The sequence below is a fragment of the Gorilla gorilla genome, chromosome 11 (assembly GCF_029281585.2).
Source record: "Gorilla gorilla gorilla isolate KB3781 chromosome 11, NHGRI_mGorGor1-v2.1_pri, whole genome shotgun sequence".
NCBI classification, from domain to species: domain Eukaryota; kingdom Metazoa; phylum Chordata; class Mammalia; order Primates; family Hominidae; genus Gorilla; species Gorilla gorilla.
In genome coordinates, this window is record NC_073235.2 from 28,540,838 (window position 1) to 28,680,481 (window position 139,644).

At 50.8% G+C, this 139,644-nt stretch overlaps 1 protein-coding gene, 1 long non-coding RNA gene and 1 other non-coding gene across 26 annotated transcripts; 2 read left to right on the forward strand and 1 right to left on the reverse strand.

Annotated features, from left to right (window-relative positions):
- The first annotated feature begins 29,719 nt into the window (after positions 1-29,719).
- LOC115933845 (U7 small nuclear RNA) lies at positions 29,720-29,781 on the forward strand. The gene has a single exon (XR_004069692.1). It is a non-coding gene; the product is annotated as a U7 small nuclear RNA (small nuclear RNA).
- A 5,291-nt stretch (positions 29,782-35,072) lies between these two features.
- On the forward strand, positions 35,073-46,887 carry LOC129532049 (uncharacterized). The gene is made up of 2 exons (XR_010129540.1): positions 35,073-43,371; positions 44,174-46,887. It is a non-coding gene; the product is annotated as an uncharacterized lncRNA (long non-coding RNA).
- Positions 46,888-60,294: 13,407 nt separating this feature from the next.
- Positions 60,295-120,280, reverse strand: BIN1 (bridging integrator 1). Of its 24 annotated transcripts, none has more exons than XM_004032508.4 (19): positions 119,551-120,095; positions 89,235-89,315; positions 83,206-83,260; positions 82,997-83,091; positions 82,439-82,534; positions 81,348-81,455; positions 80,586-80,678; positions 76,366-76,451; positions 75,936-76,011; positions 74,479-74,561; positions 71,382-71,526; positions 69,857-69,985; positions 66,281-66,388; positions 65,809-65,832; positions 64,632-64,739; positions 63,516-63,605; positions 63,164-63,274; positions 62,783-62,884; positions 60,295-60,902 (listed from the first exon to the last, which is right to left on the reverse strand). In XM_004032508.4, the coding sequence occupies exons 1-19, from the start codon at positions 119,632-119,634 to the stop codon at positions 60,795-60,797; spliced, it is 1,782 nt and encodes a 593-aa protein (XP_004032556.2). In that variant the 5' UTR covers positions 119,635-120,095; the 3' UTR covers positions 60,295-60,794. The 24 variants fall into 24 exon arrangements, with proteins under 24 accessions (XP_004032556.2, XP_018877870.2, XP_055236044.1 ...); XM_019022325.4 differs by lacking the exon at positions 119,551-120,095 and adding an exon at positions 96,218-98,419; XM_055380069.2 differs by lacking the exon at positions 119,551-120,095 and adding an exon at positions 94,460-94,483.
- Positions 120,281-139,644: the final 19,364 nt, after the last annotated feature.

Here is a 139,644-nt window from a genome sequence, read left to right on the forward strand (position 1 = left end):
GTCTTTGTTCTAAATTTCTTCCAGAGGAGCCTGGAAAGAATCATTCTCACAGACCAAACTTTAACATTTCTTTCTGCTGACCTCAAGTTTCAGATAAAGCCTCACTTCCTTAACCAATTGCAAATTAAAGAATCTCTGAATCCACCTATGAACTGTAAGCCTCCGCTTCAAGATAGCTTGCCTTTTGGGGCCAAACAAATGTATGGCCTCCATGTGTTGACTTATGACTTTGCCTGTAACCTCTCTCTCCCTGCCTTTAAAAACCCTTACATGTAAGCCTTCTGGAAGCTCAGATCTTAAGCGTTAGCTGCCCAACTCTCTTTGCTTGTCACCCTAAAGTAAATACCTTTCTTTCTCTCACTGCAAATCTCAGTGTCAATGTTTGGCTTGCTGCACGAGGCAAGTGGACCCAAGTTCAGTTTAATTGCAGAGTGAATGATTACACCATCAACAGTAGATGGGGCCAGGTGCAGTGGCTCACGCCTGTAATTTCAGCAATTTGGGAGGCCGAGGACCTCAAGTAGGCAGATCACTTGAGGTCAGAAGTTCAAGACCAGCCTGACAAACATGGCGAAACCCCACCTCTACTAAAAATGCAAAAAAAATTAGCCAGGCTTGGTGGTGCATGTCTGTAATTCCAGCTACTCAGGAGGCTGAGGCACAAGAATTGCTTGAACCCGGGAGGCAGAGGTTGCAGTGAGCAAAGATCACGCCACTGTGTGGCAGGCCAGGTGTCACTAACGCAGGCCTCCATAATAACCGTTTCAGTACTGAGTGGTTAAGTTAAATATTAAAAGCCAGTGCTCCAGGAACAGAAAACCAAACATGGCATGTTGTCACTCATAAGTGGGAGTTGAACAATAAGAACACCTGGACACAGGGAGGGGAACATCACACACAGGGGCCTGTCGTGGGGAGGGAGCCAAGGGGAGGGATTGCGTTAGGACAAATACCTAATACATGCGGAGCTTAAAACCTAGATGACAGGTTGGTGGGTGCAGCAAACCGCCGTGGCACATGTATACCTATGTAATAAACGTGCACGTTCTACACGTGTATCCTACAACTTAAAGTATAATAAATAAATAAAGCCAGTGCTCTTACACAAAGGCTGGGATGTAACAAAAGCCCATCAAGAGTTTGCCTAGGCCTTTCCTGGGCCCTAAAGCATAACAAAGTAATAGAGGAATTCTTAATAGAACCCATTTAGGATTAAACAAGTTTTACTGTGGGTCTGAAGAAACTTCCCAGGCCTCCACAAACAAGTTTATTGAGGGTCTGAAGGAACTCCCCAAATCTCTGTGATTTAGCAGGAGACAAGATAAGGGTAATCACCCCAGCACCTGGACCCATTGAGATTAAGTAAATTTACTGAGGCTCCAGAGGAAGGTCTTCAGGACTCAGACCTTAGTTGTAGATTAAAAGAAGTTAATCACTTATGTCTTTAGGTGAATGCACACTTAACACGTAGACATATAACTTAAAAGGTATATAAGCTCTGGAAAACTGTAATTTTGAGTTTGTCTGGTGATAATTTCCAGGCCTTCTTCCTGTAACCAGTTGCAGAAATAAAAATTTTCTTCCTCCCCAGTTCATCTGCATCTCGTTGTTGGGTCATGAGAAATAGCAACCCAACCCTCAGTTTGGTCCGGGAACAAAATTTGGTGCACCAGCCAGGAGAGACCAGGACAGTGCTGTGGCGTTCTGCAGCCAGTGGCTTGCCATGAGACAGTCTTCAGAAGGATCCCAGCATCTGCACAAAATTGCACATCCCTTTCACTACTGGGGAAGAACTGAGATCAGAAGCGGACACGCTCAAAAGGTGAGTTAATTGGATCTTATGCCAACATCCTATTGTTTTCCTATCTGGGTTTGTTAAGCCATTTGTCTGGTCCCGCCAAGGGAAGCAACAGGGCTCGCTCACACACCTGCTTTGCATTTTGGTTGAGATCAAGTTTGGAGTTGGTTTTGGGTCTGTTTTGCCTGACTGCACTCCCCGTTGTCCAAAATTTGTCTCCACTTGTGTATCTGTCTTATTCCTTTTGACACCATGTAAACTTGAAAATAGGAGGTATTGGGTCCATTCCTGCTGAGAGACCTCTGGGAAGGAAAAATATTTTTTTAGGAGTTCAATGGTTAAAAGTCAGCTTAATTAAAAGCTACCATCCAAGATGTGTATATGAATATGTGCATGTGTGCATGTTTGTATTTAAAAGGCCTTCCTGTTTTGGTTTTGTTTATTTCTCTCCTAGGACCTTTTTTTTTGAGACAGAGTTTCACTCTGTTGCCAAGGCTGGAATGATGATGCAGTGGCGTGATCTCGACTCACTGCAACCTCTGCCTCCCGGGTTCAAGCGATTCTTCTGCCTCAGCCTCCTGAGCATCTGGGATTACAGGAGCCTGCCGCCATGCCAGGCTAATTTTTGTATTTTTAGTAGAGACAGGGTTTCACCATGTTGCCCAGGCTGATCTCGAACTCCTGACCTCAGGTGATCCACCCGCCTTGGCTTCCCAAAGTGCTGAGATTACAGATGTGAGACACCACACCCGACCTAGGACTTTGTCTTTTTAAGCAAAAGTTTTTTCTTCTCAGTTGACTGAATTCTGTTTTCTTCATTAATACCTGTTACAACAGAAGCTACTCTCTGATTTTTAAGAAAAGGTGTAATTTAGACACTTAGAAATGTCTCTGTTTGGAAAAAAAAATTAAGTGCATTGTAAAAGCATCACATGGTCTAGCCTCAATAATTCTCCCTTTTTGAAAACACAGGATTCAGTGTGGGCTCTGCCCAGAGCTCAAAGATCCAGTTAAAAGATAAGTAGTCATATCCAAATAAAGTTAGTCTCCTTATACAGTCCTATAATAAATTGCTATAATTTTATGTTTGATCTGGCATTCATCTTTAATCTCCTTCTAGCACCACCCAGGCTTTTTCTCTGTGTCACTTAAGAGTTGTTTCCTCTAATATGCAGATTTAGGGATATTTAGCTGACAACTGCCAGAGTAATAAAACAGGTTATCAAGAGTTTGCAAGTCTAAGAGAGGAAAAAGGAGGTCTTATGAATCTATAAAAATATATATAAAACTATACCTATAAAATGAATATAAAACTTCTATTGGTATGCCTAGTAAGTCTACATATTTATGTGTTGTGTACACCATGTTTTACTGCTGAAAATATATAAAAGAGTTCTAATTAAGTAGCTTAAAGAAAAATAAAAGCACTTAAATACTTTACCAGGAAAAAAAAAGGAAAAACTGGTCAAAAGCTTTTTCAAGTTTATGTAACAAGTAAAAACTTTAATAAATAAGCTAGCTTTAAAAATTATTGGTAAAGTAACATTAGAAATGTCTTAAGAGTTGCCAGCATACATTTTTGTTTGCATTTATCGATCAAGCAGTTTCACACTTCTCTCTGCCAAATACTATAAGATGCCAAAATATGGCATAGAGGCTACAAAACTATAACTCAGCCCCAAACAGACTGAGCTTTGCTTGTGCCATCTTTAATAAATGAAACATTAATATTGGTTTAATGAAAATAGCTGTATCTTGAATTACTTAGTAAAACACCAGAACTTCCAATCTTGTGGCCTGAAGCAGTCTAGTCCACAGACATGAAGGAAGTTTGTTCTGGAGAAGGACTGTTATCATCTTTGTTTCAAAGCTGAATTATAAATTAAGTTAATGAACAAGAATAGCTTGGAGGTTAGAAGCAAGATGGAATCAGTTAGGCCAGATCATTTTCACCGTCTCAGTTATAATTTTGCAATGACGGTTTCATAACTTTAAATCATGACTATCACAGTTTTCATAAATAATTAGATAAAGGTAATGGGGTAAATACTCATAAACAAACATCATAATTTAGAATCTAAAGTTACATTAAATTAAATAACAAATATTTCATTATTTGGGTATTTTCCAATAAAAATATATTGTAGGAAAACATTCTTTCTAAAAATTGTGTCCTTTTTCAAGGGTAAATAATTTTTGTCTAATTCAAAGTTTATTTAAAGATTATATATACAACAAGCTAAAAGAAACCAGGAAATAAGAGAGATGTAAAGAAAGTTATAAAAAAAAAGGGAGATTAAAGATTATCGGTAAAATAAAAACATCTTCAAAAATGTAAACATTTGGTCTAAATTATGCAGGTCAAATATTAGGTTTGCTAAATGCTGTAGGTCATAAGCTGCTTCTTTGACTTAAAATTTGTTCAATTTATTTTGGAGTGTTAAATTCTAGATAAGGCCTGGGGACATATGAAATTAGCCATGCCCCTAGCTATGCAAAAGGTATTAAAGAAAAAAGATTTTATATAAAAAAAAATCTTGTATGGTAAATTCTCTTCCTAAAGTAAAATAACTGGTTGTTTAAAAATAGGGATATTTAGGACAAGTTAGAAAGTTGAGGCACGTCATAGCTCGTCTCTGTAAGTTGTGAAAAAAATTTATAAAAGGGAATTTATGCAAGAAATGTTGTACAATTTAAAGGTAATTAGGCTTCCTAAATGCTTTATGACTCTTAGCTCTACAACTTGCCTGCTTTACAGCTAGGTAAGGCCTGGGATACATGGAGTTAAATGCTGGAGTAAGTCAGACCTTATCTGCACTTGTGTCTAGGTCCTACACTCCACACTTAGTACATAATTAAAATCCCAAACTTACCAAGGTTTTCACCAAAAGTAAAGGTTGCTAGGAGTTAATGGTGTAACATGTATTTGAGACTACTGAAGAAACAGTTTTACATGCAAGGTGTGTAAGGAAAGTAAAATATAATTCTGGTAAAAAGATTATAAGAAGGCATGAGAATGTGGATCTTTGCCTAGATTAAAAGGTTAAAGGATTTTTTTAAAGTTGGATAAAATAAAGATGAAGGTTGAAGCAAGTTGTGTAAGATTGATTGTAAGGGAAATTCTGTGTCTAAACATATTGGATAAAGTTAAAGAGGTATCATCCAGTTTTCCTATAAATTAAGTATTAAAATAAAAACTCAACAGGTTTCTCTTAGAGCACTAACATGCTCATTAACAAAAATTGTAAAGGGTTATAAAAGATCTATAAAAATCTTACGTTATGATCAAACATTAAAATTGGGTAAATATGTCTATAAAGTTTTATTAAGAATTGGGTTTACAATGAGAACAAAGACACAACATACCAGAATCTCTGTGACACATTTAAAGCAGTGTGTAGAGGGAAATTTATAGCACTAAATGCCCGAAAGAGAAAGCAGGAAAGATCTAAAATTGACACCCTAACATCACAATTAAAAGAACTAGAGAAGCAAGAGCAAACACATTCAAAAGCTAGCAGAAGGCAAGAAATAACTAAGATCAGAGCAGAACTGAAGGAGATAGAGACACAAAAAAACCCTTCAAAAAATCACTGAATCCAGGAGTGGATTTTTTGAAAAGATCAACAAAATTGATAGACCGCTAGCAAGATTAATAAAGAAGAAAAGACAGAAGAATCAAATAGATGCAACAAAAAATGATAAAGGGGATATCACCACCGATCCCACAGAAATACAAACTACAATCAGAGAATACTATAAACACCTCTACACAAATAAACTAGAAAATCTAGAAGAAATGGATAAATTCCTGGACACATACACCCTCCCAAGACTAAACCAGGAAGGAGTTGAATCCCTGAATAGACCAATAACAGGCTCTGAAATTGAGGCAATAATTAATAGCCTAACAACCAAAAAAAGTCCAGGAGCAGATGGATTCACAGCCAAATTCTACCAGAGGTACAAGGAGGAGCTGGTACCATTCCTTCTGAAACTATTCCAATCAATAGAAAAAGAGGGAATCCTCCCCAACTCATTTTATGAGGCCAACATCATCCTGATACCCAAGTCTGGCAGAGACACAACCAAAAAAGAGAATTTTAGATCAATATTCCTGATGAACATCAATGCAAAAATCCTCAGTAAAATACTGGCAAACTGAATCCAGCAGCACATCAAAAAGCTTATCCACCACAATCAAGTTTGCTTCATCCCTGGGATGCAAGGCTGGTTCAACATATGCAAATCAATAAACATAATCCATCACATAAACAGAACCAAAGACAAAAGCCACATGATTATATCAACAGATGCAGAAAAGACCTTTGACAAAATTCAACAGCCCTTCATGCTAAAAACTCTCAATAAATTAGGTATTGATGAGACGTATCTCAAAATAATAAGAGCTATTTATGACAAACCCACAGCCAATATCATACTGAATGGGAAAAAACTGGAAGCATTCCCTTTGAAAACTGGCACAAGACAGGGATTCTCTCTCTCACCACTCCTGTTCAACAAAGTGTTGGAAGTTCTGGCCAGGGCAATCAGGCAGGAGAAAGATATAAAGGGTATTCAATTAGGAAAAGAGGAAGTCAAATTGTCCCTGTTTGCAGATGACATGATTGTATATTTAGAAAACCCCACTGTCTCAGCCCAAAATCTCCTTAAGCTGATAAGCAACTTCAGCAAAGTCTCAGGATACAAAATCAATGTGCAAAAATCACAAGCATTCTTACACACAAATAACAGACAAACAGAGAGCCAAATCATGTGTGAACTCCCATTCACAATTGCTTCAAGGAGAATAAAATACCTAGGAATCCAACTTACAAGGAATGTGAAGGACCTCTTCAAGGAGAACTACAAACCACTGCTCAACGAAATAAAAGAGGACACAAACAAATGGAAGAACATTCCATGATCATGGATAGGAAGAATCAATATTGTGAAAATGGCCATACTGCCCAAGGTAATTTATAGATTCAATGCCATCCCCATCAAGCTACCAATGGCTTTCTTCACAGAATTGGAAAAAACTACTTTAAAGTTCATATGGAACCAAAAAAGAGCCCGCCTTGCCAAGACAATCCTAAGTCGAAAGAACAAAGCTGGAGGTATCGTGCTACCTGACTTCAAACTATACTACAAGGCTACAGTAACCAAAACAGCATGGTGCCGGTACCAAAACAGACATATACACCAATGGAACAGAACAGAGCCCTCAGAAATTATACCACGCATCTACAACCATCTGATCTTTGACAAACCTGACAAAAACAAGAAATGGGGAAAGGATGCCCTATTTAATAAATGGTGCTGGGAAAACTGGCTACCCATATGTAGAAAGCTGAAACTGGATCCCTTTTTCACACCTTATACAAAAATTAATTCAAGATGGATTAAAGATTTAAATGTTAGACCTAAAACCATAAAAACCCTAGAAGAAAACCTAGGCAATACCATTCAGGACACAGGCATGGGCAAGGACTTCATGTCTAAAACACCAAAAGCAATGGCAACAAAAGCCAAAATTGACAAATGGGATCTAATTAAGCTAAAGAGCTTCTGCACAGCAAAACAAACTACCATCAGAGTGAACAGGCAACCTACAGAATGGGAGAAAATGTTTGCAATCTACTCATCTGACAAAGGGCTAATATCCAGAATCTACAAAGAACTCAAACAAACTTATGAGAAAAAAAACAACACATCAAAAAGTGGGCGAAGGATATGAACAGACACTTCTCAAAAGAAGACATTTATGCAGCCAGCAGACACATGAAAAAATGCTCATCATCACTGGCCATCAGAGAAATGCAAATCAAAACCACAATGAGATACCATCTCACACCAGTTAGAATGGTGATCATTAAAAAGTCAGGAAACAACAGGTACTGGAGAGGATGTGGAGAAATAGGAATGCTTTTATACTGTTGGTGGGACAGTAAACTAGTTCAACCATTGTGAAAGACAGTGTGGCGATTCCTCAAGGATCTAGAACTAGAAATACCATTTGACCCAGCCATCTCATTACTGGGTATATACCCAAAGGATTATAAATCATGCTGGTATAAAGACACATGCACACATATGTTTATTGCAGCACTATTCACAATAGCAAAGACTTGGAACCAACCCAAATGTCCATCAATGATAGACTGGATTAAGAAAATGTGGCACATATACACCATGGAATACTATCCAGCCATAAAAAAGGATGAGTTCGTGTCCTTTGTAGGGGCATGGATGAAACTGGAAACCATCATTCTCAGCAAACTGTCACAAGGACAAAAAACCAAACACCCGCATGTTCTCACTCATAGGTGGGAATTGAACAGTGAGAACACATGGACACAGGAAGGGGAACATCACACACCGGGGTCTGTCATGGGGTGGGGGGAGGGGGGAGGGATAGCATTAGGAGATATACCTAATGTAAGTGACGAGTTAATGGGTGCAGCACACCAACATGGCACATGTATACATATGTAACAAACCTGCACGTTGTGCACATGGACCCTATAACTTAAAAGTATAAAAAAAAAAGAAAAGAATTGGGTTTAACACTAATAGTACACTAATGTAAAGGTGAAATTTGTCTTATTTGGTATAAAAATTATACAGGAAGCATTATCAAATATGAAATGGTGTTTCGCTTTCTTTGGGCTATATTTGTATAAATATTTTATTGGTATGTCTTCCAAAGTTACAGGAGACTCCTACAATTCTGACGTGTCTTAGTGTATGTTATCAGTAATAATTATAACGGTTATGTTAAATTATTGCATGCCACAGAGGTAACAGATATCCTTGTCAATTATGTCTTTAACTATGGCTACCCTAAAACTTTTTGTCATCCATAAACAATTGTTGTCTTGTTTTGGGCCTCTTTACAAGGTGGTTTTATAATCAACTATAAAGCTCTAACAGGTGCTCTTGAATGCAGGTTTCTGATAAGTTTGGAGATTGTAAAATCAGAATAGAGGAAAAACGTTCAGGGCTCTTGAAGAGCTAAATTGTTCATTAATGTCAAGCACTACAGGAATTAACTGCATGAATTGAACTAAGAGGAAACCAGAGTGATCTTTTTGACATTTTTGCTTAAAACATTGCTAATCCTTTGTTTTGCTTTTCAGAGTCAAGGAAACTTTTCTTTTGAGCTACTGACAGCTTTTAACAATTTAGTATACTCCCATGACCAAAATCTGGAGCATATTTGTTTCTCTCTACCTGATTTCTCCAGAATTTGGAAACTATTTGTGAGTATTCCTAATTTATGGCAATATAGTTATTTGCAAAAGTGCAATAAGGATCTGTTTCCTTTTGTAACAGGACACAGCTGGATAAACTGGTTATTTTGCCAAGGCTTTGGCTGGAATGGTATGCCTTCCTTTAAGGAATCAAACTTGACTTATAAAGCCAATAAAGCCCTTGGAAAACTGCCCTCCTATTCTGTGTACACAGTCCCTGTACAGGGTTTCTGATTTGTGGTAAGTAAAGAATGCCACTTTCTGATAGGCCAGGAAACCCAAGTTATCTGGGAACCTCAAGAGGAGAGGAATTCACCCAACTCATAGGTATTTGATGGTACAAATCCATGGCTGGGCTCGGCTTTAAAAAGGTCTTATCTCAGATTCCTTCTATGGAACAAAGTTCTAACAAAGCCAATTTTAAAAGCCTAGGTAACAAATAATTATTCTTGCTGCACTTTGAGAGTGCTACTTGGAACAAATCAACCTCTCCCACTCCAGCGCTGCATTTGGTGCCCCATAACGATGACCCCCTCTCAGCAGGAAGTAGCCAGAAAGATTACAATGCCCCATCTCCCTATGATTCTCATGACAAATAACTATACAAGCATGATAGAAATCATGTGCAAATTGACAGCGGGGATTGTGCCAGGCCAGGTCTCACTAACACAGGCCTCCATCACAACTGTTTCAGTACTGACTGAGTGGTTAAGTTAAATATTAAATGCCAGTGCCCTTATATGAAGGCTTGGATGTAACAAATGCCCACCAAGAGTTTGCCTAGGCCTTTCCTGGGCCCTAAAGCACAACAAAGTAATAAAGGAATTCTTAATAGAACCCATTTAGGATTAAACAAGTTTTATTGTGGGTCTGAAGAAACTTCCCAGGCCTCCACAAATAAGTTTATTGGGGGTCTGAAGGAACTCCCCAAACCTCTGTGATTTAGCAGAAGACAAGATAAGGGTAATCATCCCAGTACCTGGACCCATTTAGATTGAGTAAATTTACTGAGGCTGCAGAGGAAGGTCTTCAGGACTCAGACCTTAGTTGTAGATTAAAAGAAGTTAATCACTTATGTCTTTAGGTGAATGCACACTTAACACATAGACATATAGCTTAAAAGGTATATAAGCTCTGGAAAACTGTAATTTTGAGTTGGTCTGGTGATAATTTCCAAGTCTTCTCCCTGTAACTGGTTGCAGAAATATAAATTCTCTTCCTCCCCAGTTTATCTGCACCTTGTTATTGGGCCACAAGAAATAGCAGCCTGACCCTCAGTTTGATCCAGGAACAACTGCACTCCAGCCTGTGCAACAGAGCAAATCTCTGTCTCAAAAAAAAAGAAAAAAGAAAGAAACGGTAGATGGGATATATAATGTATGGCATATTCATACAATGGAATAACATAGCAATGAACAAAAATGAACTACACGCATGCAATAATATGGATAAATTGCTCAGTTATAATGATGAGCAAAAACAAACACAAAATAACATACACAGTAAATTCCATTTATATGAAATTTAAGAGGAGGCAAACTAATCCTCCTACATATTTCAAATACATTTTGGGAATAATTAGGGAAATGTGGGTAAGTACTGGATGTTTGACAATATTAGACATTTGTTCATTTTCTTAGGTGTGACAATGGTATTGTTATCACTCATATTGTTATCACTCATATGAAATGATTAAGAGCAACATGTCATGATAGCTGCAACTACTTTTAAACTCTTGTAAGTGTATGTGTGTGTGTGTACTTTTCTGTTTTGGAAAAAAATGAGAATGAACTACATTCTCATAAAGTGCAAGGTAAACACTTTATTTTCAAACATATTTATGCACTTCTCATAAAGTGCAAGGTAAACACTTTATTTTCAAACATATTTTTAATCAGAGCATAGAGGAAAAGATTGATATATTTGCCTATATTAAGATTCAGAATTTGTTTCATCAAAAAAGATCACTAAGAGTGAGCAAGGATAAGCCACAGAACAGAAGACATTTGTTTCCTTTATAATAATTCATTAGGTTGTGTATTTAGATCTTTCATACACTTCCCTATATGTGTTTATATTCCACAATAGCAAATAAAAAGGTTAAAAAAGAAATTGGGCTATAAAGGACCAGCTGGATCTTACTTAGCCAGGAATGGCTCTAAGGGATGTTTTTATCATGCTTGTTAAATAGGTCATTTAGCTGCAAGGAATTTAACATTGTTGCCTGCAGAAACCATTAAAAAACAAACAAACAAACAAACAATAAAACTAACAAGCAATATTCTCCAAAGTGCTGGGGAATAAGAGCCCAAGGCTGAGAAGAGGTGGGGGCAGCAGCTGGGGAGCCCCTCCTGGAAAATATGAAACATCATGAAGCCAATTAATTTTCCCTGATTGGCATGAAAATTAATTTGCCTAGAATTATTCATGCTGGAGGGTTCTAATTATTCATATCCCTCAAGAGGCAAATTGAGTTTTACACAGAGCGAACAAGAGGGACGCCAGAGGGAAGTGATGGGGTGTGGTGGGTAGGCCTGGGTTGGCAGGCAACCTGGGATCCAGGTAGTCCTAAGACACAGGAATTCTGGAATACAGCTTGGGCAGGGGTGTCTCGGGGCCTGTTGCCTCCTATCTGAAGTGGTTCTCCTCTGGGGAGAGTCACTGAGCCACAGGAGAAGCAGCACAGACATGTGCTACTGTGTGCAAGCTGCATCACAGGATGCACCTGATGCCAGGAATGAGCAATGCCCAATGCTGGGAACCCAGAGATGCTGTCAGCTGGGGCTGGTGCCCGTGCCCATGCTGGGGAGAGTCACGTTACAAAATAAGAGGATGTGCTCAGTGAGCATCCTTGCCTGCGATGGGTGTTCAGGACATGTTTGATGATTCACTGCTGCATTATTAATCCTTTGGCGGACCACTGAAAAAAGTCACCCTCTACATGAATAATAAAATTAATTAAATTACACAAGAAATATTTGTTACCCAAATATTAGCTGGGTCAAGCCTGTGTTAGGTACTAGGGATGCAGAGGAGAAAAGTTAGTCTTTACCTTCTCAGGGAGCTCACTGTTGGGTCCTAAGACCACAACAGATCATTAGAGTGGCTGAGATGTTTGTAAGGAGGGAGGGAAGATGTGCAAGACCTCTGCCATTGAAAACCACAAAGCATTGTTGAGGAAAAATGAAGAAGACCTAAATCAATAAAAATGCAAAGGACTCAGATAAACCATGGCACTTTTTTCAAAAGAAAAAGGTGAATACACTTGCTCTACAGCTATCGCAACATTATAAAATGATGTTGTATTACTCAAGATTCTCCAGCAAAGCCAGCAGAATGTGTCTATGTAGAGAGAGAGGTTTATTGTGGAAGCTTGGTAACTTCAAAATCTACAAAATCTAGAGCTGGCAGGCTGGATACTCAAGGAAGAGTTACAGTTGAGTCCAAAGGCAAGTTTGCTGACAGAATTCCTTCTTTCTTAGAGGAAGTCAGTCTTTGTTCTATTAAGTCCTTCAACTGATTGGGTGAGGCCCACCCACATTAGGGAAGGTAATTTGCATTACTCGAAGACCACCAGTTTACGTGTTCATCTCATCTTTAAAAATGTGTTGACAGAAACATCCAGAAAAATAACCAAATATCTGAGCACCATGGCCTAGCCAAGTTGACATAAAATTAATCATCACAGATGACAATTAAGAAAGCATGGCATTGGCCAGGCACAGCGGCTAATGCCTATAACCCCAGCATTTTGGGAGGCCAAGGCAAGGAGGATCACTTGATGCCAGGAGTTCAAGACCATCCTAGGCAATATAGCAAGATGCTGCCTTTTCAAAAACAAAAAATTTATATAATTTTCCACAGTCCAGTTCTGGAGGCCAAAAGTCTGAAATCAAGGTGACAGCAGGGCCATGCTCCCTCCAAAGGCTCAAGGAAAAGATCCTTCCTTGCCTCTTCCAGCTGGTTGCCAGCAACCCTTGGCATTCCTTGGCAGGCAGCTGCATCACTCCAATTCTGCCTCTAACATGATATGGCCTTCTTTCCTGAGTCTCTATATCCACATTTCTGTCTTTCTATAAGGACACCAGCCATTGGATTAGGGCCTATGCTAATCCAGTATGACCTCATCTCAACATGACTCCACAGTCATCTGCAAGACTCCACAGTCAGGTACTGCATGTTTCAGTCAACAACAGACTGCCCATACGACAGTGGCCTCATAAGATTATAATGGAGCTGAAAAATTCCTGTCACAAAGTGACATGATACCCATTGTAAAGTCATAGCGAAACGCATTACTCATGTGTTTGTGGTGATGCTGGTGTAAATAAACCTGCCACACTGCCGGTCATAGAAAAGATTAGCACATACAATTATGTACAGTACATAACAACTGATAATGATAATAAATGACTATGCTACTGGCCTGTAATCCCAGTACTTTGAGAGGCAGAAGCGGGAGGATCACCTGAGGTCAGGAGTTTGAGATCAGCCTGACCAACATGGTGAAACCCTGTCTCTACTAAAAATACAAAATTAGCCGGGCATGGTGGCATGCGCCTGTAAGCCCAGCTACTTAGGAGACTGAGGCAGGAGAATTGCTTGAACCCCGGAGGTGGAGGTTGCAGTGAGCTGATATCACACCATTGTACTCCAGCCTGGGCAACAAGAGCGAAACTCTGTCTCAAAAAAAAAAAAGACTGTGTTACTGGTTTATGTATTTAGTATACACAAATATAAAAATGCTAAATATTAAAAAAATTCAGACATAAGTGTTATAAACATTCAAATTCAGATTCATACACACCAGATGTATATAAACATGACAAAGGAGAAAAATAGCAAAATCTCAGTAAATATATAAAACTCCTTTAATAAAATTCAACACTCATTATTTAAGAAAAAATTTTTTTCTTAAAAAAAACTTAGAAAGCTAGAAATAAAAAGAAACTTCCTTAATATGGTAAAGTGCATCTATCAAAACCCTACAGCAGCAAATGTCCATAACAGCACAACATGAGAAGCATCCCCCTCCAGAACCCGGAGCAAGACAGACTCCTGCCAGCTCATCCGCGCTCTCAATGCCATCATCACTTCTGGTTAACTTTGTCCTGGAGCTCCTAGCTATGAAAATAGTGTAAGAAAAACAAGTGTGAGAATTAAGAAGAAAGTTTTTAAAAACCACTATTTGCAGATGATGTTTGCAGATGTCTCAGATCTCCGGAAATAATAGAGGCACTAATGAGTGAGCTCAGCAGGTTGCTGCTCACGCCCATCCAACAGCACCAGCCAATCAGAAGATTAAATTCTATAAGAGACAGACTTTACAATGACAACAAAACAAGCAGGTACTGGGAGTAAAGGTAACAAAATATGTGCAAGGTCTTTACAGGTTAAAAACATTGAGTTTTAAAAAAAGAAAAAGAAAGCTTACATAAGTGGAAAACTAAAAGATGTTCACGTGTGGGATGACTTAATATCATAAAGATGGCAATTCTCCTCCAAATCAGTCTATCAATTCTAGTTAGCAGTTCCAACCCAAATCCCAAATGATTATAGATGGAAACTATTATGTCATTTACTTAATTATCACATTGTCCCCCACTTGTTTTTCATTGCGCAAGTTGTAAGCTTCTGATCTGTTTTCCTTTCCTTCCTCTGGTGCTAACTAAAGGAGTTCTAGTATTCAGTCGTAGAATGATAGGCCCTTATAAAATGCTGGTGAAAGAAATCTCAACAAAATAAGAAGGAAGTTTTGCCCCTTTCCCTCCAGGTGCAGGAAAGTATCATTAAATATCCTTACTTTTTCTTATTTGTCACAAAATAATATTGAAAGATTCCTAAACTTCAGAAATTATCACTATGGCCTATGAAAATAACTTTTAACTCCTAAAGTGTATGTAATTCTGATCACTTTTCTTCCTTAGTAGTTTTCTTGCCCTTTAATAATATTTAAATTGATACCCTTGTTTTCTAAAAGATATAAATATTTATGATTTTTTATTAGGGCAGATAACTGTTTCTATTTTCCTTTTCTCTTGTCTGCATGGAGTTTTTAAAAAATAAAACTTATAACTATGGAATGTCTCATCTATACAAAAAAAATGAAAGTTTTTCCTCAGTTAAATTAATAGAGTTAATCATGGAATTTGACAAACTAAACCTAACATTCATATGGAAAAGCAAAGGAACAACATAGCCAAGCCAAGATTAAATGAGAAAGCTAAAGATTGGCCTCTGCCTATCATACATGAGAACGCCATAAACTACACAAATTATGATAGCGCGACCTCTGCCCAGCATTGACAGGCTAGAAGCAGACCTGCTGTGTCTGCTCAGACGCTCCATTCCCTGACCTCCCCTTTAAACAATGTCTTCCTGCCTGGACTTTGCATCTCCTCACCTGGCTTTAATTTTGTCATGCCACATCAGCACCTTACATTAAGTACTTACATGGTCATGTAGTTTGTTTACTATCTTTCCCACTGAATATAGGAGCAGTACCTGAGATTAAAAAGGGATATGTCATAGACTGAACTGTGTCCCTGAAAATTCGTATGCTGAAGTCCTAACCCGGGTACCTCAGAATGTGCCTGCATTCAGAGACAGGTCTTTAAAGAGATAATTAAGTTCAAATGAGGTCATGTGGGTGAGCCCTAATGCAAGATGACTGATGGCCTCATAAGAGGAGATTAGGACAGAGACACACACAGAGGGACGGACGGCCATGTGAGGACACAGGGAGAAGACAGCCATCTGCAGGCCAAGGAGAGAGATCTCCGGAGAAACCAAACTGCTGACACATTGATCTCGGACTTCCAGCATCCAGGACTTCGAGAAAATAAATTCCTGTTGTCTAAGCCACCCAGTCTGTGGTACATTGCTATGGCCACCCAGCAGACTACTATAGGACATCTCATAATAATAAGAGAGTCAATTCATTAAGAAAATATCACAATCTTTAAAGTGTCTGTACCTAATAACAGTATCAAATAAATGACACAAAAACTGATAGAATAAGTGGAGAAATAGAAAAATCCACAATCATAGTGGTAAAATCTTTTTTGAGACAGAGTCTCACTCTGTTGCCCAGGATGGAGTGCAGTGGCATGGTCTCAGCTCACTGCAACCTCTGCCTCCCGGGTTCAAGCAATTTCCAGCTAATTTTTGTATTTTTAGTAGAGACAAAGTTTCACCATGTTGGCCTGGTTGGTCTCAAACTCCTGACCTCAAGTGATCCATCCACCTTGGCCTCCCAAAGTGCTAGGATTACAGTCGTGAGCCACTGCGCCCAGCCCCTAGTTGTAAATTTTAACATTCTTCTCTCCATAATTGATTGAGCTACTCAACAAAGTATCAGTAAGCATATAGATGATTTAAACAACACTTTAACCAACAATGCAGTTTCTCAACCTTGGCACCACTGGCACTTGGGGCTGCGAAATTTTTTGTTGTGGGGGCTGCCCTGTGCATGGTAGGATGTTTAGCAGCATCCCTGGCCTCTACTCACAAGAGGCCAGTAGCTCCCTCCCCTCAGGGGTGACAAAAAAGTATCACTAGACATTACCAAGTGTTTCCTGATGGAAGAAAATCACCCCCGGTTGAGAAGTGATGGCCTGTTTGACTCTGTAGAGCACTAAAACCAATATCCTGCCTTTTCAAGTGTATGTAGAACTTTCACCAAAACAGAGAGTATGGCTCAAGAGATTCCAAAAGATTGAAATCACACAAAATATATTCTCTGACCAAAAAGGAATTTAATTAGAATACTTTTTGTAATTTTGGAAAATCTCTAAATAGATTAAATGTTAATAAAATACAAAATATCAGTATCTGTAGAATACAGCTCAAGCTGTAATCATCCCAGAAAAAAAGGTTTAACATTAATCACCTATGATTTCACATTTAAAAACTAAAAAAGAAGTGCAAATTAAACCCAAAATAAGTAGACAAAAGAAAATTGCAAATATAAAAGTGAAATCAATAGAAACAGAAAATAAATAACCAACAGAGAAAATAAATGAAACCAAAAGTTGGTTCTTTGGGAAGGTTAAGAAAATCGATAAACTTCTAGCTGGACTAAGCAAGACAGAGAAGAGAAAACACAAAGTACCAGCATCAGGGATGGAAGAGCAGACACCACTACAAATGCTATAGACATAATGGGATGGAGTAGGGACCCCTCCTCCTGGCCTCCTGGGCCTCCCCTCCCACTCTGCCAAGCATGGAAATGAAGGAAAATCTTTAGTTTCTTCAAGGGAAATTCCAGACACCTAGCTGGCCTTGAGAAGTAAATGAGCAACCTGATAAGCAAGAAGGTAATAGCTTAAAACAATAGCCAAGGAAGTTACAGTCACAAGATGTTTGGTTCCTATGGAAACTTATCTTAACATATGTTCCTGAGTTGTTTTCAAAAACCCAGACCCCCACCAACTGAAAAATGCCATCCGCTGGAGCTTAGATCTAACATAAGGGGGAACTGACCACCATTCTTTGTTTCAAATTTCTTCCCGAGAGGCCTGGAAGAGGGTCACGTCCACAGGCCGGAGCTCAACATTCCTTTCTGTGGACTTCAAGTTTTAGACAAAGTTTTGCTTCCTTGACCAATTGAAAATAAGAGAATCTCTGAATCTACCTATGACCTATAGGCCCCCAACCCCTGCCTTCAAGATATCCTGCCTTTTTAGGCCAAACTTCCATGTATTGACTTACTATTTTGCCTATAACTTTTGCTTTCCTGAAATGTACCCCTGCCTTTAAAGGCCCTTGCTTGTAAGCCACCAGGGAGGTCAGGTCTTAAACGTGAGCTGCCTGATTTTTCTTGCTTGCTGCCCTGCGAATAAACACCCTCCTTTCTCTCCCTGCAAAACCCTGGTGTGGATGTCGGCCTTTACTGAGCTGGGGAAGAAGACCTGGGTTTGATTCAGTAATAATAGAAAGGATAATAAAGAAATACCATGACAAACTCCATGCCAATAAATTTAACAACTTAGATTAAATGGAGAAGTCCTTGAAAGACAGAAATCACTACATGACTGATCTAGAAGAAAAAGAAAATCTGAAAAGCCTTTCATCTGTCTATTTTTTAATGACATAACTTAAAACCTTCCCAAAAAGAAAACTCCAGGCCCAGATGGTTTTCCTGATGAATTCTATAAAATCTTACACAAACTATTTCAGCAAACAGAAGAGAAAGAAACACTTTCCAACTCATTTCATAAAGCCACCACAACCCACCAATATACTTTAAAAACCACGACCAAGTGGAGTTAATCCCAGGAATATAAATTTGGCTTAACATTCATATCAAAAACTAATCACCACATCAATGCCATCAACATCCAAAATTTAATCAACACATTAACACAAAAGATGAGAAAATCACATGATTATATCAATTGATGCAGAGAAAACATTTGACAAAATACAACCATTTGTGTTTTTGTTTTTTTTTTTTTTTTGAGGCAGAGTCTCGCTCTGTCACCCAGGCTGGAGTGCAGTGGTGCGATTTTGGCTCACTGCAAGCTCGCCTCCCGGGTTCACGCCATTCTCCTGCCTCAGCCTCCCGAGCAGCTGGGACTACGGGCGCCTGCCACCACACCCGGCTAATTTTTTGTATTTTTAGTAGAGATGGGGTCTCACCATGTTAGCCAGGATTGTCTCGATCTCCTGATCTCGTGATCCGGCTGCCTCGGCCTCCCAAAGTGCTGGGATTACAGGTGTGAGCCACCGTGCCCAGCCTCTGATTTTTTTTTAATTGGAGTAGGAATGAATGTCCTCAATCTGATAAAGGGCATCTACAAATATATATGGTTAACATCCTACTTACTGGTGAAAGACTGAATGCTTTCCCCTGAGATCAAGAGCAAGGCAAGGGTGTCCACCTGCCATTTCATTTCAGCACAGTAATGGAGATCTTTCCCAGCCCAACAGGCAGGGAAAAATTAGTAAAGGTCATAACAACTGGAAAGAAATAAAACTGCCGTTTTCACAGAAGATATAACTGTGCACATGAAAAATCTCAAAAAGCCTACAAAAAACTGTAAGGACTAATAACCAAATTTACCAAAGTTGCAGGATACAAGGTCAATTCAGAAAACTCTGTTTTTTCCTTTTCCTGGAGGACTCATTCTTTATTTAACAGCTTTTGGGGGGTGTAATTGACATATAATAAACTGCACACATTTAAATCAAACAACTTGGTAAGTTTCGACACGTGTGTACACCTGTAAAACCAAAACTACAGTCAAGATTGTGAACACATCCATCACCTCTGAAAGTTTCCTCCTGCCCCTCTCTCCCGTGCTTCCCCTATCCTTGGGCTACCACTCTCTGCATGTCACTATAGAGGTTTCATTTTCTAAAGATGTATATAAATGGAATCACGAAGTATGTACTTTTTTGTCTGACCTCTTTCACACAGCATATTTTGAGATACACCCATGTTGTAGCAGGTATCAGTAGCTTTTTATTGCTAAGTAGCATTTTATTGCAGGGATATTCTGCAATAACCACTCACCTGTTGATGGACATTTGAGTTGTTTCCATTTTGAAGTGATTATGAATAAAGCTACGACTATAAACATTTTATACAAGTTTTTGAATCAACATATGTAATTTTCTTTCTAGACAGGAGCAAGAAGTAAATTGGAAAATAAAATTTAAAGTACAGGATCATTTACAATAGCATCCAAAAAAGCAAAAATTACTTTTATTTCTATATGAAAACCATTTTTAAATTTTTAAAAAGTCTCTCTTAACAATGTGAAGACCTAAGTCCACAACTAACTGGAAAGCTAGGTTACCCCTAGTTCTCTCGTCTGGAGCATCCCAGATAACTATTTATGGCACCTTTGGTATGGTAATGGCCGTAAATCAATAGTAACCATTTTCTCACCATAAGCACCATGTCTTATTTCCCACGACTTTGGAGTCATGACACATGGACTGAAAATAACTATTTTCTGACTCATGGTTGTATTACATAAAGTTCTGGATTAATCATAGTTAGCTTTGCATTTTTAAGAAAAAAAAGAGCAGAGAAGGACAAAGAGGAGGAAGGGGAAAGAGAAGGGGAAGAAAGAAATGATACACCACTGAGTATTACCTCTGGCGGAAAGCTGAGACTTACAAACCTGCGGTTCTAGAAAGCTTAAGGCACATCCTCAATCTGAATAACAAATCCCAGATTATTCTTGTTTCTCATATTTTTAACTATCACAAAATTCACATACTATAAAATGTATCGTCTTAGCCATTTTTAAGTATACAGTTCAGTGGTTGCTTCCACCTTTTGGCTACTGTCAGTAACGCTGTTATGAAGGTGGGTGTACAATATCTCTTCAAGACCCTGCTTTCAATTCTTTTGGGTATCTACCCAAACGTACAATTGCTGGATCATATAGTAACTCTACTATAGTTTTTAGTTTTTTGAGGAACTGCCATCCTGTTTTCCATGGCAACTGCCCCAATTTACATTCCCACCAGCAATGCACAAGGGTTCCAATTTTTCCACGTCTTCTCTAATACTTGTTATTGTCTCGTGAGATGATTGATAGATGATAGATAGAGATAGATAGATAGATAGATAGATAGATAGATAGATAGATAGATAGATAGATAGAAAGAAAAATAGGGAGTAGCCATCCTACTGGGTGTGAGTTGGTATCTTTTTGTGGTTTTAACTTGCATTTCCCTAATATTCAGTGATGTTTAGCATCTTTTCATGTGTTTATTGACCATTTGTATGTCTTCCTTGGAGAAATGTCTATTCAAGTCAGTCTTAGCATCTTCCTTGGAGAAATGTCTTTTCAAGTCGGTCTTAGCGTCATCCTTGGAGAAATGTCTATTCAAGTCAGTCTTAGCATCTTCCTTGGAGAAATGTCTATTCAAGTCAGTCTTAGCTGCTGGGCTGCTGTAACAAAAATATCACAGACTGGATGGCTTAAAAAACAAATATTTATTTCTCACAATTCTGGAAAGTCCAAGACCACAGTGCCGGCAGATTCAGTTCTTTCATAACAAAATCTTTTGCCCATTTTCGAACTGGGTTTTTTTGAGGTTGTTGTGAAGTTTTAGGAGTCCCCTAGATATTCTAAATATTAATCCCTTATTAGATACGTAATCTGCAAATACTTTCTATCATTCTATACATTGTCTTTTTAGTCTGTTGATTGTGTCTTTTGATGCACAAATTTTCAAAATTTTTGTGAGATCCAATTTGTCCGTTTTTATTATTATTGCCTTGTCTTTAGTGTTATATCCAAGAAATTACTGCTAAATCCAGTTTCATTAAGTTTTTGCCATATGTTATCTCCTAAGAGTTTCATAGTTATAGCTCTTATATTTAGCTGTTTGATCTATTTTGAGTTAATTTTTGTATATGGGGTTAGATAAGGGTCCAACTTCATTCTTTTGCATGTGGATATCCAGTTTTCCCAGCACCATTTGTTGAAAAGATTGTCCACTACCTATTAAATGGTTTTGGCACACTTGTAGAAACTAATTTGACCATTTATGCAAGGATGTATTCGTGACCTCTCTATTCTGTTTCATTGATCTATGCCTATCTTTATGCAGTACCACAGTTCTGGTTATTGTAGCTTTTAGTAAATTTTGAAATCAAGAAGTGTGAGTCCAACGTTCTGCTTCTTTTTCAAGATAGTTTTGCCTATTTGGTTTTTCTTGAGATTCCATATGAATTTCAGGATATATTTTGCTATTTCTGCAAAAAGTTTGTTGTGATTTTTATGGGGATTGTACTGAATTTGTAGATCACTTTGGGTAATATTGACATCTTAACAATATTAAGTCTTCCAATCCACAAACATGGGATGCCTTTCTATTTATTTTTGTGTTCTTTAATTTATTCCAGCAACGTCTTGTAGTTTTCATTGTACAAGTCTTTCACATCCTTGGATAAGTTAATTCCTAAGTATTTTATACTTTTGATAATATTGTATATAGGATCTTTTCTTAATTTCCTTTTCAGATTGTTCATTGTGAGTGTGCAGAAATGCAACTGATTTTTGCTTGTTGATTTTGTATCCTGCTACTTTGCTGAATTCACTTGTTAGTTCTCATAGTGTTTTGTGGAAGGAACTTTAGGGCCTTCTAGATCTATGATCAGATCATCTGTGAACAGAGATCACTGTACTTCTTTCTTTCAGATTTGGATGCCTTTTATTTCTTCATCTTGCCTAATTGTTTAGCTAGCACTTCCAGTAATACATTGAAAAAAAGTGGCAAAAGTGGGCATTATTGGCTTGTTCCTTATCTTAGAAGAAGTTTTCAGTCTTTTACCACTAAGCATGATGTTGCCTCAGTTTTCATACATGGCTTTTCTTATGTTGAGATGGTTTCCTTCTATTCCTAGAGTGCTGCTTCTTTTTATTATAAGTGTTGAATTCTGTCAAATGCTGCTTCCGCATCAACTGAGATGACCATGTCATTTTTTTTCCTTTCTTGCATTAATGTGGTGTTTTATATTGATCAGTTTTCACAGGTTGAACCATCCTTACATTCTGGGTATGAATCACATTTGGTTATAGTGTATAATCCTTTTAATATGCTGCTGAATTCAGTTTTCCAGTATTTTGCTAAAGATTTTTACATCAATGTTCATAGCTTTGTCTGGCTTTGGTACCTGGGCAATGTTGTCCTCACAAAATGAGTTAGAAAGTGTTCCTTCCTCTTCAATTTGTTGGGAAAGTTTGAGAATAATAGACATTAGTTTATTAAATGCTGGGTAGAGTTAGCAGTGAAGCCATCAGATCCACAACTTTTCTTTATCAGGAGATTTTTGATTACTGATTCAACCTTCTTACTAGTTATAGGTCTTTTCAGATTTTTTATTTCTTTGTAATTCAGCCTTGGTAGGTTTTATGTTTCTAGAAATTTGTTCATTCCATCTAGATTATCCCATTTCTTGGCATACAATTGTTCATAGTACTCTCTTATAATACTTTTTATTTCTGTAGAATGGGTAGTAATGTTCCCACTTTCATTACTGATTTTAGTAATTTGAGTCATCTCTCCTTTTTTCTTGGTCAGTCTTATAAGCTTATTTTTAAAGTGTCGTTTTGCTTAAAAATAGTTCCATCAGTGGGCAAGTGAGGGAGTTGGTGAATGAGTGAATATATCACATAACTCCCCTCTTCATGTCCCAATGTCCCTGCCCACCATACATGGATACCGAAAAAAAAAACCAGACTCAGAAAAGAAGCAACTCCTGAAAGCCAGTTTTCCTTAGAGATGCACTGGGGATGTTCCATATCAGCCCCAAGTCCAGGCCATTCTCAGCCCCATCCTTTTCTTCCTAACTCTTTAAAAAGTTGTCCAAGTTCTCAACCAGTTTCCCCTGGATAGGGGAGAAGCAAGCACTTCCAGTTGAGCACAGTCTGGACAGCTGACTGGGGGAGACAGTACTTGCCTCCTCCCCCTGCCTTCCCTGCACTAGGGCTGCTCCACCCACTCCTGCCTTGGCACCACTAGGGCGCTGATCTTCTGGCTGGGTCAGCCTCTTGCTGCAGTTTTCCCCTCTCCCTTCCAAGCATCAGTCTTCTGTGCCCTAGACTGTAGCACTGCTCAGGGACTGACTAATCCAATGAAGTTATCCAGGCTAAGACCCTAATGAGCCATAACAGCTTAATGCACTCTGCCTTCCATAAAACACTTGAATCTTAATTCAGTCTTGAGTGCATTAAACCAAAGGAGAAAATAGTCAAGTTTCATGTGCTGTGGCAGGTCAGTGGAAGGAGAAGTTTTAGGAGGTGGGAAAGACCTTCTTAGTCATGGCGCTGGCATTGGGAGACAGCTGACACACTGCAGGTGTAACTGAGCAGCTTAGCCTCAAACCATGTTTTAAAACTTTTTCCTTTTCCCTTTCCTCCTCCCCTCCCCCAGTTTCAAGACATAACTTTGAGACAAACTGCATATGCCTTATCTTTCATCTTGAAATACAGCCTGGAAATGTGCTGTGAACCTCCCCTCCCTTTCTTTTCCCACTCTGTGCTCCTCTGTCTTATGCGCATTTATTTACCTAGATGCTTGTTAAATACACACCATACTCACTTATCTGGTCATATATTCCTGTAGAAGCTTCAGCGGCCAGATCCTAATATGGAGCAGACACCCCCAGCCACGATGGTGCCGGCCCCTTCGCCAGATAATACAATAATTCAAGTTGAGCCATAGAAGCGGATCATGCCAGCTGGCACCTCGTAGCCCCCGCCCCCCACCTCCGCCCCCGCCTCTCATTCCAAACCCTCTCTTTAAAAAGTACCGCATTCCCTCCACAAACTGAAGAGTGGACATTTTTGGAAAGAATTTCATTCACTCCTCCCCATGCTAGCATGGATAATAAAACTCATTCTCTTTTTATCACACCTCACTCTTGTTACATTGGCTCCTTTTTACAAGTGGTGAGCAGCCAGACCTTTTTGCCAGTTACAGAAGTATTGGAAAAGCTAACCAATGTCAGCAGCAAGCAAGGTCAGGGCTGGGGAGTGGCAGGGAAGAGGGGTGGTGGATTCAAACCTCCCTAGGTGGGAGCAGACTAGGACATATTGCAAAAAGGCTTGCAAAATGGCCTTATCCACCTTTTCACCCTTCTCCAGGGATTTCAAAAGGGATTTCATCAACACACATTTTGCCGGGCATGCTGACCCCATCTGGAAGTCATCAAAATCAGTTTTGACTTATAGAGTGACCAACCTTCCCAGTTTCCCAGGACTTTCTTTATTTTGGCACTGAAAGTCTCATTTCCAGGGAAACCCCTCAGTCCCAGGCAAACTGGGATGATTGGTGACCCTGGCTCTCAGAGCCATCTTTGGCTTGCTGTTCAACCCATCCCTTCCTTTCCGGAGGTCCACCTGTCTCCCCACTCCACCCCCATGCTCTTGGGTGGGCCATGGTGGCTCTCCAGTGCTGGCTTTTGTTCAGCCAATTGCACCAAATATACCAAACATACAGTCCAGTATAACCTGAGCCACTCAGACTCTGATTCTCAGAAACTGACATTGGAATTCAGATATGGCAACAACAATGTCAAGAAGGTGAAGAACAAGAATAAGATTTGTGAACATTATCAGTGTACTTAACCACTGCCGGGTTCTCTTTTAAATTACTGTTGTAATTTAATCATCACAAAACCCCTGTGAGATAAGTGCTATTGTTCTCACCACTTGGTCAGAGAAGTTATTAATAGGTAACACGTGTACAGCTAGTAAGTGCTAGACTGGGGGTCAAAATCCAAGCAGCATGTTTCCCGAGTTCTTCTCACTGCTAACATTAGTCTACCCAGCTTGAGCACTCTATTCTAGTTCTGCTAAACATGTCCTAGGAAGTGAGTCGTATCTGGGCTGGGCAGCCATGTGTGCCCACATGTGTGGACGAGCAGAGAAAGCAAGTGTGTGGTTTTGGGAGACAGAGAGACAGATACAGAGAGAAAGAGAGATTGAGAGAGATGCATACAGAGAGAGAAAGAGACAGACTGAGAGACAGAGAGACAGATACAGAGAGAAAGAGAGATTGAGAGAGATGCATACAGAGAGAGAAAGAGACAGACTGAGAGACAGAGAGACTGAGAGTGATACATAAGAGAGAAAGAGACAGGGAGAGACTAAGAGACAGAGACACAAAGAGACAGAGAAACACAGTGGCAGAGACAGTAGCAGAGAGGTGGACAAGCAAAGAGAGTGAAGGAGTTAGGAACATGCCACCACAAATTAGCCAGGCGTGGTGGTGTGTGTCTGTGGTCCCAGCTACTTGGGAGGCTGAGGCAGAATGATCGCTTGAGCCCAGGAGGTTGAGGTTGCAGTGAGCCATGGTTGTACCACTGCACTCCAACCTGGACAACAGAGAAACAGCCCCTCCCACCCCCCCAAAAAAGAACATGCCACCCCAAAATACGTTGCTACAGCATATTGACTGTTTTGAGTTAAAGGTGATACCACAGTGGCTCACACCTGTAATCCCAGCACTTTGGGAGGCCAAGGTGGGCGAATCACGAGGTCAGGAGTTCAAGGCCAGCCTGAGGGTGGCTCCCAGCATGGAGAAGAAAGCAGAGCCAAGAGACTCACATTGAATGGACGTGGGAACTAGGGAACTGAGCCTAACACCCAGGCAAATCAATCCCCTGCTCCTGAAATGCTGCTCGAGTTGGGATTTTGGCCACTGGCAGCTGAAACACCTTCTGTGACTAGGGGTTTAGGCAGTCACTTAAGAAGCCTTCAAGAAATCACTCTGCAGAAGTATGAAATTCAAGTGGTAGGTTGGGCCCACTGTGGAGCCCCCACAGGCTGGTGACTTCCCCTGCTGGCCACACTGCAGGCTCCCTCATGGGGTTTATTGATTATTATCTGATGTAAACAACAGCCCCGGTTAGCATCCTCCTCAGTTAACAATGAATGCAGGGAACTGAAAGTAACTTCCACCCTTGCAGTTCAGGAAGCATCAGCCTTTAGAGGAGTTCACCTGGCCTGTGCGAGGTCACAGCTCCCTTACCTAGGAGGGCTCAGGGAGGTAGGCATGTATGTGTGGGTGAAAACACATCCCAGCCCACCACACCCTTCACAAGAGCCCTTGCTGAGGCTCCTGTCCTTTCATCCCATATCTGCAGGTGGTATTCCCTGATGAATGCCTCCAAACCCTGCAGCCACCACACTGCCTCTGTGTCTGCTCCAGCTCTGTCTTGCTACCAAATCCAGTTCTGCAGGTCCCCAACCATCTGTGCTTTGAGGCTCAGCTCCTCCACCAACCTTCAGGCCATCCACACTGGTCACCAACATGCCTGTCCGATTCCCAGGGCTATCTCCCTCTGACCAGGGCTGTGCCCCTCCCAATATGTCCATCCCCTACTCTCTTGCTACCCAGATGCCAACCATTTTTCTCCTTTCTAGGCTCTCCTCATGCTCTGCTTCCTCCAGGAAGCTTTCTCTGATCACCAGCTCAGCCTAAATTATCTTTTCTCTTGGCACTTGCAGTGTTTGGGTCTCTCTGCCCCTGTTAATGTCATTGGGTGCAATAGAGTAAACTCTCCACGTACACTCCCCAGACTGCTGACTGGTCTCATGCTTGTGCTTGCAGAGGTTTGCCTGCAAGGAATAGTGATGTGATGAGAACATCGGCTTCATAACTGTGTGATCTTGGTAACATTTACTCAACATCTCTGAGTCTCAACTTAGTCATCAAGAAAAATGGAAATAACATGAACTTCTGGGGATACTATGGAGATTAAATGAGAAAACATATCAAATACCTAGCACAGTTTCTAGAATCTAATAAGCAATCACCATTGTAAGGGGCTTCTTCCCTTTGTCACAAAAACCTACATTCCAAGCATGTTCACTAGACTGCGCCGATTCCTTAGACAAGTCCTAAGATATTCTAGTGTCTAAAAAACTGCCTCCCTTTACAGAAAGTCTAACTTTAAGAAATGTCAGCGGAGACATGAGTGCTGCCACCACCATGGCCCTCCATGAGAGACACTCTTCTCTGCCAAACCTGAATCCAGCCTCAGAATCTCACCTAACACATTCCTCCAAGTAGCCGCTACTGACTAATAAGAGTTGGCAAAAGAGAAGAAAAGTGTTTGTCCTCTGTGAGTTAACACTTTTATCTGAAAAGCAGTTACTGCAGGCCTGATGCGGGCCAATCTGTGTGCCAGACCGTGAACTATGGTGGAGACAAGAGGAAAGTGAGGGAAGACCTGTGATCCCATCCACAGGTGCTCACGTGTGGAAACAACCCAGCATGAGGAAGCTCCAAGTGCAGAGTGGGCACTCCAGGTCTCGGACAGGTGGAGGAGGCTCTGAGACCTAAGGAATGAGCAGGAACAGCTGTGAGTCTGTGCACCTTCCCCAAGTCCTTGATGCCTCCTGGGGCCCACCCCAACCAGTGGTGGATGGGACCTGGTAGAAGGCGCCTGGCTTTTCAGGGAACAATCCTTGGAAGTGGCCCCACTGCCCACAGTGGTGACCTCAAAGTCCTACCTTATATTGTTCTTGCCTCCTTTCCTGTTGCCCACTGCCCCATTTCCTCTCTCCTGCTTCCTTTGGAATCACCTTCCAAATAAAACCCCTGCACCCAAGTGGGCACAGCAGCACTGTGCTCCATGGCATGGCTGGGCTGGCCTGGGACTCTCCTGTGCCTCCATGTGTGGGGGTCTGGAGGGAGGGATAAGAGTGAGTGGTCTGAGGGGCGGCCCTCCCGGGACAAGGGGATCCTGGGTGAGGGGAGGTAAGCGTGGGCTCCTCTGCGCCAACAAAGGGGTTCTGAAGACCCTCCAGGGCAGAGTGTTGGGTAGGGCCACAAACATGAGAGGGACTGCCTGAGCCCCCTTCAGCACAGAGCTGGGGCCGGACAACAGGGTCCCGCGGGAGCAGCCTTAGGGAACAGGCCGAGGTGGGAGGCAGAGGGAGGGGTACAAGGAGAGCAGGACCCAGTGGAAACCACAGCAGCTGCTTGGTCCTGGGAACTCTGGTCCCCCTAACCCAGAGGTCTCCAGAGAGAAAGGCCTGGGAGAAGAGACCCTAGAGAGAGATGGAATTGGCTGCCAGCCTCAGCCCTGCGGACGTGCCCGCGCAGGGTTTAGTTGCTGAGGAAGAGCGTGCGGGTGCGGGTGCGGGTGCGGGTGCGAGACGACAGCTCTGGTCTCTACCCCCAGAGGGGGATACGGGTGTGTGGCCCCAGGCCCACCCTCCCCAACAGTAGGCTCCTTCTGGGCCGTGGTTCTCCAGATGCCCGGAGCCGCAGGTGTCTTGGCAGGTGCTTCTGAAGGGGCCACAGCTGCAGCGCCTGGAGACCACCACTCTCTACGTGCGCAAAACGACGTCCCAGTTTCCTCACGCGTGGGCTGCAGCCTCTCCTCCCACGTGGCCGTGAGCGAGTCTCGGGGACCACCACGCGGGCGTCCAGCAGGGCTTCCTGCCTGGAAGAGGGGCCGCGCTCACCCTCCTCTCTGGCCCTCATTCTCAGGGTCAGCCTTCTCCCCTCCGCAGCCCCATGGGAATTCCATCTGGGCCGCTTCTACCCCTTCACCTTGTAGCTTGCAATGGATGGGACTTTCTTGGGCCCAGCCCTTTTGTGGAAGCACAGCCTACCCTAGCGGAATGGCAGTTCCCACGGAAGCTCAGCTCTGCAGTGCCCTTGTGGCAGATTTAATCCCCCCAAAACCCATGATAAACAAAATATCAAAATCCTAAGTAAAGACAGAACTGACATTACAGATTTTTCCTTTTCCCTCAGGTTGCAATAAAATAAATTTAAAAATCAGTGCACTGGCACTGATCCTGTCCTTATTTAAATTTTTGGAATTTTGCTCACCATGGAAATCTCACATTAACTATTTTTTTAATATTGCATTAAAATATTGACGCCTGAGTACTTTGGGTGCCTTTAAAATGTTTGCCTCCAGTAGAGTGCCTCATTCACCTCACTCTATCCCGCCTGGTTGCAGAGCCACGGTAGTGAATGGTTTACCCTCAGATAGACAGGGGGGTCCCACCAAGCCGTTTCCTGCTGTCCCACTGCAAGATGCATGACAAACCGCCCTGCACCTGAGGTTATTAAGACAGACTTGGGAGAGAAGACGAGACCAGGCAGAGAGACAAAGACAGAAAAAGAGACTGAGGAAAACTGAAGGACAAAGGCGGAAAGAAGTGGAGAATATTAAGAACTCTTTTAGAATTTGTCTAGCAGGTTTTCTGGTTTCTACTGGAAGCTTCTTACCCCACCTCGCCGCCCCCGCCCCCATCCAAAAAGAAAAAGATTAAAGAGAACAGAATGGACTAGGGTCCAAGCTGGTGACTGGGAGTTTATGTAATGCCTTTCTACCGCTGATGCGGCCTTTGTCCCTGCTTTGCAGGCTTCCCTTCAAAGAACTAATATTTCTAATCTGCCAGACACAGTGGCAGTGTTATAGAACCAAACTCTCCCTGCACAATAAAACCAGATACTCACACCAAGCTTTCTGCCATGGTAGAAAGGAGGGTGGTTACTGCGGAGCACTAAGCGAGGAGGACCAGGCAGCTAACTGCTCAAGATCTGGCCTCCTGGATGGCTCGCAGGCCAGTGTTTTTAAAGGCAGGGGCAAGTTTCAGGAAAACGGAATCTACAGGCAAAATCCTAAATCAATACACAGAGGTTACACATTGGTGTAAGCTTAAAAGGATGGGACATCTTGAATGGAGGCTCACAGATCATGGGTAGATACCAAGATCTGGTTTGCAATTAGTTAAGTAAGAGAAGCTTTGTTTAAACATTAGGGCGTCAGCAGCAATACCCAAAGGATTATAAATCATTCTACTATAAAGACACATGCTACTATAAAGACAAGGGGAACATCACACACCGGGGCCTGTTGGGGGGTTGAGGGGCAAGGGGAGGGAGAGCATCAGGACAAATACTTAATGCATGTGGGGCTTAAAATCTAGATGACGGGTTGATGGGTGCAGCAAACCACCACGGCACATGTATACCTATGTAACAAACCTGCACATTCTGCACATGTATCCCAGAACTTAAAGTAAAATTGTAAAAAATAGGGAGTCAGTAGAAAAACATTAACTTGCTAGGGAGAGTGACTTTCTCGAAGACCCTCACAAAGAAACTTAGAACAAAGGACAATAGTTGAACTTTAGTTTGTTTCTCCCTCATCTGGGGTCTCTATGCCAGCTGATCCATTCAGTGGGGGTCCTCAGGGGAGTCCAAGCTTCTGAAAGGCAACTCAGGGACATATGTTAAGACATTATCTTTAGTTTCTATGGGGAAAACAAACATCTCTGGAGCTTTAAGTCCCTTGGCTATTATTCTTAAGCTACTATCCTTGTTTAACAAGTTACTTAATTACCTCTGGGGCTACCCAGATCCCTGTAATTTCTCTTAAAGGAACTTTGGGATTTTCCTTATTTCCATGCTTGTGGGTTTGCAGGCCCCTAAAAGGGAGAGGGGGGTTGTTCCATCTCAGCAGGACTAAAGTGTGTAATTTAGTAGCTTCTGAAAACCAATCCACTGTTTATCTTGGATTATCTGAGGAGTTGAAATAATCTCTGTGAGGACAAAAAGCACATATTCCTTTACAAGCACATTTGACATCATCTTCAGGATGCATGGCAACCCTGCTCACCTCCACCCAGGCAATGACCTGTAAGCAAAGGCCAAGGTGTAGAGGAAGATGGTCCTCCCTACAGAGGGTGACTTTCTGTGTAATTATGAAGTGCATACCCTGACCGTCTCAAAACTGGCCCAGTTTGAACAGTAACCTGTGTGATCACCATACATGATGGCTGAATGAGTTATTTGAGCCCCAGAGCAATCCCTTGGGGGCAGGCAGAACACATAAAATTGTGCCTATTTTATAGATGAAGAAACTGAGAATCAGAGAGGTTCCAATCCTGTCCAAGGTTGTAGAACTACTAAATGGAACAGCCAGGATTTAAAGATTGATCTACCATGCCATGCAACTGCTATCCAGGTTCAAGGAACAATGGAAAGCCAGTAGGCTTCAAACCAGGTCACGCTGTCACCCGGGTCAACCCACACATCCACCCTATGGCACCAACCGCACACACAGGCGGGAGCTTTGCAAACCAGAAAAGGGAGGTAACTGGCAGCTAAAATCCAGCTCAGGTTGTCAAAACCCAATGATATTAGTGGTGTCCCTCTGCTTTTCAGGTGGTAGATTTGTGATAAGAAACCAGAACAAACTTTCTCTTCTACTGAAGTCTGTGTCCCACAGCCTGGTGCTAAACAATCCCCTTTCTGGCCAAGTCCATTTTCCACTGTTGAACTAGAGTCAGAGCAGAGAATGAGATAAGATAAGGCAGGAGAAGTGGGTAAGGATCAGATCATCTAAAGTTTTGGCCCTGTTAAGGATCCCAACAGCAATGGACAGCTGTTGAAGAAATGTTATGTAGAGGGGTGATATATGAAGAGCCAAGTGTTTGGAAGATGGCGGGGGTGAAAATGGAACAAGAGTGTATGCATTCTGGCAGTAGAGGAGAAACTGACCAGATTTAGTTAAGATTGGCTCTGGGAGGGAAGAGAAGGAGGAAGGGGATCAGAATGCCTTAGGCAGCCAGGTGCGGTGGCTCACACCTGTAATCCCAGCACTTTGGGAGGCCGAGGCGAGCTGATCACCTGAGGTCGGGAGTTCGAGACCAGCTTGACCAACATGAAGCAACCCCATCTCTACTAAAACTACAAAAATTAGCCGGGTGTGGTGGTGCATGCCTGTAATCCCGCTACTTAGGAGGCTGAGGCAGGAGAATCGCTTGAACCCAGGAGGAGGTTGCGGTGAGCCAAGATTGCGCCATTGCACTCCAGCCTGGGCAACGAGAGTGAAACTCCGTTTCAAAAGAAAAAAAAAAGAATGCCTTAGGCTTCTGCATGGAAAATGATGCCTTTCATGTAAGCAGGAGCAAGTGTCGGAGGGCCTCAAGCCTTGCATTTTGTCTTGGATAGTGGGCCAGATTGGAGGTGCCTTTGCAAAATTCATGTTAGTACCTGTGTAAGCAGCTGTATACTGAGGTTTAAAGCTCAGAGGAGGAGTCTGGGCTGGAGAGTAAAAGACATGGTAAGTCATCTGCATAAACGTGGTCACTGCATTTTAAAACAGCTTCTAGGTGCAGGTTCATTCAATGCTATGGCCTTCAGCAGGGGTTGGGAGCATTGAGGAGGATAAAGCCTGGCTCATTTCTTTGCACAAAATACAGCCAACCCAGGGAACTGCAATATCATTTGGAAGTTAAAGGATTTACCCAACAAAATAATATCTTCAAATACTCCATTCCCTTCTCTGTGCTCAGACCAATTGGTTTCTTACAGTTGTACTGCCCACCACCTCACCCACCACCCTGGCTGTCCAGACCCCTTGACCCCTAGTTAATCTCCTGCTGGAAATTCCTCCAGCGGCTTTTGTTTTCAAAGAGCCTGCATAGCGAATCTGAGAGCCAAAGGAAGCTCTGGAGGTGTGACACACCCAGCATCTCTCTGCAATGGCGACACCTCCATCAGTGGCTACTCAGGACCCAGCCTGAGGCTGCTGTGGGGTTGACAACACCAGCTCATTTAATCCTCACTACCTCCTGGGAGACCAGGGTTATCCCCATCTGAGAGATAGGAGCCCTGCTCAGTGATACAGTAGAACCCAGTCTATGAAGGGAGATGGCATGAGTGAGTCGCCGGGGAAATGGGCCAGCACAGCCAGTCTGCAGGGAAGTATGAAACGCCCAAATTTATATCTTCGGCCTTGGCTCTGCTTTCAAAAGGAATGTTTTTGCTCTCATTTTCAAAGGGAATTTTTTAGAATTATTTGCTGTAAAGCTTGTAAGCACTTTACCCAGGAATGCAGGGTCCTTGTTACCCAAATATGTTGGCACCAAAAAAATAGTCCACTAAAGGTAAATCTGCTTAAAGCAGGAACTGTAATCCATAGGCAACAGTGGGGAGAAAAGCTTATATTTAGACTTTATTTTGAAAAATAAAATAAAAAACTATGAAAGCATTTCATCTTATGTTCAATAAAACCTGGTTTATAATTATAATGATCCTTTACTTCTGTTTGGGGGTTTTCCTTTTTATTATGAATACTTCAAGCAGAACAGAAAAGAGAATGAAACTAGATTTCACAGTTATTAACATTTTTCTCCATTTACTTTTTTTGGCTAAAGTATTTTAAGGTAAATTACAAGTGTTATGACTCTTCAATATGAATCATTTCAAAAAAATGACATTTACCTACATAAACACATAGTCATTATCGCAGATAAGATAATCAACAAAAAAATTCCCTAATATCATCTAATACCCAAACCACATTTAAATATCCCCCAGTTAGTCCCCAAAAGGTCATATAGTTGGTTTTTTCAAACATAGAACCAATCAAGAACCACTCATTGCATGGAGTAGCTATGACTTCTAGGCAATTTTTTTTTTAAGGTGGAGTCACACTCTTGTCACCTAGGCTGGAGTGCAGTGGCATGATCTCAGCTTACTGCAACCTCCGCCTCCCGGGTTCAAGCGATTCTCCTGCCTCAGTCCCCCAGTAGTTGGGATTACAGGCACCCGCCACCATGCCCAGCTAATTTTTGTAGTTTCACCATGTTAGCCAGGATGGTCTTGAACTCCTGACGTCAGGTGATCCACCCACCTCGGCCTCTCAAAGTGCTGAAATTACAGGCATGAGACACCACGCCCGGCCGAGGCCTTTTTAATGTAGATAATCCACTGCCCAATATGGTAGATGCTTCCCACATGCCACTGTCTAAAGTCATTGATAATCAATAAATAATAAATAAATAGCATTTAAAATACAGCTCCTCAGACTCATAGCCACACTTCCAGTGCTCACTGGTAGCACTTAGATGATTGAGTATTTCTGTCACCACAGAAAATTCTACTGGACAGTGCTGATCTGGAACATTCACCTGGCCCTAGGGGGTACTACATGGGGTACTACATAATATTGACCTGGTGAAGACATCAGGCCAGTTGTTATGTAGAATGTCCCCTTCTGGATTTGTCTGATTCTTTCTTCACGGTGTCATTTAATTTGTTCCTCTACTCTGTATTTCCTTTCAACTCCAAGTTAGAGCTCATGAGTTGATTACATTTAACTCTTAGAATGAACAGGGAGTCAAGATATGATTTTTTCTACAAAGTATGTGCAGACAGTATTGAGTGCGACCAAGTGTTCCTGGCTTCATGTTCAATTTGTCCTGTACAATCATACCCTATCCCAGGCCTCATGGCTTTGATATTCAAATTGTTCTTTTTTTTTTTTTTTAATTGAGATGGAGTCTCACTCTGTCACTCAGGCTGGAATGCAGTGGCATGATCTCGGCTCACTGCAACCTCCACCTCCTGGCTTCAAGCAATTGTCCTGCCTCACCCACCTGAGTAGCTGGGACTACAGACACATACCACCATACCAGGTTAATTTTTGTATTTTTAGTAGAGACAGGGTTTTGGCATGTTGGCCAGGCTGGTCTCAAGCTCCTGACCTCAAGTGATCCTCTCGCCCCGGCCTCCCAAAGTGCTGGGATTACAGGCATAAGCCACAGTACCTGGCCAAATTGTTCCATTCTGATGTGCCTGTTCCACAGAGGATTTCACCAAAGTCACATTTAACTGCTTCAGAAAACTTTGCACCTTCTACAAGACCCTAATTTAGCTCAACAGTATATTTGTACCATGTGAGATTATCAGCGCACGGCGGGGCAGATAACTGGTGGCCGGGGAACACTCCGCACAGCAGTGAGTGGCTTGAGGGAGCCTGGGGTCATACATGAAGAGCCAGCAGGGGGCATTCTCACCTGATGGCAACTGCGGTTGCCTCATGCACGCTCATAACTGTGGGCTCTCAGAATTTTTTTAAATGCCTCATTTAAGGACTTCTGATAAACAAAAGTTAAATTTTAAAAAATAAACTGTGGGAGGATTTTTTTATTATTTATTTGAGTTTTTCATTTTCAAATATTATTTAAATGACTGAAATGGTAAGAAAAACAGTCTCAATGAAGGTTTAAAACAGTACACAGGACTGACTGATTAAATAAACTATCCTTCATCCACACAATGGAATATGGAGCAGCTATAATTAGGAATGAGAAGTGTCTCTATATACTGATATGGGGAAAAATAAATAAGCAAACGAAAGAAGCAAACAGTAATATTTATCACTGGTAATTTTTAGGTAGGTGATGGGGAAATAGATGACAGAGAGGTAGCTAGATAGTAGAGCATTAGTCAGCTGGGACTACCACAACAAAACACCATACACTGGGTAACCTAAACAACAAGGATTTATTTCTCACACTCCAGGAAGCTGAAAGTCCAAGATCAAGCTGCCAGTAGATTCTGTTCCTGGATGAGGGCTCTCTCCCTGGCTTGCAGACAGCTCACTGTGCCCTCGCATGGTGAAGAGAGAGAACAAGCAGGCTCTCTGGTGTCCCTTCTTATAAGGACACTAATCCCAACATGAGGGCCCCATCCTCATGACCTCATCTAACCCCAGTCACCTCCTGAAGGCCCCACCTCCTAATACCATCACACTGGGGCTTAGCACCTCAACATATGAATTTTGGGGAAATACAATTCAGTTCACAGTGGATAGATAGATATTAATTGATATTATCAAAAGAAACCATGGGCAGATAAACCCAAAACCAAACTGTTTTAATGGTTATCTATTGGGAAGAAAAAGAAACAGGGTGAACGGGAAGTTACAGAAGCAAGATTTCTGTGACTGTCACTGGATAAATAGAGAGTTTGGGAGGACGATAAGTATTTTATGTGATTTTTAAAAATTAAAGTAAACTGAAATGAATGAGCCTTCCTGCATATAAAGTGTGTGGCATAACCACATAAAGCAAACAATTACTTAAAGTGGCTTTAAAACACAGCATTTTGACTATACATCCCAAGTGAGAGATATGCTACGGACAATAAAAAAAGGAAAAGAAAAAAGGGAAGAAATCATAAACGGCATTCAGTAGCCATATATTAGTATTGACATTTTTATTAAATGACTATGTTTCCATCATTGGGAACCATAATTTTCAGCATAAAAATGACATAGCATAAAATCAAGGAAGTTTAAGTAAAAATCTTGTACTCTTAAAAGTGAATTGGGAATTGCAGTATGAACTCACATTGTGTTTTACTCTTTAAAAAAATACATATTTTCTAGTTCTGTCCACTGAAAAGACCCAGAAGCAATGAAAACCCAGTAACAATGAGCACACTTCCACGGCTGAACTCTCTAGATAACATTTACCAATGAAATTGGCTGATTCTAAGTCTAGGGCAAAAAATGTACAAAAGGAGACTGGATACAAGTCTCTTATTGTACCAGAAAGTGAAGGAGAAATCAAAGACTAATGAGGTCACGTTAAAGTGATACAGGACGACACAGGGCCCGCCTGCAGCAGCTGGTCAGTAATGAAGGGATTAATCCATGACTGCAAGACTCGTAGGGAGGAGGGAGTGGGGACTGCAGGGAGGGTCCTAGTAAAAGCAGGTTGGGCCTCGATGAGCACAGCATGGACAGTGCGATTTAAATCCCATCGCTTGTGGGCAGAAGGAGTGAGGATGCCAGAACCTAGTTATCCCCCACCATCCCACGCTTTCCCAGGAGGCGGCGGCAGGAAGTGCAGTCTACAGTAAGGGAAAGCCGCCGGAGCTGGAGACAGGCTGAAAAGAGCAGGTAACAGCCCACAAGGAGCGGGGGCCCTGGCTGTCAGACTCAACTTGCAGGAGCGTCAAGTGCAGGTGTGGTTCAAGAACCGGGGCCGCTTGCTCTGCGGTAGCAACGGCACATAACCGCAGCGATGACCAGGGCAGCCAAGCCAGCAGCCGGGACCCCGGGATGCTCTTGGCACGTGATCCGACTCCCCTGCCTTTGCGGGTCCTGTACTCCCGCGAGGTCCAGGATTGTGTAGCCCCTCCCCAACCGGCCCTTGGGAATCTTCGCAGCAGCAGAACTCGCTGCCTCCAGGTCCGACCAGACCTGCATAGGTAGAGAGTCCCCGCACAGGGCGGCCAGCAGAGCTACCCAGCTGCCCCAGGGCCTCGGGACCCCTGGGCCTGGGATCCAGGCCAGACCCTGACTCATTCGGTGACCTCACAGGACTCCTCCAACCCCAAGACCCTTTCAGGGACCCTGCCTCTAACTCCACGACATGGGAGGCAGGGGCGGGCCTTTTGCAGGGGAAGGACTCCCCCAGCAGGACGTTTACTGAATCTGGAGGGAGTCGCCCTGCAGATATCCCGCGGAAGCCGGAGGAGACCCAGGAGCGCCCCACCGGCTAGCTGCGCCTGCGGGTGCCCAAAGCGGTGTCCGGGCCATCCTCACCGCAGTGACTCCTCCGCAGTGACTCCTCCGCAGTGACTCCTCCGCAGCGCCAACGCACTCCATTTTCCTTCCACCCTGCCGGTGGAGGGCGTTTGCTTGTTCTCACTCTGCAGCCGCAGCCAGTGGCGCCGCTACGAAGGTCCCCGCCTCGCCATCCGGGTCCTGCCTGAGCATCCTTATTGGTGCTCAGGGCTAGGCGTGCATTGCTGCTAGGGGCGCAGAAAGGTTTATCGTCGGTGGATGCTGCCCGGGGCTTGAGTGGTTTTTAGAGGTCTTGAGTGGCTCACTCTCCAATCAGCGCGTTCTAGAGACAGCGTGGTCAGCGTACTTGCTTACTTTCAGGATTGCGAGACGTCTTTAACCCTTGCTGATCGGCTGACGCTGCAGCTTCCTGTGGCTTCCTGCTCATTTCCCGGAAGATAGCACTGATAGGGTATTGGAAATCCTTATGTAAAGTATCTGTTCACTGTTTTTGCCCATTTTCTTGATTTATTTGAACTGATTCTTCTATTCTTTTGAAGTTAATGTGTTGCAATTTTCACGTCTATGTTGTTTTTTCATTAGTAGCATTTCTCAACTCCTTGATTTCTTGAATTTCATGTTGTCTATTTCAGTATGTCTTAAATTATCTGTGACGGTGGACCAGTTTTGGTTTGTCTGTTTGTTTTATTTCAATCAATGGCACATTGAAATGCTCAAACATTAAACTGTTGAAAAAATTTAATGGCATTCGCAACCTAAGCCCACTCTCTCCCGCTTTTTTTTTTTTTTTTTTTTTTTCAGAGTCACTCTGTTGTCCAGGCTGGAGAGCAGTGGCACAATCTCAGCTCACTGCAACCTCTGCCTCCCGGGTTCAAATGATTCTCCTGCCTCAGCCTCCCGAGCAGCTGGGACTACAGGCACGGCACCACCATGCCCGGTTAATTTTTGTATTTTTAGTAGAGACGGGGTTTCCCCATGTTGGCCAGGCTGGTCTCGAACTCCTGGCCTCAAGTGATCAGCCTGCCTCAGCCTCCCAAAGTGCTGGGATTACAGCCATGCGCCACTGTCCCCAGGCTAAGCCCCATTTTTTTAATCAGTAGAGTAAGCAGACATAAAATACATTGAGGCAGGGAGGCAGGCAGGCAGGCAGGCAGGAAGGGAAGGAAAATACACTGTCAAATTGACATAAAAGTTTCTGAAAGTTGAGTTTTCAATGCATTTACTTGCCCAATCACGAACTGAAAACAGAGTGTGCAGATGGCACTGGTCTCAGGTCTCTCAATACAACTTTAAAAATACCTCAGTTTATCTTATTTTCCCGTTCTAGAGTTAATAATACTTTTTATCTTTCTTGTTTAAGAAATTTTTCACTATTAAAAGGTAGTAAAAAAAACCAAAATATCAAAGATACTAAAAGATATCAAAGATATTCAGCTTTTTCCCTAAAATCTTTAGCTTTACCTTCCATATTAAAGCCTTTAATACATCTAGAATAGATTATGACATGAGTTGGGATTCCAGTTTTTTTCCCATGGATTTCTATTGTCAATTTATTGAGAAGCTTGTAATTTACAAGATCATAAACCAAAGGTCTATTAATGTGTGGGTCTGTATCAGAAGCCTATATTTTGAGTCAATCATCTGTATGTCTATGATCAAAAACATGCTGCTTAATTACCATAGCTTTGAAATAGGTCTTGATGTGTGGTGATTCAATTCTCCCACCTTATTCTTTTAAAATGTGGCTTGGCTTGGCCTTTTGCATTTCCGTATACATTTTTGAATGCATATATGTATACACACACACACACACACACACATACACATACTACACATACACACACACACACACACACGATTCAATTTGAAAGGGCTCCCACTGCCCTAAGATGGGATCATTGAGCACCAAAAACTCAAGTGATTGAAATGGAATGAAGCATAACAGATATATAAAACTCCATGAGTTATAATAACATTTCTAAAACTCTTTGGTCATCACTGGAATTTGTTAGGACATTAACACATTACTCTAAAATTGGTGAAGGGACAAAAATCAAGCATTCATTCTGTCCTCCTCTTCAAAATTATATTTTAGAGGGGCCAAAGAGTTGATAAGGTAAAAAATTTTTTAAGAGACAGGGTCCCACTGTGTTGCCCAGGCTGGCCCAGGACTCCTGGGCTCAAGGGATCCTCCTATCTCAACCTCCCAAGTAGCTGGGACTATAGGCGTGCACCACCACACCAGCCAATTAGGTAAACTTGATGAAGAAGCTTGCAATGGGGGGACAGGTGGACCCCCACTTGAACCTGCTAATCAATCTTATCATCACTAAAAGTAGAACAAATATGATGAGTCTCACTGATGGGACCCATTAGAAAGTGACAGCGCCGCCTAGGAAGTGTTCTTGCCTTAAAAAGTGAACCTAAATCTAATCAAGTCTCTGGATCTAACCACCAATTTATAGGAAATATGAGGCACAGCAGAATAAGTATTAAAAGCCCTCTAGGCTGCAATCAGCAAAATCCAGGATAAGGGCCATTCTACAGATCCAATGAACCAGTTTCTCCAGTGAACCAGTGGCATCTACAAATAATAAAGAATAAAGCAAAAAGAACAAAGGATATTTAAGATATACCAAACAATGTATGGGTCTTGTTTGGATCTTGATTGAGACAAAATAACTCTGAAAGACCTTTTTGAGAATTTGAATGTTAATTGTGTACTAGATGATATTAAGAAACTAATTTAATGTTGATAGGTGTGATAATGTGTGGCGGTCTTGTTTTTAAAATGCTCTAGTTAATTAAAGATACATACTGTGGTATTTACAAGCAAAGTGGCATACTGTCTGGGATTTACTTGAAAAGACTCCAGTTTAAAAAAAATAATGTGAGAGAAGAGGTAGGTCAGGTAAAGATGACAAAATGTTCATAATTATTGAAATTGGGGAATATGTACATGAGGTTCTTCATTACATTATCCTCTTTTGTATATGTTTTAAATGTCCCATATTAAAAGTATTTTATTGTTTTTAAATTTTAAAATCTATAATTTCTTTTTTTTATTTTACTTTAAGTTCTGGATATATGTGCAGAATGTGCAGGTTTGTTACATAGGTATACATCTGCCATAGTGGTTTGCGGCACCTATCAACCCATCATCTAGGTTTTAAGCCCCACATGCATTAGGTATTTGTCCAAATGCTATCCCTCCCCTTGCCTCCCACCCCCTGACAGTCCCCAGTATGTGATGTTCCCCTCCCTGTGTCCGTGTGTTCTCATTGTTCAACTCCCACTTATGAGTGAGAACATGCGGTGTTTGGTTTTCTGCTCCTGTGTTAGTTTCCTGAGAATGATGGCTTCCAGCTTTATCCATGTCCCAGCAAATGACAGGAACTCATCCTTTTTTATGGCTGCATAGTATTCCATGGTGTATATGTGCCATATTTTCTTTATCTAGTCTATCACTGATGAGCATTTGGATTGGTTCCAAGGCTTTGCTACCGTGAATAGTTGTGCAATAAATATACGTGTGCATGTGTCTTTATAGTAGAATGAAAGTCTGTAATTTCAAAAGGCAAATAAGATACTAGGACAAATATTTGTATTTTATGTGATAATCACAGGTTAATATACATTCTAGATATGGAGTTCTTATGAAAATGTTAAGATACAAGTGAACACTCTGAGAGAAAGATGGGTTAAGAACCTGAAAAGACAATTTACCAAATCACAAATCACTAATAAACTTTAAAAAATTAAAGAGAGTCACTAATTATTAAAGGAATCAAATCAAAGGAGTGACAAAATATTATTTTTAGATCATTGCAGTGTAATGAGAAATAAGCACTCACACATTGCTGGCTGGCTTGTTCCCTTTCTGTAAGCTTTTTGGTGGATAATTTGGCAACGTGTATCAAAAACCTTTAAAAAGATGTACTCTGGGCTCCTGGATCTAGAACTGAGGCAAGAAATATGTTTCCTGGAGCATCTTATAGTGCCAGAAAGTAAGAAAATATATATATATGCCACAATGATGGGGGCCTGGCAAGGGACGAAAGAGTCAATTGAAAGAGCTCCCATTGTGAAAGCTGGAACAATTTAAGCAAAAAAAAAAAAAAAAAAAAAAAAAAAAGCATTCAATTATAACCCAGAGTATAAGATCAATAACCCTGGGTCCATTCTGATATATAAATGAACAATTGAATACATAAATAAATGAGAGATAACAGAGAAAAATCACGCAGACACATTCCAAAAAGTTTGCATAATACCTCTGCCTCAAGAAGATGGAACATTAAGTTCCCACCCCATAAGTGTGGGTGTGCGTAGTGACTTCCTTCCAGAGAGCACAGGGTGGAAAGGGGTAGAGAGGGAAAAACTAAACACTATCTCAACCAGGTGACCAAGATCAACACCAACAGTAAAAAGCCATGTTGACACTATGCACCCTTGATAGAAGGGAAGAAAATGTTAACTTTGCCTCAGTGGTCTTCAATCCCAAAACACCAAACCCTAACCTAACCATGAGAAAAAACACCAAACAAATCCCACTTGAGGAACATTCTGTAAAATGACCTGACCCTTCAACACTATCAAAGTCATCAAAAGCAAGGGAAGTCTGAGAAACTATCACAGCCCAGAGAAGCTAAGGAAAAGTGATGACCACACATAGTATGGGATCCTGGATGGGGTCCTGGGACAGAAAAAGGGCATTAAGGAAAAACTAAGGAAATCTGAATAAAGTATGGATTTCAGTTAATGATAATGTATCAGGGCCCAGCGCAGTGGCTCACGCCTGTAATCCCAGCACTTTGAGAGGCCAAGGCAGGCAGATTGCTTGGGTCCAGGAGTTCGAGACCAGCCTGGATAATATGGTGAAACCCCATGTCTATAAAAAATATAAAAATTAGCCAGGCATGGTGGCACAGGTATGTAGCCCCAGCTACTCAGGAGGCTGAAGTGGGAGAACCACTTGAGCCGAGGAGGCAGAGATTGCAGTGAGCCAAGATCGCACCACTGCCCTCCAGCCTGGGCAACAGAGCAAGACCTGGTGTCAAATAAATAAATAACATATCAGTATAGGCTCATTAATTGTAACAAATGAATCCTACTAATATAAGATGTACATAAGAGAAGAAACTGGATGCAGGTTATATGGGACTGCTCCCATACCATCTTCATAATTTTCCTACAGATCTCAAAGTGTTCTAAAATAAAATGGTTACATTTTTTAAATGTATGCCCTTTGTTCCAGCAATTCCATTTTGGAAAATTTATCCTGAGGAAATAAGATATAAACAGAGAATAACTTACAGATGTGACGTTTGTAATAGTTAAAACTGGAAACAGCACAAGAGTGGACAATAGGGGATGAGAAAGCCACACAGCGCATAGAAGATGATCAGTCTGAAGAGAGGGTTTTCAGACATGCAATTAACTGCTATTCACTGTACTTCATTTGAACTGCAAACTAGCAGGTAAGTGTTAATCCATATTTTAAAATATACAGTAAAACATAGATAAATGGACCTCAAAGAACATAGAGGAGATATTTACCGAGGCTGTCCTCACTTAGGGCATTTTCTGGTTTTCCTGGAAGGAGCAAGCTGAAATGTACAGGAAGGAAATAGACTAGTTGACTTGAGTGAGTGTGCTCACAGCTCACATCGATTCTCATTGGTCAGTGCTGGAGCTTGATTGTCGCTGCCTGTGCTGTTTTGGTTGTTGAGAACTTTTAAAATCACTTCTGCAAGAAGGAAAAAAGCATATTCATTTTTTAAAAATCATTATAGTATTTAATTCTGTGCCAACTCCTCCAACACATTCGAGATAAATTTTTTTTTTTTTTTTTTTTTTTTTTGGAGTGCAGTGGCACGATCTTGGCTCACTGCAAGCTCTGCCTCCCGGGTTCAAGCCATTCTCCTGCCTCAGCCTCCCGAATAGCTGGAACTACAGGTGCCCACCACCACGTTCGGCTAGTTTTTTTTGTATTTTTAGTAGAGACAGGGTTTCACCGTGTTAGCCAGGATGGTCTCGATCTCCCGACCTAGTGATCTGCCTGCCTCAGCCTCCCAAAGTGCTGGGATTACAGGCGTGAGCCACCGTGCCCAGCCCAAGATAAAATTTTATTTGTGAATGTTCCAGGCAACTTCACAGAAAAACTAGGGAAATAGAAAAATCAAGTGTACATTCCTACAGGAAGCCGCAAGCCTGTGTCCTCAGGCAATGTCCCCCTCCACTACCACCCCTCTCGGACCCCACTCTCACCAACACTTTTAGTCTCTTTCCCCAGGAAAAAAGAGGTCAACTCGGAGGAGCCAGGGATTCAGCCCACTCTGGACAACACTCAGAGCCATGGCACCTACCTGTATGAAAAAAATTGTTAAGCAGCTGCCACTCCTGGTTACTGGCCTCTGCTCGGTGACTGATGCACTTCTAACATCCTTGTCCCAGGAAAAAGACCTTGTAATGGAGAAAAAAGATGGCAGGGATCCTTTCCACGGAATTTCGGCTGTTGTCTAGTGGACCTTCCAGGAATTGTCTGATTCTATGGGAGTGCGCAACTTTGACTGTTTAGTTGGGCCAATTGGCAACACTGTAGAGACGGAAACTAATGTGTGGAGGGCTGAGGGTGATACAGACATTTTCTGTCCGTGGTAATGCAAAAGGTGTTCACAGCAATGCAAATGGATTTTATCCAACAGGGGAGATAAATATTTGAACGGGCTCTCTTGTTAATTAACTAGTTAATCAAAATATTTGACATGTATTCATTGTATATTTATAGGGGAGTCATGATCCTACCTTTTTGGAAATGACCCTCTAGCAGTTTTATTGGTCCTATGAGATACACAGTAGATTCACCAGCCAGAGCCAGATGAGCCGCACAGTTGCCAAAAGGCACTTCAGATGCCACCAGAGCCTCAGCTCTGTCCTCCCTCACCTCCCAGGGTGACTTCCAAGCAGCCACAGAACTTTAATTTTACTTACTCTCTGTTTCTCTAGTTTTATTTTTCTAATCTTTACTGAATTTGTGTCTGTGGTTTTATTTCTGGTTTATTCCTGACTATAAGTTATTCCTTATTCTTGACAACAGTGATTGAGAATTTGGTTTTTGGCCTGACCATTTAGTCATCTCTGTAGATGGATGACATAGATCTAATTCCTTTCGAGTAAGAGACAACAGGAAATCCGGTTTGTTGGTCCTTTCTTGTTTGTTTATTTTGAGCTCCAGTCAGTTAGAAATTTAGTGCCCGCTGCAAAGCACAGCGCTTTGAGACTTGGGATTGGTAAGAGGGTGTGTTGCTTACTTCTGGCCTGTGGCTGAATTTGCAGGGCCAAAGCCAAAATCTCTCCATATGTCTTGATCTGTGATCCATGTGTCTGCAAGTCTATAACTGAGAAAAGCCTTGATTCCTTGATATGTGAGTGTGAAATAAATTAATAAATTAGTTATGTCTCTTAAATCAAAGGAGCTCTGTTCTAACTAGTTTATAGGAAAAAAGGCACTTATATATCTTATATATCTCATATTTCTAGCTTCTAGTGCTTTCAATGTGTTAGGCTTTTTAAAATATCCTTCATACAGAAACTGCTACCTTAAATACATTTTATAAAACCAAGTTCCTGTAACTAAGGTAAATCTGTGGCAAGTCAAACTAGCTTAATAATTTTGGTTTTTAAAAAACAGATTGGTCTTGTCTTTGATTTACAGTGTTAAGTATAATTCAATTGTGTATTTGATCGAATCTCTCATGAAGAGAATAATCTGGTCTTCTTAAATAGTTTATCAAAAAGATAACATTAGTCTAATACAATGTCGCTATTATGAAAACTGAATATTGGTATTACTCTAAATTGAATCACTATTTAGACACATCTGTTACCTCAACCTATGTTTTGTAGTATAATTTATCCAATTAAATAAATTTCCAAGATCTTTAGATAACTTAGAACCTGGAATCTTCAGATAAATCAGAACCTGGCCCTGAATGGAGTTAATTAATAAATAATCATCAGATACCTAGATAAACGAAGTAAGATATAACACTAAAACATGGATTGCTAAGCCTACTTTTAGGCTTATCCACTTTTGCTTCTTATTTTTATATTCTGCAGAAAGCCTGGATCTTTGAGTTGTGTTGATGGACATATTCATGTTTGCCACTTGAAGGAGTAAGAGGCCCGTGTGGATCTGGAGGCAAGTGGCTGTGCCCTCCTGCAATCTGCTCACCTGCAGAAATGCTCGCGTAGGGCAGCTCTCAATTTTCTGCCACCTCCTCAGCTTTTTCTGTGAAATAGAAGTTGGTTACTTTGGATGAAAATTATCTTTCATATAGGTGGTTGGTACACGAAGCAATAGTGACAAAGAAATAAAACTCTGTGTGCGTGCTTCTGTTTTGTCATGCAATGAAAAGTAGTTTTGTTCCAGAATATGAATGAACACAGTGAATGAAGGTCTAAAGAAGTGAATGTTATTTGCCTTGGTTTATAATACCTGAGTCTGAAAAGAGATATGAAGTATCTTAGATCTTAGCAAAGTTTCCTCACTTTTGATGGGCTTGCCGCCTTGGCTTACTGGTCACTGCCTTCATCTACAGCAGGGGTCCCCAATCCCCGGGCTATGGTCCAGCAACAGTCCATGGCTTGTTAGGAACCGGGCCACATAGCAGGAGATAAGCGGTGGTTACAACTGCTCCCCATCACTCACAGTACTGCCTGAGCTCTGCCTTCTGTCACGGTGGCATGAGATTCTCACAGGAGTGTGAACCCCTATTGTAAACTGTGCATGCAAGGGATCTAGGTTGTATGCTCCTTATGAGAATCTAATGCCTGACAATCTGTCACTCTCTCCCATCACCCCCAGATGGGACCATCTAGTTGCAGGAAAATAAGCTCAGGCCTCCACTGATTCTATATTATCGTGAGTTGTATAATTATTTCATTATATATTACAATGTAATAATAATAGAAATAAAGTGTACAATAAATGTAATGTGCTTGAATCATCCAGAAACCATCCCCCCACCCCAGTCTGTGGAAAAAATGTCTTCCATGAAACCAGTTCCGGGTGCCAGAAAGGCTGGGGACCACTGACCTGCAGCACAAATGCTATTCTTTACCTTCCTTGTGGTCTGCCTGACAGCAAAAGTGTGTGTCTTGCCAGAAAAATTTCTGTGCCTTATGCTGACTTTATTCAGTCCTTGAGTATTTAAACAAAACAATACAAAAACTCACTTGTGAAAGAGATGATTCTTTAAACTCATGTCACCTTCTGTTTACTTTTACATTTGTTTGCATTACTAAAAGAGTAAGCAAGAATTATTTCTTCAGCACCCATGATACACTCTGAGTCAAGTGCCTAAATCTTCTCTGACAACTCTTTTGATTTTTCCTTCTAGAGATCAGATCCTAAATATAGAAAGAGTAAAAGAAAACTTTTTATCTTGAACTAAAACATTCTTTTAGTTCAACTTCCCAGAGGGCCCCTGGAAATTCACGAGATTTGTACTTTCACCCTATGAAGCAAGAGCAAGAGAGGCCAGAAGTAATTATGTTTGTTATTCTTTAATCAGCATCTGAAGAGATGCTCAGCCTCCCTAGGTTAAGTTTGTATCAGTAAACTCATTATAAATATTTCAGACACTGCACACTTTGTAGGAAGGCCCTGAAGCTTTGCCAGTGCCCTCGTCGCCATCCATTGTATGCTTTACCTTTAGTGAGACACTGATCAAAATGCTTATGAAATAGTTTTTTCCCAGTAGAGAATCTTACTTTCCTGCGGTTGCTGTAATAAATTAACCAACAGTCAACTACCAGTAGTTTTGTATTTACTCTGATGTGCACCTGGGACTCTGCTGTAAGCCACTGGTGAGCGGCTGTGCCTTCCACAAGGGGCAGCCTCGGAGGCTCAAGAGGACGTTCAGGGGCTCTAAGCTGAGGATGCTACAGTGAATCACCTCGTGGGGACACGCTCCTGAGCGGACCTCACTTAGGCCACCTTCAGATCATCCATCAGACGGAGTCATGACTTCTAGGCCTCTAAGCTCAGAGCAGAGGCTCCCTAAAAGTTCTCTCTTGACTGGATCCAGAGAACAGGAATTATTACTTAGGATTGAATGAGGCAATTTTGTCTTGGTTATTTTTTGGAATATTGCTGATGTTGCTTTGATGTTCTTTCATTTCTAGATCTGTGAGGAAGCTCCTTCTCTTCCTTTTTAACCTACAATTTAATAGACTTTGCTTTTGTCAATTGAAAAGAAACATTTGTAAAATAGTTTCTTATTTTCACTAATCCTCCAGAACTCAGAAAATGACTTAGTCTTAAGTTTTCATGGAAATATAGTTATTTTCATAAATTCAATGGAGAACTTTTCTTCTTTTGCTGGGATAAAACAGCATTAAGCAATAAGGGTTATTGTGGGGTTGTCATAATTGGAGGTGAGTCTCATTTAATCAGGTGGGATAAGCCACTTTTATGCAGAATTGATGCCACAAAGCTACTGCAGGAGAACATGCTGGGCCCTTGAGTCCTAGCCTCACAGGTGGTAGGAAAGGTGGTTTCCTGCAGGCCAGGAGCAAGCATCAACTGATGTAGGGAACTTTGACAAGCGAGGAAGCCATCCAAAGTTACAGATACATAGGTGAGTTCCTTGAACTCGGTTTCCCAGCAGATAAAAGAGGCTTTTAAAAATCCCAGCTAAGATTTTCTATGCAGACAGGAGCGAATTCCAGGGCCATGGCAGTTGCTTAATGCTGCACAGCACTCTAGATTTGAAAGCTACAGGCCAGGTGCGGTGGCTCATGCCTGCAATCCCAACACTTTGGGAGGCCAAGGTGGGCAGATCACTTGAAGTCAGGAGTTCAAGACCAGCCTGGCCAAAATGGTGAAACCCCCATGTCTATTAAAAATACAAAAATTGGCTGGGCATGGTGGCGCACGCCTGTAATTCTACCTACTCAGGTGGCTGAAGCAGGAGAATCACTTGAACCCGGGAGGCAGGGGTTGCAGTGAGCTGAGATCATGCCACTACACTCCAGCCTGGGCAACAGAGTGAGACTCTATCTAAAAAAATAAGAAAGCTAACCCAAGGAGGTCTGGAAAGTCTAGAACATTCTCACTGCACCTGTGTAAATAGGCCAAGCTGACACCCATTGTCTTGTGATCGAGAATCATTTTTGGAGACTGTTGTGATCCTGGGGCAGGGAGACAAAGATTGTTCAGTTGTTGTAGGCTTTACATGGACAAAAAACTCAGTGTCCCTTTGATGGATTCTGGGCAGTGGCTAGGGACCCTCAGGGATTGTCGGATTCCGTGGGGACACATGCCTTCAATTCTCTGGGCAGGGTTGTTCTACAGTTCTGCAGAGACAGCATCAGCTCGTGTGGGGCTGCTGAAGATGCAGAAGTTTCCTGTTCCTAGCTATGCACATAATTCTGGGCCAAAGCAACGCACATGCATCTTGTCCAGTAGAAAATATAAACGTCTGTACATCCAGTTCTCATTTAAACTGCCTGTAACATCTTACCGCTTCCTTGTTAGTTAAATAAAATGTGTAGCTTTTCTCTTTGTATGAGATGTGTGCGTATATATACGTATATGTATATGTATAATTTTTTTTTTGAGACACAGTCTCACTCTGTCACCCAGGCTGGAGTACAGTGGCACAATCTTGGCTCACTGCAACCTCTGCCTCCTGGGTTCCAGTGATTCTTGTGCCTCAGCCTCCCGAGTAGCTAGGACTACAGATGCACACCACTATACCCAGCTAATTTTTGTATTTTTAGTAAAGATGGGGTTTTGTCATGTAGGCCAGGCTGGTCTCAAACTCCTGGCCTCAAGTGATCCAGCCACCTCAGCCTCCCAGAGTGCTGGGATTATAGGTGTGAGACACTGTGCCCTGCCGAATGACTTTACTTTTTTTGAAAATTGTCCTGTAATACTTCTTACTTCACACAACAACCCTGTCAGTTAAGTATTATGGCCACCATCTTATAGGAAGAAAAACTGCAGCCCAAGGCAATGTCTCACCTTAAAGGCTAGATGCTTCCAGCTGGAGAGCCCAGCTCTTGACAACTCAACATCTGCCTCCAAGTTCCTGGATGCAACCCAAATATCTGCCTTTTCATTGGCCCTGTGCCCTTGTATCTTCTGGGATCATCCTCTTCTTTGCTCTCAAATAAAACTGCTCAAGGTACCTTCCTATATATTGTGAGGACTTCAATTCCTGCCCCTCTCCCTCCTAGGACCTTTTCCAGGCAGGGCTGGGGAAGGTTGCATTTCTCCCTTTGCTGGGTCAAACCCCTCTCCTCTCCTGTAGCAACTCTCCTCTTGGCTCTGGGTCAGACCTAGTGTGGAACTCAGCCAACTCCTGGAGTCCTTCGAAGGAACACAGACACGCGCAGGGTGTAGGGTTAAACGTGGGATGTTCAGCCCAGCACAGAACTAGAAGTAACTTACAACTGAGTAGGAGCTGTGGGTGTCCTACAGACTCACCTGCCGTTTGCTGCCCAGGAGATTTCTCGAGGCTTGGCCCATCTTCAGGCCTGGTGAAAGGCCATCTCCTCAGGCCCCTCTCTCCCTCCACACTCTCCTCCTCACGCTCTTCCTACCCCACCCCTTTTTGGGGGTCCTCCACCCACCTCCCTCATCTGTCCCCCACAGGCAGGGCAAAATTGTCATTCCTTTTTCAGATACAACAAGTCGCCTCTTTGGTTTCTCCCACCCAGCCCATGGGGAGGGCGGATTAGCTTTCAGAAGCAATCGTGCTCTCTAAGGTCATTTTTTTCCAACAAATGACCTTGTGACTCCATCAGAGGAATGTTTTGCTTCTTTCTATTCTAATCCACTCCAACTTCAACCTGTAGGCCACTTTTCGAACAGAAATTTTCTTATTATTACACAAACACCAAATTCCCTGACAGAAGATCTTACCCCATTAGCATGGAATGTATCTGAGCAACACTGCCGCTAGCCTGAAGGTGTATCCCAGCGAGGAAATTCTGGAATTTTCTGCACAGCCACAGCCTTTGTTAGAATAAGGACACACACATGGCACTCCACCTCGAAAGATGCTCACATTTGTGTGGATGCTTTCTGCTGGCTCAAAAAATTATGGACACACATCTTAAAATGTGAGATCCCTGCTGTGGGACCTCATGGTCTCTCATAAAATTCTTGTGAACAAAACAGAGAAAGATTAGCAGATTGCAGGACATCAAGGAGACATTAGACTAGCTGGGTGTGGCGGTGGGCACCTGTAGTCCAGCTACTTAGGAGGCTGTGTAGGGAAGATCACATGAGCCCTGGAGGTTGAGGCTGCAGTGAGCTACGATCACACCACTGCACTCCAGCCTAAGTGACAGAGCAAGACCCTATCTGAAATTTCAAAAAAAAAAATGGGATAAAAGTTGGAAAAATCAACATTCTGAAAGAGTATATCTAAGACAGTGAAGGGCGAGAGTCTATCGTGGTGTGCCCCAGGCTCTGTGGGTGGAGTTTAATGATTTTATTACAGTGCATCTTGTCATCCAACCTCCTCACTTAAAGATGGGGAAGCTGGGCTAGGTGTGGTGGCTCACGCCTATAATCCCAGCACTTTGGGAGGCTGAGGCAGGCAGATTACTTGAGGTCAGGAGTTCGAGACCAGCCTGGCCAAGATGGTGAGATCCCATCTCTACTAAAAATACAAAAATTAGCCGGGCATAGTAGCATGTGCCTGTAATCCTACCTACTCGGGAGGCTAAGGCAGGAGAATCGCTTGAACCCAGGAGGCAGAGGTTGCAGTGAGCTGAGATTGTGCCACTGCACTCCAGCCTGGGCAACAGAGCGAGACTCCACCTCAAAATAAAAAAAAGATGCGGAAGCTGGGTTTGTGGTCTGTAAGTAGGCTACTGGAGGTTACATAGTGGGTTTGCCTGTTCCTCCATCTGTCCACTCACCTGGGCTCAGTCTGGATGACAGGCTTGGACCACATTAGGACACAGGCTGCTATGGCCGACTCAGAGCATGCAGAGAGCCAACAACGCCCAACTGCCGGGTCAACTCTAACCAGGTGAAATGTGGCCAGGAGAAACGCCAGAGCCTGCCCTTGAGTTTTTAAAAGCTTCAATTCACACAGGCAAAAATGAAAAAGATTGCTGGGTTGGGGCGAGGGAATTATGACTCATTTTCTCTAGTTATTAGTGGACAGTGCCCTGTGGCTTCTGCAGTGAGCAGCAAGTGGCCACGTGGCAGGGGCCCCAGCAGAGTGAAGCAGAGCATGTCATCCACACTCTGAGCCTGGACTCTGGCCTGGGCCACAGAGCTGCACAGGAAGCAGTGTCCAGGTGGGGTCAGAAAAATGGGCAGCTCAACTGCAGGTACACGTAGTGCGACCAGTGCCGCGACTGACAGGTGGACAAACCAGCGCACCTGGAGGAGGCAGACCCCCCTTGGGCTGGGCCTGTGCACCCTGGAAGGGAGGGGGAATCAGCTGGGAGGGGGAGGGCACCTCAGAGATGCGGGACCACAGCATGGCAGAGGAAAGGCAGACACTGGGAAGCACACCCGCAGCTCATCTGGGTTACCAGGACAGGCCATTCCAGACGGGGGGTGGTGGAAGATGGGGCTGAAGAGCTGTTCAGGGGCCAGAGCTTGAAGGGGCTGGTTAAGGGATCTGGGCTTGCATGAGAAACAGAGGCTATTGGAGGGTTGAAACACAGGGCAATGAGGCCAGAAAGGAGGTTCAGGAAAACCGCCATGGCAGCCACGGTGCCCTCCAGGGACTGGCCTAGAGGAAGATACCTCAGAGGCTGCAGGCCTGACCAGGCCTGAACTAGGAGGGGCCAGTGCAGAGGGAGAAACCTATGCAGAACTCTCTAAGAGGCCAAATCTGAGGACTCGGGCAGGACATGGCAGCAATCAGGGAGGCTTCAAGCCACAAAACCTCCACAGATGTGATGCCTTTATTTGTTTCATACAACAATAAGCCAGGAGAGAAATGGGGTTGGACTGCATACTCTCTGCAAAGCCATATCCCACCTTCTTGCTCTGCCATCCTCAGTGAGTGGCTCTTCATCCTCCTGAGTGTGGCCTCAGGGTCATAAGATGGCTGCTGCACCTCCCGCCCTCATTCCAGGCAGAAGGAGGCAAAGGCCTTTATCTTTTTCTTTTTTTTTTTTGGTTGTTGTTGTTGTTGTTGAGACGGAGTCTTGCTCCATCTCCTAGGCTGGAGTGCAGTGGTGCAATCTCAGCTCACTGCAACCTCTGCCTCCTGGGTTCAAGCAATTCTCCTGCCTCAGCCTTCCAAGTAGCTGAGATTACAGGTGCCCACCACCACACCCGGCTAATTTTTGTATTTTTAGTGGAGATGGGGTTTCGCCATGTTGGCCAGGCTGGTTTTGAACTCCTGGCCTCAAGTGATCTGCCTGCCTCAGCCTCCCAAAGTGCTGGGATTACAGGCGTGACCCACTGCACCCAGCCCAAAGACCTTTTTCTTAGCAAGGCTTTGATGTTTTCTTTGCGAAGGGATGCCCTCTCCCATCTTATTGGCCAGGACTATGTCATAAGGCCACCCACAGCTGCGAGGAAGGCTGGGAAAATGACTGACTTTAGCGGACTGCATTGGTACCCTGAACAAAACCAGAATTCGGGTGGGCAGGCGGAGGGGATGAGTATTGGGTGTGCACCTAGCAGCATCTGCTCCAGGAGGAGGGCGTGGAATGAGTCCGAGGACGGCCCACACTGGACAAGTCAGCTTAGAAGCAGTTCAAGTTCAAGGTGCCCACGTGCATGGGGGAAGATGGGCAGCTGGATACCTGGAGGTGAGAATACTGCCCTGAGCCACAGATTCGGGCCCTCAATTCCTAATGAAGGATGGCCTCCCAGGAGCTTCCAAGCCATCTGTGACTCTGCTCCATGGAAAGTGCATGTCCTCTAGACCCGGCAGCTTGCAAGTAGGTGGAGATGCACCAGCTTCCAGGAGACAAAAGCCTGACGCCTTAGCTCTGAATGGCATCTGTGTGCCAACCTCGGCCCACCTCCAGCCTATCCTTTCCTTCAAGAAAGAGTTGTGCCCCCTCTCCAGCCACCCCCTGCAGGTCACACGGGGCAGGGACATGAGATAAGCACCCCAGGCTGATTGACAGGGGCCTTTAAGTCTCTTCCCAGCCTGGGATTCAAAGCCTCTTCGTGACAAGCCTGGAGGGTGCTCTCTGCCCCTGTGCACTGGCCGTGGCTGTCTAGGAAAAGAGGAGCATGCCTTTGCCCTTCTCCCTCCAGCGGCCGATGCTCACTGTCATCGGGGGCTGTCAGGAAGGCAGCTTTCTCACCCGTTGTTAATTATCCTTTTTAATTGCTCTAAGAAGGGCCTTTCCTCAGTGATTTGCTCTTCTGCATAATCAGGGTGAGGAGTACCAGTGGCAGCAGCCCGCCTGTGTTCCCGGCCTGTGTTCCACAGCGGCCCCTCTGTGGATCCCCAGGGCCTGAGAGCAGGTGGGCAAGGCCACTGTCCTCAGTCTCCCAGCCTTCTCAGCCGCATCCACCACAGCTGCTTCTTGAGGAGGGAGCTCTTCCTAAGGATGGCACTGAATAGCTCCTTGGCAGGCAGTGCCTGTGAAACCTCCTGCTTCCCTCGTTTTTTTTTGTTTTTTTTTTTTTTTTGAGACAGAGTCTCGCTCTGTCGCCCAGGCTGGAGTGCAGTGTTGCGATCTCGGCTCACTGCAACCTCTGCCTCCCTGGTTTAAGAGATTCTCGGCTCCTGAGTAGCTGGGATTACAGGCGCCTGCCACCAGGCCCAGCTAATTTTTGTATTTTTTAGTAGAGACAGGGTTTCACCTTGTTGGTCAGTCTGGTCCAAACGCCTGACCTCAGGTGATCCCCCGACCTCGGCCTCCCGAAGTGCTAGGATTACAGGCTTCCCTTCCTCTTCCTTTTTTTTTTTTTGAGATGGAGTCTCGCTCTGTTACCCAGGCTGGAGTGCAGTGGCTCGATCTCGGCTCACTGAAACCTCTGCCTCCTGGGTTCAAGCAATACTCCTGCCTCAGCCTCCTGAACAGCTGGGATTACAGGCGTGCACCACCACGCCAGACTAATTTTTGAGGTTTTTTTGGTTGGTTTTTTCTAAGTAGAGACAGGATTTCACCATGTTGGCCAGGTTGGTCTGGAACTCCTGACCTCAGGTGATCCACCTGCCTCAGCCTCGGAAAGTGCTGGGATTACAGGCATGAGCCACCGCGCCTGGCCAGCTTCCTTCCTCTTAAATGTGGTGGTCACCAGCTGCCCCGGTCCTCCTTCCGCCTCCTCTACAAGCTCTCCCAGCACCTTCGCCTCTTCCCGGCCCGTCTCTCTCCTGAGCTCCAGGCCTCCCCAGCTCAACCAACCTGATGTCCGCTTGCCTGTTCCACTGGCTGCCCCTGCCCGAGGTGGCCTCCCAGGTGCCAGCCCCTCAACCGGGGCACCTACCCTGTGCGAAGCCAGGTGGCGGCTCCACTTCTGTCCCCGGAACCTCAAATGCACCACCCAGACGCACCGCTGCGGCCGCGGCTGCTCTGCCTCCCCCAGGCTGTGCACGCATCAGGGGTAGGAACCACATTTTATGATGTTATTTTCTCTTTTTCAACTTTTCTTTTAGAATTGGGGACACGTGCAGGTTTGTTACCCAGGTGTATTACGTGATGCAGAGGTTTGGGGTATGGTTGATCCCATCGCCCAAGTCGTGAGCGTTGAACCCAATGGGGAGCTTTTCAGCTCTGCCGCCTCCGTCCTCTCTAGTCTAGCAGTCCCGAGTCCACTGAGGAATGCATTTTAATCTTCTCTGTAGTTCAGTGCCTGCCTGGGAAACGGCCAGTGAATGAATGGATACAGGAGTGACTGAATCGCCATTTGGGACACTGGATCTACAGATGCAGCACATCCCCAGCGCACAAGCCTCCAAACAGCGCAGCCGAGGAGGGGCTCAGCCGTCTACCCTGTCTCCAGCGGAGGAGCTTCTGAGACCAGGAGCAGGGGCCATCGGGTGAGCATTCCCCTGGAACACGAAGGAGCAAACCTGCACGGCTGCATTCCGCCCTCAGGCTGCCCTAGGCCAGCTATAGGCTGGATAAAGTGAACCAAGCAAGGGTCCCAGAAACGTCACACGTGCACTTGCCCATTCACACTCACCCATTCCCATGCACACTCGCCATTCACTCAGCCATTCACACGTGCACACATTCGCATGCACACTCGTGCACACATTCACACTCACACAACCATTCACATACATTTACACACAGACGCACACTCGCACTCACTGACCCATTCACACTAACATTTACACTCACGCTTTCACACATATTCACACTCACACATTCACACCTATTCACATGCACACACGCATTCACATTCTCCTCACCATTCACACGCATTCACACACATTCACACTCACACCCACACCTTCACACTCACACATTCACACATTTACACACACATTCACACACACATCCACACCTTCACACTCATACATTCACACACATTCACACTCGCATTCACACACATTCACATTCACACCCACATCTTCACACTCACACATTCACACTCACACCCACACCTTCAACTGGCACATTCACACACACTCACACTCACCAACACCCTCACACTCACGCCCACACCTTCACACTCACACATTCACACATATTCACAGACATTCACACTCACACCCACACCTTCACACATTCACACACATCCACACTCACACATTCACACCTATTCTCATGCACACACACTCGCACACACATTCACACTCACATTCTCTGACCATTCACACATTCACACTCACACCTTCATACTCACACACATTCACATATTTACTCACATATGCACACACATTCACACACACATTCATGTTTGCCCATTCACATACATTCACACTCCCACATTTACACACATACTCACACATTTATACTCATACACATTCACATTCACCCATTCACTCACACATTTACACTCACACATTCACAGTCACACTCATTCACACACAGTCACACATTTACACTTACAGTCACTAACATTCACACTCACACATCCACACACATTTACATTCATATTCACTCACACACACATTCACACATCTCCTCGCAGTTCCCATCTAGGCAAGCTCCCTAGTCTCGGGGCCCCTTCTGGAAGTCACCGTGGAGTGCACATTCCCAGATCTGAGCTCCTAGAACCTATCTCCCCTTCTCCTCAGAAGCCTCACCCCGATTTTCATTCAGGTGTTCATGCCTCCCTCACCCAGTTCAGCCCACCTCCAGCTCCAGATCCTATTTGTCTTAAGCAAATCTGCAAGTGCCACCCCAGGCCACAGCAACTGGCTCAGGGTTCAATGACACACACACACACACAAATACTTTCCGGGGTGCTTCTCGGAAGGAAGGGTGCTGGCATCAAACTCGGAACTACTCAGCCCCAAGATGAAGCTGCTGCCCAGAGGCCAAGGAGGCCAAGAGCATCTATCTCAGAGGGCCTGAGCCACAGCCACCCAGCACCCAGCACTCCAGCCACAGCTGCTGAGCAGAGGGACCCAGTGTTTGGCCACCCCTCATGACGTCCCCGCATGCAGCCTGGTGTTGGGGTGCCTTAGGCCAGGAGTATGGGCATTTAAAACCCCAGAGGCATGGCCAAGGGTCTTCAGGCCAGCAAAACTGAGAGAAGCGACACCAACATGATTATCATATCCAATCAAAGACAAGGGCTGAGAGGCCGGGCCAGCAGCAGGGCCAGTGTTGGGGCCGCGGTGGAAGACCGGGGAGCTGGCAGGAGGGCGGGGAGCAGGGTCGCTCCCTGCACCGGAACAGACACTTCTGAGAGCCTCTGACGGCGGAGCTGGTGCAGAGCCTGAGGCCTTGGGGCCATTTGCACTGACAGGGTGTGTGTGTGATAATTTTAGCTGCCGAGTCCCATGACTCAAAATCCTGCTCCTGCCAGCAAACGAGTTTGTAACACAGAGTAATAAATGAGTAAACCGATTTTCTAAAGATTTTCATGGGATTTCAAAAGTGGCCCACATCTTCCAGGAAGCCATGAGAATGCCTCTATGCAGGGCCTGGCCCTCCCTCAGGCACTTGGGGTGCTGCAGCCCACCCCACAGCCCCCACACAAGAGGCGGCCTTCCTAGACCTCACTCTCTCCAGTCCTGGCTCCAAACCACCACTGTCGGGCCCGCCACATGCTGGCTCCGGGAGACTGGAGGGGAGCCACACAGAGGGCTGCCCAGGGTGGGCCTCTTCCCAAGCTCATGCTCAGCCCTCCCAGGGTGTGGAGGAGACCCCAGGCAGGGTGAGGCAGGGTGTGCAAGAGCCCCCAGCCTCAGTTGGGTCCCAGAACCCACAGCCCTGGCCTGCCTGCTCTGAGAGTCAGGAGCCCTGCCCAGGGTCTGGGCCTCCGTGGCCACGTCAGCCCAAATCAAGCCAGATTGCCAAGCCCTCCGGGACATTGCACGTCCAGCTGCCAGGCATGGAGAGCAGCCCGCACCTCTCCCGGCCCCCACCATGGCCCACCTTCACCCCACCTGTTGCTATTTCCTCCATCCCGTCCTGGCCTGGGCCCTCTGCTCTGCCCGGCCCTTCAGCTCACTGGCCTGTTTGTTCACGCTGCCTGGCTCTGAATGCCCCCTGCACTGCCATGAACCTAGTGACACCCCGGCTCCCAGACACACATCTTGGTTCAGACTTTGGGCCGCTGCCCCTCCCCAGCAGGATGGGAACCTCACACCTGGCCTCCCTCCCTCTGGATCCGCAGGCTCCCCAGCCCCGATCCTGGCCCTGCTCCCTCTGGCAAGAAGCTCCCTGCAGGTCCTGACCCTGTGGTACAGAGCAGGGCTGCTCCTTACCCCAGCGGCGAGGGCTGGGGGTAGAGCTGAAAGCTACCATGGAACATATCTTGGAATCTTATATCGTCATAAAACCTAATCTAAATGCTTTCTCCTGGATAATGTATTTTAGATGAGGTGGGTTTTTTTTGTTTTTGTTTTGTTTTGTTTTGTTTTGAATTTTCAGGTTGAAATAAAAGCAAAGACTTCCCATGATGGCACTGTGGCTTCACACCTTACAAAGCCGAGGGCACGTGCACCCAGGCTCAGAAGTGGGCTGGGCTCCAAGCCAGCTCCACCCACAATGCACTATGGACCTTGGGCAGGGGAAATGAGGCTGTCAAGGAGGAGGGTATGAAGGAGGGAGTGAAGGAAGGCAGGAAAGGTGGGAGATCTCCAAGCAGGGGCAACCAGAAAGAGGCTCTGTCCCAGCTGCTATGACTTCCACTGCTCCTGGAAGCCACGGATGGCAGAGCCAACACTATCTGCCCCCCACAGGACCAGGCAGGGCCACAGCAATGACAATCCTGCCACCTAAAGCAAAGCCCAGGGGCTTTACCCCAAAATAAAGCTCAGACTCTGACAGTCACCTCATTCACCAGCTTTAACTATTACTAAAGGGAGCCATGAGCTCCTTCCACCTGGAAGTGCAGGCTGCTCCCTGGGCCCATGGGCACAGCCCCCACAGCTCCTGGAAAGCTGCTGCTCCACTGTTGTGTGTCGCCACTGCTCAGACCTGTCCAAGTCTGCCGATGGAACTGAAGCGCCCAGAGCGGGGTCAGCAGGGGTCATGAGATGAGGGACAAGCCAGGCCAGCATGCCTGCCCCCCACCCAGGCCCTTCAGACCCCACCAGACACAAGCATTGCCCTTGGTCTGGGGTCAAGTGCTCAGACCCACAGCCCAGTGCCATCACTCACCTGCCGGTAACTGGACCTCCGTGGGCCTCAGCTTCCTCATCTGTGAAAGGGAGTCCTGGTACCTGAACCACAGGTTCTCTTGCGTATTAAATAAGGTCACTGAGTATGGTGGCTCATGCCTGTAATCCCAACACTTTGGGAGTCCGAGGCAGGTGGATCACCTGAGGTCAGGAGTTTGCGACCAGCCTGGCCAACATGGTGAAACCCCATCTCTACTAAAAATATAAAATTAGCCGGGTGTGGTGGCTCACGCCTGTAATCCCAGCTACTCAGGAGGCTGAGGCAGGATAATCGATGGAACCCAGGAGCGGGAGGTTGCAGTGAGCCAAGGTCTTGCCATTGCACTCCAGCCTGGGCGACAAGAGCAAAACTCTGTCTCAAAACAATGAAACAAAATAAAATAAAAAGGTCACTTAGGATAGCACTCAGCAGATTTCTCGGACAGATGGCTCGCCAAGCCCCTTCACCCAAGCCCCCAGTCCCTGACCTCCAGCTGACCACCCCTAAGAACCCCAGGGGACAGGGGCTAAAGCCCTGTGGTGCACCAGCCCAGGGCAGCGGGCCTTCGGGGGCAGACCATCTCAGTAAGAAAGCCACAGATAACACGGTTCCATCCGCACTCACGGACAAGAAGAGGGAAAACAAATACACACACGTTTTCTGAGAGTTTTTATCTTTTTTTTTTTGGTTTCATTTTGTTTTGAACACTAAGATTTATTTTCAAACAGCACACAGACCGTCTGCGGGGCAGAGCCAGGCTAGGCTGCTGTCTGGGCCCCACCCACAGCAGCTGCCAGGAAAAGAGGACCCTTGCCCGGGTGGCACGGCCGAAGCTTCAGGCAAGCATGGTGGCTCGGCAGCCCCCAGCCCTGCCCTGCGGCCAGGCACACATGCGGGCACAGGCAGGGGCGCCAGAAACTCAACTAGGGGACACAGCAGCTTCAGGAACACTGGTGAATTCCGCCGGACTTGCCGGGACGCGGCTCTTTGGAAAACGACCTAATCTTTGGGAGAACGCCCCTCTGCCTGGGGGTCTCCTCTTGATTTCCCTTTGCTCTTCAAAAGATTAAAAACGAAAACAAAACAAAAAAAAGAACCACACATTTTTCGGGAGGAGGTGTTCTTCACACGCCCGGAGGCTGCCTGGGCCCCGCCGTCATGGGACCCTTTCAGTGAAGTTCTCGGGGAAGACTCCGCGGCACTTCTCCAGCTCCTTGTGCTGGTTCCAGTCGCTCTCCTTCACGCCCATGAGCCAGCCTTCATCCTGAGGGGCAGAGCACCGGGTCGCACAGGGATGAGCAAGGGGCTCGACCCCACAGGGCACGCATCCCACTCCAACCTGCTGGGAAGACGGCCCCTCCTCCTGCTGTTCTTGGTGCCTCAGCCTGCCAAGCCCACCTTGAGAACACCTCCTCCAGGCAGCACTCCCTGATGCTGCTGGCTGAGGCTCCTGCCCATAGGCACCACAGGAGCCAGCCTGTCGTCTGCAGGTGGATCTAACCTTTCGTGGCTGGTTTTGGTGAGTCCCACTGCATGCATGATGTGTACATCAGCCCTTCCAGGATTCCAGGCTTCTCAAACAACCCCAGAAAGTTTTGGGAGTGACAACAAGTTACAAGTCCTAGAGGGACTTGGGGCCATCCCACCAGTCCCTCCAACTTCGACTTGCCCTTTGCTTCAATCCTGACCCCCGCAGGGCCTTCTCTGGGAGTGCTGACAGGCCCCTGGCCCCAGGTGGGTCACGGGGAGCCGTATGGCCATCCACTCCTGCCAGTGGCTGGGCCGAGGCTGCCCCTGCAGCTGGGCTGTGCCTGGGGCCTACCTGGGTCTTTGTTATTTCCCTCTGTGTCATTGTCAGCCTGGTCACAGACCCTACTCATGCCCTATCTGAGCCCCCTCCAGCAGCCCCAGGGCAATTCTCACTGTGGGCTCTGGGTAGCAGTCTGCTTGAAATCCTACCCAGCCAGGGCTGGCCCACTAGGAGGTCCATGAAGACCTGGGAGCTTAGGAGAAAGGGCCGAATCAGTGCCAGGCCCACAAGGCCCTCATCACTCGGGCCTCCTGCCCCGGACCTCAGAAGTACCTGGTACCCCTACATCCCAGCCCAGGACTCCCAGTAGGGTCGGCCTCATCCAAGACCCAGGCAGACCCACTGTCACCCTCAGCCGCTCTGATAACCTATTCACACAGAAGTGTTGATGGCTAAACACGTTCTCTGGAAGCAGGAAGAAGCCGGCCAGGCCCTCTGTGCACAGCCCGAGGTGCTCAGGGGCTGAGCCGTGGAGAGAGCCAGATGCCCACATGGCACCACCAACCCCCCCCAAGCAAAGCTGGCTCTACACAGCGGGGAGGCTCCTGCCAAGAGTCCAAGGCCCCCTGGGAGGGGCAACTGACCCAGATCCAGGAGGGTCCCAGACCTAGGAGGGACACACTTAGCACCCGCCCAGGCTCTACAGGAGCCTTCACTTCCAGGAGATTAACACGAAGCCACAGCAGGAGGAGAAGGGTCTGGAAGGCATCGTGGGTGAGCCTCAGCTGGGGACACAGCTGGGAAGCCGATGGCCCTGCATGCACAGGGCAGGGCCCGCCTCGAGGGACGGCACACGGGGCTTCATGAGCCCAACCAGTGCTCCGGCCAGCTGCAGGGTGGGCACCTTGTGGGCGGGGCAGGAGGGGTCAAGCATCCTGTCCCAGGAGGGAGGCAGGCCTCAGGCACAGCCGCCACGAGAGGAGAAGGGGAGAGACAGAGGCAGAGCTGAGAGCGCCTGAGCAAAGGGGGACGTGGGGAGAAGAAAGCAGAGGCTACAGGAAGAAGGGGGTATGGGGACAGGGAGAGAGACAGGCCTAACAGGAGAGGGGCCAAGAGAAGGGAGAGGAGAGGGAGAAAGCAGAGGCTACAGGAAGAAGGGGGTATGGGGACAGGGAGAGAGAGAGGCCTAACAGGAGAGGGGCCAAGAGAAGGGAGAGGAGAGGGAGAGAGGAAAAAGCCCGACGTGGAGGGCGGGGAGGAGCAGTTGGCGCGGGAGCCCAGGTGCTCGCGGGCCTCTGCTGCCCCCTGCTGGCCTGTCTCCGCCATGGTGGTGCCAGCCGCAGCCAGGATGCCTGTGGTCCCCCTGCGCTCTGGCGGCCCCACCCAGCCCTCACCTGCTCTTCAGGGTTCTGGAAGGGGATCACCAGCACCACGTCACCAGCCTTGAGCTGCAGCTCGTCTGTGTCAGTGGCCGTGTAGTCGTGCTGGGCCTGTACCTGCAGAGGATGCGGATGGCAAGTCAGGCCTTCCGTCCCACCTCCAGCCCTGCACAGAGCACGGGCCTTGCGTGTGGGAGGTGCAGGTGGCAGTATGGAGACCAGGAGTGCTCAAAAGCAGCAGGACAGTATGGGGCTCAGATGCCACCTTGCTGGCTGGGAGTGACCTAGTAGCGCCTGCACAACTTTGGGCAAACCACAGAGTCTCCTGAGGCTCAGGGTTCTCATCTGCCCACCAGGGCACCGAGGGACTGCAGCAGTCAGAGGCTGTGGGCTCACCTTGAACATGAAACCTGGGGGCAGGTCCAAGCGCCCAGCCCCACTGCCGCCCTCCACGGTGCCATTCACAGTTGCTGGGAAGGTCTCCACCACGACAGCAGGAAGAGAGCTCTGGTGGCAGAGGTACGGGTCAGCTGAGCAGGGAGGTGGTCCAGGGACAGCCAGGGCCACCGAGGAGAAGAGGGGCGGGGAGGGGAGAAAGGTGTCTGCGCCTGGTGCCAGACCGGCCCACCTCCAGCTTCCTCAACAGGAGCCAGGCCTGGACCAGCACCAGCAGGGGCCACAGGGGAGCCCCGGGCAGGCAGGCGGGCGGCAGGGGGGAAAAGGCAGGGCTTTGTCCCTGCTGTCTTACGGAGGCTGCTTCACTTGCCGCCGTCTCCCCTGGCTCCTGGGCTCCAGCCGCAGGTTGGGTCCCACCCGCCACCTCCGAGGCCTCTGCTGGCTGCAACATAAATGCCGGCTTGGGGTCAGACACAGGACAGGACACAACCAGGACACAGGAAACAGGCCACAGGAGGACAGCACCCAAGCGACAGGGCCGGGGGCATCGCCTGGCTGGCAGCAGGGTCTAGAGCTGCCCAGTGCCCCGAAGAATCCAGGGAGCCCCTGCTGGACAGGCTGGGCCCTGGGCCGGGGAAGGAGCTGAAGAGTAGGCGCTGGCAGGCCCAGGGATGTGAGTGACATGCTGTGAAGAAGCCCAGTGCAAGCCCCAGAGTGCCACCCCCAACCCCGCCTCACGGGCCCTGCTCTCTCGGCACCAAGACCTCGCCCAGCCACAGCCACCGCCCGCCCACCCTGCTTGACCCAGCAGGTGGCAGGATCTTGCTGCACCTATAGATAGTCCATGGCAGGGGACAGCAACACACATCTGTCCCAGCCTGAGCACAACCCAGTGCAGGCGGTGCAGTAGAGCCTGTGCGCAGCCCAAATCCAAGAAGGGTGTGGCACAGAATGGGCACCGCAGCACGGGCACCACAGCATGGGCACCACGGCAGGCCCTGCAGGAACCCCAGAGCTGGGCTGACCTGGGCCGACATTCAGACTTGGCCACTTCTGAGTGCTGGAACCAAGTTACTCAACCCTCCTAGCCCCCATCTCCTCATCTGTAAAAGGAGGAAGTGTCTGGCTGGCAAGGTGATGATGAAGATTAAATAAGAAGATTCTGAAAAGTGCCTGGCATAAACCAGTAGGTGCTCTAAATGCTCCTCCTCCTGCGCTGGGAGGCTGGGCTGGGAGGCTGGGCTGGGGTGGGCGAGCAGGAGGGGCTGATGCGCCCAGCTGCGCTCACTCACCCCTGGCAGCCTTGGTGACAAGCCCGTGCTGGGGCAGCCTAGCTCAGGACCCTGTCCTCACCCTCACATCCGTGGTGGCCTGGTCCCTCCTGCAACCCCTCCTCGGGGCTCTCCTTCCATGCTGCACCCCTAGAGACTGGGGACAAGCCAGACAGGGGCTGGAGGTGGGCACTTACTTGGGCAGGCCCCGGCTCGGCCGTCTGGCTAGGCCAGGACACAGCAAAGGTGCCCTCGGCAGCGCTGGGCTCCCCGGAAGGCAGGCTGCCGGCTGGACTCTCTGTGGGCTGGTAACAGGCCACGAGGAGAGAACAGGGAGGGGGCGGGGAGGCCGGGGTGGAAAGGCAATGGGCAGGATCACAAGACAAGAGAAAATGTCACCAGTGGCTGGGGTTGGTGGGGGCAGGGTGGGTACCAGCGGAGCCTGGCCAGCCACCCGCCTCCCACATCCTCTCTCCTACCACTGTCAAAGGGACAGGCAGGTGTGACTGTGCTGCCCAAGCTCAGCACCTACCGAAATCCACTTGTCAAAATGGCCCTACCAGCTCGCACCAGGCTGGCTCTTTCTGGCTTCCTCCAGAGCGAAATCCTGCCGTGGAGTCTCCAGAGCTCCCAGGAGCCTGGGCTGCCAGCGCATGCCCCAAGGGCGCCTGCACACCCGCCTGCCCCTCCCAGCATCTCTGCCTGTATCAGGGGGTCTCAGGGACAGAGCCCAGGAGACCCTGTTGGAATTCTGGCTCTACCATGACCAGTTCTTGGGCAAGTACTGAGCCTCCCCTGAGCCTCTGTGTCCTGAGCTATCAGGTGACAGTGACACGGTGCTGTGTGAGATGGCCTTGCACCTGCCTGCAGGCCCTGCTCTCAAAAGGCACTCAGCCACACCCTGTCTTCCCTGACTCTCTCAAACCATCCATTCCTCCCCTCTCCGCTTCCTCCCAAACAGCTCCCCACTGCCAAAAAGCTCAGAGAAGGCAAGAACCTTCTACCCTGAGGCCCTCCTGCCCCACACCCTGAGGACACTCGTCCATCCTGGGTGACCAGCCCACTTCTGTCTGGAGGCAAACACTCACAGGCTGTGAAAACAGGACCAGATCTCAGGGGACCCCTGTCTCAAGCTAAACCGAAGATCCCCTTTTCCAAGGGCCTGCTAGAGGGAGAAGCAGCAGAATGGCTGGAGGCGGGTGGCTTCACCAGCTCCCTGTGCGTGAGCACGTGCCTGTGTGTCCTGCGTGTGGGGGGTGGGTGGGGTGCATGCACCTGTGAATAGGCTAGGAGGAGGCCAAGGCATGTGGGCCTGGACACATACGGAAGAGTGGCTCCCCCAGGGGCTGGACAAAGAGCAGACGTGCAGCTTACCTCCCAGAGGTCCCATGGAATTGACTGAGCGCAGCAGTGAGGGCGAGAAGGACAGTTAGCACAGAGGTTAGAGACAGGGCGGCAAGCAGTCCCCAGGGACCCTACCCCCGCTCGCCCCAGGCCATCCAGCCCAGCAGGCACAGGAGCGGCTCGGAGCCAGCTAGACTCTAAGGTTTGCAGGTGGCCGAGCTCCCGACACCTCTCAGGGAGCTTCAAGACCCCAAGCCAGGATGCAAGATGAGCACAAAGTTGCCAGGAAGTGTTCAGTGACCCCCTACTGAGAGTTCTCCCAGCTGATCAGGGGCTGCTTCCTGCCCTACAACCAGGAGGTGATGAGGGCTGAAGGCTGAGGTGCCAGGGGAAGGGCAGTGACCCAGGCCTAGCCGGGGTCACGTGGCCAATAGGCAACATGAGCCCAGGGTTGGGCACCTGGAAGCTGGTGGGCCCATGGGCAGTGGTGGGCACAACCAACCTGACCGGAGGGCGTGGGTGCCTTCACAGGGCTCGTCACGGGCGGGAGGGGGTCAAAGTCCAGGTCCAGCAGACTGGCCTGCTCCGAGAAAGGCCCCGGGGCCTCAAACTTGGTGGCAGCAGCAGAGGAGGAAGCAGTTAGTGTTAAGCTGGGAGCCCTCACCCCAGGCAGACACTGCAGGCACAGGCACACGCGTGGACACACACACATACACACACCACGCATGCACAGAGCAAGCGCACATACACGCACACACGCTGGCACACAGCCCAGGCACCAACTCATCCACCTCACACACGGGAGCACTGCCCAAAGCCACGCGCCCCGGCACAGACTCCCGCCCACACCAGGAGGACGACCCCAGTGCCCGCCTCAAACTCCCAGTCATAGGCCCGCCCGTGGCCGCCACCCCGCAGGGCCAGCACCAGGCCCCAGCTCTCTCCCGCCTCCATCCACAGACTGGTGGGCCCCTCCCCACCGATGCCCGAACCTCCTCTCCGCTCCCTGCCCCCAAGAGTTCTGCTGATCTTGCTACCCCGCAGTGGCAAGAGTAACACCATGCCACAGCCACCCTCAGTGCTCCCGACTGTGAAAGTTCCAAAGGCAGAGACTTCACACTGGCTCTTCCTCCACCCCAGACAGGCAGGTCACTCTCTGGCGACACCACCAGCAGTCAGCTCCAGGGATGGAGAAAGGGTAGAGCCAGCCCACAAAGCCCAACAGGCCAAGCTTGAAAGTGGGGGTCTTCAACATTCGGGGGCTTCAGAACCACCTGGGGCACTTGGGTTAAAACTGCAGGCCCCTGACCCCTCCCAGCAGCCCCTCGCCAAGATCTCCTTCCAGTGAGCCCAGGAATAGGCATGTGACAGGCATGGCCCCAGGGATGGGACACGGTGGCCCTGGCCACACAGTGACAAGCCTCCCCATAAGCTGGGCCAGACTAGCATGGGAGGAAGGGGCTTCCTTAGAGCCCCCGGCACAGGTGGGGACAATGACTCCGGTGAGCCCTGGGGCAGCACCCATGCCCAGGGCACAAGCTGCCTTCTGAGGAGCAGGGACTGGCTCGGCTGCGGTCTCCATCTTGTACCTGGGGCTTCCCTTTAGGGGCCAGAGAGAACTTTGCCCAGGTTTAAAAGGAGAGGGACGTGGCCGGGGTGCTCCCCTCCGGGGCCCTCAGGCAGTGCTGGAAGAACTCCAGCCCCGCAGCACAGGCCAGCGGCTTCCCGGCCCTACACGCTCTTGACAGGCACCGGACACTGACAGGGGCGCCCTCCCACCCGGCCTCCACCATGGAGGATGTGAGACCTGGGGCTGTGGGCCGGGCTCCCCAGAGGTACCTCCATAGCTGAGCCGAGGGCCCACTGGGAGAGACCCAAGGCCCTCAGTCCTAAGAGGACCCAGCTGTCCTGCAGCTCAGGGGACAAGGCGTGGAGCAGTCCACATGGCCAAGCCGAGGTGTCAGACAGCTCAGGCCAAGTGGACTCACTTCCTAGAACCAGGGGCCCTAGGCCCCAAGCCCTGCCCTGGGCCCATCCCAGCAGCTGACTTTCCTTTAGGTCCAGCCCTGTCTGGGGAACCCAGGGCGGGGAGGTCACTGCTCTGCCCCATAACCGGCCATCTCTGAAGGAGCCCTGAGGACGCCGGTGCACAGCCTCGAGGTGCCTCCCACCAGCGGGCGGCCAACATCTCTCCCCAGTGGCCCCCACCCTGCCCCAGCAACACCCCTTCCTCCTGTCTCAGAAAAGTCAGCCAACCCAGGCAGCAATATCCGTCATGTGCTGAGGGGAGGGTCATCCGCCAGAGAGCTGACCATCCCTTCGCTGTCCTGCCCCGGCAGGTGGCACCTCGCCATGCAGGCCCGGGACTGTCCCTCCATGCAGGGACACAGGCTACTCACCACCCCACAGCCGGGAAGCCCATGGGCACCCGTGTCATGGACAAAGGCAAGCCCACCCCTGCCCCATGCCCCACCCAAAGGTCATGGCTCCCCGACCCCAGACCAGACCGGGAAGACCAGTTGCCTGGAGATGGCACACGCGGTGGCCAGGGAGGCAGGTATGGTATGGAGGGACAGGCACGCTCAGAGCCTGGGTGCGGGTGGTCTCTGCGCCACCTCCTGGCCTGGCACACCTTGTTCTGGCGTGGGCCCGCGGCACAGGCCCTGGGTTCCTCTCCTCACCTGCTAAATGGGGGCATGATGTCCTCCCAGAGGGTGATTGAAAACCAAACAATGGGGTATAGGAAGTGGCTGGCACCGTTCTCCGCTCAGTATTTGCCAGTGTCCATGCCATCCCGTCTCCCTCGCCTGCACACACACTGGGCATCACCAGGGCGGAGGCATGCTCGAGCCAGGGAGGCCAGCAGCAAGCAGCCCTGGAGGTCCTCAGCCCTGCCCCCACACTGCTCTTCCTACATCGCCCTCTGCCACTATCCCACAGAGAGGGGCTCCCATGCCTGCCAGGCCCCTGAACTAGGGCGTCACCCACCCAGACCCCTGCAGCCTCGTATTTAAAGTTCCTTAGTTCTAGTCCTAGTCTTTGCATAGGGGCTTGAGGCCCACCATCCCCAACCCTTCCTAGCAGCGACCACTGTTCACAGTTCCCAGCGGCCACTCCCCACACTCACACCCTCCAACCTATCCCCACTAGGCGTCTGAGCTGTGTGAAGGTGTTTGCTGGAGGCCACCACAGCCTGGACTGGACAGCCTTCCCTACAGGCGAGGCTCTGTGTGGGAAGGGTCCTGGCTCACCCACAGGAGGGAGGCTGAGGCCTGGAGGGCTGGACTTGAGGAGGCAGTCAGCTCTCGGGGAGTGCGGGGAAGGCCGGCCACCTCTGGGCAAATCTGACAACACGTCAGCCCACTCCAGCACTGGCAAGACGCGCTTCCAGCACAGGTACTCCAGCCCGACCTCCACCATGAAGGACGTGAGACCTGGGGCTGTGGGCCGGGCTCCCCAGAGGCACCTCCACGGCTGAGCCAAGAGCCCACTGGGAGAGACCCAAGACCCTCTGCGTGGCTCCTTGCTGAGCCAAGGGCCCATCGGGAGAGACCCAAGTCCCCCTGGGTGGCTCCCTGCTGTATCTGGGCATTCCACGCCTCTTAGGGAGTGTGCAGACAGCAGTTCTGCCCTGCAGCCCGGCCGCTGCCCCCGCCCTCGAGGGGCTGACAGCAGCTGTGGGAGCTGAAGTCCAGGTGCTTCAGCCATTCCAGGACCTTCCAACTCTCCCTGGCCCTGGAAGCCTTCCCTGACGGCCACAGGTCCTCCACACTCCCCGATCCCCTCTGCCATAGCACCCACTGCGCCGCGAGGGCGCTGCTGACATAACTGCTGTGCCAGGAGGGGCGGCACCTTTCCCCTCTGTGGCCCTGCATCTGGCCTTAGTACATGCTCAGAGATGGGTGATGGAGGATGATGGAGGATGATGGATGGAGGGAAGGAAGGGTGAGAGACGGAAACTGACACTCTCTCTGGCCAGATTCCTGGCTCTTGAGACAGAAGCATAGAGGATGAAGGCCATGCACGCCCTGAGAGGGCAGGAAGAGAGGAGAGCTGGGCCGCGGCGGCCGCGGCTGACCTGGGAGGGGGTGGTCACGCTGATCTCAGGGACAAACGTGTCCTCAAACAGGCTGAGGATCTGCTCCTGCTTGACTTCCTTGGACGGGGTGTGTTTGGGAGGCGGAGGGACTGGTGGGCCTTTCCGGAGCTGTGGGTCGGCAGCGGGTGAGGGGCCGCGCGGGAAGGCACAGCAGAGCGCGGGGTTTGGGGGAGACAGACAGAGACAAAGCCACGGTTAGTCACACCTCAGGCCACAGTCCCACCCAGGCCACTGAGCAGGACGCAGCAAATGAAGAGTCACTGTCTTCCCAGCCCCCCAACATAGACACCAAGACCCCAGGCCACCCCCGAGAGGGACACTGAGGCAGGCGGTCCAGAAACACTGTGTGGAGAGAGAAGAGGTAGAGAGGTGAGGGGAGAGAAGGAGAGCGAAGAAGAGAGAGGCCCCAGGCTGCCCACTGGCCAACTGGGGGAGGGGCTGGCTCCTACTGGCCTGGTGAGAAGACTGGGGAAGCAAACAGTCGAGAGACAGCCGGGCCCCAGCCTCCCCCTGCCCACCTCTCCCTTCCCGCAGGCCCCTCTCTCCACCTCCCAGGGCACAGGGCTGCCCACAGGGAGCCCAGCTCAGACGAGTGTATCCCAGAGGAAGCCAGCGTGGCACCAGGATGGGGCAGAGGCCACACCCCTGCCCACCAGGTTGGGGACCTCAGGCAGGTCACACACCCATGACGCTGGGCTTCCTCATGCATCAGGTGATGACAGCGCCTGCTTCACAGGGGTGTTGTGGGGACTCAGTGAACGAATACACAGAAGGCACTGGCACCATGTCCAGGCCGGGGGAAGTGCTGTTTGGGACAGGCTCCCACCATGTCCTTAGCCCTGCTATCCTAGTCAGCAGCAGAGCAGGGCGGCAGCAGAAAATGGGGAGCTGCAGGAGCCCCGGCTATGAGAACATCCCCACCTGGCCAGCCAGCACCTAGGGCCCTGCAGACACCTGGAGGGCCCGCTGGGGGCAGGCGGGGTGGAGACAAGGACAGTCCAGAAGCCCAGGACCTGCCCCCTTAGCCACCCCACACCCTCCTCTGAGCCCTTCCTCTCTCTGTCCCTTTAAAGGTCCTGCATGGCCACCTGGCTGGGCTCCTCCCTCAGGCCCCTTTAAGAGAGGCCAGGAAGAGGGACAGGCAGCCCACTCTGGAGATCTGGATGCTCTGTGGGCTGAGGGCCCAGAGCCTCTGCTAGGGAGGAAAAGAAGATGGAGAAAGAGTCAAGCAGACAAAAGACCAGGGAGAGGGAAGGGGAGGGCGCTGCAGTGGGGGTGGGGGCTGGGGAGGAGCGAGCAAGTCACAGATGCCTCCCGGAAGCATGCCAGGCTGGGTGGGGGGAAGGAGACCCAGGTCCAGGCCCAACCCCCACTGGGCAAAGCATCAGGTCCATAGCTGCCCAGGCCAGAAAGGGGACAGAGGAGTGGGAGGATAGGGGACAACAGCAAAGCTGGAGGAGAAGGAGGGAGGGCAGGGGACCTGCTACCAAGACATCACTCCTACCTGAGATGGGGACTTGGGGAGGGTGGCCCCGGGCGTGGCCCCGCCGGCCGGCTCTGGCTCGTGGTTGACTCTGATCTCGGGGGTGGCGGCCGGGGAGCCATCTGGAGGCGAAGGGCTCTTGTTCCCTTTTGCAGGCGCGTTGTCACTGTGGGGGCAGGACAAGAAAGGGAGCCCAGTGTTGGGGGGCCAAGGCACAGGAGACGGAGGGGCAAATGTATTGACGTCTGTGTGAAGAGGTGTGTGCATATGGAGGTGTGAAACTGTGTGTGTGTGTGTGTGTGTGTGTGTATGTGAGAGAGAGCAGGAGAGTGGGGGGAGCCAAGGGACCTGGGCTTGGGGGGCTGGAAGTGGGAAGCCTGCCTCAGAAACAGGAACAGCACAAGGCGGGACTCCAGGCTGGAGATCTATGGTCCCCAGGAGTGCAGGCAGGTCCCTTGGAACCAGCTGTCGCAGAGACAAGACCAACCACCCCACAGGATCCATGGGGTCCACCAGGGCCCATGCTGACAGCCCAAGATCCACAGCAGGAGAAAGCCAGACATCCTAGAGGCACAGTGAGTCTCCCACACCACACGCAGCAGCCCCTCTGTTCTGGGGGCTGCTCCCCAGCCTGCCGCCCTCCCTGCCTGTCCATCACAGCACCCTGGTACATGTCTCTAGACCTTGGCTCTCCTGTCCTCTCAGCTGCTGGAGGCCACAAGCAGGGCCTAGACAAACTAAGAGAGGCGTCCTCATCACAGAGGAGTGGGCAGCTGGCGATGGAGGGGATAGGTCCTGAGCCATGGTGTTCAGTGCCAGAACCCAAGGTGGAGGTGGTGTGATGCTGTGCACCCCAGGCACAGGGGCGAAGGTGCAGGGAGAAAATTCTCTACCAGAACCTGCACAGAGACGCCTAGAAAAGTGCTGCCCAATACGGTTGCCACTAGCCACAGGCGGCAATGCAAACTCAAAGCAATGAAATTTACGTGTAATTCAAATGAAAAGTTCCGCTGCCCGGTCACACTGGCCAGTTTCAAGTGCTCAACAGCCCCATGGGGTAACTGGCTCCTGTGCTGGACAGTGCAGATCTAGAAGCATCCAGCAGGAACCAGTGACCAAGTCACCTGAGGGCAAACAGTGGAACAGCGTAAGAGATGTCGCTGACACCATCTTTCCTTCTGGAATTTGTGTTTTATGGGAATGTATTCTCCTTAAAGAATATATGTATAAGTATATAGTATACACATAGAATTGTTTAAAAAACAAAAAACCCCACCGTGCTGCAGTGTCACCTCCCTGGCCCTCCCCAGGCCTCCTTCCCAGCCACGTCCTCCATTGCTAAGTGCGCTGGTGGCCCGGGCACCACCAGGGCTAGACAAGTGTGGGGCGCCCAGAGGAACGTGCTAAATGCAGCCAGATGCTCAGAGGCCAGCCCGCCCCGCGCCGCCTCCGCCTTCCCACCCAACACGCACACGACAGCCCTGCCGGGCAGCACTGCACACAGAGCCAGATTATGGGTTAGTGGCACCTGGGAGCAGGGCGCAAGGCGCATGCACAGGGCCGGCCAGGGCGCGGGCCTCTGCGCCCCTCCGCAGCACTCACTGCCGGTACCTGTTCTTCTTTCTGCGCAGCCGCGAAAACAGTTTACTTTTCTTTCTGTGGGGACGGACGGGAGGTGGAGGCCTTCATTCTGGAGAAAGGCCAGGTGCAGAACTGGCCTGTCCCCTTCCCTCTTTGCCAACCCTTCCTTTCAGAGGACAAAGGGGCAAAAGCCTCTCCTAAGTGCCAGAGGCCTTGCAGAGGGCCTGGGCCTGCTATCCCAGGGTGCCCTGGCTGGCCCCTGCTGTGGCCAGGTGCCCGGGGTGATGCTAACAGGGCCTGGTGAGGGGCAGGAGACTCGGGGCGGTGGAGAGTCACCCTGCCTGTGGTCCCAGTCCCCAGGAGCTCCAGGTGTGCCCAGAGTGCCAGAAAAGGCCCCCAGGCGAGCACAGAGTGCACAAGAGGCCTCTCTGCTGGAAGGGAGACTCCTGGGCCTCCACTGCCCATCTCTCTTCCCTCCATCTCCTTCCTGAGGGGAGCCATGGTTCTGGCCAGGACGGCCCCACTTACCCCCTGCTGATCCATCCCAGTGTTCCCACCTGTGCCTACAGGCCAGGCAGCTGTCCCTCCCTGCCCGACCTTGAATTCACCTTTTGGCCTTTATTCCACAACCCCCACCCCCCCAACCACCACCGCAACGCCACCGTCCTAACCTCCCCACTCCCAGCCTCAGGTCACCATGGCCCGTCTCTCAGCCACAACTATTTTATGTTCAGGGAAGGAGGGGGCAATCACCACCACCCGATACCCTCATCATCCCAGGCAATACCCCAAGAAGCAGACAGTCGCCCCGTTTTACAGAGTCCATCGGTGTTCTCTGCGCTTTGCTGTGATATGCGTGTGGGTATGCACACACTTACACCTGTCACACACAGTCCCCTTCACACACACACACGCACACATGGCCAGAAGGGAGGGGAAGTCCCAGGCTCGCTGCTTCCTCTGATCCACAGCCAGGAAAGCAAGGCATTTCCCTCCTCCCTCATGGTTTCCCCTCAGGAAACAGAGACCTCCTTGCAGCTGGGATTCCCGGAGGGGCTGAGGCTGAGGACAGGAAGAGGACGCTCGTGTGGGTGAGCAGAATGCTGCCATCCAGGGACATGAGCTTTTCCAGGAGCAGGAGAGGGAAGGGCGGTGCTATCTCCCTGCTCTGAGAGGACTGCACACCCCGGAGTCTTTCAGTCCTGTTCACACCCCCCAGTCCCCAAAGCTGAGCAGGCTGCCCACCCCAACCCTGGATGCTCGTGCTCCACAATGAGGGGGTCAGCCGGCTCAGGGACCCACGGACTCCCCAGAGTGCTCCTTCCTCGACGAACACAGCCAGAGGGGCAGGGACATTCGAGACAGAGACCTGCCCTCACCTGCTTCCCTGAGCACAGAGAGGCCAAGACAGGAAGATCCCTAGACCCCCAAGGCCAAACCCATGGGGGATCAGGGAGGGCACCAACAGGGTCACAGGAAGGAGCCCTGCCCCTGCCGTGCACACAGTCAGGGGCGCCAGGGCTCTCCCCGCACGCACCTGGGCTGGGCCTTGACCGTGAAGGTGTTGCTCCCGTGTTGCTTCTCCAGGCCGACCAGCACATCGTTGAGGTTCTGGTTGAGCTGCGGGAGAGACAGTGAGGAGGTGGGGGGCCTCCAGGGACACCAAACGGCCCCACCTTCCCCAAACACCTCTGCTTCTCCCCACCACCCCCAGCCCCTGCCAGGAACAAGCTCCTCTTTCCCCATCTGTGAGAGCAAGGAACCAGCACACCAAACCCAGAAAAACCAAGGGGGCAACAAAACGGGGCAAGTGGGCTACATCACTAATGCCTGCTGTCTCTGGAAGCCATCTTTTCCCCTCCTACTTATAGGGCTATCCTAAAATGCCACATAGAGCTTGCACTGTTTTTACATCTTTCTCTTAAAAATTGTTTTTGGCAGACTGTTAATCTTAATTGTTAAGGTCATTTTGCCAAGATGCTTTCAGACCACACTACAACTGCCAGATATTTCACTGAAAGCACAGGCATGAGAGGAGGTTTATTCCTCACACATGGTGATTCTCATTACTGAGAATATTCCTCTCTTTGATTTGGCCACTAGGGAGCTCAGAGCCGAATCTTCATCCTATTTATAAACAACTATGCTCTGTGGCATATATTTTTACAGACTAATTTTATATAAATGTTCCTTCTCTAAAACACCTTTCTCTATTTTTTAAGCTTTTCATAAGTTGTCTCAAATCTTCGAAGGGAAAGAGGAAAAGTTAAGAAGGAAAGAGAAAGTCTAAAAGGCAGGAAACCGTACTTAGAAGTGTGAGTCAGGGGAGGCCCCAAGCTGCTTTTCCTCCTCCGACCCTGGGCCTGGAATCCACCATCATCACTTCATCCATCTGGGCCCAAGAGACAAAGTCAGACCCACCACTGGAGGCGGGGGTGCCAGCCCTGGGTCTCTCCAACTGCAAAGTTCAACAGCTTTGCATTTTAGTTGCCAGATAGGTTAAAATGAAAATAACACAACAGAGAAAGGTACGCTAATCAGACCAGACCCTGTCACACAGTGGATTCACGCAGACGAAACAGGCCTATTTAAATGTCTCAAAAGCCTGGGAGAAAAATTAAAATTGAGAAAATGCTAGTAATTTGTTCCTACAAATTGAGAAACTGCCACCATTGTCTAACACTGCACTCCCTGGGCCAAGGTTGCTAGAGAACACATTCACAGTTTGAGAGGGCCTGGTCTACATTCTCAGGTGGTCTACCCAGGAAAGGACCCAGGATGCTCTCAAAGCCTCCCCAGCATGCCCTGCTGCCCTCTTGGGCCCAGGCACTCCTGAAGGGGGCTGTTCCACAGGGCCGGGAGGAAGCCCTGTGGCCACCGGTGTGTGCTGAACCTGGCAGGGAAGGAGGAGCTCAGGCTGCCCCTCCCACAACTCTGACTCTGACCCTTGGCCAGGGTGGGGTGTGGCCCCTCAGAGGGTTCCCCAGGGCCTACCTTGCTCATTTCCTTGTGGAAGTTTTCCTCCAGGCCCGCGATGCTCTGGAACGTGTTGACGTAGAAACCTACACGGCTACAGAAGGGCGGAAGGATGGGGGCCAGGTGAACAGGCAGGTCAAGACAGCAACTCAGAAACACCCACCCACGAGCGACCACACATATTCCTCATATTCTGGCTCTTTAGGAAGCATGTGGAAGGGGCACCGCAGCACTCAGTCTGGACACCAGCACGCAGGCTGGGCACCGCAGCACGCAGACTGGACACCGCAGCACGCAGGCTGGGCACCGCAGCACGCAGGCTGGGCACCGCAGCACGCAGGCTGGGCACCGCAGCACGCAGGCTGGGCACCGCAGCACGCAGGCTGGGCACCGCAGCACGCAGGCTGGGCACCGCAGCACGCAGGCTGGGCACCGCGCCGGGCCTCACCTGTTCCACAGGGACGGCAGCTCCTCCTGCAGATCCACATTCATCTCCTCAAACACCTTCTGGGCTTTGATGAGCTCCTCCTCAGCCTGGGGGGCAGCATGGGTCATTCCCCTCTGTTGGGCGTCCCAGCCAGCCCAGCCCCATGGCCAGTCCACCCACCTCCTGCCCACCCCTCCTGCGCTGGGACCAGGGCTCCGGGCAAGACAGAGGCTGAACTGGATGGGGACACCCACACTGGCGACCTCCCCCTGCAGCCCTCCAGGACCCTGAGGACATCTGGGAAAGGGAGGGCTGAGCAGCCATTGCCAAAGAGAGGCCCACGTGGCCAGGAGGGCAGTGAGCGTCGAGTAGGGCACAACAAGAGGGGCAAGCCTGGGGCTTGGCGAGCTGGACACGGGACACGCACAGAGGCAGACCCCAGACCCAGCCAAGTGGGGACCCTGCCCACTTCCACATGAACCTCCTCAGGCTAGGTGCCAGCCCTGCCATTGCCTTCTGGCTCTCAGGGCAGCATCCGTCGCTGCCCCCAATCACCCCCGCCCCTGAGTGCTCCCTCCCCGTTTCTGAGGGCCAGCTCCTGGCAGCCTCAGCCACCAGCCTTCACTTCACCTCCCAGGGATGGTCCTTCCCACAAAGCCCTCTCCTGGGACCTGTCCCCACCAGAGGGAGACCAGAGGCAGCCACTCAGGCACCTCTAGGAATGTCAGGGGGACCCTAGAGGAGGGTGTGGGGCCAGGGAGGAGGCAGCCGGGCAGCTGGGCCGTGCCTGGTCCCACTCCTAGCCCACACCTTCCCCAGGGCAGGCCCTGCGTCCTCCAGGCACTCACACCCACCAGGCAGTGGTGCTCAGGCCCCATTGCACGGCCACAGAGTGCTGGGGAAGGGACTGCGGGCGGCAGGTGAGTCACAGACCCTGCCCGGTGCCCAGCCCGCCCAGGGAAGGGGCTGTGCTGGCTCACTGCGGGAGGACACTGCCGCGAGAGTGACTCAGGGATTCGGGGTCTGAGTCACAGCCCAGGAACGTGTCAGGCCCCGCCTAGGGAAACTTCCCGCCAGCAGCCTCACGTTCTCAGGCTGGGGCTAGGGCCCGGGCTGGGCCGCCTTCTGGCAAAGGCAGCCAGATGGCCGGAAGGCCACTTAACCACAAAGCACACGATTGCCCCAAGCCCAGCCAGCTGTCCCATCCAGCCTCAGACACCAGGACTAGCCCAGGTCAGCCCCTAGCCCCGGTGACTTGGGTTGGGACTGGAGGAGGGGCCACCATGGCTTCTGAAAGGTTACCTCCAGCTACTCGCTAGAATGGGCGTGGGCTCCTTGCCTGGCTTTTCAGAATCTAATAAAAATTTAAAGGCAGAATGGGGAGGGGGGGGTGGGGAAGAATGTCTATTCCAACATGCACACCTCTCTTGGATCCAGGGACCCTGGGCACCCCACACCAGGAGGGGAATACTGCCCCTCCTCCGTCTCCAGGCTATGGCTGGGCCATCCCTGCCCTACTCCCCTGGGTGTCCCATTACCTGGCAGGGGGGCTGCCAACCATGGTTCTATGGAACTCATAAAATGAGTGAGTCCTAGGGGTACTGCTGTGAGCCGAGCGCCATCACACATACCCCCTGCCCTCAACTGCCAGCAGTGGGTCTAAAGTCCCACATTCCGTAAGAACCTGCCTGGACCACCCGGCTCCTGTACCCACTAGGACCCCCTCTCCATAAGGATGCAGCCACCACCCCCACAACTCCCCAGATGGCAACGGTGGGGACAGCAGTGAAGACAGCACCGCAGCTTGTCTATGGGAACATCTGCACCCAGCCATGCTCTCACCGCTCAGCAACGCTGCCGAGAGCAAGAGCGGGGACGGTTCCGCTTGAGTTCCTGGAAGTCAGGACCCGTGTCTTGTATTCCCTTTGGGTGACATTCCTCATATTCTGGCTCTTTAGGAAGCATGTGGAAGGGGCAGGGAGTAAGGTGAGGGCTGTCTGCCATGAGGAGAGAGTGCCCCCACCCCAGCTCCACTGAAGCTAACAGTGGGGAAGAGCAGAGTCACATGGGCCCGGGGTCCCGAGGACAGCATTCACGACGCTGAGGCAGGTGTGGACAGCAGCTCAGAACTAGCCCAGGGTCTGCATGGAGCTGGCCAGCCCCCTGGTGCAGCCTAGAGAGGATGCACTGTCTCCCCAAAGTCAAGTTCCCAAGCAGGGCAGCCCCGGAGTCCCAGCTGTGCCATCTCACAGCCAGCCAGCTGCCCACAGGCCACTCCAAAGGCTCTCCAGCCTCCAGCCAGGTATGAGTGGGCTGGGGACAAGGAGGATGTGCTCAAATAAAGATGGGACCCAAATGGGACAGCTAGTTTGGCCAAAATGTGAAACACCCACAGCCCAGCACCCAAAGGTGTGATCACCTGCCTCACCCTCTCGCTGCTCCCCCAGGGTGGGCGTGGAGGCAGGCCCTCCCAGCATAATCCCAACCACCCCTGTCCCAGGAGCCCAAAAGCAGTGGGCAGGCCCCATAGCCTCCTAAGAGGTTCTCCCATCCACAAAAACATGTTTCAGCTGTTTCAGGGAAAATTATTCAGAAACCCCGGCCCTCAGTCAGTAGTCCCATTCCCTTCTAGCCCAAGTGCTGAACTGACTGGCAGGGCATACCCACTCCAGCCCCTGGTTCCTCCTCTACCTCCAGAGGCAGATGAAGTCTCAGGCCTACTGAAGTCCCCCTAGGCATCACTCCCAGCCCCTGGTTCCCCATGGGCACCCTGACCTCAGGATGAGGCTGTCAACACTCAGTGTCTCCAAAGTCAGCCTTGGCCTAAAATAAATCAGGCAGCAGATCAGGTGAGAAACTGGACAGCCAGGCCAGGAGCAGTGGCTCATGCCTGTAATCCCAGCACTTCGGGAGGCCGAGGCAGGTGGATCGCTCGGCCCCAGGAGTTCAAGACCAGCCTGGGCAACATAATGAGGCACAGTCTCTACAAAAAACGTAAAGATTAGCCAGGCACGGCGATGCGTGCCTGTGGTCCCAGCTACTCGGGAGGCTGAGGCAGAAGGATTGCTTGAGTTGGGGAAGTCAAGGCTGCAGTCAGTCATGATCACACCACTGCACTCCAGCCAGGGGAACGGAGCGAAACCCGTTCAAAAAAAAAAGAAAAAAGAAAAAGAAATTGGACAGCAAGCCATGCCAAGCCCACCCAGAGCTCTCCACGTCACAGGCACTCAATGAAGATGACGAAATCAAGAGGAGGCTCGGAAAAAATGGGGCAGCTGCCCAGAGAGAAACCCAACCTCCGGGGCCAGGCCCCTATCGCCAGCCCCTCGGGAATATGGAGAAGTGTGAGGGCCACATCCAGGCTGTGACTACACTGACCTGAAATGTGCCTCAGTTTCATTGGCAAGAAAACCACATGACCCACCTCTCACAGGGCACTGCATCCGGTGGTCCCTGGCCACACTGTAACCCATTTGGAGGGCAGGGGGCTGAGAAGACCATAGCCTCTATGGCCAGGATGGTGAGATGGCCCAGGAGTTTCGTAAAAAAGCCTCCTCCGGGAAGCCCCCCAGGAACACCGTGGTGCTGGTCACTTGCCCTCCATGAATCCCCAAAGGCCGAGGACCCATGCTTCCCCTCCAGGTCTCAGCATCCCATCCAGACTGCAGGGTCCTCCCAGTAACTCCTCCAGAGTCACCATGGGGACCACAAGTCCCAGGAAAATGACGCAGGGGCTTCAGTCAGGAGAGCCCCAACCCTGCCCCTAACCGGCTCTGGGGCCCTGGGAGGAGGCTGTGATGTGCCTTTCTGGGCAGCTTTCTCTGCTCAGTAAATTCAAGATGATCTCAGAGTTGTCATGAGGCTTGAAGGACAGGCATGGCAGTACAGGGGCCTGATGATGTCGCCTCCCTCCCCAGAGGAGCCCTCACAGAGGACAATGGCTCAAAGGCATTCCTGGACCACTAGGATTTCAGAGGAGTCTCCAGGAACGACCATAGACGCAGCCATGGAGCGGGCATAGCTATGCCCCCACCCAGGTCACACAGAGCCCCTCAGCCGGTTCTTTGACCCCTACATTTGACTTCAGGTCTCCTCTGAAGCAGAGCTCTCCCAGCGGAGGCCTTTGAAAAACCCTGCGCCAGCCGGGCTCAGATGCCAGCCCTGCATTCCACCGCAGGGCGAGAGGACAGGACGACAGACCGGAAGGCGCCAGCACGTGCAAGGTTAGAAGCCAGTGTCACCTGATTTCGGAGCAGGTTAGTTTGAGCTACGAGATGAGCCTGCAGTTTGCCTTGGCACCACTGGGGGGCGGCTTTCTCAAGCAGCGAGACAGGCTGGGGTGGGGAGGTCAAGGCAAAGGAAGATGGAGAGACCAGGGAGGTGGGGAGAGAGAAACAGAGACACACAGATTAAATGCACGTCCACACGCCCCAGGCGCGGGGGCCACCCCAAGCAGATATGGGCCCTTGAGGTCGAGAGAATTAGGGGGAGCCCGAGGGGTAAGGAAAGGGGGTGAACTCCAACTGCAGAGGCAAAAGGTGAGCGTGGTTAGCAGCACAGGGGGCCCAGCAAGCACGGCCCTGCCCAGAGGATGGGGCCGCCGCAGCCCCTCACCACAGGATGAGTGGGGCCAGCTCTGCACCTACTGGCTCGCTCCAGCCAGGGACAGGTCGCCTGGGATCGCGTGACGAATTCCACCCGGCTCGCCAGGCAGGGCGGCGCCGTTCCAGGGAAACCCAGGAGGCCCATTCTCAGGCTGGCAGGTGGCCTGGATCGGGGCTGAGGGGCCAGGGTGGCACGGGGGGGCAGGAATGGGCCTAGGGTGGACCTCACCCAGGCACCCACAAGGGCCTCTCACTCACCGGCCTGGGCCCTGTATCGTCCCCACCCCCAGTCCAGCCACCTGGGGCCAGGCAGGAGGAAGGCTCCACCCTCGGGGTCCTAGACACCCGCCTTCTGTCAGCCCCCTGCAGACGCTGCCCCGACCCGCCTCCAGCCCTTACCTTGGCAATTTTGGCTTCATCCTTCTTTTTGGCAGTTTGAAGGGACTCGTAGTGGTGCCGGGCACTGTCGTAGTCCACCAGCTTGCGCCCCCGCTTGGCAATGCGTGACTGGGGCAGACAGAGGAGGGCACTGAGCGGGGCCTGGCACCCCTGCTGAGACTCCAGGTCCAGTGGATCCTGGATGGACCCGCAGGGCGGGCAGGAGACCCCAGCTCCACAGGAACCCTTGAGCCCTTGTTGCCGGAACCCTCCTAGTGGCAGAGAGCTCACCCCCTCCTGGCAGTCCAGCCCCACTGTGTGAAACCACTTCCTTGCACATGAGCCCATGTGTCCGTGTCCACCAGCTGGTGACGTGTCAGCCAAGTTTTTTCCTTGCCCTGGCCCCTGGCTTCTCATCTCCAGAGCCACAAACATCAGACTCAGGGAGTTTGAGGCATCTGCACTGGGGACCCCTGAGGCTAGCATGAGCATGACACCCCCATCCTGCCCACCAAGGGGATCTCGTCCAACCCAGTGGTTAACCCAGGCTTCCATGTGCACGTTACCGGGGACCACTCGCCTCGGTGGATACCAGAGACACTGCCAGCTCCTAGCACCAACCCAGGCCCAGCAGAGGCAGCAGGCTTTGCGAATGCACAAAACCACACAAACACACCCACACATGTAGACCCAGACAACAGGTGACATGCACACATATCCTTCCAAGCACACATGGTGTAAACACAGGGGACCTGCAGGCACACACATACGTAGGCCCTACTCACCCTTCTACACCTTCCACAATCATATAGCCAGCCACTCCGCAGCAACACACACACACACACACACACACACACACACACACAAACACGTGCTGTGAGGCTTCCTCCCATAGCCCTGAGACCCAAAGGGACAGGAAAGCCTGGGTCTGGGGAATGGGGGGCCGTGGGCTGGCGGCAGAGGGAGCAACCGCAGAGGGGTGAAACACCAGGCCAGGCGCTTCCTGCCTCCAGGACAGCCTCCTCCTGGCCTGAGTCGCACGCCCTAGGCCCTGTCCTCTCTCCAGTTCCCTCCAGGCCAGAGCAGGGCAGATCTGCAAGTGGGCCTCTCACCTTGATGTCGGGAAACTGGCCCAGGTACGTGTCCATGGTCAGCAGCGCCTGGTCCACCAGCTTCTGGTGGTAATCCATCCACAGCAGGTCGTTGTTCTGAGACAGGCAAGAGCACGACAGTGCCACCAGGAGCGCTGGGCCACACCCGCCCCAGCGCTCACCTCACAGGGACCAGCCCCAGCCCCATCTCTTCACAGCTCAGTGGCTTCTCAGAGCCTCAGTTTCCCCATCTGTAAGATGGGGGCAAAAGTTCCTGCCCTATTGGGGTGACTGTGAGGATCACATACGCTGAGGACTGGGGTCAGCCAGGGAGGCTTTGTGAGTTGTGAGCCATAACACACAAATAAGGATGACCACGACCCACCATCTGACCCACCTTGGTGTGAGGGCGTGTCAGGAGAAAGGCCCTCAGAGAGGGAGGGTAGCTTGCCCCAGGGCACACAGCACGCGAATGCCCGAGAACCAGAGAGGCTTGTCCCAGACGGCACAGCAGAGTGGGACAGGAGCTGAGACCAGAGGGCCCTCTGAGAAGGGCAGGGCCACCTGTCCCACGCTCACCTCTGCGATCTTGTTTGCCTCATCCCTGCCGGGCCAATCAGGCTCATACACCTCCTGCAGACACTCATTCAGCTTCTTGGAAGCCTCGTGCATGGCTGTGGGGCAGAAAGGAAGTATGTGGGCCTCCCACTGCTAGCCCTTGTCCCACCCTCCCCATCTCTGCACCCACCAGCTCTACACGGGCCAGGTGCGCTCTGCCTGCCTCCTACCTTTGACGGAGGCCAGGTAGGTCCGGAGATCCTTCTGCAGCCGGGTGCCCTCAGTCTGCAAAGAGAAGGACAAGGACCAGGTCAGGGACTGGTGGCACACCCAGTCCCTGACCCTCTCCCTCCTGCCACCCTCACGTGAATGAAGCAGGCTGCTCTCCTGACAGCAGCCACTGATCAACTGACCTCCCAACAGGACAGCAGCTACGGTCACCACCCCTGCCTCAGAAGCCCTGTGTCCATAGGCACCCTTGCCCATGCTTGCGGGCACCTGCCCTCTTCCAGATGCCATTCTCAGCCCAGGAAGGAAGGCAGGAAGACAAAGACCCCCCTCCGAGATGACATGCTGGAGGTACGGCTGAATGACACACAAACAGCACAGCACCAGTGTGCAGCAGCCCCGGCACTCACAGACCTGCCCTCAGATACCTGCAGACAAGTGACCAATGAGCACAGGAGTATGGGCAAGGCAGGTGTGGTGACCGCCAGGCCCCCTGCTCCACAAGCTCAGGTGGTGCCCAAGGACAGAGAGCTCCCACTGCCTCGTACTAGGAAGAGAGGGCCCTGTGCGAGCCTGTATAGGGACAGAAGACCTGCGGAAGAGACGGCATTACAGCAGGGGTGCAGAATGCGGTGGTCATGGCCAGGATCACTGGCCCAGCTGACAGCAGGGACATAGGATGTAGAGGGAAAAGGCTGAGGGGGCAGTGCGCTGGGTGGTGAAGCTCCCTGAGCTGGGAGAGTGTCCTCCAGGGAATTCCTGAGACAGCAGGACCAGCAGAGACAGTAGAAGCATGGGCCAGGCCTCAAGTCCCTCTGAGACATCAAAACCAGAGCCAGGAAAGCTGAGTGGAGAACTCCAGGTTCCAGGAGGGGGTGAACAATAGGCAAGGCCAGCACTGAGGTCTGAGACCATGCTCAGTGAGCTGCGGAAGTTTCCAGAAGCCATGTGCAAAGAGTGGGCTGCACACGGGCTTTGAGGCCATGCAGACCCAGCTGTGTCCTTTACTAGCCACACAGCCCTAAGTAAGCTAGTGAGCCTCTCTGAACCTCAGTCTCCTTGTCTTTCAGTGGAAGGTGAATAGTCCCTGCCTGGCACTCCTCAGATCCAGTGAGCTGGGCCAGGCCCTGGAGCTTGAAGGCAGGCCTCAGGAGATGGCCTTCATGCTAAGGACAGGAACACAAGGCAGAGAGGGGACTTGGGAGAGCGGCAGTGGCTGAGGCTGACCTTCGTAGTGGAAGGGCACCCTCCTGGCCTCCCCTGACTGCTGCCAGCCCAAGCCTCAGGGACACCCATGTTCCAGTCGCCTCCTGCCCTGAAGGAGGGGCAGCTGGCCATGGTCCCAGGAGACCCAGCATGCCTGCAGCGCTCCAGTCTGGCCAGCTTCATGCTTGCACAAGAGCCGGAAGGTGGGCCCCATCCATTCAGGTCCATCTCCAGGTGAAGGCCAGCAGGGACCCGGCTACCTCCACAGGCTCACCCCCAGCACCCTCAAACCCTCTTCTGTCTCCCCACTACAGGCCTCTCCCTGTCCTTAGCCGGGGCTGCTCTTCCTGCCCTGGTGCCCTAGGGGCCAGCACCTTCCAGGCAGTCTTCTCAACACCACTGCCCCACCTGACAGCAAAGAAGCGGACAGAGGGTCAGCGACCGGCCCAGTCACACAGAGACTCGGAGAGCCCATAAGACCCTCCAAGCCTGGGCACGCAGCCCGCAGGGTGTTTTGTGGGTAATGGGTAGTGATGCGGCCCTGAGAACCCACAGATCTGCCTATTATGATGAATGCTTCCCTGTGACAGTAGAGACATCCACAGGGGGAGCTTCAGAGCAGCACATAAGATGTATAATTTAAAGAGAGGACGTGTGAAAAAAAAAATCTCTAAAATTCCTTTAATCCCCCATAGAGTAGGGTGTATAACACTGACTAATCATCATCTTTACAAACATCCAAGTCCAAGGCCCACTGATGTGAGACTGAGTGAAGAGACAGAAGACTGCTCCACGGACACTGAGACCTCCCTGGAATTCCATCGGGGGTCGGATGGAGACCCCGCGGGGCCGAGGAATGAGGAAGGGTCCACCTCACTCCTGACACAGCCACCCTAAGTCTTCACAATTAAAGGCTTTGTTGGTTGAGACGAGGATTAAAGTGTGTTCATGATGGGATGCTATCGTGTCCTCTGATGTCACAGCATCTTCCAGATCCAGCTTCTCTCCCTGCCAGGCCTCCACCATCCCAGCCACACCTCTCACGCCGTCCCCACCTCCCCCCCGCAGCAGGGGTCCCCATGGGGTGGGTCGTTGTGCTCCCCCGGGCTTCAGGCCGTACCAGGGCTCCTTGTGTTTCCCAAACAACGCTGGGCTGTGCGCCGGCACGTGGCACGCAGATGTGCAAGGGGCCGGCCAGAGCGCTGCCTCCCTGTGCCCACTGCAGCTGGCTTCCTAAGCTCCTCATCAGTCCCCAGGGTAGACACAGCCCTCCCCTGACGGAGGCCCCAGCCAGCTACCCCCTGCAGGGCAGCATCCAGGCCAGTACAGAGCAGTGTGTGTTTGCTTCCAAAGTGGCTCCCTCAGCCCCTAAACAGGGATCTGAGAAAGAATTCTCTGGAGGTCCCAGAGTTCACAGAGCCCAGCTGGGGGAAGATAAGATTCGGGAGCCACTGCCCACCTCAGCCTGTTACCCAGCTACAGGACTTGGGGGAGTCAGGAAGGTCCTGGAGCAGCTCCAGCGCAGCTGGGCTCAGCCAGCATCCCCAAGCCCTCGCTGCACCTCCCTGGACATCAGTCCCCACAGGTGGCCTGAGCACCCAAGTCCCTGTGCTCCCAGTGGGTCTAGGGGGCAGGGACAGCCCTCCTACATGGACCCCCTCTGGCACCCCTCGGCCATCAACTCGGGGGGCGACCTTCACTCAATAGTCAGGGATGCCCATTTTGAGCAAAACCTTGGGTGGGCCCTGGGGACAAGAAGGAATCAGACTTGCCCCACCTCAGTGACAGACAAACAGCAATGACAGCCCTGCAGCCTGGAAAGCTACAGACGGACCCTAGGAAGAAGAGCTGGGATGCCCTGGAGACCCAGGATGGCTTCCAGAAGGGCCTGTGCCAGGTGTGCAGTACTCTGGGGGAGGGGCAAGCAGGCCCCCATGGGCTCTCAGAACAGGGGCAGAAGGCAGTGATGCTACTGTGACCAGCGCCAGGTGGGCCCAGGAGGGGCTGTGCACCTGGGTCCTTGTGAGAGCAGGTGACAGCAGGCTGATCTACACCCTCTCCTAGGGCCCCCCACCCCATAAGAAGGGGTGGGAGGTTCACTTCTTTAAAGACTAAATCACCTGCCATCTTTGTCCCTTGTAGTGCTGGGCCCACTAGGCTTGGGGCTCACAGAATCAGGGGCAAGAAAAAGCTCCGCCTCCAGGCTTCCCACTCCCCATTCCCAGGGCCCCCAAGCCCACTGCAGCCTCCTGAATTCACTCCCCCAACAACAGTGACCTTCACCCCATTCCTTCCTGGTCCCCACACCCACCCCCACACCCTGCCATCCCCACACACCAATCAAATCCAGAACTGGCTGCCTTAGCCCCAGCCTTGAACAAGACCTTAAAACCGCCACCCCAACTACCAGCCCTGGCCCCTGAAAAGCCAGCCACCCCACCAAACCTGAGCCCGAGGGCAGACAGAGGCCCAGCTCAGGACTGCTCCACACCCGCAGCCCAGCAGCCACCTGGCAGCCTGCAGCACTGGCTATCTTTAGCCCTGGACTCTCTGCCCAACCCCTCTGTCCAAGGAGCAGTGAGTGACTGTTTGCCCAGAGTCAGAGACCCAGAGAGGATGACTCTGAGGGACAGTGGAGACAGCAACACTGTGGTTTCAGCCCTGGGGCCAGGCCAAACAGAGTCTCAGCTCCCAACTGTGCTTCCCTCACTCTGCCAAAGCTCAGCCTGTTTTTTGTTTGTTTGTTTGTTTTGAGACCGGAGTCTTGCTCTGTAGCCCAGGCTGGAGTCCAGTGGCATGATCTCGGCCCACCACAACCTCTGCCTCCCAGTTTCAAGAGATTCTTCTGCCCCAGCCTCCCCAGTAGCTAGGACTACAGGCACACACCACCACGCCTGGCTAATTTTTGTATTTTTAGTAGAGGCAGGGTTTCACCATATTGGCCAGGCTGGTCTCAAACTCCTGACCTCATGATCTGCCCGCCTTGGCCCCCCAAATTGCTGGGATTACAGGCGTGAGCTACAGTGCCTGGCCAGCTCAGCCTGTTCTAAGGGGCCCCCACCACCTCCACCCCTAACCTGTCTCCCCAGCCTAGCCAGCTGCCCTCAGGACAAGGGATCAGCTCCAGAGAGGAAACTCGAGAGTGAACCAAAGGCCACAGAGCCTGGATTTCAATCCCCAACACCCACACCAGCTACATAGCCTGGGAAGATGTGCTTAACTTCTCTGATCCTCAAGTGCCTCATCTGCAAAATGAGAATATCAGCCCCATCTCAAGGATTGCACAGATGTCTGTCAAACACAGCAGCTCTGGCCCATGGCCACAGCAACTCCCTAAAGGGCCTTCAGAGCAACCCACAGCCTGATGAAGGCAGCTGAGTAGGGACATGCCCTGGGGCTTCCCAGAGATGGAATCAGAACCTAAGACCAGGTTTCTTGTTCAAGCCTCTATTCTGCAGGTGAGGAAACTGAGGCCCAAGAGGCTCTGGGAAGGAATTGCCCAGAGCCACAGAGGCAGTAGATATCCCTGCCACGGGGTCTACCTGGGCCTTGAAACTCCTCCCATAACTGGCCTAAAGGACAATCAGCCAAGGTGGCTCCCCAATCCCTGTCCAGGGAAGCCTGTCAGGCTGAGCCCTTCTGGCAAGCCAAGGCCGACTTGGCCCTGGGGCCTCTCCCCCTTGCTCCCAGCCCTCCCAGCTGCTCCCAGCCCTCTCCCACAATGCTCCCCAGCCCTTCCAGCTGCTCCCCAGCCCTCCCAGCTGCTCCCCAGCCCTGTCCCAGAATGCTCCCTGCCCTCCCAGCTGCTCCCCAGCCCTCTCCCACAATGCTCCCCAGCCCTCCCAGCTGCTCCCCAGCCCTGTCCCAGAATGCTCCCAGCCCTCCCAGCTGCCCCCAGCCCTCTCCCAGAATGCTCCCCGGCCCTCTCCCAGAATGCTCCCAGCCCTCCCAGCTGCCCCCCACCGCCCTCTCCCAGAATGCTCCCGGCCCTCCCAGCTGCCCCCCCACCGCCCTCTCCCAGAATGCTCCCCGGCCCTCTCCCAGAATGCTCCCAGTTGTTCCCCGGCCCTCTCCCAGAATGCTCCCAGCCCTCCCAGCTGCCCCCAACCGCCCTCTCCCAGAATGCTCCCAGCCCTCCCAGTTGCTCCTGGTCCTGCCCCAGAATGCTCCCAGCTCTCCCAGCTGCTCCCCGGCCCTCTCCCAAATGCTCCCGGCCCTCTCCCAGCTACTCCCGGCCCTCCCAGCTGCTCCCGGTCCTCTCCCAGCTGCTCCCAGGCCCTCCCAGCTGCTCCCCAGCCCTCCCAGCTGCCCTCAGCCCTCTCTCAGAATGCTCCCAGGCCAACTGGAGATGGCTGCGGACGCCTCCCAACAGCCCAGCCTTGAGCCTGCCACACAGCCAGGCACACACCATGCTCAGCATATGCCCAAATCAAATCCAGCCTGCTCCACCCCCATGCTAACCGCTGCAGATGCCACTCTCCTGGCAAGAAGCTTCTATAGCTCCCACTTGCCCCTGACATGCAAAGTTTCCCCAAGTCTGGCCACAATCTATTGCCTGCTCCTATCCCACCCTCCCCCTCCCCCTCCCCTAACTACCCTTTCTATGTCTCCTACCAAGGACCTAAAGCATACATACCCCAACCCTCTTCCTTCCCAGCATGCATTGCCAGTGCTCCCTCCTCTAGGAAGTCTTACATGATCTTGTCAGCCCACACTGATTACCCTCCTCCAAGCTCTCGTACTCCACAAATTCGGCTCATGCCATTTTTCACCTGGCAGCCGAATTTTCACAAACTCCCTAAGGCCAAGGGCCACCCACACTCACCAGCTGCTTGTTGAAATTCTGGACGCACTGCTCAAACTGCTCATCCTTGGTCTCATCTGCCTTCCCCAGCTTCTGGAGAACCTGCCGAAGCCAAGAGAGAAGGGGAGAGTGTTACCTTGGAAAGGAGAGTGGTCAAACCAAGAGTGCTCAGTCACCAACAGCACACACCAGGGGCTGGGAAGCCTCTAGCCAACATCACCCAGCCCAGGGTGCCCACCCAGGGCTGCAATCCCCCACGGCATGGCTGGGTCCATCAGGTCTTCAGGCCTCCCCACCCTCTACCCAGGGCTCGACAATAGGCCAAAAATGGAGCTTAGGACAGGCTTGATGTAGTGACCACAGCCAGGAGGAGGGAGGCTTCAAAGATGGCAAGAAGGATCGGGCACCCTCCTAGCTGATCTCACACTGCACCCCTGGGTGCTCCGCCCCCACCCTGGAAGCTGAAAAGTGAGCCAAGCAGGGGAGGGGCCAAGCAGGAGCAGCCTCACTTCTCTGCATGACTCTATTCCCTGGGCCCAGGCCCATGAATGCCACAGGCAACAGCAGAGCAGGCCCTGAACCGGCAGGAGCCATCCCGGAACAAGGAGGGCAGCGAGGGGTGGCCAGGAGCTGCCGGGGGCCACGCAGAGTCTGCTTCTGATCTGACTGGGTTTTTAGATGTGACCTGCCCCAGGCACTCTGCTCTGCACAGCCCACACACACACACACACAACACACAAGGGCACACACATGAGCTCACAGCTCTGCTCCCAACCACGAGTCTCAGAGGTGGACTCCCCCTCAACCCCCCACGATGAGTGACAGCTGTCCTCCTCCTTCAGCTGTGTCGGGAGGGGGAGGGGGAGGTGAAGGATGGGTGGGCAAGGGCAGAGAAGCGGAGCCACACCAGGAGAGGGGAAAGCTCTAGGAAAGGAGGGCGCTGGCCAGGACCCTGAGAGCACGTGCTGACCACCACGCTCTCCCAGACTTCCCTCTCTGGGCCCTGCTCCTCCAATCCCAGAGCTCCACATGACGGAGAGAGAGGTGGGAGCAGGGAGACAAAATACAGAGGCAAGGAGGGGTGGGGGGGCACGGTAGGAAAGAGCAGGAGAAGAAAAAGGCAAAGAGCTGGGGCACAGAAAAGGGATGAGGAGTGCCAGATGGGTTTGCAGGAGAGCAGAGGGGAAGACCAGGGTGGCAGCGGGACACACCCATCTGCAGCCCAAGAGGCACCTCCATCAGGGCGGCAGAAAGGCCAACACTGATGTCTCAGCAGAGGCCTCTCCCAGGCAGTGGGCAAGACCTCCTTCTCATTCTCACAAGAATGAGAAGGAAACGGGGGTAGGGGATGGGAGTGGAAAGCAAAGGGAGAAAAAGGCGGGCCCAGGAGCGGTGGGGAGCCCCAGGAGCAAAGGGCCAGCCCAGCATCTGCCGAGGCCAGCAGGTCTGCAGACATCCCTCCCTTCCAAGACCCGGAGCCAGCCCACGCTGCCAGGAACATCAGCTTTGGGGCCCAGGGCCCAGGCCAGGGTCCTGGACCAAGGGATGCCTGGTACCAGGACACAGCCAGGACCCTTCCCACCCTGCCGGCCTTTGCAGGTCCTGTGCTGCCCTGCTGCACTTCCCCCCCGCCGGCCCAGAAGCCTTGGCAAGGCCAGCTGCTCTTGGCCATCTCTCACCAAGCACCTGCTCTGTGCCTGGCCTTGGGCACCTTGGCTGGTACAGCAGAGAGGAATCAGATGTGGGTCTCTATCCTGACATGGGGGAACACTTAAGGCTGTGGGACCCTGGGGGTAGAGATCTCTTCTAGCCTGGGCAGTCAGTGAGACTTCCTGGAGTGGGTGGCAGCTCAGACAGAGGGGAGAGGTTGCAACAAAGGTAAGGAGACCAGAAAGATGGAGCATCTTACTGGGGAGTTTTGAATTGCTCAAGGTGACTAGAGGTCACAGAGGATGGTGTGGGAAAGTGAGAGTGGCAGCAGGGGGCAGGTGGGCACCAGGAGGCAGCCACCAATGATGTTGTGCTACAGCGGTCAGGACACAGCCCCTTGGGCAACTGCAGCTGGATGCCAAGGGCTGACACTGGGATGAGAGAAAAACCAAAACAAAACCCCCACATGAGCAAGAAAATGTACACTGCACAACTTGCAGGCTCCCCACTGCTGCCCCTCCCTGGCAGCCACATCCAGAAGGGACCCCCCAGAAAGTGGGCTGAGCTGGGGAGGTACCTCACCCGGCTCTGCACAGAGCTTGGGTAGGTGACTCAGCCCCTCTGCTCAGGCACCCACCCCACAGCCCCACCCCCTCCAAAGAGAGGAATAGACCACCACATAGAAAAGAACTCCCAGAAGTCTACCAGAGCCACCAGAGAGAGCCAGAAGCTCTCAGCAACAGGGCAGGGACTGCCCAGCTCCCAAGGCAAGAGCACCAGGAAGGATGCCCCTTCCACGCCCTGCTCTCCCTCTCCCCAGGAAGACAGACACACTCAGCCAGCAAAAGGTCCCCAGTCTACCCCACCCACACTGGCCACCAGGGCTCCTGAGGTGTACAGAGACAGACACACACTCGACCCAGTTCCCAAACACTGCTGTGTGCTCTGCACAGACAGCTGGAGAACTGGGGAGCTCTTCCAGCCTTGAGAACGAGACACCAGCCCAGGTAAGACTCCACGCAGCAGTGAGAAGACACTTGGGAAAAGGGACAGCTACTCTCTGAGCCTCAATCTACAAAAGGAAGTGAACACTGGCACCCTCCTCAAGGATTACAAAGATCATGTCTATAAAGTGCAGAGCAGTACCTGGTCCATGATATTCAAGAAATGGCAAATCCCTAAAAGGCCCTCAGAGCAGCCTTCACACAGCTGGGGGATGGGCCTGACTGACACCGCCAGCCCTCACACCGGGTCCAGGCTGACGGCATCCCAAGATGTGAGACAGAAGTCACAGACGCGCACACTCTACCTGCACATGGCAAACTCCTATGCATCCTTCAAAACCTCACTCAGGTGACATCGCTGTGAACTGTCCCTGATCTCTCCTTTCCTCAAAACACTCTGTACCACTTAAGAGCCTGGGACCTTTCCTCACTGCTATGTGTTGTGCCTGTGTGCCTCGCACCCTCACCCTGAAGGAACAGCTTGAGGTCAGGGACACTGTTCCAGTCGTCTCTGTGTCCCCGACACCCACACAGGGCTAAGCACAGGACAGACACACAAGATATTCTCAGCGGCTGCTGCTCATCTGAGCTGTGGGCTTTGAGGGCAGAGACATGACCCTAAACAAAACAACCCGCCTCTCAGCCTCAGGCTCCTCCCAGGCAAAATGGAAGGGTAATGTACAGAAAGCCCTCAGCCCTGAGGGGTGACAGCAAGCCTGAGGCTGAGCCAGTCTCCCCACTCTGCGGGACCTCAGGCTGCTGAAGCTCTCAGTGCTCCAGTGCCCCTGCCTTGGAAATGGGACGAATAACAAGGCCACAGCATGGCCGAGGCCCAGGGAAGACCCATGGGCGAGGCTGGCCTTGGCCACATGCCATCCTCACTGCACCTACCCCCATTTCATCCATGAGGGAACGCAGGCAAGTGGCCTGGGGTCCCCATCCTCAAGGAGCTCCTGGTGTGGCTTCCACAGGGAAAAACAATCTGGGCACCCCCTGCCCCAGAACAGGAGCTGGGACAAGGCCGTGAGCCCTGGGACACAGATCTCCCACCCCATCCGTTCCACACTTGGTTAGTGGGGCCTCCCCTGTGCCGAGCTCACAGGCAGACCACTGAGGGACACAGGGGACTCCAGGTGTCCAGGAGGGCCTGGCCCAGCAGCGACTCAGGAAAGCTGGGCAGGACAGTTGTGCTGGGTTTTGAAGGATGAGCAGGAGTTGGGTGAGGAGGAGGGTCTGGCGGCACAGGCCAGGATTTGCACTCTGTCCAGGGTTACTGGGTGAGGGCCCCTTAGACAATCAGTTCCACTTACACTCATCACACACGGAGCCTTTGAAAACTTGGCGGCGGACGAGACACACAGAGGCCCAGGCAGCAGAGGCGGCCGCAGAGCCAACAGTCCCAGGAGCTTTATCAGTGCCACACCCAATCACCTCCTATCAGAGCTTCCTCTCACCATGTCCTCAACCCAAGGCCAGATGTGAGTGGAGCTGAAGTGCCTTGGAGGGGACACCCCAGGGCAGGGCAGGGAGGGGGGGCAGGTGTCAGGAATGACAAAGTGTGAACCCGTGGCCAGCTCCAGAACCTCCTCCTGCAATCATCCACAGGGTTCAGCCTCGCTGGGCCTTGGCTGTGGAAGGAAACCGGCCCAAGGCTCCTCCCTAGAAAGGCTGGGTGGTTCACTGAGTTGACGCCGTGCCTCCCGCACCAGGGTCCACAGGGCTCAGTGGGAGCATCCCGTGGGCGGGTGCCTCTCCCCAGCCCTCCGCCAAGGCCTTTGTCATGGCCCAGTGAGAGGGCAGAAAGCCCTGGCGTCAGCCGCTCCCTGTGGGTACAGGGAGTCCTGCCACCCTCCAACAGCCCCCGCATGGCAGGCAAGGCCCTGACCCACAGCGTGAGTCATGGGGCACAGTCAGTGCACGGCCACCGAACCCAGAGGGAGGAAGGGCGCCCAGGCCTGTCTTGTTTGAGCCAGGAGCAGCTCACCACGTACAGCACCCACCCACCATGCACACACTTCAAGTCACTAGGGCCGCCTCCTCAGAAGGGAAGTGTCCTTATCTCCATGTGACAGATGGCAGGTGAGCACAAACAAATCAGGACACAGCCTGACACCGTCCAGTCAGGAGGGGCCGGGAGCTCTAGCCGCTACAGTGAGGAGGGCCGGGTCTTCGGGCTCACCCGGCTGGGCCCCAGCAGCCCCTCCTGGGGTCTCTGATCCCTCCCTCGGCCCCAGAGACCAGTGGGCCCGCTGCACTTGCGGGACACACACCCACAGTCTGAATGGCATGGCCCAGGGCAGGGATAAGCACTTCCCAAGGCCATCAGAAGGACCAGCCCAGGGGCCCAGGAGGGAAACCCAAGGGAGGAGGGGTGAGGGCCGCGCTCCCAGTCACTCTGGTCCTGGCCAGGGCCAGGCAGAAAGCTAGGGGCTCCTCCACCACCAGCGGCACCCCTCGTCCCCGCAGTGGCAGCAGAGTTCCCAACACCCCACCCCCCCCCACACATGGAAGGGGGGCCTCATCCAGCAAATCTCCCTCCCAGGCACCCACCACCCAGCTGCTGAGACCCCAGAAAACGCATAAGGCCCTCACCTTCCGCATCATCTCCTCCCCACCTGCCTGCACAGGAAGGGCGGGCTGAGAAGTGAGCCCTGTCTCGCCCCTTCCTCCCAGCAGAGCCTGCGGTCGGGGGGCCACGGAGACAGGATGCACACCCTCATGCCCCGGCGTTCTCACACTGAGGCTCCCCAGGCAGGCAGACACAGACAGAGGACAGGCGGGTGGGCAGGGGGAAGGCCACTGTCAGACACCCGGCCAGGCTTTCTCTGGGCCCAGTCCCAAGGGAGACACCCCAAGAGGCGAAACGGAGGAGGGCCCCTAGAACAGGACAAAGGCAAGACTTCTCCCCACCCCCGCCCCCCACCTCTGCGTCCAGGCTCGCTCACTGACTCCCGGGGGCTGTCCCTCTGTCAATCTTTCCTTGCCCCTCCTCCTCCGTCGTCTCCCACACACAGCTCGGGTCAGCCAAGCTGGGGAGCTGTGGCTGATGACACAGGGCTGGCCTAGGGGATCTTTCTGCCCTGGTGCTCCAGGGGCCCCTGCAGGGGAGACAGAGGGCAGGATGGCCAGCTGAAGGCCTCCGTGGTCACAAGCTCTGAGGCCTTGCAGGCACTCAGCTGGGGATGCCAGGGACATCACAGGACAAGTCTGCACCGAGACCAGGGTTGGCGTGGGCAGGCCACGGTGGGCGCCCAGGCAGGGGAAGGGGTACAAGGCCCTCTGCCTCCCCTCTCCTGCCCCGAGATGCTGCCTGCTGTCTGACACATCAGGCTGGGGTGGCAGTGGTGAAAGGGGTACAAGGGGAGTCTTAAACCCCCAGGGGCAGAGGGAGCCAGTCTGAGGACAGTCCTGCAGACCCCATAGTCACCTAGTTCCCCAGCACACAACCCCTCCTCCAAGCCCATCTCTCAAATGCGAGCTGTCCCTGCAACCAGACACACAGGACCCCCTCTCCCGGCTGCTGCTCACACCTCCCCATCCCCACTCCGACAGTGGAGCCACCTAAGCCTGCTCCACACCTCTGGGTGGAGAGTCTCGGTGGCCTCCAACAATCTAGGTGCCATGCAGGAGGCCACAGCAGCCCTGACGAGAGAGCAGAGGGAGGAAAAGAGGTTCTAAGCCCACCACTCACCTCCACATTTCATGTGCCCCTCTCACCTCCTTATTTTCAAAGTACAAACCTCAAAGAAAGTGGAAAGGATACTACAGGGACTATCATCTACCCTTCACCCAGATTCACCAATCAACTGTTACCACTTGGCCACACTCATTTGCTTTTTTCTTTTTTTTTTTTTCTTTTTTTTGCTTTTCTCTTTTCTTGCTATGTCGTCCAAGCTAGAGTACATGGCGCAATCATGGCTCACAGCAGCCTAGACTTTCTAAGCTTAAACGATCCGCCCACCTCAGCGTCCCGAGTAGCTGGGACTACAGGCCACTGCACCTAGCTAGTATTTTTACTTTTTGTAGAGACAGGGCCTCACTATGTTGCCCAGGTTTGTCTCGAACTCCTAGCCTCAAGTGATCCTCCCACCTCAGCACCCCCAAAGTGCTGGGATTGCAGGTACAAGCCACCGTGCCCAGTCACTTTTCTCTATATATAAACCGTTCCTGCATTTGTATGTTTGCCCAGCCAACAGAAGGTAAGCAGCAGAAGGGTCACTGGGATGACCTTCACTCCACAATACTTCACCCCTAAATACTCCAACAGATTTCCTAAGAACAAGAACATGCTCCAAAATGCCCATGATACCATAAGCACCCCCAATACATCCAATATGTATTTTAAAATACCATCTACCACACGGTCCACGTTCAAATATCCTCGGGTGCCCCCCAAATGCCCTTTATGTCTGGGTCTAGGATCCAACTGTGGTTCACATATCGCTTCTGATTGTCAGGTCTCTTGTTCCTTTAGTCCAGAATATTCCCCGTATGCCTATTTATCAATGTTATCCATTTTTTTTCTTTCGTGATACTGGTATCTTTTTAAGAGCGCAAACCAATCACTTGGAGAATGCCCCACACTCGGGATCCATCTGATTGTTTCCTTGTGAGGAAGTTCATGTTAAAGGCTGCTTTGGCAAGAGTCCTGCAGAGGGAGGCTGAGCCTTCCCACCGCACCGCAGCTGTGTTAGGCTTGACCGCCGGGTCTGAGTCGTGTTTGCCAGATCTCTTGGAAAGGAAGGTCACTTTTCTCTTAGTCATCTGCAGGGCAATCGCGGTCACTGTGGCAAGGCAAAAAGTTGTTGAAATTTTTGCACGGTGCCTTTACTATCCATCATTCTTTGCTATTCAGTGTGAGGTCTGTGGGCAGCTGCATCACAGTCTTCCAAGAGCCTGGAGGAGAGAAAAAACTGCAGACCGGCTGAACCGGAGTGTTCCCTTTAACAAGTCCCCCTGGCGTACCGTATGCGCAGTGAAGTCTGAGAAGCACTGCAATAGCATCTTGGCTGGAACCCGCTGTTACCCAATCTCCTCCACGTGACCCGGCATTCCACAAAGACGAGCCTCCCCGGGTCTTGCCTTTGCGAGGAGGGCGGTGAGGATATCGTGAGTCCTTCGTTTTGCATTCGTGATTCATTTTGATGCTCAAACATCCCAAGTGCGACCAGTGGGAGGTTTCGGACACGTCCTCATTCATCTGCAGGCGCTTCCTTACTTTCTGGCACTAGCAGATTCTCCAGGCTCAGCCTGCACTGTCCCTGCCCCAGCCCTGGCATCAGCCATTTCTCCAAGGAACCCTGATTTCCTTCAGTGGAGAGGCATGCTCATTGCTGTTAGGCATTTCAGCTTTCCATCATGCTCAGAGCCGCAGATTATTACCCCTGCTTTAGAGATAAGAAAGGAAAGGCTGCGGCACTGAAGGATTTGACTCTGCAGCGAAGAAGCGGCAGAGCTCAGATTCTGTGGCTTTGTGGTGGTGGTGAACAAGCATCATCACTTAGGTCTGTCTGCTTCAAGAAGTGAGAAAGGAGACAGACCCATGGCCTAGCAGCTGCCCTCTGAGTCCATTGCAGTGTTCCTTAAGAGGCCACACTGACTGTGGGCTGTGGCACCTGCCCCAGGCTGGTGACTGCACAAGGGGCAGCTTCCTGGTCTCATCCAGCCCAGGGAAACTCTCTTCCTCCTCAGAACCCAGTGAAGTCACACGTACAGAGGCGTCTTCAGAGCAGCAGTGCTTAACCCAGAAGCTAGCACTCTCCTGGTGACGATTGAGGCCTTGTTCTCCCTCCGTCCCCCGCCCCGCCCCACCCCAGAGCTGCTGCTTCACCCTCAGGTTGGGAGGGGAGGGCACCCAGACCTGCAGCCAAGGACAGAGGGGCTAGAATGAGGGTCCCAGACTCCTTGGGAAAGCTACGGGCAGCTGGGCCCCTTGCAGCAGCCCCAGCTGTGGCTGCAAAGGGGAGAAGTGGCCCAGGTTCCCGCTGGAGAGCAGAGCCCAGGGGCACTGGGAAGTGAGTCCCAGGAAGCAAGCCCAGAACACACAGCACACTTCTTAGCGGCTAGCCACCCTTCAGGCTATGCCTTCCAACTTCTCAAAGGCACAATGACTTTAAAGATGAGTGCATTCCATCCGGAGGCAAGAACGCTCCCCAGCCCTCAGGGCCCCACACAGCAGCACAAGCTCGGCCATATACATGCAGCAAGCACCTCCAGTGTGAGATGACGCCCACACACGCTCACACACACCCTCCCCGGCAGAGCCACCTGTTCATGGCCCTCCTGGGCACAGTAGGAAAGTGGAGGAACCACGAAGAAGCCACAGAGACAAGCAAGAGGCAGAGGGAGGCCCGGGGAGAGCCCATAATGAGGAAGGAGCCCGAAAGAAAACCAGAGATGGGGAAACCAAGAGCGAGCCCAGGGCGGCAAGACGCACCCCCAGCAGGAAGGGCCCAGCACCTCTGGGGGAATGGGGTCCTCCCCCTCAGCTCAGGGCTGCTCCGAAAGGGGGAGCTGACCCAGGCCTCAGCCCCCTTCCCTAGCTCCTCTGTGCCCCCATACCTGGGGCCCCCATGTCCCCTGGGCTGGATATGAGGTGGTGGCAGGAGGGGCTGGCTCTAGGGACAGGCATCTGTCAACCTGCCCTCCCTCGAGGGAGATGCTGCCAGCTCAGCTCTCACTTCAGAGGGGACCCCCTCCCCATCAAATTCCTTCCCTATGGAGCCCAGTTGAGGCCCCCACATGTGCCCCTCTAGGTAAGCTCCACAAAGCTCACGGTGCAAAGCATGACCACCAGGGAATCTCTCCTCCAAGGACTCACCTTGGGGGACACACCACCCTTGAACCCCCTCCCGTTGGGTTCATATCCCTAGGCCACCCTGAGGTGATGACCGTTGATCCTATTTTACAGATGAAGAAATCGAGGGTCAGGGCGGTCACTCAGCTAATGAGCACTAGAGCCAGGATGCCACACCTGATCAGTTCCAAAGCCCAGACTCAACTTTTGACTCCCAAACTGGGGCGCACAGACACTGGGGGGGGAGCGGGCGTGTGTCTGGAGCTTGCTGAAGAAGATTCACACTCCATCTTGCTTTGATCCAAAGATCGAACTGGTAAAGAAAACACTTTTGTGACATAACCAACATAGACAGCTTGTGGATTAGAACGCAAAGCTGACAAAGATTTTCACGATGAAATACAAAACCGGGAAGACATTCCTCCCAGGAAGGCCTGGCCTCGCCCCCACATGGTAATCCATCTTTTTTTCTTTTTTTTTTTTAAGACAGAATCTCGCTCTGTTGCCCAGGCTGGAGTGCAGTGGTGCAATCTCGGCTCACCGCAACCTCTGCCTCCCCGGTTCAAGCAATTCCCCTGCCTCAGCCTCCAGAGTCGCTGGGACTACAGGTGCACGTCACCACGCCTGGCTAATTTTTGAATTTTTAGTAGAGATGGGGTTTCACCATGCTGGCCAGGCTGGTTTCGAACCCCTGACCTCGTGATCCACCCGCCTCGACCTCCCAAAGTGCTAGGATTACAGGCATGAGCCACCGCGCCCAGACAGTGATCCGTCTTTTTAACAAGTCCGTGACCCCCAGGAAGCGCCTGGCCTCACCCCCACATGGCGATCCACCTTTTTAACAAGCCCCCATGCTCCATCCCCTGACACCAGTCCACAAAGACTCATCACACTTTTCCGTGATCCCCTGCTCAGAAAGGCTGACTGAGGAAGCTGCCTGGCCTCTCTTGGGAGGCCATCACTCTAAAATGATGATCTCCTTCCTCTTTTTGGTGATTTTCCCTTTCCTTTGTGAAATACTGGTGAGAGCAAAAAGTGGTGTTGGGTTTTCTCTTTTACATCCTTAACTGACAATAAAAACTTGACCAACTACGTCAGCCCCACCACAATGCTTTGCTGGTCAAAAACGAAAACACAGAGAGCCCTCCCAGCTCGGCCGGCCCCTGGAGGTCCTGTCTGCATCAGAGCTGGCAGCCCAGCCCCGCCCCTGAGAAAGAAGGGGGAGGGGAAGGGAAGTTGCAGGGTCTCCTCCACACTCATCTCTGCAGCTGGAAGGGAAGCCTCCCTCCCCAGAGAACGAGTGTCCAGTTGACTCCAGGCCAGGAAGGCCCCCTCCCCGTCCTCTCTCTCATCCCTCCCAGGGTGCCTGAAATTCCAGCCGGTTCCGTAGATAAGCCTATGGCCTGCAGCCAGGGTGGTGCCACGTGGACCCCAGAGGAAGCCAGGGTGGGCTGCGGTGGCCTGGGGAGCCCCGAGCAGAGCACACAGCGTGAGTGGAGGCAGCGGGGGCCAGAGTCAGGCTGGGAGGGGGCTGGGGTGAGCACTCTCAGAGTGGCCGGCGGGGCTGGACCAGCCAAGGGCAGTGCAGGACGGACGGCAGAGCAGGAACCGCTCATCCAAAGGCCACATGTGCTCCAAATCCTGGCAGGGGAGGGAGGCGTTTCACAGTGAGGAAACCGAGACTCCCATGTCAGTAAGCAATGAGCTAGAATCCACACGCGGCTCACCGCTACCAAGCCCATGGATTTTATCAGCCACCCCACCACCTTCCACCCAGGAGGGCTGGAGGACCCCCTGGATCATGACTGGCTCCCCTCCCCTCGGGACCATCCCCCAAGCTGAGTCTATTCTTAGCCATCAGCAGAACCAGGTGTCCACCAGCAAACAGAGGAGTTTCTAGAAGGGCTACGCCCACCCAGACCATCATCAAGCGCCCAGCCAGCTGCCCAGGCCTCACCCTCCAGCTTCTTCCCCACCCAGCCAGCACTTAGTGGAAGAAAGGAACCTTCCACCAGACCCACCACTGTGAAGAGTCCCCACCCCGGCTCTGGGACGTGGCCTCTCGGCTGTAGGGCCTGGTGGCTGTGGTGGTCACACTGTGGGTGAGCTGGCCAGACACAGGAGGGATCTTCTCATAACTCAGTTCCTTGAGAGGGGTGCCAAGAGCAGGACAGGCACAGAATCAAAGCCTCCCCTGCCAACTCCCACCCAAAAACGAAGGCGGCTTCCTCTTCTGCACTCTCACCTCCCAACAGGCATTTGGAGACTCAGCAACGTGCCCTGGTGGCAGTGTGCCTGGCCATGCTCTATGGGAAGCCAAGCAAGGTCTCTGCCCTGGAGGAGCCAGCGCTCTAGGAGGGAGGCAATGTTGAAAGGTGCTGTGAGCCTCCGAACAAAAATGCAGCAGGGGGACGGGTGCGGTGGCTCACACCTGTAATCCCAGCACATTGGGAGGCTGAGGGGGGCAAATCACCTAAGGTCAGGAGTTCCAGACCAGCCTGGGCAACCTAGTGAGATCCCACCCCTACCTAAAATAGTTTTTAATTAGCTGAGTGTGATGGTGTGCACCTATAGTCCTGGCTACTGGGGAGGCTAGGGCAGGAGGATGGCTTGAGTTCAGGAGTTCAAAAAATGCAGTGATCCAGGACCGCACCACTGCACTCCAGCCAGGGCGACAGAGCAAGACCCGTATCTCTTAAAAAAAAAAAAGAGAGACACTGAAGGGCTGGGGGTGAGGGGAGAGGGCGGCTGCTCTTAGGAAGAAACTCAGGGAAGTGACAGCTGAGCAGACCTGATGAAGGAGCAAGACACCAGGCCGGAAAGGAAGAAGAAGGTAGAACTCACTGGACAGAGAACTCAGTGAGTGCAAAGGCCCTGAGGTGGATGGGGGGGGGACGCCACAGGACAGCAAGGTCGGCGTGGCTGAGAGTGGCAGGGGGCAGGGAGGACCAGGAGGCCCTGAAACACCAGGTGCCAGGCTTCATGCTGAGCCCTTGGGCATGATTCCATAGCCTCATGGTGGACCCCTCCATAACCTCATGAAGGAAATACTATTATATTCTCACTTTGCAGGTGAGGAAACTGAGGCACTGCCTTAACAACTCCCCAGGGTCACGCAGCCAGGCCCAGGATCCCAACCCCAGGCCTGGGTCCATCGGTGAGGAGCTTTAACCACTGCACATGCGGCCTCGGCCCCCAGGACCACAGAGGCCCCTGGAAGACTCTGGCCCTTAAAACCCAGCATGGAACGTGGAACCCTGGAAAGCTCTGAGCCAAGACTTGATTTTGCAGCCTGCAAAGCTCCCAGGCTGGCGCGTGTACACACTTCAGGAGCGCAGTGGGGCAGGGTGCCTGTTCAGAAGCTGACTGCATTGACCCAGGTGGGAGGCAAGGGGACTCTGTGATCTGAGCTACTAGAGGGAAGGGGTGGTCATCACCTGAGATGGGGACATGTGTTGGGGTAACAGCTGGGGGTCACAGTGAGTTTGCAGTGCCCAGAGATGTCCAGGAGGAAGGTGCGGACACAATGGCCAGGAACCCTGGGGTGGACTGGACACACCCCACCGTCAGGTTTCTATCACACCCCGGCCCCACCCACCTGCCCCTCAGTCCCTCCCACTGCCCACTCTGGATGACCAGCTCAGGGCATCTAGTCTGGGCAGCTGGCCAGGAACCCCTTCTGGTAGGAGACACTGCTGGGGCAGAAGGTGCCGGGAACAGGCCCAGGCTGTGCAGCCCTGGGCAAGTAAGCTCACCTCCCTGACCTGCTGGGTCTCATCACTTAGAGCCAAGAACTCCCTCAAGGGTGTTTAAAGGTGAAGTATGATCATGTAGGTAAGAGGGCCCAGCAGAGCCGCTGGCACTGGATTCCCCCCTGCTCCCCCCACCCAGGGCTGAAAGTTCCTGCAGTCTTCCCAACCTAGTCCCCAATGCCCTACTCCCCCAACCCCCAGCCCACATAAGCCTGCCCCGCACCTGCCGCCCAGTGCACCTGCTCCTGCGGCTCACAGTCCACTGCAGCATGGCCAGTTCCTTGGAACAGCATATACCAACCACCCCCCTTCCTCTCTCCAATCAAGCTCCCCTCTGCAGCCTCCTTGCCTGCAGCTCTGCAAGGACCCTGCAAGCCACCCCATTACGCTGGGCCCCTTTGGGAAAAGGGTAAACCGACAAAAGGCCCCATGGAAATCAACCAAACAGCTGAAGACAGTGGCCATCACAAGGCCAGCCTGGTGCAACCCACTGTGGCCACATGAGGAGCCCTGATGGGCCTTGCTACTACTCCACATCCTAGTGCCACCCCCGCAGGCAGGCAGCAAGGGCATGGCCGCGGGGCATCAGTGACACAGGGCGACCCTCCACCACTTCAGTTGTGCTGGGTGGGGCTCGCTGAGGACAGCCTGTCTCCACAGGCACGCACCCCACCCTTGGCCCCAGCCCTCCGCCCATCTGTCCCTCCACACAAGTGTGGGTGCTATTCTCAGCCCAGCTCCAGGACACTGGCCATAAACACAGGGTGGAATCTGCTTCTCCAGCCCACCCGCCTCCCACCCTCATCACCTGCTTCCTGAGCTCAGTGGGGGAACAGCCTGTGCTGGGAGAAGCAGAGCACCAGCCCAGCCCCAGCCAGGGCACAGCTGTGGGTGGGGGGCGGTGACAGCTCCCCAGCAGCCAGGGCAGGGGAGGGGGAAGGTCTGGCTAGCACCCACCTGCCTTGGGGCCAAGTGAAGGTCTGAGCTGGGTGGGAGGGCAACCAGCCACGGGTCACCACGCACTCCCACAGTCTTCATTAGGAAACTCTGCCTCCCTAGCAATGCCAGGCTATGCTGGCCCTTCACATCACCTCCTCCAGGCAGCCTTCCCCGACTCCACTCCAGGCACAGGGGCTGACTTGTTCTTCTGGATGCCTTCAGGTTCTTACACGTCTGTTCCTGTCTGAGAAGCTCAACCTAAACATGCAACCAGGCTATTCATTCCTTAATCAAAGTCCTCGGTTTCTACATCTATGACACTGGAACTAGTAAATGGTGCCTACGGGAGGTATGTGTTTATGTCAAACACATCATTGGTATTACTTCAAACAGTACTGTTGTCATTTCTGCTATTCAAAGGAGTGAATGCCCAGAGTCAGCTTTAGATAGCGCCCACCCAGAAGTGCCCACTAAGGCACCAACAGGCACCCCACGCAGCACAGTACTGAGGAGGCTGCCCTCACCCCAGCCCCGGGGCATTCTCAGGCCTTCCTCTACCCAGTGCTGTTCTAGGAGCTTCCCTGCCTCACCCTGGCCTGTCCAGCATGCCCTGCCCCTCCACACAAGTGTGAGTGCTGTTCTCAGCCACAGGGGCTCCCCATCTTTGCAGATGCAGAAACAAAAGCCAAGGCTGGCAGGTTCTGAGTCCCAGAGAAGAGGAGAATGGACCTACTTCGAGTCCAAGGCTGATTCCACTGTATTTGGCCCCAGAAGTAGGAAATCAAGGCTGGAGGAAAGTTGGGAAGGAACCAGAAGGGGACGAAGTGTTTGATCAACAGGTATTCAGATCAAGAATAAGGGTTGGCTGACCGGGCGTGGTGGTTCATGCCTATAATCCCAGCACTTTGGGAGGCCAAGGTGGGAGGATTGCTTGAGGCCAGGAGTTCAAGACCAGCCTGGGCAACTTAAGGAGACCCCATTTCTACAAAAAAAAAAAATTTTTTTAATTAGCCAGGTGTGGTGGCATATACCTGTGGTCCCAGATACCCGGGAGGCTGAAGCAGGAGAATCGCTTGAGCCCAGGAGTTGGAGGCTGCAGCAAGCTATGATTGTGCCATTACACTCAGCCTGGGTAACAGAGCAAGAACCTGTCTCAGAAAAACAACAAAAGAATAGGGGCTGGTGGGTGGGGGGAATGGAACGGAGAGCCAGAGGGGACAAGAACATGCGGAGGGAGTCACGTGGCTACCCCTGCCCTACCCCATGGCCCCTACCTTTGGCCCTGCCCCCAGCCTTGCCCCTTCCCCAGGCTCTTGGCCCAGCTCTCTGCCTGGCCCCTACCCCACATACCACCCTCCACCACACCCCTACACCCACCCCTACCCCCTGTCCCTGCCCCTGCCCCAGGCCCTGGCAGGTGGAATGAATGTTCAGGGGAGCAGAGGGTCTCCGGGCTTCCTCCCCCTAACCCTGCCCGTCCTGTGCTGTGTGGTAAGGAGGAGTGGAATGACATAAATGTGAAGGGCTAGAGGGACATGGATGTGGGGGACAAATGCACTGCCCCTCCCCACCCGATTAAGGATGTCAGCACACAGTGGGACAGAAGTGGACATAGCCCAGCCCCACCCTAAGGGGCTGTCTGACTTCAGCAGGTGCCATCCCTCCCTGGGCATAATCCAGGTCCCACTAACCTTAGAGGGAGGTAACAGGAGCAACAGGGCCCAGAGAGGCTGACCGCTGCTCAGCTGGCTGCCCCGTGTGGGAGGCAGTGCTGCTGACTAAAGGCCCCAAACACCTGCCCGCAGTCCCTAGCACCACCAGGCTCAGCCCTGAGGCCAGCCACCAGCTCAGGGGCATGCTGCAGGGGGCAGCAAGGGCCTCCCACTGACCCGCAGCCCCGGGCAAGTCACCAAGTCACCAGAGGATCCACCCTGCGGTCCCAGTCACCATCTAGAAAGGTCCCCAGAGTGTGCCCAGGTCCCTTCACTAACACATCCAGTCCTCCTCCAAAGCTCCCGGGGAAGGGCCAACACAGTGCAGTGCGCTTGGGAAGGGGAGGCAGGGACCCCATGAAGGAGAGAGGACAGAGGTCCCAGAAGCCACAGCCCACACCTGCACCCCCTGTGCCCGAAAGGAAGAGGAGCTCCTCCTGCACTGTCCCCTCCTCCCCAAGGGCTCTCTCCACCAAGAGCAGCACAGTTCAACAGTAAGGGGCTGAGCAGACAGACAGAGGGGCCAATCCCTCTAAAAAAAAAAAAAAATCCCAGGAGGGAGCCAAAGGAGTGGGGCACAGCCTGGAGGCCCCCCCCCCCCACAGATGCCAGGTCAGCCCCCAGCCACCCCCACGCCAGGGCTGTCCACAGAGAGAGGGGTCAGGGAGGGAGGGCGGAAGGGGAAGTGGGGGCTTACAGTATCACCTGGAGCCTGGCCCCCACAAGGCCCTGTCGGGGCTCAGAACACAGCACCCCAAAGTGTGGTGCTGTGGCTCACTGCAGACTCTGAACAAAGGGCATGTGAAAGGCCTCAGAGGTAAGCTCTCTGTGACCTTCTCCTGCCCTTCTGTCTCTCCCCTCTTTTTCCCTGCCCAGGTGAGTCATCAAAACTGGAATTTTTCTTTCCCAAGGTGAAGCATAAAGACCAAAACCCCTTTTCCCCAAAGCCAGCCATGAAACCCAGAGAGTTCACTCTCTCCCACTCCCTTCACCTCTGAAGACCCTCATTCCACAGGGGTCCTGCACTGTATGTGGGAGGAAGCCACACAACACAGAGAGGCCGGAAAGAAGCCGAGCCAACAAGCCTTGCTGGGTTCCCCCTCGGACTATCACCATTAGGTCACACCCGTTGTCCCATCACATGTCTACACGGCTGTCCATTCCTCACCAACTTATGTCTGAAAACAGACAGTTCTCTCTGGTCCTTGCATCTTCATTGTTGAAGGCTCCCGTGTCATGTAAAACATTGATTAAAGAAATGTGATGCTTTGCTCTTGGAAGCCTGTCTTTCGTTAGAGCGGTGTCAGCTGTGGCCCTTATGATGGGTGAGAACGATACCACACGTTTCCGCCCCTGCCGCTCTCTCTGGACAATCCCCTCCCCTTCCTTCCTTCCCAAGGCCTCAAGCCCTACCATCTGGATCCTGAGCTAGGCCTGGACTCCCTGGACTCCTCCAGTGCTGGGGGCCCCAGGCCTAGACTCAGACGGGACGGCCCTAGAGGATACACACGGAGGGCATGGGTGCAGCTAGACACCCCCCCACTGGCCTAAGGCCCTGCTCCCCGCCCTGGAGCAGGGCTGGTCCACGAGCCGGCACCCCGACCTTCAGGGACCTCGTGTGTGAAATGGAGACACCTGTTCTCCCGTTTAATCCTCATGACGACCCTCCCACGCAGGATACTATCCCACCTCACAAAAGGGGACGCTGAAACTTGGAGGCGGAGTAACTTGTCCAAGGTCAAAGCACTTAGGAAGAGCAGAGCTAGGATTTGAACCTGGGGCTCTGAGACTTGAAAATCATATTCTTTCCACCTTGCTGCATCGTGTAAGGTGCTTTGCAAAGCCTTATACAAAGGCTTTTATCCTCCGAAGCCCCACATGCCAATTCACTTGGCACTGTGTGCCTACTATGTGCCAGAAGCCAGGAACACAGGCACGATGGGTCTAGCCTCCCCCTTCAGGATTGAGACCAGCAAACAGGGCTGTTAGCCCATTTTATGGAAGTCAAAAGGAGATGAGGAGGGAGAGCAGGAGCAGGAACCTGGGGGCTCCCGCTGCCTGCTAGCCAGGAGGCCAGTGCAACCTGGGAGCTCCAGGTCCCTCTGTCTCTCCCCGCATGGCTCAGGCACACAGTCTAAGCACTGGAGTGGCGCAGAGCCGACTGCAGACTGTGGGGAAGGCCTCCCTAGTCTCTCGCAGTGCAGCAGGCAGGGTGACCCGCAAGTGCAGTGGCACAAAGCCGGACGCTGGCATCAGGTTCTGTCCTTGCTGTGATCAGGGCTCCCACAGTGCTGACTCAGCTCGCCCCCCCCCCCCCCCCTCCGCCCGGCCCTGCAGCCCACACCCATTCCTCAGGGAGGCTTCTGAAGTTGGCCCCAGGCCAGACCAGCCCAGGATCAACAGACCCTGCCCACCAGCCCCCGGGTGGTGCTGCCCCGAATGCCCTCAGGGAAGGACCCCCTCAACTGGGGGGGTTGACCCCCTCAACTGGGGGGGTTGACCCCCTCAACCATGGGGCCTCCTCCAGGCCCATGGTTCACCAAACCAGGAGAACAGGGTGGGCGGGTCAACTCGGGGAAGGCGGTGACATTCCAGCTCAGCCAGGCTGCCTTCCAGGACAGGCTGCTTCACTGAGTCCTTGCAGGGAGAGGGGACACAAATAAATAAACTCCTGGCTTGGTTTATATTTCAGAAAAAGAACAAGATTTGGGTCCTGTCCCAGGTTCAGCAAATGCATCCAATTAATTGTGGATTCTGTTTCTCAGTTTAGAACAAGAGTCAGCTCATTCCTCGTCCTGGAGTCCCCTCCCAAGCCACTAACATCCCCCAGGATCCCTGCAACTCCTTCTTTGTGGGAGGTGGGAGGTATGCTTCTCAGGAGCACAGTCAGGCCAGCTTCATTCAAATCTGATCCTCCTAGGTCCCTGGATTCCTGTGGGTACCCAGGTCCCCTGCACCATGCCTCGCTGGCGGGGTCACTGGTGGATCCCGGAGTATGGAAATCCCAAGGTGAAGGGCCTGGCTCTGTGGGTTCACCTTCCCTTTGGTGTGCCAGCCTCCTGGAGCCACCCAGGGGCCCCACTCCCACCCCCACCCCCAAACATATGCCAGGTGTTCCCCAACAAAGGCAGCCCCCACACTGATTTTCATTTGAAGACAATGAAGACATCTGCACCTTAACAGTCCCTTCCAAGCTCTTCTTACCACCTCCTTCCCACTCCCTGGACTCAGGGATGGGGGTGGCAGTGCCTGGGAAAGGCCAACTTGGGGCCAAGTCTGAGGCCCAGGAGGAAGGGAATCCCAGAGTTTCTCCAGCCTCTGTTCTCATCTGCCAGATGGGGCCATGGTTTGGTCCCACCTACCTCACCGGGCACAGAGAGAAACAAATGGAAAGCGGCGGGTGTGATGGTTCTTAGTAAATTACATAATGCAACAGAGGTGCAATGGCTCTGCCCCCCTGAACCTTCCAGACCCAGCCGGATCCAGCAGGAACCCAGCTGCTGCCATTCTCACTTACAAGAGTCGGGAGTTCACCTTGTTTTGCTGAGAGAGGAGTCTCCCACTTCCCGGTCCCCAGGTGGGTACACTGAGGCTTGGTGGCCCACCTGGAGCCTGTGGTCTTCTGCTACATAGCAGGTTCCTCCAGTGAGCAAGTGAGTGAATGAATAAATGATGCCAGACCCTCACCTCCACCCCCAGCCCTGTGCCCCTCATCTGGCCCCCTCCAACCTCGGCCCCACCTGCAATCTTTCGCCCTCTCCTCCCCATTCTATCAGGGTCTAAGTCAAAGGAGAGCTGACTTCTGTCCCGGGGAGGTGAGACCATCAGCTCCCAATTTAGCTTTTTCAGCCTCTACAGGTGGTGGGGAGAGAATGGCAGGGAAGCTCACTGAAGTTCACTTTCAAGAAACCTATCATAAGCACAGACAACAAGCTCAAAACACAAAAGCCAGAATGACGCCCGTGGGCTGTCATGAGATGCTCCCTGGGAAAGAGCGTTTGCATCACCCACCAGGGAGGGCAGAGCCGCGTGCTTCCCCCACACATCCTCCCGGACCCTCCAACAAGCCGTAGGCAAGTGACTTGCCCAGCGCCACACAGCGGGGGAGCAGCCCCCAGGGGATGAATTTCTTCCTCCCTACGTCCTAACTTTCCTCTTCCCCTTTCTCTCATTCAGTGTCTCCCCTCCCTTTGCCCATCTGCCTGTGGTCCCAGGGTCCAGCTCCGAGCTCCATCCACCCCATCACCTGCATCTGGCCCCTGACACGTAATTAGACAGCTCATGCCACTTCAGGCCAGAGAAAAAAGGGGAGCTGCCATGGGCCAAATGGATAGGAGGCCAAAGACCCTCAAGGGGTCTTTCCCACCCAGGCCTCTCTGTGCCAGAAGGGCCCCTGCTTGCCCTGGACTCAGGCATCTTGGCCTCAGCCCCAGAGAGATGGCGAGCTGAGCAAAGGTCCAAAGAAAGTAGCAGCAGCTGTTGGAAAAAAGGGCTGGGCTGGCAAAGGCTCTCCTGGCACCCACTCCTGCCAGCCCTGTGGTTCCAACAAAGCTTCTCCAGCCACGGGCCTGGTGGAAACCCCTCGCTGCCAGACACTGCCCCCATCTCCATCCACACAACAGAGACTGTGGCATTATTCACGTTATCGTGCCCACTCCCCACTCGGAGGTCTGTCCTGGAGCCAGGGGTCCCCACAGCTGGCAGGACCACTCCTCTGAGGCCCCTCCCTAGCTCTGACCCAGCTCTGGAACAAAAGGACCCCCATGGCCATCCCAGTCAACGGCCTGGCCACACAGGGCCATGCATACAGGGGCGCCCTAAAAAGGGTGAGCGGATCCACTGATAGACCTCCCAGCTGCCAGCTCTCCAGGCCCAGCAGCGTCAGCCCTCCAGGCCCAGCAGTGTCATCCCTCCAGGCCCAGCAGCGTCACCCCTCCAGGCCCAGCAGCGTCACCCCTCCAGGCCCAGCAGCGTCGGCCCTCCAGGCCCAGCAGCATCACCCCTCCAGGACCAGCAGCGTCAGCCCTCCTGGTGTCACCCTGGGCTGTGCAGCAGATGGAGAAGCAGGCATGCATGGGACAGGGCAGGTACAGGATGTTTTCCACCTGCCCTTCCAGCGACAGGTGTCACCTGGCCCCTGTGTCCCCAGCCCTAACAGGGGTGCACTCCAGGCCCAAGCCCTGCCCCAGACCCTGGGCATGGCTGGATTCTAATCTGGCCCAGGCCACTCCTTCTGGAGACTCCAGGCTCATCCCCTCACCCGCAACCCAGGACAATTAAGATACAGTCCTTGGCTGAGGCCAGACCAGGAGACAGAAGAACAGTTCAGGCAACACAGAAGAACGGTTCAGGCAACACGTGGGGAGGGAAGCTGAAGAGCCCAGGGCAGGGTCCGCCTCTCCCAGGGGCCCCGGGCTACAGCCCAGGCCCAGCCTCTGCCCATCTTCTCAAACTCAGGCCCTGAATGGGCCCTGACAAGCACTGTTCCCGCTGCCATCCAAGCATCTCTCCCCACACTACCACCTGCCTCCTTTGCCCTCTGAACTTGGGTCAGGTTCTGAGGAGCCTTCCCTGACTGCTAGGGCCTGAGGGAAAGCCCCTCAGGCTCCAGTGCCCTCCCCAACCCACAGTCCTGGGATGAGTGCTGTGTGCAAGGCTGGGAGCTCCTGAGAGCAGGCACCCACAGTGGGCAGGTCACAGATGACAGAATGACTTAGGGTGTAAAAGCGAAGCCATCACTGCCTCTACCCAGGTGATCTGCAGGCTCCTCGGGGGACTTCATTCAGAGTAAGAAGTTGACCCACAAAACAAGGACCATATTTCAGGAGCCAGCGGGGATGCCCCAGGGGCTCTGAGGATGGGGAGGCCTGCAGGGAACGGAAGGCCTGAGCTCCACAGACCCTGGTAGTGATAAATCCTTCCCCTGCCCCCAACCCAGTCCTGCGGCGGCTGCTGCAGCCACCCACTCACTCCCCGTAACAATCCGGGCTCAGCCACCCGACACTGCGGCCTTCACACAGCAGAGGGGAGATGTCTGCAGGCTGGAGGCAGCAGTGGGGGCTGGGCATAGTATGAAGTCACGAATGCCTACTCCCAGGGGCACCACAGGACAGTCCTCAGTGCCCCAAGGCCACTGTGGCCCCAGGCTCCAAGGCCCAACCGCCCCACCCCCACGCCCCATGCTGTTGCTGTGACCCCAATCCCACCCCACCTGCTGTCGCACTTGGGATCTAGGTCATGACGGGGGCTGAAGGTGCAGGCCCGGGAAGCAGAGGGAAGAGGCTTTGCAAAAAGCCAGCAAAATGTGTCCAAGGGCAGCAGCTCTCACAGTGATGTCTGGGTCCAGCAAATCACACTGAACCCCCAGCCAGCACTGCCCAGTATTGCTGTCACCTGAAAGCTTTCTCTCATAGGACAGGCCCCTGCAGAGGACCGAGGCCAAGCCCTATTTGGCATCTGGCCTAAAATCAGGCAGGACTCCTCGGCTGGGCCTGGGCCAATCACAAGAACCCCATTTGTGGGCACCAAGCACTACAGCCACCAGCTCAGGTTAGGCCCCACCACAGACCTGAGCAGCTGACCACGGCTGCTTTACCACAGGGGAGTGTGATGAGGAGCGATCCTGGGTCCCTCCAGGGTGGCCGGGGCAGGGTGGGATCTGCACCCACTAGCCTAGCCCCAACCTAAATCCTGCAGACACAGCATCCCTCCCCCTCCCACCCTGCACCCTCAAACCCAGGGAGCCTCCAGGGCCTCTGCCAGCCATCAGTGCTGTCTCCCCACTGCCTAAAGAATCCATGCAGCCACATGTGCAACAAGTATGCACCTACTGTGAGCCAAGCTGAGGGGATGAGATGCCTTGGTGACCACAGGGACCAGAGACACATGGGCCTGCCTGGGTCAGGAAGCAAAGCAAAGTGCCCAGAGTATGGGATTCCCCCCAGGAAGTCTTCCCAGGGTGCGTGTGTGTGTGTGTGTGGTGGGGGGCAGTGTCGGCAGCATGGTTCTTTCCCCCCCAGGAACATTAAGAAACAACTAGTATGACCATCATCTCATTAAAGAAATACTGTAGCAATAACAGAAACAAAATTAGAGGGATGTAAACTTTATTTTTATTTACTTATTTATTTATTTGTTGAGACAGAGTCTCACTCTGTCACCAGGCTGGAGTGCAGTGACGCGATCTGGGCTCACTGCAACCGCCACCTCCCAGGTTCAAGCAATTCTCCTGCCTCAGCCTCCCAAGTAGCTGGGATTACAGGCGCATGCCACTACACCCAGCTAATTTTTGTATTTTTAGTAGAGACGGGGGTTCACCATGTTGGCCAGGATGGTCTCGATCTCTTGACCTCGTGATCCGCCCGCCTCGGCCTCCCAAAGTGCTGGGGTTACAGGCGTGAGCCACTGCGCCTGGCCTTTTTTTTTGAGACGGAGTCTCGCTCTGTCGCCCAGGCCGGAGTGCAGTGGTGTGATCTCAGCTCACTGCAACCTCCGTCTTGCAGGTTCAAGCGATTCTACTGCCTCACCCTCCCGAGTAGCTGGGATTACAAGCGCCGCCACCATGCCAGGCTAATTTTTGTATTTTTAGTAGAGACGGGGTTTCACCATGTTGGCCAGCTGTGGTCTAGAACTGCTGACTTCAGGGGATCCACCCGTCTCGGCCTCCCAAAGTGCTGGGATTACAGGCATGAGCCACCGCACCCGGCCAAGAGTGTTCTTTTAGACTGGAATAAACTGGAGACAGCTTTTACTATTTGGGAAAAAACACACAGCACAGGGTCCTGTCTGTCCTCATTTGCGTACATGAACTCCCATCTCTGGACTTGCACCTAGAAACCCCAGGTGTTCCCATCACCCCAGAGTCTACCACACGCTCCAAAGTGCAAGCCTAGACCCCAGGTGGAGCTGGGGGGCCGACAGGGGCCCCAAGTCTTGTTAAATAGGGGAGAGTCTTGGGGACCAAAGTCTGTCACAATGACACCCCTTCACCATCAGGGCTTTATGTAGGGAGTCGGCTGGACGCCTCCATCTCATTTGCTTGTCTCCAAGGCCTTGCCCCAGGCCAGACCCCACTACTGATCCTACTGACCACAACGGAGGTGGAAGCCCAGACGGCCCACTGGGGAGTCACACAACCACTCCAGCTTCAGTTTCTTCCTTTGTGGATGGGACGTATAATACTCTCACCTGTCCACAGTGATGATGGCATGCAGCCAGTATGCAGCAAACAATGCCATTATGTTTAAGTTAATATTTGACAAGGGCTTCCCTGGAGCAGGAAGAGCCTGCCTTTCTCTCCTCAGCTCCCCAGCCCTGACCCCTGTCAGCCCTTGGCAGGTCCACAACCCTGCGGCCTCTTTAGGAGGTGGCAGCCTCTCAGAAGCCCGGGTGCTGGGCCTCTTCCACAGCACAAGAACAGCAGTAGGCTGAGTCCCTCCAGTGGTCTCCGCAGGAGCAGAACCTGGAGCCCCACCTGAGCGGGCAGCCTCTCCAGCACATTTCGATTTCGTCTTCACCACAGCCCCAGCGGCAGAGATCATGACCCCTGTTTCAGATGAGGAAACTGGGATTCCAAGAATTCAGTGAGACTTGCCCAAGGGTAGGAATGTGCGGGGGAAAGACTCAAACTCAGCTGCCTAGAGTTTTCTACCACACCCAGAGCTGCTGCCTGGCATGAGAATCTTACAAGTGGCCCTGGGCAGCAGAGGCCATCTTTGACACCCTCCTCCTCTCCTTTAGCAGCCCCTCCTGCCTCCCCCATCCTCCATCCTGGGCAGGTGCCCCTGCCCACCTGCCCTGCACAAACACCCAGCGAGGCTGCACATCTGCACTCTTAATCCTAAAAGGAGGCTTGCCAAACAGGCAGCTTTAGGAAAACACAACAAACCAGGGTGGCATCCAAAAGGAAGCCATCCTCCCGTGGGTGCCCCTCACCTGGGACGGGAGCTGCCCACCTGCCTCTCTCCACCCGATCCACTTGCTGTGTGAGCTCCCACAGTCACGTCCACATCTCAATCCTCAACCCAGCACACTCCTCCCACACGGGACACATGCAGAAAGTCCTGAGGGCAGGTGAGTCCCTGCCTCACCACCCATCTAAGCACCTGCCACTATACTTGGTGGTTTCTTCACCATCTCCCCTGGTAAGAATGTCAGCTCCAGGAGAGCAGGGGCTTGGTTCTGTTGATTCCTGGGTCCCCACTCCCCAGAACAGTGCCCAGTATATGGTGGTGCTCAATATTTGTGGCATGAATAAAGGAATGAACACACAAACTTCATCATATGCCAATGGTGAAAAGTTAAGCCCAGAGACAGAAAAAAACTTATAGTTTATGGTGGGAGTAGTCAAGATTCACTCTAAAGCTCTCTGATTCCCAAGCCCAAACCCTCCACCCCTGTACACTGCACCCACACACATGCATGCACATACACTCACTGCCCCGGGTCTGTGAACGTCATAAGCCTGATCAGCCCCAGGCTCAGGAGGGATTAGCTGTCTATAGAGGCCTGTAATGGACACTCTGGGGACAGGGGCTAGGAAGTGGGGCCATGCAGGAAGAGGGTGCCACATGTGGGCTCAAGGTGCCGCTCTGCCACAGAGCTGGCATTCAACGAGCACTTGCTATGCCCCAAGCACCTGCCTGGGGCTTTACTTCCCACAACACATGTGTGAAGAGGAACCGTTCTTATCCCCTATTTGATACATGAAGAAACAGGGCTCAGGAAGGGTCCGCAGCACGTCAGGGAAACCCAGAGCCTGTGCACGCCTGTGCATGCTGTTCCTTACAGAGATATGAGGACAGAGGGCCTACCTCCAAGGGTAGGACTCAGGGATTCTAGAACCTCAGGGACAGTCACACAGCTTGTAAGGGACCAGCTGGGCTGGACGCGCTGAGTCCAGGGACAAGGACCTGGTCAGATGCCAGTGAGAAGGGAGCCCCGATGTGGTGATCTTGAAGAAGGCACAGAGAGTTCAAGCCTCAGCTTCTCCAAGAATCCTTGTGATCCATAGATCTTCCTGGCCTTCACAACTTCATGAAATATGGAGGGAATCTACCACCCAGGCACCCCTTCTCTTCAGAGAGCTGGCATCTTCAATGTCCTCACACCTCTCTCCACACCTTGGACCATGCCTGCACCTCCTGGAATGCCTTCTCCTTCCCCATGCCCCATGCAGCCTACCAAGTAGGCTGTGCCTGGACAAGTAGCCTGTGCCTGGACTAGTAGCCTATGTCTGGCTTGGTCCCTGCATGAGCCAGAAGGCTGTACTCAGGCCATCCAGGGCCCCTGGGGGATTGGGGAAGTCTGGAAGCCATGCTTCCAACCTCCCATGCCCACACGCCTTTACCGAACACCCAAGAACCCACACACACCTGGGCCCACCCACAGAAGATGCCCAGCTCAGAAGCCTTCCCTGCAGGGTGAGATGAACCATCTACATAAGTAACTCGGGTCCAGGGGAAGCTGAGACTGGAGAGATACAGGAAGAGCCTGAGCAAGTTCAGAGGGAAGAGGCCCAGAGCAGGGAGGTACAGACAGAGACAGAGAAAAAGACAAGACAGTAGCCGGCAGGGAAGAACCTCAGACATTCAAGGACAGAAGGACAGAGATGGACCCCAAGATGGACAGAGATGGGAATGTGGGTAGAGGGGGGCATCTTTGTACTAGGGCCTGGGAAGGGGGCGGGACCCCTGCAAAGTCAGTGGCCAAGGTGAGGAGACCAGGGCCTCTGGGTGGGCTCCCAGTGCCGTCACTGAGGGCCTGGGTGACTTGGGCAGGTGGCTGGGCCTGCCTATGCCCCCATTGTCCTTTCTATTACAGGGACCATGCACCCACTCTCAGGTGTAGCATTGCTGCTTCTGAGGTTGCTGCAAAGATAAGGCTTGGTGTACAGGCCTGGCTCCTCCGGAGGAGGCTAAGGTGGCTACTGCGTGAGGAGACCTTGACCACGCAGCTGAGCATAGTGCAATTCATGGCCATGCATCAAGGCTCTAGGAATCGCCACCACTGCACCTTCCTTTAGGCCAGCCTCTTCTCGGCATGTCAGCGCTGTGCTGGGCACTGTCAACCCTGGGCTCTCCCTCTGCCCAGCTGGCCCTCCCCACTATCCAGCCTGCACCCCTCCAGCATGCTCAGGACCTGCCGGGAGGGAGGGACAGCATGCACACTCCCACCCTGCCAGAGCCTTCCTCCTGTGCTCACTGTCAGCCCAGCGTGGCCAGAGAAAGGCCCAGCTCCATCAGGCCGGCTCCATGAGGACTCCCAAGCCGTGGGCCTTCAGGGGACAGCAGGCCAGATCCCCACCCCCTCAGCTGTCCTTCTCCCCAGGCGCCCCATCCCTCGAGGAGCCCAGCCTGCCAACCTCTAATCCTCCCCGTCATCTGACCCAGGCTCCACCCTACATTGGCTTTGCTTAGCCACTCTTCTGAGGCCCAAAAATGGACACAATCATTTATAGAGGGTTCGACAAGCCAAACGCAATGGGAAGATGACCTCACGGCGCCCACAGGCTCAAGCTCCCAGCACACACAGTGCACCCCACGCATTCCGGGGGCGGTGGCCAGGGGGCCAGGAGCAATGGTGCCATGCTGGCAGGCCCTGGCAACCCTTCCAATTTATTCTCATACCCTCCTCACACCAAGGCCACAGGCCATGGGACCTTCAAGAAAAAGCTCCAGACAGGCCAGACACATGCACCCTGCCTGAGACAGCATCGGGGACTCAGCCCAGGAGGCACTGGGCCTGTGTCCAGGCAGGATTTGATGAATGAGTGATGGCAGAGAACAAACAACACAAATCAATCCACCACCAGCCTGCGTCAGGCCCAAATCCCTTGTTCAAAAACATTCACTAAGCACCGACTGGGGCCAGGTAACATCCTCAATGCACACACCTGGATGTGCCCTGCCCTGCCCTCAGGGATCAGCCAGACCAGTGGTGGAGGCAGAAGGGTCAACAGGTAACAACAGTCAAAAAAGAGCTGGCTTGGGGACCCTATAAGAGTGCAGGCTGCCCTTGACCACACTGTCACCCTCACAGTCTGGATGTTTGTTTGGGCTGGAAGTGGATGTGGGAAGGCTGGGGGTGAAGGGTGGACGCAAGATACGGGCCCTTCTTCCTCCGCCAGGACGCCAGGACTCGCCCAGCCTCCCAGCACAGCTCCTGCCATCCTTGCTCAGGAAACGCCTTCCTGTAGCCACAGGGAAACTAGAATTGCCCCATTACCCACTGATTTCACCAAGGCAAGGTAGGTATAGTGGTGGGGCTGCCTGTAAGAGACTAGGATTCCAGTTTCATTGACAGTGGGAGTTAGAGGCGGCACTGATCACCAACAGAAGACACTGAGGATGACCCTCCAATGATGGCACAGACTCTACAGGAAGGCACACAGCAGAGGCCGCTGTGGGTTGAGGCATGGGGCTTCCTGGGAGCAGGGCCTGCAACCCAAAGGGAGGGGAAGGCTACTTTCAGAGACCTGGCCTGGATGCCTGTCATGATGGTCATGCTGCCTTGGTTTCTGATGGGGGGAGGGTCCCTAACTAGTCTCCGGCAGGCAGAGAGCAGCTGGAACACTAAACAACTCCAGTCCCAGGAAGCCCGGCATGGGCAAGGTCAGCTGTTGGCCAAGACCAGCATGCCTAGCTGACCAGCTGTCAGCCAACTGCCCATGGCCACAGAACAGGGGCTCAAGAGAGAGGGATGGTGGCTCAGGAGCTCAGTGATACATCACCACCTCCTTGGAGGGGACACAGCCCATGCCTACTGCCCCAAGAATGACATCAAAGATGCTGCTGCAGAGAAAAGACAACCAGGGCAAAGGAGACACACCAAGAGCCTTGGGGAGCCAGGAAGGGGTGGGACACCAGTGGGAAGGGGGCAGGGAACGCAGCTCAGCTAACCTCCCTTCCCATTCATCTCCCTGGCCCTTTAGGGAAGGAAGCAGGCTCTGGCCCAGGGCTGCCTGCTCCAGGCACACAGATGGATTACCCAGTCATGGCAGCCCGGAGCAGGGGTGGCTGCATCTGTGCTGCCACCCCCCCACCCCACAACCTGAAGTCTTCCCAGCCCCCAGCCAGCTATTCCTGGGGCTTTAATCCCTCCTCCTCCTCCTCCTCCTCCTCCTCCTTCTTCCCTGGGGTGGGGGTTGGGGAGCTGGGTCTGGGCAAATCTGGACTTGGCTGAGGGCCCTTCCTTCAATGCACACCCACCCACCTCCTTAGCCAGGAAACACAGGGATGAGCAGTAGGACTCTGAGGGAGGTATGGGGAAGCTCTAGGCGCCCCCCTCTCCCCCATCCCCCAGCAATCACGTGGTTGCATCCTTAGGGAGCCCGCGGGTCTCAGAAGCAAAAGTCATTGTTTATAAACAGCCACCAGGCCTGGCAGGGGAAGGCCGGCCTGTCCCTGCGCCTCCACCCGGCGGCCGCGCAGCGGGTAGGAGAGGGGGCAGGCCTGGCCGCGGGGCACTGGGGGGCCACCCTGGCAGAAACACAGATTCTGCAGTCTCAGATTTCAGAGTTGGAGTCGTCAGGGGAAGTGGCGTCAGCAGCTGGCGTGATCCAATTCAATAAACCAGAGGTGGCTTGGGATAGACAGCTGACCGGGTGCAGACCCCCGCCCCTCAATCTCTGCATTTCCTGCACGCTCTGGGCACCCTGGGAGGCCCCGGCTCCATCCCCCATTCCAGCTCTCCGCGAGGAGGGGTCGGGTTTCCTGTGGCGCCTTCCACGCGCCTCCTCCAGGCCAGCTCCCCACCCGGCCGTGGGCTCCCAAAGCCAGTGCCGCCACCCGCTCCCCGGCCGCCGGAAACGCTAAGCCCCTGCTGGGGCGAGGGCACCTCCTTGCGGGGTGCGTAGCCCTGGGCTCCCGGTAGGGCCGGGCTGGGCGGGAGCTTCCAGGCCGCAGGCACCTCTCGGGAAAGGAAACCCAATCCCTCCTTCGGCCCACGGAGAACGAAAGTGGAGAAGCAGTGGGAAGGAAGGAACTGTGGGTGCCGGTTCGAGAAGCAGCCTTGGGAGTCCGGGGGAATAGTGTCCCCAGGGGCAGAGGGACATACTCCCTCTCGCCCCGAGCGCCGGCCCCGCCTAGGTTGCCTGCATGGGCCTGGAGAGCTGAGGGTCACCACCTGGCCTCCCAGCCTCCCGGCCCTTGGCCTCCAAAGCGGGGTAGCCTGGAGCGCGCGCCTGAGAAGAGCCTGGAGCAGGGCCGGCCACTGCTGTGCAGCCGAGCCACGAAGGTGCAAAGCGGGACCCTGTCCTGCCCCGGCCGGGTGTGGGGAGACAGAGGACGCAAACCTAAGAGGGCACCCAGAGCGCCGGGGAACGCAGCCTGGGGACCTCGAAGCCCCTCGAAAGCGCTCCTCTAGAGGTGACAGCACCAGATCCTGGCGAAGGACCAGGCCCCGGGGTCGGAGGATAGGGGGACAGGTGGCCGGGACTCCGCGGCGGCTGGGACTCCGCGGCTGCTGGGGCTCCGGCTCGCTCACCTTCTCCTGCGCGCGGGTGAGCTTCTTCTGCACGTTGCTGGCGATCTTTCCCGCCGTCACCCCTTTACTGCCCATCTCTGCCATCGCGGCGCAGGCCTCGCCCGGTGGCAGGGGCCGCTCTCGCGCGGGGAGATCTTGCGCGCCGCGCTCCCAGCCCCCAGCCCCGGCCGCGCGTCCAGACCGGCTGCCGCTCCACGCCGCGCACCCGACAGCGGAGCCAACTGACGGAGGCGGAGCGTGCGCCGGACGGGCGAGCGAGCCAGCGAGCTAGCCAGCGAGCGACGCGGGGACAGAGGGAGGGAGAGGGGAGGGGCCGGGCCTCAGGCCGCGGTCGGCGCCCCCCGCCCGCCCCCTCCGGACAATAAGCTGCCTTTTAAAGGGCCACTCCGGGCGCCGGCACCGCCAGGTCCGCGAGGAGGGAGGGGCGCGCGCGGCGCTGGGGCTGCGGCGAGCGGGACTCCCCTGACGCTCCAGCTACACCGCCCCGGGGCGGGGACTAACCCGCCGGCCTGGCGTCTTGGTCTTCCCCGCAAGCAGTAATCTCCTGCAACCCAGGAAAGGAGACTAGGTGGAGGAGAGGAGTGCTTTCGAAATCAAAGAGAAAGTGCGGCGAAGGGGGTGCGGCCCTGAACAGAGGAGCCGCGGCTGCTGGGAGAGCGCGTCCGGAGCCCCCTCCTTTTCCAGGGGCTCACCTCCCGCCCGGTGCCCGACGCTCCGCCTCCTCCCAGCCTTCGGCGCTCGGGTTTTCGCCCGGATACCCTAGGCGCCTCCGGGACATCTCCACATCTTTGCCTACGGCGCCTAGCCCAGTACCAACCGGTGCTTGGTCTTCCCGTTCGCTAAAAATGTATTATAATAACAACAACCTAGCATTACTGAGTGCTTACTGTGTACTAAGTGAGTTGACAGGCATTATTTCATTCGGTCTCCGTGGCCCTAGAGGTAGGTGCTATTACTGTTCCTACTTTACAACCAACGCGCGGGGATCAAGGAACGAGATCTCTGCCTCTGTCTCCCAGGTGCTCCACCACCATACGCCGGGTTGTCTCCTACACCCAGCAGGAAGGAATGATTAGTGATCATTATTCCTGGAGAAGATAAGGTTATTGCTAACCAGCTTTGCCAATAGACCAATGACACTTCTTTTAAGTTAATAAATACGTATTGAGTCTGCTGATACCTACCCCGATTCAGCCCTAAAACATGTCAGGGGCTACAGCACTTTGCTGCCCCTGGAAATTTCTCAAGAACTGTTGATTGAGTTGAGCAGAGAGATAGGTCCCGCTGAAGAGGCCTAGACGTGCCTGGTGCACACACAGGAGCCAGGGCTATGGCCTGCAGGACCCGCAGCGGTCAGAGGAGCAGAGCTGGCCAGGGACAGAGGTCCCTGAGAGGCTCCTGGAGGAACAGGAAGGGCTGTTGCAGACCACAAACCAAGCAGTTTGTACAAATGAAGAAATCGAGTCCCAGGAATGAGAGGTTCAGCCTGGGTTCACACAGGCCATTCCCTCTTCCCTGGAAGGCCCTCCTGCTCTTTCTCCGGCTACTCGGGGTTCTTCCACCACCGCTCAGTGCTGCCCCATGGCCCAGTGTGTTCGTCTGTCCTCTTCCGGGCCTATTATCATGATGTCCCTCGGTATCCCCCAGGGGACTGGTTCCAGCACATCCGTGGATACCAAAATCCAGGGATGCTCAAGTCCCTCATATGAATTGACACAGTATCTGCATATAGCCTACACAAATCCTCCAAAATACTTTAAATTATCTCTAGATTCTTGTAATAGCTAATACAATTTAAATACTATGTAAATAGTTGTTAACGCTGTATTTTTTATTTATTTATTCATTTATTTTTAGACAGAGTCTCACTCTGTTGCCAGTCTGGGGTGCAGTGGCGCGATCTGGGCTCACTGCAACCTCTGCCTCCCGGGTTCAAGTGATTCTCCTGCCTCAGCCCCCCGAGCAGCTGGGACTACAGGCACGTGCCACCATGCCCAGCTAATTTTTGTATTTTTAGTAGAGACGGAGTTTCACCATGTTGGCCAGGATGGTCTCCATCTCCTGACCTCGTGATCCTCCCGCCTCGGCCTCCCAAAGTGCTGGGATTATAGGTGTGAGCCACCGTGCCCGGCCTTGTTTTTTATTTATATTATTTTATTGTTGTAGTCTTACTTTTTATTGTATTTTTCCAAATATTTTCAATCCACAGTTGGTTGGATCCATGGATGCCCAACCCACAGATACAGAGGGCTGACTGTATTCTTATTCTGCAGGAAGACAGACTGAGGCGCCTCTGATGTAGGTCACACAGACAGCAAATGATAAGCAGAGATTCTGCATCAAGACTTCCTGCACCAAAGCCCTCAAAAGCATCAAGCGCTGCATGAGTGAAAAGCATCTGTCAAAATTATCATAAACTCATGCCCGATTCATGAGTCACAAAAGCAAAATCTGCACAGTCTGGGCTTCTAAAGCAGCTTCCTCCTAAAAGCTCAACATGCTTTCAGCTCATGATCTCCTTCCTCCTCGTTTTCTGTTGGTCGTTTTTCTAACCATTCTCTAAAAGCGATTTCTTCCAACACTCCTCTGACGAAAGGAGGAAATGAGCAAAGTCAAATTGCATTACAGTCAGCCCCCAGGGAACAGTGGGAGATTCTGCTTCACTGGACTCTGGTGTTTCTAAATATCGCTTGACAGAAAAATTGGAAGCAACGGAAGTGTTCATTAGAGGGATGGGGTCAGCTGTGACAGCACAGCTACAGGAGGGGCCATTGGGAATAATTTAAAACAACCATTACCGAGACTACGTAGCAACAAGAAAATAATGCTTAGGGCATAATTATGAAGGAAAGGAAAAGATAGGAAATCGTACTTGCAACCATATAAAAATAAATTAAAATAAATTAAAAGCTCATGATCAATGTCTTGAAAGAACAATGCATAAAGGAAGCAGATGTGTTAGGGTCCAGGCATTAAGGCTGACTTCTTTCCCCCTTAATTTCCTTAATATTCGATAATATGACATAATGCCTTGCCTATAATCCCAGCACTTTGGGAGGCCAAGGCAGGCGGATCACTTGAGGTTGGGAGTTCGAGACCAGCCTAACCAACATGGAGAAACCCTGTCTCTACTAAAAATACAAAATTAGCCGGGCGTTGTGGTGCATGCCTGTAAGCCCAGCTACTCGGAAGACTGAGGCAGGAGAATCGCTTGAACCCAGGAGGCAGAGGTTGCGGTGAGCCGAGATCGCACCATTGCACTCCAGCCTAGGCAACGAGAGCAAAACTCTGTCTCAAAAAAAAAAGAATCACAGCTCTGTTTTTTTAGAGGTGATTCTTTATCAGATCGCTAGATTAGAAAGACATTTCTAAACACAAAAGCACTGGAGAATATATTGAAATTTTAAAATGCTTGCTTTGAGGTACATAAAAATTAGAATTCTTAAACTTCAGAAAATACCATAAAAACATAGGATAAAAGTTTGGGAGGAAATTATCTAAAAATGTTAGTACAAGTTCAAGGGGTAGAATGTAGATTTTTACTTTTTTCTGTATAATTTTCTATAGTACGTTATTTTTTTTACCATGACAGCCCATTATTTTAATTATCAGGAAAAGAGTTATTCCCATTTTGAAAATAAGTTTGACATAAAAATTAAACTGTAAGAAACTAGGGAAAATTTTTTTGGCAATAAAATAGAACTCTTACAAATTCATAAGAAAAACATTAAAACCCCAATATATAGTAGACAATTTATAAAATTGGATATTCAAATAATTAATAAATAGGTTTTCGAAAGTCAGACTTACCAGACAAAAAGAAAGTTTCATTAAATCAATGAAATACCATTTCTGTTTTCATTTTCATCAAATCAACAAATTATTTTTTAAATTATGTTACTTAATAAAACCATAGAGACAGAAACTCACATTCTACTTCTGAGAGTGTAAACAGATAACAGAATTTCTAGAAAGCAATCTTGTAATAGAATAAGAATAACCAAAGTATCCATATTCTTCCACCCTATAATTCCAAGTCTATGATATAATTCAAAAATTTGGCAAAGCTTTCACCACACAGATGTTCATCACATTATTTATAATAACGCAAAACTGAACACATCTAAATATCACCACCTGAATGCTGAATGATTAACTAAACCATGGTATGGCCATGTATGAAATGTTTACCAAAAGAATATGTTCCTGAAGTTTCTCATGATAGGGAAATGTGATGTTAACAGGATAATACAGTTTAATGTAAACAGTAAGTATCATGCCAGCCGCGATCCAAAACGTGATTGATATCTCCGGGTGCAGCAATTCGGGGTGGGGTTTTTTTCTCCTACTTCTTTTTCTTTTTATTTTCCAAACTTCGTACATGTACTCTTTTTGTCATCAGAAAGAAGCGCTATTAAAAATACAGATTGAAATGAGGACAATGTCCCCTGGGGCAATAGTTGGGAAACCTCAGTGTGGCAGAATAGAAAGGTAAAGCACACAGGCAGAGGGAGTGTACCGTGCATCCAAACAGTGAGGGCTGGAGAAGCCATGTTTCTGTGTTTGTTTGCTTGCTTGTTTGTTTTAAATAGACTTTATTTTTATTTATTTATTTATTTATTTTGAGACGAAGTCTCGCTCTTGTACCCCAGGCTGGAGTGCAATGGCTCGATCTCAGCTCACTGCAACCTCTGCCTCTCGGGTTCAAGTGATTCTCCTGCCTCAGCCTCCCGAGTAGCTGGGATTACAGGCGCCCACCACCACACCCAGCTAATTTTTGTATTTTTAGTAGAGATGGGGTTTTCACCGTGTTGGCCAGGCTTTTAGAACACTTTTAGGTTCAGAGCAAAAGTAAGCAGAAGGTACAGAGATTTCCCATAACCTTTGCCCCACACATGCACAACCCCCCTCACTATCAACATCCCCAGCACAGTGGGACATTTGTTACAACTGAGGCACCTCCGTTGTTGCATCATTATCCCCCATAGTTCATAGTTCATGTGAGAACTCACTCTTGGCTTGTACGTTCTATGGGTCTGGGCAAGTGTACAATGGTACGTGTCTACTGTTAGAGTATCATATAGAATAGTTTCGCTGCCCTAAGAATCCTCTGTGCTCTGCCTGTTCATCCCTCCCTCCACCCCCCAGCCCCTGGCAACCACTGATCTTTTTGCTGTCTCCATAGTTTAGCCTTTTCTAGAATAAATGCCGTATTATTGGAACCATACAGTTTGTAGCCTTTTCAGACTGGCTTCTTTCACTTAGCAATATGCATCTAAGTTTCCTCCATGTCTCTTCATGGCTTGATCATTTCCTCTGGCACTGAGTAATGTTCCCTTTTCTGGATGCACCACACTTTATTTACCCACTCACCTATTGCAGAACATCTTGGTTGCTTCTGAGTTCGGGCCATTATGAATAAAGCTGCTATAAACATCCATGTGCAGGTTTTTGTGTGGACATAAGCGTTTGACTCCTTTGGGTAAATATCAAGAAGCATGATGGCTGAATCGTATGGTAACAGTGTGTTTAGTTCTGTAAGGAACTGTCAAATTGTCTTTCAAAGTGGCTGGACCATTTTGCATTCTCACCAGCAATGAATGAGAGAGTACCTGTTGCTCCATCCAAATCCTTGCTAGCATTTGGTGTTCCGGACTTTGGCCATTCTAATAGGTATGTAATATCTCATTGTCATTTGGGAAATGATTTTTTTAAAACCATGAAGAACAGAGGCAAGCAAAGGACAGTCCTCCTATCCCTTGGAGAGAAAAGATCACCTGCCCCATTTTCTTCTCCAACTCAAGAATTGATTAAGAGGCTCCGAGCTAGCAATATTACTATCCTCATCATCATTCTATCTTACAAAGCAATTTTTGTTTATACTATTTTGGCTATCATAATGATCCTGCATTTGATAGAACTTTTGCTGACCTTTTATAGATGGAAACTTGGAAAAAGTGGGCTTACCTGAAGGCACTCAGCTGGTGGGTCCTGTACTGAGATCAGTTAGCACTTGGTCATCTGTGGTGTCTGGAACAGACCAGCTTTGTACCTCCCTCCTGAGACAGCAGGAGTTACACCTCTGTAAGAGGTGTAAGTTCACCTCTTACAGAGACACGGAGGGGGCTGTCTTGCTCAGGATGCAGAAGATTCTAAGGCAGCACCAGTTATTTCAGGGCAGCGTAAGTGTGATGTGGTATTCAGGAAGGGCTCCCTGACTCAAATTGTCCTCCATCTTTCTCACATGTAAAATGCCACCACTCTCAAGTTCCATGACATTTTGGAAAGGGCAGATAGACCTGGGTTCAGAAATCAGCTCCTCGGCTGGGTGCAGTGGCTCATGCCTGTAATCCCAGCATTTTGGGAGGCTGAGACAGGCAGATTGCTTGAGCTCATGAGTTCAAGACCAGTCTGGGCAACATGGTGAAATCCTGTCTCTACCAAAAAATTAAAAAATTAGCTGAGCGTGGTGGTGTGCTCCTGTAGTCCCAGCTATTTGGGAGGCTGAGATGTGAGGATTACTTGAGCCCAAGAAGCTGCAGTGAACCAAGATTGCACCACTGCACTCCATCATGGGTGTCAGAGCCAGACCCTGTCTCGCAAAAAAAAGAAAAAAAGAAAAGAAAAGTAATCAGCTACTCCATTTACCACTTTTCCATCCTTGGATATGTTACTCAAGCTGTTCAAGCCTCATCTATAATGTGGGGGTAAATTAACCTCTAGGTTATTGTGGAAATAGTGAACACTATATTTACAGCCCCTGGAATATCAGAAGTGACTCTGTAGATGGTGGTATCTATAGTGGGTAGCAGATGCTATAACTGTGCTGTGCCCTGCCCATTGTCCTGCTTTCCTTTGGAGCTCCTTCCTCGGTGGGTGTGCTTTGATGAGCCTTGTCTCTTACACTGTGATGTGCACATAGCCCAGGCTTGAGGATGAGCACGTGAAGTTTGGGCTCTCTTGGGAAAAGCCCAAGAAGAGCTTTCCTGGGATGCTCTATACCTGTAGGACCCATAAGTTCCCTTTTCTTCTAGACTAGCAGAGTTGGGAGGATGTGAGTCTAGAGCTACCAGATGCCAGCTTGCCCACTACATGAAAGACCTGCCTAGAAGTTGAGGTCAAGATGAGTGAAGAGACAGAGAAACAGGGACAGAGAGAAACGGAATTAATGACATTTCTTAAGAACCTGTCCCAGTGATGCCCAAATCCTGGCCAGTCCCACCACGTACTATCAGCCATAGGAACCAATACATTTTTTTCTTGCTAAAGCCAATTTGAGGCCACTTGCAAGAAGTGTTATGACTAATATACCATTATCTTTTTGTTGTTGTTGTTTGGTTTGGTTTGGTTTTTTTGAGATGGAGTCTAACTCTGTCACCCAGGCTGCAGTGCAGTGGTGCTAACCCAGCTCACTGCAACCTCTGCCTCCCGAGTTCAACTGATTCTCCCACCTCAGCCTCCCAAGCAGCTGGCTGGGAGCAGCCTCCCACCACCATGCCTGGCTAATTTTTGTATTTTAAGTAAAGATGGGGTTTCACCATGTTGACCAGGTTGTTCTCAAACTCCTGGCCACAGATGATCTGCTCGCCTTGGCCTCCCAGAGTACTGGGATTATAGGCGTGAGCCGCCGCACCCAGCCAATATACCATTATCTTAATAAAGACCTTCAGAGAGCCAACTCTAATGCGTTTGTTATGCTATAGGTATCATCAAGCTAGTCTCTCCTGAGTGTCTGCACCTGACCCATCAGTATTAATATGGAGTGTCCAAACTGGGACAATTTTGAGTGAAAGGGGAAAAAAATAATTACACCTGGGTAGCAGGTGTAAGCCAGAACTGTCCTGGGCAAATGGACGTATGAGTAGGTGGGTGAAGGGGTAGGAGTTCAGAATGAAGGTTGGCAAAGAGGCTAAGGACATGGTACACTGTGCTCGGGTTGGCACCGAACACCGAGGCTTGTGCAGACTCCCCAGCCTGTCCAGCTTTCCTTGAGGCGATCCTTGCAGAGACAAAAAGACAACTCCCCACAGAACCATCTGGAAGGCCCTGTCCCTGGGCTTCTAAGGGGCCCAGATGTTTAGATCCAATTTCAGCAGACCGTGTAGGAGAGACCTGTGGAGTGAGCCAGTGAGTGGATCCCCGAACTAATTCCAGGATATTAGCAAGGCCTGCAGCAATGAGTTACTTCCTTTTGCCACCAGCAAGTGAAGTCTCCAAAAGCAAAACCTTTTTCAAGATGATCAGCTTAGCCAGGCACGGTGGCTTACACCTGTAATCCCCAGCATTCTGGGAGGCTGAGGAGGGTGGATCACCTGACATCAGGAGTTCAAGACCAGCCTGGCCAACATGGTGAAACCCGGTCTCTACTAAAAATACAAAAATTAGCTGAGTGTGGTGGTGTGCACCTGTAATCCTAGCTACTTGGGTGGCTGAGGCAGGAGAATCGCTTAAACCCAGAAGGCAGAGGTTGTAGTGAGCTGAGATCGCACCACTACATTCCAGCCTGGGAGACAGAGCAAGACTCCATCTCAGAAAAAAAAAAAAGAAAAAAGGAAAAAATCAGCTTGCTTGTGTTTGTCCTGCATGTCTTTAAACCTTAACCCCTGCGTGGTCTATGCTGTGGCTAAAAGGTAGTAGACTGAGATGCTGACGACGACAACACAGGCTTTAGGCCAAAGGCCCTGGCTCCATCGGTATGAGTACTGTGGCCCTGGGCCAGTCACTGCCTGCTTCCTTTAAGTGGGGCCTTCATACTCACCAGGAAAGGCTGCTGATGAGGATTAGGGGTACCAGGCAGTCCCTGGTAAGGGCTGATTGAGCTTGGTAAAGCATAGTTGCTATTATGACATAGCGGCTGTTAGTCCCTTAGTTAATCTAGTATGTGCCCGCATTGCTGGTGAGACACAGGGGGCAGACCTCTGTTGGCTCTCCAGGTGGTCAAATAAAGGTGCAGAAAAGCAAACAGCCCTTTGCCCAGCACTCCTTCTTTCATAAATCACTGCTTAGTTCCTGTAGAAGATTCCAGACTTTGGAAATACTCACTGGAAATTTACCCTAATTATCTATTTAAAAATGGCTTTCTAAACAGAGTGCTGAGATAAGATGGCACATATCCGTGTTTAAGCATTTCTAAAGTCTCCTTTGTTTATCAACACACCCACAAGCTACGAAGCTACTAAGATGACTGACCGGTTCCTTGAAACTAGGCTTCATTTACAAGTTACTAGGTGCACTTTAGGAGGGAAATTTCAGGTGTTTAGCCAAAACCTGACAAACATATGCATCTGAGATTCTGTCCTTAGAATATAGTCACTAGTGCAGTCATGTCCTCACAATGAGTGAAATAGTGAAAAGCTGGACACAATCTAAATGTCCAGGCATGGATTGTTAAATTTGCTTATTTTAAAATTTGGTTTATCCATACCGTTGATCCTTGAACAACATGAGTTTGACCTGCATGGATCCACATATACGTGAATTTCCTTCCGCCTCTACCACTCCTGAGACAGCGAGACAAACCTCTCCTCTTCCTCTTCCTCCTCAGCCTGCTCAGCGTGAAGACCTTTATGATGATCCATGTCCACTGAATGAATAGTAAGTATATGTTCTGTTCCTGACAATTTTCTTATAACATGCTCTTTCCTCTAGCTGACTCTAGTGTAAGAATACAGTATATAATACATATAGAATGTGTATTAATCAACTGTTTATGTTATCAGCAAGGCTTCTGATGAACAGTAGGCTATTAGTAGTTAAGTTTTGTGGGGGCCAAAAGTCATGCACAGATTTTCGGCTGTGTGAGGGGTCAGTGCCCCCAACCACCGCACTGACCAAACGTCAATTGTATTTTGAATATTAAGCTACTGTTAAAAATTGATAAATGAGACTTCAAATTTTTTTTTCTTTTTTTTTTTTTTTTTTTTGAGACGGAGTCTCGCTCTGTCACCCAGGCTAGAGTGCAGTGGCGTGATCTTGGCTCACTGCAAGCTCCACCTCCCAGGTTCATGCCATTCTTCTGCCTCAGCCTCCCGAGTAGCTGGGACTACAGGCGCCCGCCACCACGCCCGGCTAATTTTTTGTATTTTTAGTAGAGATGGGGTTTTTTAGTAGAGACGGGGTTTCACTGTGTTAGCCAGGATGGTCTCGATCTCCTGACCTCATGATCCACCTGCCTCGCCCTCTCAAAGTGCTGGGATTACATGCGTGAGCCACCGCGCCCGGCCGAGACTTCAAAATTTTTAAAGCCTGCTCTTCCAAAGACACCATTAAGAAAATGAAGAGGTAATCCACTCAGATAAAACTTTTCATGGTACAGATATCTAATGAAGGACTTGTATCCAAGAACAAATTAAGAATTGTCATAACTCAATAAGGAAAGCAATCTTTAAAGGCAAATGATTTGAAAAGACCCTTCACTACAGCAGATATACAAATGGCAGTAAGCATGGGAGAAGATGAGTCTTCATGAGTCTTTAGGGAAATACAAATTGAAACCACAATGAGTTAACGCCATACACTCACAAAAATGGTTATATTTAAAAGGCTGACAACACCCAACGCTGGTGGGAGTGGGAGCAAATGGAGCTCTCCCCAAAGCCACTGTCCCTTATAGCAGGGTCCTCCTTCGGTCATGATGAATTTCTGCTTTTCTTTTTTCCTCCTGCACCATCTCCTACCCCAGTTCATTGTACATATCTGAAATCTGATCGTGGGCCCAGCTGCTGTTTTATCCCATGAGTGTCCCTGTGACCACAAATAAATACCTGGATGGAGAGGGGCTCCCCAACTCCAGAGCCAACATGGCCACCTCAGCCTTGCCCAGACAGCCCCCCAACACCCTACGGGGCTTTGCATGTATCCTTCCTAAAGACATGGGCATACATATCTGACTTCCCCAACTCTCCTCCCTGATTTCCTCACCAGGCAACTTGGCAACCTGCCTCACCTTTACAGACACGCGCAGGTGTCACCTCCTCCAGGGAGATCTCTTTGACTCATCTCAGGTGGGGCTAAGTGGCCCTCGTCTATCCTCCCCCGGGGTCCTGTGCTTGCCTTTCTCACAGACCCAGCACCCCTCCAAAACAGTCGTTCTGCAATAGTGGGGGAAAGGTGCCCTGGGACCCAATTCTTAACTCTGGCCGTGAACGAGGGTACATCCGCTGGGATTCCCTTTGCCTGGTGAGGATCGGAGTTGGGGGAGGAGGTTATGAAATCTCCTCCTGCTCAGAGGCCACGTTGAGAAGTGACAGCTCCTTGTACAGAACGTGGGCTGCCTTTCAGTAGAAGTGATGCTCAGAACCGCGGCCTCCAACTGTGGCTCCTGGGGGCAGGGCTGGGTCTGCTTAGCTCTGACCCCCAGTGCCCCCCCTGAAGCTGGCCGCAGATCAGGCACCCAACAAATGTATGGACGTGGTCCACCCAACCTCAGGGAAGGGTCTCAGCACCAGCAGGGTGGGGCCCACCTGGAGCTGGGGACTCATCCTCCAAAGTCACCCACTTATCTGTCTTTTTGCTTATGTCCTGCCCTATCACCTCGTCTCTCTCTGTTACTGACATTTGGCATGGGTGTGATCTTAGGGTTTTATAAGTCACTGGACATATTTGACTCACTTTTTCCCTGCTGACCTGTATTGCTTCCAAAGCTGGCTTCTATCTACCCACCACCTCATTATTGTGTTCTGGGCACGGGAGGAAGTGCAGGACCCAGTGAGCCTGATTGGCAAGACCTCGGGTGGCAGCGTGGCAGGACAGACAGAGATGAACATTCACCAGGGCGCAGGTGGTCCACGTCACTCTTGCAGTGAAATCATGTTTCTCGCATTTTAGATTTTACAGAAGAGGACACAGAACATAATCATTGTTTTTGTTCATTCTAAGTAAACATCTGACAATGCTCAATTCAATGGGTTCTGTCCCACAACACAACAATGCTGCCTTAAATAAAAAATGCCTGAAAATATATGCATCTCCACCCACAATCCTGGCTGTGCAAGAAACACTTGACTTCCTCAACTCTTGTCTTTCAAGTCCTTCTTTCACCCTAGGTCACTTCTGCCCCCTGCCCCCATTCTTAGAAAGCACTGGTCCTCCTGTCTGTCCCCCAGCCGATACTCCATGCGTGGCGTGTTGGGGTGCTCCTTCCCTCCTCGGCCCTCCCTCAAGCTCATGTGTCACCTATACAGCTGCACCCCAGGTCTGTTTCAGGGTATGGGGAAACAGTCTACATCCTGCAGGCCTTAGGATGCTCAACTCTGGTGGGTGTCTCAGGTAGGTGGCAGACAGACATAAAGAGTCATTTTGCTTGTCCTTCCAGTTTGGGGTCAGGGACAACACTTTCAGGCTTCCTGAAGCCTACTGTCCAGACTGGGGCAGATGTTTCTCCTGCCTTCTGTTCTGTAGGACTGCTGGGGGCAGCTCCAGGCAAGGTCTTCTCTGCTCTCAGATTCTCCTAATCCCAGCTGGGATTTCTGTCGCCCTCTCCCCACCCCTGGGGATTGGTCCTGGGTCTAGGGTCTCTCCTGGGAACCTAGAAGCATCCAAGTTTTCTTCACTTCCTCTCTGATTCTTAAAGATCCTGCCCTCAGGATGCTGTTCTGGTCAGGCAGGAGGAAACCTTCCTCTGGGATAACTCATCCGGCATTGTCCTCAGTCTCCTGGTTTATAAACCGGGCCGGGCTTTTAGAAGTCAAAAGCCAAGATTTTGATCCATTCGTGGAGGCCATGAAGGCAGAGAGCTCATTGGCTTGAACAAGGAGGGTAGAGGTAACAGGAAACATAGAGGGGAGACCACTTGTTGGCTAGCATTCCAAATACTATTCTGTGTATAGCTATATTTACATATGATCATTTATGCAAACCCCACTGTAAACTCAAAGATGAAGGTGTTTTTTGCAGTCTAGTTAGGACCTAGTGCAGGCTGCCCCTAAGTGCAAAAACAGCTGTTTGATGTGAATTCTGCCTCCTAGGCAGTAAAATCTCCCCAGTCAGCATTCGCTGAGCCCTGAGCAAGCCTGGACGCTGGGGACATGCACAAAGAGAATCCATTAAGTCCCTGCCCACATACAGCCCACAGTCTGGAAGGAGACAGATGATCATCATTAACAGAATAAAGTGCTGCCTGTTGCCAAAATTCCTACAAGTAGGAGAGCACCCTGAGCAAGGGTAGACATCTAAAATTGGCCCACAAACTTAGCATCTTTAGAGGAAAGCAACTGCCTCGAGTGAGACCTCTCCGGGGCCTCACTCACTGCAGCTGAATCTGCCTCGGGGTGGGGCGGTCCCTGCAGCCAACACTGTGACTTACCATTCTAAAAGGCTGGCCCTCATGCAGGCCATCTGCAGGAACTAAGGCATTCCCAAGCAGTGAGCCTGCTCTTGGCGGCGCATCTTGGAGAGTTATGAGGCAGCCCAGGCCTAGGCCCACCCTGCCCCGGGGTCCAGGTGGGGTCATTCTGGCAGCCTGGAGGGAGCTGGGTTCCAGGATTCTTGGAGGAGGCCTGGCTGGGGCACTTAGCTCCCATGGTGCTCTGTAATGCACTCCCCATTAGAGCTGCATGTGTCTACACCTCCCTCCAAGGCTATCTTCCTGAGCTGTGCTTATGCCCGTAGCCTGCCCTCCTTTAGGCCTCCCCACCTCTTGCCTGCGTTGCTCTCTTGCTTGGACCCTGGCCTTCCCCCTCCAACCTGCCCTCTCCTCTGCTCAGAGGAGATTTTTCTAAAATGTCCATCTGACCATCCAACTCTCCTGCCCCTCACTGCCTTCCCAAGGAGATTTTAAGATAAATTCCTAATATCTTAGATTAGTATACAGCCCTTCCTCCCGCACGCCCACCCCCAGCCCCATCCTCGGCCCGGCTCCCTCCTATTTCTGCTCCTCCCTCTCCCTGCACATTCAGCTTCAAGCCAGCCCCAGCCCTGCCTGCCAACCCTCACCTGCAGGCCTCGGCACAAGCTGCACTTTGCCTCACTGGTTCCCACTCATCTTTCTAGACCCGGTTCAAGATCCTTACCATCCTGGAAGACTTTCAGTTTCACCAGCTGGGCCAGCACGATTGTCATGAGGTCTCACAGCACTTGTTCCACCCTATTAGCCCCGTCTCTCCCAACAAGGAGGTGCCGCCTTATTTGTCACTGATCTCCATCTGGCGCGTGTGCACTCAAATGTGCATCCTGGGAGAAGCAGAGGAGGAGAGCTGGAGGGAGGGGGGAAGGAAGTTTGTTCTCCTTGCTCCTTCTCCGACTGGATGAAGCCCTTCTCTGGGGAGTGTGCTGCTCATTTCCCCAGTGCACCCTCAACAGCAACCAGACAGCGGGCCTTGGAGGCGGACGGAGATGCACAGAAAGGCCCATATGCTCTATTATCTTTTTTTTTCTGAAGAAGTCTTTATTTCATTTATTTATTTTTTGAGATGGAGTCTTGCTCTGTTGCCCAGGCTGGAGTGCAGTGGCACGATCTAGGCTCACTGCAACCTCCGCCTCCCAGGTTCAAGTGATTCTCCTGCCTCAGCCTCCCGAGAAGCTGGGACTACAGGTGCTGCACCACCACGCCCAGCTAATTTTTGTATTTTTACAAAATACAAAAGGTTTCACCTTTTGTGAAACAGGGTGAGACCGGGTTTCACCATGTTGGCCAGGCTGGTCTGGGACTCCTGATGTCAGGTGATCCACCCGCTTCAGCTTCCCAAAGTGCTGGGATTACAGGTGTGAGCCACCGTGCCCAGCCAAGAAGTCTTTATTTTGCATTATTTTTTTTACTTTTTATTTTGAAATAATGACAAATTCACAGAAAGTTGCAAGATAATATAGAGAGATCCCATGTACCATTCACCCAGGGTCCCCCAATGGTGATGCCTTGCATAACTACAGTATCATATAAAACCTAGGGATTTGACATTGGTACAATATGTGTGTATAGGTCTTTGTCATTTTATCAAATGTGTAGATCATTTCCCAGACCAAAGTGAGGGTTGGGCTGCTATGTCTTATGGCCCAATAATGAGATGCAGATGAACTGGGGAGGAAGAAAGTTGGTTTTTTTTGTTTCGTTTTGTTTTGTTTTGTTTTTTGAGATGGAGTCTTGCTCTGTCTCCCAGGCTGGAGTGCGGTGGCGCAATCTCCGCTCACTGCAAGCGCTGCCCCCCGGGGTTCATGCCATTCTCCTGCCCCAGCCTCCCAAGTAGCTGGGACTACAGGCACCCGTCACCATGCCTGGCTAATTTTTTTGTATTTTTAGTAGAGATGGGGTTTCACCATGTTCGCCAGGATGGTCTCAATCTCGTGACCTCGTGATCCACCTGCCTCAGCCTCCCAAAGTGGGAAGAAAGTTTTTATTTCTGCAACCGGTTACAGGGAGAAGGTCTGGAAATTATCACCAGACCAACTCAAAATTACAAAGTTTTCCAGAACTTATATACCTTCTTTTCTTTTTTTTTTTTTTTTTTTTTTTTTTGAGATAGAGTCTCTCTCTTTTCATCTGGGCTAGAGTGCAGTGGCGCGATCTCAGCTCACTGCAACCTCTGCCTCCCAGGTTCAAGCGATTCTCCTGCCTTAGCCTCCTGAGTAGCTGGGATTACAGGCATCCATCACCACACCTGGCTAATTTTGTACTTTTAGTACAGACAGGGTTTCACCATGTTGGCCAGGTTGGTCTTGAACTCCTGACCTCAGATGATCGACCCACCTCGGCCTCCCAAAGTGCTGGCATTACAGGCGTGAGCCACTGTGCCCAGCCTACCTTCTAAGCTATATGTCTATGTGTAAGTGTGCATTCACCTAAAGACATAAGTGATTAACTTCTTTTAATCTATAACTAAGGTCTGAGTCCTGAAGACCTTCCTCTGGAGCCTCAGTAAATTTACTTAATCTAAATGGGTCCAGGTGCTGGGGTGATTACCCTTATCTTGTCTCCTGCTGAATCATGGAGGTTTGGGGTGTTCCTTCAGACTCTCAATAAGCTTGTTTGTGGAGGCCTGGGGAGTTTCTTCAGACCCATGATAAAACGTATTTAATCCTAAATGGGTCCTGTTAAGAATTCCTTCATTACGTTGTCATGCATTAAGGCCCAGGAAAGACCTAGGCAAAACTCTTGGTGGGCTCTTTGTCACATTCCAGCCTTTTCATAAGGGCACTGGCTTTTAATATTTAACTTAACCACTCAGTACTGAAACAGTTGTTACGGAGGCCTGCATTAGTGAGACCTGGCCTGCCACAATAGTGACCACTGCCACGATGGAAATACCACCCCGCTAGGTGACTGGTGCTACCCCTCAGTCACGTCCGCCCCTACCACCCTTCACCTGGCAACCACTCACCTGTTTTCCATTTCTAAGATTTTGTCATTTCAAGAATGTTATATGGGCTGGGCATGGTGGCTCACGCCTGCAATCCCAGCACTTCGGGAGGCTAAGGTGGGCAGATCTCCTGAGGTCAGGAGTTCTAGACCAGCCTTGCCAACATGGTGAAACCCCATCTGTACTAAAAATACAAAAATTAGCCGGGCATGGTGGGGCGTGCCTGTAATCCCAGCTACTCGGGAGGCTGAAGCGGGAGGATCGCTTGAACCTGGGAGGCAGAGGTTTCAGTGAGCCAAGATGGCACCACTGCATTCCAGCCTGGGCAACACAGCAAGATTCTGTCTCAAAAAAAAAAAAAAAAACATGTTGTATGGCCAAGAGCAGTGGCTCATACCTGTAATCCCAATACTTTGGGAAGCCAAGGCAGGAGAATCACTTGAGCCCAGGAGTTCGAGAACAGCCTGAGCAACATAGTGAGACCCTCACCTCTACAAAAAAAATTAAAAATTAGCCAAGTATGGTGGCATGCACCTATAGTCTCAGATACTCAGGAAGCTGAAGTTGGAGGATCCCTTGAGCCCAGGAGTTCTAAGTTACAGTAAGCCATGATCATGCCACTGCACTTCAGCCTAGGCAACAGGGCAAGACCTTGTCTTAAAAAAAAAAAAAAAAAAAAAAAAAAAAAGTTGTATAATGGAATCATAAAGTATGTGGTTTCACTGAAAACCACACCTTTAGAGCCATCCAAGCTCCAAGCTGTTGCATCTATTAGTAGTTCATTCTTCAGCATTGCTGAGTAGTATTCCATGGTTTAGGTGAATGGATCACAGTTTAACCATTCACCTATTGGGAAACATGTACATTGACTACAATTTTTGACTATTGCAAGTAAAACTACTTTGAACAATGGTGTACACACCTTTGTGTAAACATAGTTTTCATTTCTCTAGATAAACACCCAAGAGTACAATTGCCAGATCGTATCACAAGTATATGTTTAGTTTTCTAAGAAATTGTCAAACTCTTTTCCAGACTGGGTGTACCATTCTCCATTCCCACCAGCAAAGTATGGGAGATCTAGTTTCTCTGTATCCTCACCAGCATTTGGTGTTGTCACTGTTTTCCATTTTAGCTATTCTAATAAGCATATAGTGATATCTCATCGTGGTCTTAATTTGCATTTGCCTGATGGCTAGTGATGCTGAACATCTTTTTATGTGCTTGTTTGCCATCTGTATCTCCTCTTCAGTGAAATGTCTCTTTATGGCTTCTGCCTAATTTCTAATTGGATTGCTTGTTTTTTTCACTGTTGAGTTTTGAGAGCTCTTTATGTATTCCAGATAATAGTCCTTTGTAGGAAATGTGGTTTGCAAATATTTTCTCACAGTCCGTAGCTTGTCTTTTTATCCATCTAAGAGGGTCTTTTGAAGAGCAAAATTTTTTAATTTTGATGAAATTCAATTGATCCATTTTTTTTCTTTCAAGGATTGTACTTTTGATGTCATATTTAAGAACTCTTCACCAAGCTTTAGGTCCAAAAGATTTTTCCATATATTGCGTTCTAAAAGATTTCTAGTTTTATAACTTACGTTTAATCTATGATCCATTTTGAGTCAGCTTTTGCAACAGATGTGAAGTTTAGGGCAAGGTCTATTTTTTTGCCTCTCAGTACCTAATTGCTCCAGCACCAGTCATTGAAATAACTATCATCCTTCCATTGATAACCTTTGCACCTTTGTCAAAAATCAATTGGCAACACTTCTGGAGGGGCTATTTCTGGATTCTCTTTTTTGGGAGTGGTTCTCTATTTTGTTCCTTTATCTGTGTGTCTGCTCCTTTGCTGATCCCATGTAGAGTTAATTACTGTACCTATATGAAAGCAGGTAGAGAGGTTTTCCCCAATTTATTCTTCCTTTTTGAAGTTGCTCTAGCTATTGTATAATAAAGAATTTGATTGGCTTTTGTCCCTGGTTCCTGGGAAGGAGATTAACTACTCAGAATTTTCCAAGGAACGGGAATGTCTGTTATTTACGAGCGCCTTGGATCCCACCTGGGTTTATGATGAGAGATGAAATGACTCAGGATGGGGCTGGTCACCAGAAAGGCCAACCATGTGGTTAGAGGGTCCAGACTTTGAGCCAGCCCAACCTCCACAGAAAGGAGGGGGCTGGAGAGTGCATTCAATCAGATGATCCGTATTCAATCAGTCATGCCTGTGTGATGAAACTTCCAAAAAAAGTCTGGACACTGAAGCTCAGTGGAGCCTCCAGATTAGTTAACACACTGGTGTACCAGGATGGTGATGCATCTCGATTCCACAGGGAGAGAGCACAGAAGTTCCACATCCAGGACCTCCCAGGCCTCTCCGCATGTGTCTCTTCATGTGGCTTTTCCTGATTTGTATCCCTTATTTAAAAAACAGTAATCATAAATATAGTGGTTTCCTGAGTTCTGAGTGTCATTTTAGTGAATTCTTGAACCTGAGGAGGTCATGGGAACCCCCCAGGTTTGTAGCCAGTTGGTCAGAAGTGCAGGTGTCCTGGGAACCCCACTGTGGCTGGTGTCTGGAAGAAAGCAGTCCTTGTTGAGGTCCATGCCCTTTAATTTGTGAGATCTGTGCTAACTCTGGATAGCTTCTGCCAGAATTTCCCTGCAGTACACCTCACTGGTGTCAGAATAGTTTGGGCTGGTTGAATGGAATAACTTTTCCAGGCCCTATGCCTTTCCATATAAATTTTAGGATAATCCTAAATTTTATATTTACAAATATAAAATTTGTATATATTTACAAAATTTTTGGCTATATTTACAAAATTTCTGGCTGGGATTTTTACAGGAATTGCATTGTATATCAGTCTGGGGAGAACTGATAACTTTTCAGCGTTGAATCTTCCAACCTGTGAATACTATAAATCTTCCATTTATTTAGATCTTTTTTGACTACTTTCATTAGAATTTGTTATTAGATGATCAAGTCATTTACAGATAGGGATAGTTTTATTTTTACCTTTCTTATCTGTATGCCTTTAATTTCCTTTTCTTGACTTACTGCCCTGGCTAGAGCTTCCAGTACTATGTTGAATAGCACTGGTAAGAGTGGGCATCCTTGCCTGGTTCCCAATGTTAAGGAGAAAGCACCAGTCTTTCACCAAGTGTATTAGCTGTAGGTTCCTTGTAGATGTTCTTTATCAAGTTGAGGAAGTTCTCCTAAATTCCTAGTTTTCTGAGAGTTTTCATCATAAACTAGTGTTGAATTTTGCCGAATGCTTTTTCTAGATCAGTCGATAGGATCATATGACTGAATATTAAACCAGCCTCGCTGGAATAAATCCCTCTTGGTCATCATGTATAACCTTTGTATATATTGCTGAATTCTATTTGCTAATATTTTTGTTAAGAATTTTCGCATCCATATTCATGCCATGTATAATCATCTAAACATTTAACATCAGTATTTTCTGAATGAATCATTTGAGAATATCTTTTTTGTAAGTTAAGTCAATGAACACTGGATTAAACACTCAAGAGTTTATTTTTCCCGTATAATAATAAGTCTGCAGAAAGGTAGCCTTGGGCAGATGCAATTGTGCAGGGGTGTCATCAAGGACAGAGGTTCCTTCCGTTTTCCAACTCAGTCTCTCTGAGAATAGTTTGTGAGAGATTTGTCCTCACAGCTGCAGGACAGCTGCTGTGCCTCCTGCATTAATTAGGGAGGAGGGGAGGGGCAAAAAGTAAAGAGCTGAAACGACAGCCCCCCAAGGGTGTCCCTTGTACAGACATCCAGAAGCCCCACCCAATGAGT

Excerpts from the sequence above, each read along its gene's own strand:
- BIN1 (XM_004032508.4), bottom strand. The coding sequence starts at position 119,634 with ATGGCAGAGATGGGCAGTAAAGGGGTGACGGCGGGAAAGATCGCCAGC. Across the intron at positions 83,092-83,205 it reads CTACCTGGCCTCCGTCAAAG|CCATGCACGAGGCTTCCAAG; the intron begins GTAGGAGGCAGG and ends TCTGCCCCACAG. Across the intron at positions 81,456-82,438 it reads GCCAGTTTCCCGACATCAAG|TCACGCATTGCCAAGCGGGG; the intron begins GTGAGAGGCCCA and ends TGTCTGCCCCAG.